This window comes from Sparus aurata, chromosome 9 (assembly GCF_900880675.1).
Source record: "Sparus aurata chromosome 9, fSpaAur1.1, whole genome shotgun sequence".
Lineage (NCBI taxonomy): Eukaryota > Metazoa > Chordata > Actinopteri > Spariformes > Sparidae > Sparus > Sparus aurata.
The window spans coordinates 10,696,173-10,839,327 of NC_044195.1; the positions used below are offsets into that span (position 1 = coordinate 10,696,173).

Below are 143,155 nucleotides of genomic sequence, written 5' to 3' on the forward strand. Positions count from 1 at the left end.
ACCTTACCATAATGTACCATATTATACTAACAGGACATGGCACAAGACTGGTGTTGTCAGATGTCAATCAAACGGCCAATAATACTTCATCAACAGAAAAGCTCATTTTTATTCAAATGTGTTCTCAAAATCTTTCAGGACCATCACTGATTTGAGAAGCACCATCATTTCCTTTTTGCACTGCATTGCAGAGCAAGAGTAAGAGGAAAAAAAACCATTGTAAAAATAACTGGAGTTCTGTCTTTTTTCTTAGAATTCTGACTTTAATCCAAGAATTAAAGACAGAGGAACAAGTGGAATATATAGTCAGCTCATTGGTCAATACTCTACTTTGAGACTATTCGGAGTGTAATAAATCCCACTATACATTTGGACAGCACAACAAAATGGCAAACACACATTACACACTATAGTCCGCTATACTGTGTGTAGTTTCAGACACAGCCCAGATTTCTTAGAAATAAGTCAGAACTCATTTTTTTTTACAGTGGCCCTATTCCTCTTCCGTACAATAGGGTCAATCAACAGCACACTCAGAACTGAGGCCATTCTTAGTCTGCATACTAACTTGTTAGTTACTTTTGTCCCACGATTGAGTCAGAACCTGCTTAGAAAGTGTATACTGGGTTGAGCTGGGACGTTGGCTGCAGTCTCACACAATGGAAACAAGCAAGAAAAAAAACACATTTTGTATTTATGTCTTTATTAGATTAAATCAAGAGACAGAGGAGAATGACACGGGGTAAAGACCAAACCCAGGATGATACTGGCACTGTTAGAAAGAAACTTTAATCTCTCCAGAGGGCTCCAGAGTGGATTAGAAACTTCATGTTATGGGTCTTTTGAACACATTGAAACATTACATGAAATCATTTGGCTATGCATATAACAAACTGGAGACAAAATCACAATTATAAACACTGCTACAACCTAAACACACATGTCTTTATGTACAAGACACTACTAGTCAAATATGGCAGTTAACGTCTGCCTGAAAGAACAAAAACATGGAATCGCTACATTCAATCATCTTCATATTTTAATGGTATCCCTATAAGTAGAATACCAACAATGAATAGATCCTACTAATAAGTGTTGCTTGTGTGTGCTTATCTTATTCCTCTGTGTCAGCGAGCCCCACTGTAGTCTTAAAAACACATTAATGAGCAACACTGTTGGACTGAGTGACATCATCCTTCATTACCATGAACACACACACACACACACACACACACACGCTGTAGATCATTTTCCCACATAATCACAAGTGCACATAACGTCTCCAACAAACACACTATTCCATCCTGTTTGAGTAATGATTCATAAAAACTACAGTCAAACTGCTTCAGGGCATTCCTGACCCTTCAGAGAACACCAAACCATATTTATTGGACCCATTTGAACAGATTCATGTTTTTTTCAGGAGGAAGCGATGCGGCTGCACGCCACACACACACAGCAGGGACAGAGTGGCGCATTGTTGGTTTGGTCTTTTCAGGGCATTTGTTCACATTAAGCAAAATGTATGAATGCAATTTTGTTCTGTAGGAGTTACATGTATGTACTCTGCTGCTGGGAAAACTAAAGAAAAAACACACCAACACACAGAAGAGGTCCGGTCAGCCTTACTGTGGTCAGGTTTGGACAGAACTGAAACTAAATAAATCCTCAAGAGTAAAACTCTTTGTGGCCGTTACAGGGTTATACTCTCCACCATACAGCCTTCCACATTCTCTATTAGCTTCTATTTTCTGCCACAGTTCAAGTGCATTCCAGCCAGTGCTCGGTGACAGACCGGAGACACGGTGTGAATACTAACACAGCTCACAGAGAGACTCCGGTGGCTGCTCTCGGCTCCTGCTCCACCCCTCTGTCCACAAACTGCAGGTTGATTGGCTTCGCAGGGCAGAGCAGAGTCCTGGTGATGGGCGTCACCGTGGTTCCATCAGGATCCGGCCTCACCTCGTACTGTTTTATCACCTGCAAGGTAAAAGGGGAAAGACGTTCAAGTAGAAATACATGAAGGGATGTTTTTGTTAATGTAAATTAAATAAGTCAAAAGTCAAATGACTGATTTTATGGTTTGCATCAATTCCACTGTCAAGACTCATAACAGGAGCACAGCACTCCCTCTGTGGTCTGCTGGAAAAGTTGCTGATTTCCAGTAGTATCACTGGAAAATCACAGATTTTCAGAGGAATCAGTCCACTCACAAAGTAGTAACATGTTGGTTTGGGTGTTGCAGGAGTCAGAAGTGATGTAAACATAGTAGAAAAAGCAGTTACATGCCTTTCTGCTCCAGTCAAATTGCTGTTCCTGAGCTGTGGTGTTGAATGGTGGCCAGAACACATTTAGCACAATATCATGATGTCACAGTGAAGTTGACCTCTGACCTTTTGGAGACCAAATGTCCTAACCTCATCAATTTTACCCTATCAGACATATCACGTGGGTTCTTGAGGTCAAAAAAGCATTTTGATGAGGTCACAGCGAGCTTGACCTCTGACCTCTGGCTACCAAAAAATCCATCCTCCAGAGTCCAAGAGAACATTTGTACCTAATTTGAAGAAATGACCTCAAGACGTTTTTGAGATATCAGGTTTGCAAGAATGGGATGGACAAACATACAGATGGACAAGTGGAAGCAGCCCTGCCCACCTCTGTGATTCTTTACAGGGACAGGAATGGGCCAGGTGACATGCTATAAGAGTAATGGAGCCAGTCGGAGGTTGAGGTGATATTATCGTCATAACTCCGCTAGCTTCACCAGCCCATCAGCTTCGGCATGCACCGGGCTCACTGCAGTTTGTTGCCAGAACACAGTGGGTTCAAGGTTTCACTTCAAGGCTTCAAGTGGATGAGAGCTGTGACAGAGAGCAGATCTGTATTGATGTGAGCAGCACTGAGCTGTTCTTACCCTGGACAGGAGCAGATACATCTCCAGCTCAGCCACCCGTCGGCCCAGACACGCCCGGACCCCGAAACCGAACGGCACCGACCCGAAGGGGTGCAGCTTGTACTTCTCGTCGGCTCCTCGGAGCCAGCGCTGTGGCATGAAGGTGTGAGGGTCGGGGAAAATATTCTCATCGTAGGACACACAGTAGTGGCACAGGTGGAACAGCGTCTGTGAGAGAGGACACTCTGTTACACATTAAGACATGCACACGAGCTGTGAGACCTACAGCTGTGGGGCTGTTAACATGAGATCAAAATGAGCATACAGTCAGAAATATCATAAATATGACACACACATCTCACGTAAGTGTCATAGGATACGTACCATATTTACATTCTAACAAAATGTCTCATGTCATGTTCACATTCATTGTTTATGACCTGACTGTCACATCAGGAGGGGAGGGTGGGGGAGTTACAGGTGAGGAGGCTGACAAGCCAGTGACCACAGTTCAAGGCTGCGTTTGCAAGTTTCTAAGCATGAAACCACCTGATATTTTTTATCAAGGCCTCAGAACAATTTCCACCTGTGTGTAGAGCCTAACGGACCAAAAAATAAAACTGAATACAGAACCTAAAGACACCCAAACTGTCAACATAAAGAAATGTAATTTCAGCATCCATGGTTTGCAGAGACACATTCTGGTGACCTGGTTAGTATATTGTAGCTGAAGTGAAGAGTGCAAAATGCGTGTTTTTAGTTTTTTTAAATATATTAAATTAAAACAATTTATAAAACCCTTTAAATTACAGTTCTTAAAACACATCAATTCATCAATTTCAGGTTCAGTTCTGTTTCAGTATAATGAGCTCATTTTGGCTAAAAACCCACATTATGTCTTCACCCCAAGTTCAGGGTGTGTGATGCATGAAACCCTGACCTCTGAATCTGTTCTGAGACGCTCACTGATACACTGCAGTTACAAAGCAGTAAAGCTCATCCATGGTGGTACCTGCTTATTTTGCTCATGATATCTCTTGCATCATATGAAAACACAGTATGAACAGGTTAACAAGGTTTAAACCAACTTCATTTTCACTGAACGGGGTCTTTAAAAGAAGTTGCAGCTATTCCTGTCTTTTTAGAAGTGAATGGACACGAGGACTACGTCAGAAAAGAGCTGAATACTTCAGACGTGTGTGTCTCACCTTTTTGGGAAAGAGATAACCTCCCACCACAATCTCGTCTTCAACAGTGACACGGGCGTTTCCTGGTACCACTGGATACAGCCTGGTGAGCACACAACACAACAAACAATGAGATCACACTGAAAGGGACATTGCTGGGAAGCGTTCTTGAATAGTTGATTCACGAACATTGGTGATGGAAAACTATGCTGCTGAGAAAAGTCAGACAGAGAGAAATGTCAGAGTAAACTAGCTTCTACTGCCAGGCCATCATCATCAGCATCATTCATCATTCATCATCATTTTACTGTGTATTCTGCATGCTGGGGGAACCACCTGAAGTCTGCTATAGTCAGGCTGACTCTATTTACTGTGACAGGCTGCTCTACAGACAGCAGCATGTCTCTGCTCCACCCAGTTGAATTAAACATTTGAAAAGTTTGGTAATGATTCAACAAAAACAGACTTATTTGTTGATTCGTATCCAAAACTTTACAAATGTTTGACGGCGCTCCGTCTGCTGTAGTCCACAAACAATCTGAATCAGAACTGAAAGAACATGCAGCTCCTGCAATCACGTGTCCTACTGATTATTATTCTGTCGATGAAAATAAAAGGTTCCCTCTGACCGTAACGTCTCTTTGATGATGGCCTTCAGGTAGGGCATGTGAGCAGTGTCATCACTGTTTGGCACCTTGTCTCCGGGACAGACACTTATCACTTCCTGGTACAGCTGTTCCTGGAACTCTGGATGCTTGGCCAACAGGTACAGAGACCACGAGATGGTGTTGGACGTCTGCAACAGAGACTTCTGTCATTTCATGTCATGCTCTATCTCCATGCTCGCTTGATGTCTTGGTTAGAACTGGTATAAATTTTAGGTTCAATAAAACTGCTGCTTCATCATTTCAACCACTGTACATTGTCCTCACTGTGTCCCTCCAGCACTGTCTGTACTCACTGTGTCCACCCCTGCCAGCAGTAGCTCAGTGATGCTGCCCAGGATCTCTGTGACCGTCATCTGGTCACTGAGCAGCAGGTGTGTGAGGTACGCTCCCTCCACGCTCTGTTCCAGCTGCGCCTTCACCTCGAGGTCCTCCATCTTCTTCTGCACCAACTCTTCAGCTGTGAAACACAAGAGAATACTCACCAGTCTAATTTCCCGTGGGACACTAAGAGGAGACGGCCTCCACAATTTGTACACTAGATGGCGACAGAAACGCACTGAGGGATTTTGTTTGGTGAGGTGGACTTTGTCCTCTGAGGGTAACAAGAGTCTGGCGTCCTTGAAATTATTTGATAAAGGAAACTGAAAAATGGCCATGAAGCTTGAGCTCTAACAGGGAGTGGCAGAGGGCTGTCGAGGAACCCACAGCACAAACTCTACCAGGGCTGGAAGGCCTACGACAGCCCCATGAAACCAGAGCCAAAACATGATGCGTGTTGAACTCAGGCTTCAATTTTAAACATTTAAATACTTAACAGAGGAGTTACACATGTCTCCATCTGTATAAAAACATGAGATACTTCCTGTGTGTGAGATTTTCATGCCAAAGTAAAAAAGAAAATTCAAATGTAGTTAATATGAAGTGTTTTGCGATTTAATATCTTAAGAAAATAAAGTTTAAAAAAGTGTTTTTTTACTAATTTTATTGTATTTCAGGTGTGGTACACCTGAACCAAAAATGACTGCATTTGAACATCTGACAGTCATAGAATATCATATCAGCTGAATACAGATTACTTTCTTTATTAAAGTACAACACCGCAACATTAACTTCCAAAGATCTGGATCACAAGGTAACTTCAACAGTTGCAGGACTGAGCATATCACCTCAGTACTATTTGGAGCAACCAGTGTGTTCACATGTTTGAACTCCTCTGGTGCAGATAATACGTAGCCTACCATTTTCCCTGCGGGTTTCAAATCTGTCAATGTATTTTCCTTACTTCTCCAAGTAGCCATTGGTCTCTACTGAACATGAACATAGTGAATGTGTAACTCTGGTAACATTCACACACCATTAAAGGTCCAGTGTGTAGGATTTAGGGGGATCTATTGGCAGAAATTAGACATTATATTCTCAATTATGTCTGTAGTAGAGTATAGCTGCCTGAAACTGACTGTGTTTTTGTTATCTAAAAGTAGAGAGAGAGGGCGTGTTGTTTTTTTTGCATTCTCATGGAGCATTCAGAATAAACGTTAAGAGAATATTAGGCTCACGTTACATGCACTGATGCACCCAGCTTGTTGTTTTTCAGCGTCTTCTTCAGGAGCTGTGTCGGATGACTGCCACTTCCAGCGCTAACTGAGGCTGACCAGTGTCCAGTTCAATGACCTGTTGGCTCCGATTAATTCCGAGGACTTCTCGGCAAGAGATTTCTCTGTGATCTGATCAATAAATGGATCAGAGGGACACTGAAATAACAACATCATAAAGCCTGAATTCATGCTTTGTCAGGTCTGTCAGCCAGATGACAAGCGAGCAACTTTTAAAATGCTTGTTCGCTGAATGGAGTTTGGCTCAATCATAGCTATGCTGTGTTGAGACGTATTTCCATGACTTACCAGGTAGTCCGACTTCCTTGCTCACTTTCCTGTCCGCAAACGGCCATGATAAGGGGTGGTTATCATCTCCTCCATCACTATTCATGAATGTTCGGACATCAGCAACGTTAACGTCCTGACCTCAGTGTGAATGCGGCTTTCCTCGACACAGCGTCTCATGAAATCCTTGCTTGAGTTCAAGATTTTCAACTCGCGCAAATGTGAATAGACGTGAATAGAGGAGATTTTGCATCATTTCATTGACTTTGTATGGAATCTAGACAGGCCAATAATTCACTTCACTAATGAATGCACTATTAGCGGCTGTGGGGGAGGGGGAGGCGAGGGGTATTCAGTTGGTTGCAATCAGCAATCACACGACTAAGTCCTTCACACTGGGCCTTTAAAACACATGCTGCATTTTAATGTCGTCTTAATGTTATCGTAAACATATCTATAAAAAAAATCTTGATGCAACAGAAAAATCTTGTTTTTTGTATTTTTCACTATTAAAGTATTAAATAGCTTTATGAAAGAAATGCCTGAGACATGCACATGTAGAATATATACAGGATGTGATCTTTGTCACACAGAGTGAAAAAAATGTGAGCGACTTCAGAGATTGAACAATGAAGTTCATGGGATTAATATTCAACAGTCAGTTTAAACAATGACTGATACGAACATTACTCGGTACACATTACTTAGCACTCTGTAACAAAATGGCCTACGACATGCTCCACTGCTTTGATTCCCTGGTTGACATTAGAGCTGCTCACCGACTTTGAAGAGATGATCCCAGGCTGCCACAAACTGTTTCCAGAAGGGCAGGTAGGGCCAGACGGACTTGGGGAAGAGGACGATGACAACGGAGAGCTTGAACATTTCGCCCACGGAGGAGATGAACTTCTGGGTGTCCTCGGGCATCACCTCATTCATGCAGCCCATACGGTTCTCAAACAGCACCACACAGATCCCTGCATTTCACAATTACGTTATCACACCACGGCTTCGATAAAACAGGATTGAAAAGTGTGTCAACCATACAGATTATGTTTCATTTATCGTGTCTTGCTACACAGCTTCCGAACTGTAAAAACGATATACACAGAAAGTAAAAAAACAAAACAAAAAAACACTTACAGGCTGGCTGTTAAAGGAACGGATCCTCATTTTGGGACATTTGGTGTTTTATCAGTGTAATGACAGGATCAACACCACTGTCATGTCTGTCTGGAAACATACACCCAAAGTAAACAAACATGACAAAAGTGATCTTTGGCTTGCTGATTCTGAATGTTTTAGTCTTTATGTGAAGCTAAGCTAACTGGCTGCTAACTGTAGCGCTATACGTGGTCACCTAACTCTCCACAAGACATCAAATAAGCGGGTTTCCCAAAATGAGAAACGATTTCTTTACCAACACAGTACCCAGACCTACCTGTGTGAACCCATAAGGTGCTAGGATCACACCTGCATTATCATCTGACAGTATCTTATTAGCTGTCAAGGCCAAAACACTCAACTGTGTCAAAGTCAAAGTATCCCTAACCCTGAGCACATACAGAGACAGGCTGTTCCACAAACAGCAGCATGTCTCTGCTCCACCCACTTAAAGAGTCTTTGTTTGTTCAATCATTACAAAACATTCAGACCTCAGGTGGAGGTTACTTTATGACAGATGAAGAAAAACAAAGAGAAGGACACTCCCATTGAATTTAAAAGCCAGCTAACACCCCTCCCGTTAGTAAGAACCGAAGAAGCCTCTTGGATGAGAGGTGAAACGTCTTCAAGAAACTGAAACACGTCCAGCTGCCTGCGATACAGCACCTAGATAACACAGAGAGCTGCTCGTCAAAAAAGTCAAGGACGCTTGCAGCGGGGCTGATAGCATATCCCTCTGTCGTCTGTCATGGGTTGTGTGTTAGAGATAACGCGTAATATAATAATAATAAAAAAGTTACAATAAGAATCTCTCAAGTCCAGGAGACTTGTCTGCTCCTGCATATTCATGTGTTTCCACCTGAGTGCTGGATTCATGTCGTCAAACTGTCCACAGTTTTTTTGCAAACTTTCCAGTTTAACATCAGGCTAACTTGAATGGCGATAAAATAATTTCATCGCACAGCCCTTCTAGACTTTTCAAACATTATTGGACTGAATGGCTCAAATTCTGACAATGAAACGAGTCATTTCTCAGGGGCTGTGACACTCAAAACAAGCATCCACAGTTTTACAGGCAATGGTGGTGCACTTCAGCCTCTTGGGGCCAAAATGAGTGTAAAACATCCTGCCTCCATCACATATCTTTATTAATGTTTGATAGCTTCATCCGCTAACCTTCAAAGGCAAACTTGTAGAGCTCTCCAGCCAGGTCGTGGACCACCACTCCCCCACCTCTGGTCTCCCTCAGCCAGGCCAGTCTCTGGATGAAGTCAGTCACCACCTCGTTGATGGAGTTGGAGTACGACGAGACGTGTTTGGGCTTCAGCATCCGAGGGTTCAGGATGCTGCGGATGCGCTGCCACTTGGCCCCCATTCTGCAAACCAGGAGTAATACGAAGAAATGAGCTTCATGACAGAATAAGAGCAAGTTGCGTAACACCTGCACAAACTGAAAGGATTCATTCCACTGTTCTAATCTAAGACGCTGGAGCCGCATGAGACCATTTCACGAGAAACCGTTCATCCTTGAGGGGAAATGTATCACATTTGTCTTATGAGACTCTTGTTTACATCCTTTTTTTCTTATGCTCTCCTTCAATGAGAGGTCACTGATATTCTATTATCTTCATTTCAACAGCAAATCCCATAAAAGGCCAAAAACATCAATGAATTCATCAAAAATATCAAATATTGTTTGTGTATGCAGAGCCTGATATATCTCAAGATTTGGGCACTATTACAGGAGGACACGGTCCCTTATCTGGGAACTGGTGGACTGTTTCCTTCTGTTGTCATCATGTTTTTGTTTTTTTTAGTCATAGTACCCAAAAACTGACAAACAGACCGAAGCCTGTTTGTTTGGTTCTTTTATAAAGAAAAAAAAGATGAAAGGTTTCAAGGCAGAGGGGATGTCTAGCTGTTAGCTTTTATTTAGATTTTTTACTTAGATCTTACTGCAGTGCAACCGGTACATCAGTTGATACGACTGGGCACCTCATGACTGAGTCGGGTTATGAAAGGTATTCAAGACTGATCAGCAAAAGCACCAACCCCTGAGCTCCATTGTTGGTGATTAACTGTGTCACATTCATTTTGATAATAATAATAATAATAATAATAATACATTTTATTTCATAGGCGCCTTTCTGTCACTCAAGGACACCTTGATAATTAATCAGATTTTAATCAGATTTAATCAGATTTAATCAGATTTTGTGGTTCTATGTGTTGGATTTGAAGTTATTTGCTATTCGATAAGTTATTATAAATTAGTCATCCAATATGTTTCTGTAGGTAGAGCTTTAAATATCTTCAAATATGTGTCCGGATGAAATTACAAATGTACCCATGATTTTTCTCATGCCAGTTGATCCAGATAAAAACAACGACACCTACTCTATTTAAAATGTTTGAGGGGAGAACCCTGAGAACATGGTTAGCTCAGCCAACTCCCATTTCAAATGTGTTCCGTGGTCTCTGTTGACAATAAGAAAACCGAGAAAAATGCCAGTCTCATCCTTACTATCCAATGACCTTGTAATAAAGAATAGAACATTTGGTTCCACTCTCTAAACTATTCTTTCACTAGTGATTGAAATGGCTGACGCATTAAAGAAAAAAAAAAAACTTAATTACTGAGGCTGTTCTACAGGTCTGCCTCTTCAGGAGCTCTGATGTCACAGCTGTCACCGTCAATGACGGGCGCTGCCGAAACAGGTCTGACAGGTAAAACGGTGCATGAGCAAGGATAGGATGTCAGAGAAGAGAAACAGATGGTTAGAAGTGGAGTCAGCTAACAGAGACGAACGGTAGCTAACGTTAGTTCAGAAATGGAAATTGAAGCTACAAAGGTGGCAGGGTCCGCCACATCTTTCTATAAAAGCAAGGAATCTCTGTCTGTCTGTCTGTCTGTCTGTCTGTCTGTGTGTGTGTGTGTGTGTGTGTGTGTGTGTGTGCGTATCTGTGCCTTAAATATCTCTGCGGATCAGGATCAGACTGACCTGAGACTTTCAACATGGCTGCCGCGTGGTTCAAGGGTGTGCGACGTCGGATTTGTTTGGACTGCAGTGATACCGTTAATAAATTATTTCAGAAATGCTTTACGAATTCCATAGCCACCACAGTCACTTGCGCACCAGAGCCAATCACTGCAGAGCCCACCGCCGCCCCCAACCTTAAGGAACAAGCGGATTTATACCTGCAGCGGCGCGAGCTGGACCTGGATTTTGCCAGCGGTTAGGTCCCGTTCTGTTCTGTGCATCTAAACTGACTGCTGTGGATTAATGAGACTAAACACCAGCTCCCGAGTCGACGGACCAGACCCACCAGCACATCCAAAACCGGACTTAGGGTAAATAATGTCCGCCACCCTTTTTCCCGAACATTGCCGTCACGTTTGCTTTGTGACTTCGTGACTTTTGTCACGAAGGTGTCCAAGCAGCAAGTTTGGTTGTTGAGGAACAGGAAGTTGTGGAAGGGAACTAGGCGGATGATTGACAGACAACGACGGTCGGTGACAGCGATAAGAGACAGCGATACTGAGAGTTGAGAGATTTGTGACATTTAGCATGTTTGGAGTGCATAGTTAATGTGTTATGTAGTGTTTAGTGAGTAGTGGAGTCGGTTTTTTGTTTAATGAGTCAAAACAATGAGGAGAAGCTGAATGTGGAGCAGGCAGTGCAGCTCTCAAGGAGCACAGGCAGACCTGAGCATTGCCTGCATTTAAATGTAAATAGTTACATATTATTTTGTAAATTTTTAAAATCTATGCACATATTTAGCAAACAAGAATTTATATTTGCATTATAAGTAATAAAAAAGTAAAAAACATATTTGTGGTTTTCACAGTAAAACTTTTTCTACTACTTTTTTGTGTGATTTTAGGTCTATTGTGTTAATACAGTATGTCAAAATGAAAAAAATAACTGTACAGTCACACATGTGAGGTTGTGCTGAAAATAATGACACCAAGTAAATAGCTTTTAAGGTGAAATATAATGGCAAAATCAAAAATAGTTAAAAACAGCCAATTATACCCTGGAATATCGGATTTCACAACAAACCTAAATATCCCTGACGTCCCACCTTCAAACACAGCCTCATTTGGCCATCCATGCAAAAGCTCCTTAACCTCCCACTTTTCTATAGAAATACATGCTTCCTACGGGCACTGCACTAGTATAAACAAAGTAAAGTTTGTTTGTTTACTTAGTCATGAAAACAAGATTCAATACTTTATTGCCGTATCAAATTGAGTAAGTGGAACTGTCACGGTGAGCTCACCCCAAAAACAGACATGGAAACCGCTCACTCATAAATACATTCAAAGAATGTGAACAAATAAGACAGAATCAGATTGATAAAACAAATACATAAATACAAAAAGAGATAGTTTGATTAGACGTCAAAAAATCAATCATCTTTCTCTTCTGATTTAAAATGTCCTCCCTAAAACTACGTAGTGCACCTTTAAGACACAGAAGTGACCCACATCTGAACAGCTGTAAAGCCAGAGGTTCTATAGTGGTTTCACTCACTCAGTCAGGGGTCCATGGGCCTGGTTCCTGAGCTCTCTGTAGCCCCTCCAGTGGGGCATGTCGCTCCGGACCGGGTGTCTCCCCTCCTGCCTCAGAACCTGCTCTATCAGCTCAGCGCTGGCCACGTTCACCACGACTAGAGGGCCGTACTTTGATTTCCACAGAGGGCCGTAGATCTTACTGTGCTCTATCTTTGAATAAAGATTCAGACATAAAGACATTAATTTACCAACAACTCAGACGCTCAGCAGTGAGACATTTTATAAATCGAGTCACTTTAGGGCTTTAAGCTTAAACCATCAGTTCACCCAAATAATCGAAAAGACTTCTGTGATGAAGGCCCTCTTTAAATATCAAACTTTGCATCGCCACTGCTTGAATAAATTGTTAAAATAACGTCACAATCTTCTGATGTGTAATGTGTTTAAATGAGTTGCTGATTTTGTCCTATGTGTGCGTGTATCTGTGATGTTATAGATACTGTCGCTGACACTGATCGAAGGAAACACACAGGAACTTTGGATAGTTTTCTCATTTTGTGCCTCACATGCCTGAATTGAACTGAATAAAAGCCTGATGAATGTTTTATACATCATGCAGTTGGTGCAATGTCTTTGTTCGAACCACTGATCTCTGTTTTATCTCCTTTTTACAGTGTACCCATTCTTTATTTAAATATGCCAATATAGCAAATGTCCCCGTTGTGGGCCTAACAAAGGATTATCTTATCTTAAGATATGCTAATGATATAAAAACAGACTTTATAAAACCGTTTGAGGAGATCAAAATGATCCATATGCAAAAAGCACAGTTATGTGACCCACAGTTTCCAGACACCACTTCAAAGTTTCCTGGAGGGACCCAGTAGATGAACAGGGGTGTTTCTGTGTACTTGAATCTGTAGTTCACATTAATATGTTCCATATATTCCTTTAAAATAACTTCTAGGCATATTCAACATGTGCTCTTTTGTAATGTGGCTGTTTGTTTTGCAGCTCTATCTGTTGTTTATGTCAGTTTAAAGGTGAGGTTAGGTACAGACTCCCCCCGCCCTGTGGTCGCTGCCAGTATCAGGCTATAAAAAGCCTCTGGTTTCTGTTACATGGGCTCTTCCTGCACTGTGATCCTTCTGTACACAATGAAGCACTCATACAGCTGATTTCATCTTTCCTGGTGAAGTAAACCCTTATAATTTATGACCCTAACCCTTCAACTCAAAACCCTCAAAATGAGTGCGAATGTCATAAAACATTCAGTAGCAAAATGTAATTTTGAAACATGCAGTCCCATTAAGCTCCACTGTACCTGTACAGGACAGGAGATAAACCACTAACCCCAAACTGTCTGCATAAATACTACAGGAGGTTTAAATGAGAGAACACCATTCCAGTTATTTGGGGGAACTGAACCTTTAATGCGGGGAATGGCAGGTAACTTAAGGTCAATAACCACTTAATACACAGGTGCACCACAGGTCAGAGTAAACCAAACACACACACACACGTTTCACTCACTTGCAGTTGTTGCGACGTTTGAAAATATCCCTTCACAAAGAGCCAGTTTAACGTGGTAAGAAAACTCGGCCCGCCCAAATCGTCTATAGTTTTCTGCCTGACGCTGTCCCCCATCACCGTGGAGGTGGTGGAGCCGCTGGAGGACGCGTCTCGGCGGTGAATGTCCCCGCAGCTCGCCGTCGCTCCCCGGCCTCCTTCATGCTGCGGACGGTTCAGTCGCAGCCCGACGCTGCGCAGACATCTCCGCAACATTTTTAACGGGTGATCCGTCTGTTGCGGTCTGAACCAGCCTCACAGTCCCGGTGTGTCAATCTGCCTGCGTGTACGTATGTGTGTGTGTGTATGTGTGTGTGCGGTGTCTCAGTATAATGGCTCCCTGTTTGCAGTACTGACAGCGCAGCAGACTGAACCGACCGTGGACTTTGATACCGTCATAAACCAAAGAGAGCAGCAGCAGCAGCATCCACTTTTGGGACACTTACCTTCCATTTCATTTTCACTTGAGCCAGTGTATTTAAAGAGTAAGTACATTTACTCGATTACTGTACTTAAGCAAAAATGTTGAGGTACTTGTACTTCACTTGAGTATTTTCATTTTCTGCTTCTACTTTTTTAGTTCACTGCAATTAGTTGATTAATTTACTGATTACTTTACAGATTACATGCTGCGTCAGAGCCGAAGTACATTTAATTTATTTTTCTGGTTACTTATATTATTATTATTATTATATTTTTATAATCAGAAAAATGCTCAATATCAGATCCAGTAATTGGCTCATAGTATACAGTATACATGTAAATAAATGTATCATTTAGTTTTACATGTACTTTTTTTATTTATATATTTTTTAGGCGCAATACAAGTGACGAATGTGAACATACACATATATAACATGGCTAAAGATGAGTTAGAGGAATTAATAACAAAGAAACACAACCAAACTAAAATAAATAAATAAATGAATGAATAAATAAATAAATAAATAAATAAATAATAACTATAATAATAATAATAATAAAGTTAATCTAATACCAGACTTTTACTCGAGTACTATTCATATTATGTGTGACCTTCACTTTTACCAAAGTAATAAATCACCACCATATTGTTATTTTTTAAAACACTGTTTCTGTGTAGAATTTGAACATTTCACAGGGATTGTATCATCTTTATATGAATAAAAATGTATGCAGTCAGGATCATTTTAAAAAGGTTAATCACAGTAAAGAATACACTGAAAAAATACAAAGTACCAAGAGGGACGAGACAGACCCCGAGATGCTGCGGAAGGCTCAAGCAAAGACTAGCAAGTGGGCCTTAAATGATTAAGTTGAGTATTAATTTATTTAGTCAAACTGTTCGGTCTGTTTTTATAGTCTAGAATAAACTTTTATGTGCAATATGAAATTGCAATAAAAAGAAATCAGCAGCAACATGTCTTTGCAGAAACAAGTCACAGTTATTTACAGGTATTTTTTATATTAACCTAGCAGACAGTGAAAACTGTTCACAGTGAGTTCTGTGGATTTTTTATTATCATGGAGGCCAAATAATAAACACACCACAAGAGGACACATTAAGCGAAACAATGCAAAAATAAATTCTGCATTTATAGTTCACAGTATCTTAATCAAGTCCTGATCTTTGGCTCTGCTGCTAAACCGAGTTCCTTCACCGGGGGCAGCAGTTAACAGTAGTCTGTCTGTCCGCCTGTCTACACACTGACCTGTGTGAAGTCATTCATTCCACACATTAAAGGTGCAATGTGAAGGAATTTTAGTTCAGAAAGTGCAGAGGTAACAGTTTTGATGTTATACCGGAGTTAGCATGCTTACCATCCTGCCCCAGACTAAATCTCCAGTGCAAACAGTGTGAACACCAACACTCCTCTGGCCCCCCGAGCTCCCAGTATGGACCGCTAGCTGCACAGCCAACTGAACTAGCTAGATGGTAGCGATTACTCTGGCGATATGCTGCCCCCTGTTGGCTTTAAGTATAAATTCAACAGGTGGCCAATTCATACACACTGCACCTTTATATATTATTTATAAAGCAGCAGCATTAAAAGGTTTCGACCTCTGTTCCGTGTTGTCAATGTTCTGTAGATTTAATTGATCCCAGGTGTGTTCTTTCATTAGCGTTGCCATTGGAGACCTACCTGTGCCTGTGTGCATCTGCCTCGTACTTCCTCTCTCAGATTCTACTCTGTGTCTCTGCCTGCCAGTGGGACATTTATAATCAAGCTTGTACCCTCTGGGGTTCTGTGCAGAGACACAACATGCCTTCTCTTACAGGTTACTGCGGTGACCAACCTTTTCAACGTCCATTTATTGGTACACTTCCTTCGGTCCTCTGGTGGACTCCCTGCTGTCTCACCATCAACAGCATTGGATCGCTCTGTGGTAATTGGTCCATGATGAAATGGTAAGTGACCTATAAAACGTGGGACATTTCAACAATGCTGCCTCAAACTGTGTCAAGCAGATGCATGTTTCGCCATTCTTATGCATTTTCATTTCACATTTCCTTAAGAATCTTGTCTTTACTTTTTAAAGAGTGGGTTAGTATTTCAGATGGGTTTTCTTATATTGAGTAAATGTTAGTGTGTTGTAACATGAGACTCAAGTTAACCACAAAGTGGCCCAAATGTCTTCAGAGATTTTGACTTCCCTTATTATTGCTGTTCCTCCTCCCCTCTCTCCTTCGTCGACACCTGAGCATTAGCATTGTGGGTGGCTGAAAAAATTGTATTGTATTCATTAAGATTGTGCTGAATGTGGAGAATTGTGTGTAGCGTTTTGAAAAAAGTGTGCGTTCTGAATAAAGTAGGACATGTGCTTGTATTTGATCAGAATTATTGTCTGTGACTTGTTTTGTTTTTTTGTCCACGAGTGAAAAAACGACAACTGAGGAAACAAGTTACATAAAAGGAAGGAACAGGACGTCCAGGATGTCCTGCTGTAATGAGGCAGAAGCAGATGGTAGTTTGGGAGAGTATAACAAAGACCTTCTATGCGATAGTTTGATGGTTGTTAAATAATATATCTACAGACCGTGGCACAAAAAAAAGCATAAATAATTAATGCAAAAACCTCATATAGAACTGTTAAAATCTTTATTTTCTACAAAGAAATTTCTCTCAAATAGTTTACAAATGATGCTCCAAGGCAACCTTTCTCCTTAAGGCTCAACAAATGACTTGACTGTGTCAGTCAGCTGGGATGATCAACACATGCTGGAACATAAACAGCAGCTTCCTGTCAGCAGTGACATGAGGGTGAAGGAGGACCCAGGGTGATAACAGAAGGCACATGAAGTTCTGTCAGACTGGCACTGCTGCGCTCTATCAATGGCTTGTTACGCACTACACTTCATACTAACTCTCACTTCCGATTGCTTGGCTAATAAAATATATATAAAATATATTAAGCAATTCATCGTTGGTCAAATATATTTTGAAATATAAATAATTAATTAGATTCAAGTATTGCAGGTTTAAAGCTACAAAGCATGACCCAAAGTGAGTCAACTCAACACTAGTGCACTACTCTGCCAGAAATCACACTCAGACTTCACAACATACAAGGCTTCAATCTTAAGGCTGCAATAATCTATATATTTATATTAACAATGAATACAATGAGTGGGTGGGATTTGAAAGGGGGGGGTGATCATCAGCTGCCTTTCTGACCTCTTGAAGCAGACACTGGACTTGAATTTCTCAGACACATAAATTAATGATAACGTTGATCTGGGACTTTTGGATGTGTAAATAACCAACTGCTTGATAGCACTTTTGCAATGTAACATTCCCAAAGACATACCGGACATAAATTATATCTTTCATATGTTTCACTTCCTGTAAAGTGACCAATACAACAAAACAAAAACAAAAAAAATGTCATTAATGCAGTTTTAAATTAAAATATTTCAGTAATCCAAAGCAAAAGCCCTGACAGCTCAAATAAACTAGAACTCTTTCAGACAAAAGCAGAAGACTCGTATCACTTTGGCTCATCCTAAAAAAATTACATGTCATTGTCTTCAATCAGAAACGGCTGCAGCTGAACTGAGGGAAAAAATAACGACATCTGAACTGAGGCACAACAGAAGTTCTGAATATTGCTAAACTGATCCGCAGGGACTCCAGTGGTGGTTTAAGACGACTGATTGGAGGGCAGAAAACCTCTATCTTTGCTACATGAACGCCACTGTCATTCTGCCTCTGATGTGATCGGTCGGTTGAACCACACGTGCATCCGGTGAGATGATAGTTTGTCATGATTTACTGCTTCCCTTACATGTGCCACATCACGTCTCTCTGAGCTAAGGCATCTCTTTAACGCCTACTCGTCACACAAAACATAAACATCACGAAGCAACAAATGTGACAGAAAATATGAAGCTTGTTGGCGCAGAAGCAACAAATGATATTTGTAGATATGTAGAGAAGACAGTCCCAGGTTAAAGGGAGCAGGTCTGTGCGCGGTTCCTCCTGGCGTCCACAGGTGTCAGACGTCCTCGTGTTGTTCAGTCACTCTCACTGCCTGATTCACTCAGCTGGAGGTCACTCTCTGCAACACAAGTACACTGGTTACATTCACCATGCAAGTCAACTGACTCCTGATTCCCGTGGTGCATCTTGACCTTCAGACAAGTTCACGACACAGCAACAGTGTTTCAGAGTTTGAAGATGAAATTGAAATAATTCTGTGGGACTTTTAGATGTTTTTTTCCATTGTTTTCCCCGACATCTGAATGAAAACTGCTGTTACTGCAGTAAGGTGCTGATAAAAGTGTGAGAAACATTGGATGAGTGTTGAGTCATTGGTCTTTCTGCTTTTGTAGTCTCAGCCGTTGCTGAGGAGCAGCTGGCTGGTTTCCACTTCTCTGTAAAGAAACAGAGAAGATAACCTACTTTCCATATTCAGATAAAACCGAGAGGGCTACTTACTGAGTGTGTTCATGAGACCTCCTCCACTCTCCTGGTGGCGACTGTTGGAGTTGCTGCTGGTGTTGATGATAGGCATGCTGTGATTGGCCAGGGCCGCGGGCGGCGCCGAGGTCCGCTCGTCCTCTGAGTCACTGCTGCTGGAGCTGTCGTCGCTGCTGGAGGACGAGGAGCTGTTGGAGTCTGAGGAGCTGTCGCCACTGCTCAGCTGGTCCATGACCCGCGCCTCTGCCATCAACTCTGTTCACAAACAGGCGTGGGACAAATATCCCCATTTGTGAGAACACATTCAATCAATTAAAATGGTTGAACAATAAACTTACCAGGCTAAACCATTCCTTCAGGTGATAACATTTGTTACAACCATCAACAAAAAGTCATTATTGTTGATAGACTCTGAGCATGACACCATGTTACCTCTCTCGATGTCATCCATGGGGGATGCTGGAGATGTCTTCTCTTTGGGAGGAGAGCTCTTGGAGCTGGCTGATGACTTGTTGCTGTTGCTGCTGCTGTTACTCTTCATCTGCTGGCTCAGGCGGCTGGTCTGTTGCTCCAGACGAGAGTGGATCTTGCTGCTGCCCTCAGCCCTATTAATGCACATGGTTTGGTGTTAATGTTTCTATTCAAATGTTGCAATATTGGAGTTAACAACTGAAATAGAACCGGCTGAGGTTTTTTTTTGACTCCGCTTATAAGTACTTATTTGTCTTTTCCACCTCATCCAAGTTATTTCACACTGTAATTTGGATTTATTTTTAACTTCTGCCATGTTAAGTCAGATTTTTATGCTTAATGTGCACTTTAAAAAGTAGTACATGGAACATCAATAGAAATCACAGATGGTAAAAATGTGTTGGAAGAAATCAAAAGAAGAACACTAGTCATATCATTTGTATGAACCCACCTGGTCTTCTTCACAGCTATGTTACTGTTGAGTTTTTCCAGTCTGTACTCTCCGGTGTCATGGTTCACGATGAGGATGCACTCCTTCATGTACGGCCTCTTGGATCCTTTGAAGACTGTCACTGGAGCACTTGAACCCTAAAAAACACAACACAGGTCAGGATCATTGTCAGGATTTCAGAAACACTTTGGTCATTTGTTTGAGTCCCCTTACCCCAGAGAGTTTTAAATAAATCCTATAATCATATATTATATATGACAATGTTAATATCTTAAGTTAATATAAAAAATAAATACATAATTACAGTATTTACCCTACAAAAAGTGTGAATACTACTCATCACTGATTTTTGAATAACAGACCTGTTTCTGTGGGACAGAAACTTCAGACACTGACCTCTAAATTGGGCAAAGTGATAGTGACTTGCTCTCCTTTGCCAACCTCAAGCTCCCCTTCACATGTTGTATCGATGGATGCTGGTTTGAAGTCGTCTGTGACAAAAGAAAAGAAAGAATTTAAAGAGGAAATATAGATATTATGTGCAATATTAACAACAGCAGCATTCAATATTATCCCAACATATCGACGGCTGGTCCCTCGGTGCTGCAGTTGTCTCCCGGTACCACCAGATGGTGCTGGTTAACAGGCTGACACAAGGCTAACATTAGCTAACATTTTGACAGCTGGAGCACCGATGCTTTCTAAAAGATAAGCGTTAACTAACATTAACTCACGAAGACGACAAAGAACACGAAGAACTGTAACCGTGTTAAAACGTGCCGACAGCAGGCGGATACAAACGGACTGACGAGGCAGCTAACCTGGCTACACGTCAGACGGCTGAGTTTTAGCCATGAAGCTAACTAGCATGCTACAGTTAGCTACTGTAAATCCAGACACACGGAGAGTTGCACTTACATCGCACTGTGTGGAAGGCACTTTTAGGGTGTTTCTCAAACGTCTCTCCTAACTTCAAGACGTGTTCCTGGTTGTCAAAGTTGGAATAAGCGGTCCCATTCATTCTGACAGTTTCATGTGCAGTAAACTTTCTGCTCTGTCTCATCCGATAACCATGTACGGAACAGCCCTCACCACCTCATTGGTAATGCTAAGTCCCGCCTCCTCTTCACTCTGATTGGACTCTCCGCTCGTCTGATTGATTCATCGTCTGTCAATCAAGATATCGTGACAGGGCAGCTTCAGGGCAAACGTCACATGGTTTCTGGGCTATAATCACTGTTGTATGACCTGCTGGCTGTTTGTATTATTGATCTATTGATACACACACACACACACACACACACACATATATATTTCGGTGCACAGATAAATCAAATTAAAATAAGATAAAATGTACAACATTTCTTAAATCATTTTAAGGAAAAATGTCTAATGTGAACAGGGAGATTGTTCCAGGCCTTGGCTGCATGACAACTAAATGATGATTTGCCATGTTTTGTTTTGACTCTTAGGACAACCAGTAGACTGGTCCCGGATGTCCTCGGGGTTCTGAATTGTTCATTAGGCAATAGCATGTCGGTGATGTATTTCAGGCCAGAGTCATGGAGTAATTGGAAGACAAGTAACAGGATTTTGAAGCCAATTCTCAGAGCAACTGTTTGCAAGTGTAAGGATTGTAGAACAAGTATAATATGGTAGAAATGTCTTAGTTTTTATCAGGACCCTGGCGGCGACATCCTGAATTAGTCGGTGTTGTTGTAGTGTGTTATCTGCGAGCCCTGTGAATAGACCAGCAAAATAATCTAATCAACTGGAAATAAGGGCGTGGGTTCGTTTTTCCAGATCATGCACGGACATTATTCCTCGGATTCTTGCTGTTTTTTTTAAGTGGTAGCACGCAGTTGAGGAGACAGATTTGATGTGACTGTTGAAGTTTAAGTCTGAGTTTAAGATAATACTAAGGTTTCTGACATGTCCACCACGGGTCACCTCAGCTCATCTTGAAGCTAAAAATAGATCAGAGAGTCAGATCAGGTTGCAAGATTATAGGTGGGCATGTCTTCTTTATTTTTTTCAGAAAGCGCGAGATGAACAGATCTTTGAAAGGGAAAAAGACAGGTGAAGTTTATCAAACAAACACTCCATTATAATCCAGATTATAGAGATGCCTTTATTGCTCTTGGTTAAATTTAGAGGCCCAGCTGATACTTGATTTTTGGTTGCCAACACCGATAACAGGAAGTGAAAACTGTGCATATTGATATGTGGGCCAATACACATTTTTGCAATGATCACTGAATGTGGTTATCAAACACTTGTTATGGAAGCAGGATATTTTACAGTTCAACAGTAAACTTTATTTACCAAAATCTAACCTACTTCAAGCATCATTTTCTGCCTTATAATCTCTACAAGGTAGTTTCGTGTCAGCTGAATATATCGATCAACCACGTGTTGTGCCTCTTGTGTGTAAGAGTGTGGCGGTGTGTTCAAAGTTCAACTTGAATTTGTAACTTGCGAGGAAAAGCAGTGAGAATTGTGAGGGTAAAACAACAACAAATTGTGACGAGTAAACCAGGGCGAACTGTGACAGGAAGGGAGCAGCATCACTGGTCTGAGCTGTAAACATAATAACTGAATTAGCTCGAGCAACTGAAACACAGCGCGGAGGTCCTGCAGGTCTGGCACTGAGGGACTAATGAAGTGCTGTAGTAACACTTACTGACTCCACGGGCTGCAGGCGCTATGAGCAGTGAAAATAATCTCTTTTCCTTTCTTTAAACTCTTAATGATTCCTAAGCCTTAAACTGCTGCCGTTAACAGGGCCATATGCTCCGCTGCCTTCAAACATTAAAGGATCAACATCTGAGACAAGTGGAATGTCCAGATTACAGGAGTGTGTTATCACCGCTCTGTTGCAGCGTGGTCCCCCCGTCCACTTGCAGCACATGACGATGTGGAGCCGCGTGTCTGCGCATGTGTGCAGGTGGAGGAAAAGTGGTTCTGTGGCAGAATGCAATAAATAAGAGAGAGTAAAGGGCAGTAATGTTGGGGGGCTCTGTGACCCTTTGACCTCTGGTTTAAAGCATAAGAATCAGAGTAAAGTTCATCAGCTGCCAGAAAATTCAGAGGCTCAGGATGAACAGAGATTAGGTCTTGATTGGGTCGTTTCACGGTCTTCCTGAATTCCTTTAATTGTTTTTCCATTACTTTTTAATTACAATCCTATTTAAGGATGCCAGTGTCGTGTTGAAATCCGACCAGTATAGATTGCAGCCGGACAGGAGTCCTGTTTCCCTGCATATGTATCCCCCGTGAAGAGAAACCAGCAGGGGTCCGTTTCCATGGCTGAGGGTAAACAGTGGCCGTCCTCTGGTGATATCAGTTACTGTGGTTGCCCCTGGACCTCGGGAGGCAAGGTTTACTGTTTCCAAGCAACTATCCACAAGTTCACAATACTGTGGCGGTAGAGCCACAATGGGTTCCCAGGTTGTGAGGGAGTAGCAGCGGTGAGAGACGACAGACTGCACAGAGACCATTCTCTGCCACTGTAGAAAGCTGCTCTACTGGGAGAACAATACACAGGATGAAATGAATACTGTGACAAACCTCCTTCAGACTGCACTTACAGTACGCAGTTTAAACACAAAGTTTAAACCTTTACTTCAGTTAATGGTATTTACAATGTTGTGATAATGTTTTTGTCTTTTTTTATTCTATCTGAAGTCCATTTGTGTATTGGTCGAGTCTCTACTTTAAACGTCAGCACCTTTTATTCATTACATGTTAACTATTGCATTTGCTGTGATTTTACACAAGGCAAACATTTATCTTTATTCCTGTTCACATCATTTTCATAATATGTTAAGAAGTTAAATCAAAATGTATCATCGGGTGCACCCAAATGATTTGCTGGAGCTCCTCAATGGAAAGTTAGGCACCCTGCTACAACAGTGTCTTAACATGCAGAATGTATATATATAACTTTTGTTTTTCAAAAGATTTTTTCACAGCTGTGCCTGCTGTCTGTGTATGTTAGACATGTTGAGCGTGTACTTTGTGGTGATGTTTTATCAGACTGTATCAAATCACAGTGTGTTTCTTATATACTATAATGAAGTCCAGTGTCACACCACAAATGTTAGTCTGAGACTTACAGAGTAGAATCAATGTTACTTATCATCATTACTGTTGTTATGTACAGGCCCTGATAAACAGTCAGTACACATTACAGTGGTTATATTTTCAGGCTCTTCTCAGTTCTTTTTATTTAAATCATCTATTTTCAGGGTGCTGTTGGATTTTATTTCTTATACCTCGCATGTCTCATGACTAACATTATTTGACTTGGCTGTATAACACTATATTTTCACAGTGCTATTTATGAAATACTCTATTAGGATGCTCTGGGGAGCCATTTTATTTATTCACTTATTTATTCATTTATATTGGTCACGCTGTAGTTAAAGGCGAGGAGCCAGCAGCTGCGAGTGCACACACACATCACGCTGAGTGACAGGGACTGGCCACCTCCATGGTCTGGGATCTCCGCCCTCTGAGTGCTGAGGGGGTCGAGCGGGGGGACATATGGGCTGAGTGCGCTCACAGCCAGCTTCTTTCATCTGAGCCAATCAGGAGCAGATACAGAGCGTTTATCGTATGGCTAGTGATGCCTTCACTTGCTGTCGTAAATATAACAGTTACAACAGGAGCAACTCTTGAACAGCAACTCACAAAGTATGGTTGGGCTGAAAATTGATTATGGGTCCCTAACAGTCACACACATAAAAAAAACATGTAAAAAGTTGAAAACTGTGCATGTTCGTACTCCTCTTTAAGCAAATATTCATTAATGCACATCACATAACTGCTGATCTGAACACCAAGTGCTACGTTTCTGAGCTTATTTCCTGCATGTCATTTTAAGTTATGCCTTTATGATTGTGCACATATTCTTATTAGACTATGTTGCATTTACTTTACATCTCAAATACACGATGAGCACCTTGTAGACCCCAAATAATATGTTTTACTGAGCATTTTTGCTTTTATAGAATCAAATTGTCATTTCACCTTGTTATATGCATGCAGAGGCAGCCCACAGCAGGCCTGAGCCTTTTGATTTTAAAAAAATAAGAATGCAGCTGAAAGATATTTTGGCATTGTCATGGCCACACATGACCAATGCATTACATTTAAGTTAAGTTTAGGACCCATTTAGAGACTTCATCTCCTGTTTTCTGGCCAATGTGCATTTGCGGTTTTGTTGATCAACTAGCCTACTTTACCAAACAAAAGTAGCACAAAGGTGCAATATGTAAGAAATTGCTACCTGTAGAATAATATTCAAAACAAACGGGGAAGCATCACTAGAGTAACCGCTAACTGCTTCTAAGTATGGCTGCCATTAGCCAGTTAGCTCAATTAGCTGTCCAGCTAGTGGTCCAGACTGGGAGCTCAGAGAACTGGGGGAGTGTTGGTGTTGGTGTACCACAACGAGCTCTGGCCCAGTTGCATGGAGGCTAGCTGGTTAGCATGCTAACTTCAGCAGATATCTCTTCAACATAATACGTCATAACGTCAAAACAGTCATCTCTTCACATTCTGTTGATGATTTCAATGAAATTGTTGTAATGTCTTCAACTACAATTCTCATACATTTCACCTTTAATACATATCGAATGACAAAAACATATTTTTGTGAATACATTTTCTGTATATGTTACTATTTAAATGATATATGTACTACAGTGTAATCATGGTATGGGTTGTAAAAACAAGACGTTGTTTATTTGAAACGGGGAGTGTTGAATGTACGAGCAGCACGTGAAAGCAGCACAGTTCCCAAGGAGAACCCCGCAAAGGAGCGAGGTCGTGAAGCCGGATCCTCCGGTAAAATCCCTCAAACCTGCCGGAGGGAAGGACGGAGAAGTCAATGACCGACCCACCAGAGTGTGGTTTTATATTAGGGTCCCGGTCTGACCCGGTCCGTCCCGGTCTGCAGGTCCCATCAGATCCCATCCTTCAGTGTGAGGAGCAGCGAGTGTTCAACCTGAGCCAGGCAGAAACAGGACGTCTCCTCTCTGATGGGACGGAGCTGAAACTACTCTGAGTGAGTCTCCTGCACATGAACCACTAACACACATGAGTAAATGAGTATATGTAGTTCTGTGGACTAAGAGACAGGAAGCGACGGTGATTGATGGAGCCGGATTTGTTGCTTCAGCAGTCATTGTTGCAGTGTTGTGTGTGGATTTGTGTTTAATGGTGATCCTCTGTGGTTTTACGCTGACCTTCGCGTGCTTAATGTTTCCAACCAATGAAAGCAGGCTTTATACCTGGGCTGCTCACACCCAGCCATCGCAGCATCGCCTCCCTTCACATCTCCGCACAGATCGTCCAAAGACTCGCATGTTTTCACTCTGCAACGTGTGGATCCACAAAATAAGCTTTACGTTCGCGCGGTCTAAATAACATCTCCCAATATCCCTGTTGTTCATCACAGAGGAATTTATTTATAATTCCTTTATTGTTAAATGCTTGCGAGCACCAAGTGAGTCTACAAAGTACTTATATTGTCTAATAATCACTCCAGTAACCTCAAAGATACTGAGATCTATTGGCCAGACCACTTATCGGCCTGGCCAATCATCGGTGCTGATAGTCAGCATTTTTCCTGATTATCAATACTGGTGTTTTTTGTGTCTGATTGTCGACAGAATGAACGTTTTTAAAACGCACTGTTCTGGCTCTTATGATACAGCATCTTCTCTTCGTCTGTAGTCCCCACTCAGGTCTCACTCAGCGTCCCGCCCACAGCACTGTCCTATTGGTTACATGACAGTCTATAAACACTGAACAATTTGTGTTTGCAAAGTAACTAGGGACTAACATTTTGTGGAGTGGAGAAATATGGAATAAATAAATATGAATATATATGGAAATATTCAAGTAAAGTACATCCACATTGTAAATAAATATAGTACTTTAATTTTAATGATTATTCTCCACTATTATACTAAGATATGTATTATTACTCCTTATGTTTATCAGTTCAAATTATAGCGAACAGGAGCTACAGTAGCTGACGTTAGTTTAGAATTGGAGTCCGCTAAAATAGACGAATGACTGTCTTCACAGCACAGAAATTCCACAGAGAACCTTTAGAAGACAGTATCTTGATTCTATTTTTCTTTTTTATTGACTAATCAAAGTATTGAAGCAGTCTTCATTGTTAGGTTGTGTAGTACAGTGGCGGTTCTAGACCAGTTTTAATAGGGGGGCCAGGTTGGGGCCGGCTTTTTTGTTAGGGGGCACATACAACCCGGGAAAAAAAGGCAAATCCCTCATTCAGACAAGGGATAAATGGGAATTCAAACAATGTTTACAATTTCAACAATTTTGATTGGGTCGTAAACTGCTGAGACACTTTATTTCCACCTTTCCCCTTCAGTACAAAATCAGCGCAAGAAATCTGTCATTGTATTATTGATGCAGACTCCCTGTCGGGGGGGCCACAGGGGGGTCCAGACTCAGAGTTACGGGGGCACTGGCCCCTGTTGGCCCCCCCCTAGAACCGCCCCTGAGTACAGAGCTCCGTCTGACTAAATAACTTAACGTCATTACCTGAATCAGAGGAGGGAAACAGCTGCCAGCTTGAACTGGCCTCACCTTTGGGAATTGTCTCAACAGCCTGGACACTGTCCTCACTGACACCCTCAGGACTGTCCCGTAGGACTGTCCTGTAGGACTGTGGTGTAGGATTGTCCCGTAGGACTGTCCTGTAGGACTGTGGTGTAGGATTATCCCGTAGGACTATCCTGTTGGACTGTCCTGTAGGACTGTGGTGACTGGAGCTCAGGAGGGGTTCTTTTGCTCGTGATGATTTATACCTCAGATGTAAGCATGTAAATCCCTGCAGCAACAGACAGAAGACTGCCATCACGCCATGCCTCTCCTCTGTGCTGCCATTCAGTAAATGAAACAGTGAGGAGGCAGTGGAGTTATTTATTCCACCCCGGAGTCCCTGCACTCTCTCAGATCCTCAGGGAGTCCTACAGTGCAGTGTTTTGGGGGCTGACTGGGCCTCAGCAGCAGGCAGGTGCATCTGAGCCGTGACTGGAAATGCCTCGAGCGTGATGGGAGCGCTGGCTGATGTCCAGACCACAATCAGATAATGTTAATGAAAACAGTAAAATAGTGTTGTTTGCACCGGCAGCAGTTTCTCAGTTTTCCAGGAATGGAGAAGCCTGTACAATGAAGGTCGGGCTCGCTGCATATGAATACTTGATGAAAACACACTCAGTATATTTTCCAACGTGGGGGTCACATGAGTGGAAAACACTTTGAATTCAGTCACGGTGCTCTCATGAAGGCGCTCCCCACACCACCCTGGAAACATTGTACTGCCGAGCTTCTATAATGTTTTGCACTTGTGGTTTTTCTGACTTATTGATTAGTTTTGCTCGTAAGCACCATCTGTGACCATCTTCACCGTTCTCTTCTTGAGTGTGGAGGAATTTCACCAAGGTCTTCTCTTGTGTCTCCGTTATCTTAATCCATTATCAGTGGAATTGATGTGTTCATGGACATGATATTCTCAGGGATATTTGGGAATCTGTAACGGCTAATACTGAAGTCATGTGCTTGGGATTGTTTCTGGAATTTGCAAGTTTGAACAACCTGGATGGGGTTACATCAGCTAGTCACAAATCCATTACTGTTATGTATTAAGTTGTAGTATTACGGTAGTATTAGCAGTACTAACTAGTTTATTAACTAGTGATGTGTTACGTTAATGACATATGTGTGTGATAGTTTTAGATAGAGCACCAACTAACAATTATGTTTAGGGGACATACAGAAATATCCAATAATCATGAAATAACACGAGCCTTTATATCATTTCAGTTTCTTACCGTTCTCTCTTCGTCACGGTAGGTGGAGGTTATGCATCCAATGCTGGTGGCCACTGGCCATTTAAGTAGTGACTCAATGAGTAATTCATCAAGATTGATTGTTCTTTTTGTACAGTTATGGTTACAGACTCTCTCCACCTCTCTGCACTTAAATCATTTGCCATAAAAGAGAGAAAACCCACAATAAACAAAGTCACAGATGAATTTGATTCGGCATTATTATTTTTTCGAATTCTCTCTAGATATAGCACTAATATCGTTATCCTGAATTAATTAGGCCACGATAATAGTGTAGTGAAAATCTAGTATCATGACAGCCTTTCTTATTTTTATCGCAGATAAATCTTCCGAGTATTATCAAGGTATAATCAAATGTTTGGTCCTCAAAAATGCTGATCACAATTTCCCGCAGCACAAAACGACTTCTTCTAACCGCTTCTTTTGTCCTGCCAACAGTCCAAAACCCAAAGACCCTTCAGTTACCATCCTAAATGAGAAAAAAAAGCAGCAAATTCATACATTTACGAATCTTAAACCGACAAATGTTTGACATGTTTGCCTGGGAAAATGGCTGAGATGGTTATTGATTATCAAAAGAATAGAATCGTGATGCAAAAACTGATCATTCCTACTCATACAAAATGTATACAACAGCACTGTCTGTCAAAGTTACCACGGTATGATTTTTCCACCACACCGTCAGCCCCAACTCTTTACCTCTGTGGCTGAACGTGACAGACAGGTATATACAGTATGTGGAGCCCAGTGAGCCTCCGTACTGAGCACTCTTATAGATTGACCTCCACTGTGTTTCTTTGTTGCTCCTATCTGAGCTCTACATGGACCTTATCAGTAGGCTGATGTGATAAAAGGTCAAGTGGACCACACACACACACACACAGCTGGAGGAGTCAATAACAGTAGATTTAATGAGGCAGGTCGATGTGTGAGGCTAAGCCAGCAGAAATGTGTGGCAGGGCCCCGGGGCCTCTAAGTCGTAATGTACTGGTGTAGTTTGTGAGCAGGCTCGGCTCGGCTGGACGGAGTATAATTACCATCCATTAACTTATTGGCTGAGATCAGGTATTTTTTAGTCCACTGACTTTCAATTACTTCAATCAAGTAATAGAAAGTCAAAGATTAACTAAGCGCCATTACTGTGCTCATTAAAGGATTCGGGTTATAAGGAGCTGTTTTTTGCACAGTGTACAAGTGGCCAGGAAATGATAGCACTTTATATGAGCACAGCGCGTCTGACACTGTCCAGCAAACACACAGATCATAAAACACACGGGGAGTAGAAACACTGCGTTGTTGGACTGAAGACGGAGCACAAACTGTCGGGGTGGAGCTTGTATTTTGAGTTAATAAACTGTAAGTCCAAGAAGTAATTGGTCATTCCAAGCAGCATGTAGTTAAAAAAGTGTTTTTGCTTTTAACAGCAGGCTAACAGGCTGTAATCTGTGATAACGCGTGCCATAAAACAGCAGGAGGAGACGAAGCTGCAGTGGCTGTTAGCAAGCAAGCTACTGCCACACAGGGTGCGGCTGTCAGGAGGAGGTCGGGGTGGCCTCGGGAGACCGGACGGTTCCTGCCCAATGTGAAATGTAAAGTCAATAATCTTTTCCTTAACTGTACCAAGTAGTTCCGGTGCCTTAACCTAAACGTCACACACAGACTCATGGAAGAGTACAGGTATGAGAGGCTGCGGAGCGGCTTGAGTAAGCCTCAATAATAGACGACCTGGGAATGTGTTGGATCAGTTGTTACCACGTGACTTATTGAACAGTAGGTGGCTAACTTTGGCCCCATAATCACAACTGGCCAAACCTCATCTGCTGAGGAAGACTATGACATTAACTAAGACTATAACTGGAGGGGAGGTCCAGGTTTTTTAGCTCTGTGTGGTTCCCTCCCCAGACAGCTTAACAAGCATTCACACCTGGGCTCACCTAGCCCTAGCAACCCACAGGTTGGGTCAACTACCCACGACGACTCTGAAACTCAGAGCAGGACACTCCACACTGAGTATAAAAGCCTGCAACTCCCCTCCAGTTAGTTAGAACTGAAGAAGCCTCTTGGATTAGAGGTGAAACGTCTTCAAGAAACTGAAACACACCCAGCTTCCTGTGATACAGCACTTAGAATACCGGCAGCGACAGCTGCAGCTGGTAAGGTTTTCAGTTTGTGAGGCTTGTGTGTGTGTGTGTGTGTGTGTGTGTCATCATGGTATTGTACCATGCTGGGTGTTCACTGTATATGCCTGGTGGTGGTGCAGTGGTTAGTGTGAATGGTCGGCTGTGTCAGCCCTGTGATAGACTGGACGAGATGTGTCCTCTCACCCAGAGTAAAGGGGGGATAGACTCCAGCCTCCGTGACCTTCTGCAGGATCAGCAGGTATAGATGATAGAAGGATGATTTCAACACTATATCACCAGCCCCATCATGTGACGTCTAACTATTTCCAGCAGTTGTTATGGCTCAAGTCTTCCGAGGATGCAAACTGGTCTCGGCTTGATTCAGTTTTACCTCACACTTCTGTGTTTTACAGCTCAAGCTGCAGCTTTTCGACATGCCGGGACATTTTTAGAGAGTACGGAGAAGATGAGTCTATAAAAAAACCTCTACTTTGCTGTTGACGTCTATCAAAAGGCACTCAGACCTCTTAGCCTTGATGGGAGAAATGCCACCTTGATTCAAAGGCTCAGCGGTTACGCATGCATCAGAACTGAGGTAATTCCGACAGGAAGAGACGTCTCGGATGTTCACTCATCGTGAGGATTATATTTTAAAGTCAAAAGCAATAAGCTGAGCAATGACGATGGGGAGCGTGTGTTTGATGCAGCCAATCAGCACTGACCCTCATACACTGAAGCCGTTGTTCCCGAGGACCTCCTTTGTTCTTGAATCCTGCTCCGAGGATAAACTGTAACACATCCCCTGGTGTCCCGTTAGAGCAACCGTCACAGCTGCATGAAGGCAGCATGACTGATGGAGTGTGTGAGTGTCCCATCACCCGTCCTATCCCTATTACCAACAAACACATTCAACAAAGGCCATTGTGGTGCGGGTGACAGTCAGGAGTCCCTATCCCAATTATGGACAACTGCTAATTACCAGCAGAGTAATTAAGAATCAGGCAGCTGTGGCAACGATAAACTGCCTGTGGGAGACACGGAGCTGCTGCTGGAGGTGAAACAGTTAATTGCGCCCTTTGACAAAATGTGGCTGCGGACAGTAAATATTGTTGAGAGAGAGAGAGAGAGAGCGATCCATCCCAGCTGAACGGGGGCCGGTCCAACAGAGCTGCCTGTTGTGTCTTCGCTGGGGAGAGCGAAGGCTGCAGTGAAAAGAAAACAGTTTGTAAGGCAGACTGAGAGCAGGAAGGTCACCTGATAAAATGCTAACACAAGCGCTGAGCGTCCATGCTCTGTCAGTCTGACGAGGCTGGGCTGAGAGATCGCTTCAACTGAACACACACACACACACATACACATCTCAGAGAGAGGCTGCTGCGAAGGACATGAATAGTGAATCCGAGCCTGCAAACAAAATACACATTCTGACCATGAGTCTCTCAGCCTTGATATTCCTCGCAGGATTGTTTGATATGCAGACAGAGACGCCAGAGATTAACAAGCTCCAGTCATTTCATATGCAGTTGATGTGATCAGTTTCTGACCACGATCCTGGGAATAAACATCACACCCTCAGCAACTCCACATTGTACTGGTGATAGTAAAAGGTGAAATGTGAAATATTCACTGTCGCCGTGATACCACACTAGAGCACCAGCGTGTCAGACCAAAAACAAACGTGCGTGTCGTTAATAAGAGTGAGAACACACACTGTTCATGAAACTCAACTCAAGCTGTAAAACCAGCAGAGGTGTCACCGGCACAGCCACCCTCTCCTTCAGTATTGGTTCAGATAATAAAAAATAAAAAAAAGACTCTGGTAAAAGTAGAAGTACTAATTCAACTTCTGTACTCCAGTAAAAGTAATAGAATACAGGCTCTGAAATGTACTTTAGAGGATCAAAGTGTGTGATGTGCACTGATTGAAATCAGTCTTGTGATGTTGGGAAGGCGGCGTGCAATGACGGCAAATGAAAACAATCCATAATTCCCTTCAAATACATTCATAGTGAAGTAACAAATCTGTTTTCAAGATGTGAGGAGGAGAGAGTTCAGTTATTTGTGTTCAGGTGTAGGGAAAGTCAAAAGAAATACTCAAGTAAAGTACTTATACCTGAAACAAATACAATACAAACTGAAAACCAAGCGGTGTTGAATCAATATTTAGAATATTTGTTAGAAAGTTTGTCATCAGGCTGCCATGTTGAATTTGGACACTTGGAGGTCGGAGAGGATCTCATGCAAAAACATAGTCAGTCATAGGGAGGGCAACGTCACTCTCTGTCCAGGACACCATCACTCCGCTATATCCTTACATAGCATATGGTTGTTTCCTGTTTTAGTACTGTTCATAATATTATATATTTAACCTGTATGTGAGATTTGACCACCTGTCAAAGTCCAGCAACTCCACACATAGTCGCTCACTGCTGCTAACCGGAGCAGTCGTAAGCTGTTAACGCTCAGTTTTCTGCTTCAGCCTCTCATTCTGTAGATGTCCATGTCACAGTGTAATGGATAAAGAGTAATGAAACCATTAGTGTTTACATTGATTCATCAAAAACCTCATCATCACTATACAGTGTTGTCGGCTGCCAAGCGCGCGGTCACACAGGGAGAGGAAGGTTAAGTGGTGATCCATTTCTAATCCGGGCCTAATGATTGGGTAAAGTGATGTTTCGCCCTGTGTTGTTGCTATTTGTGGCTGAGGAAAAAACTGAAACGATCCAGTTGTCTTTGCACCAGCAGCGCCAACAATAATACCACTTGGAAATGCCAGGGGGGGAAAGTTTCCTGTTGCGCCTTCAACTGTGCAGCTAGTAGCTGTATTAGCTGACTCTAGAGATACATGTTGTTAGAAAATACATGTTATTTTTCACATTCTGTCCATTATTTGAGTTTATTTTTTGTAAGCTTCAAACTATAATTTTTCATCGACAACGGGCTCTCTTCACACTGCTGTGTCTTCATCAGAGTCAGGGTGGACAAAGACACGCGGCAGCAATCACAGTCAACCAAGACTGCGAATGTATCAGTGTGTATTTTATCACATTTTGGTTCAGTTTGTCTTGAAAGGTATCAAATACATTCACTCCAGTACTGTTTGTGCAGGAGAGCGGTTATGAGTCACATTAGTAGAAGTTAGTAGAGAATTTCCCATTTCTGTTACTTCTATTAAGAGGTCAATATTGTACTTTTTTACTCTTAATGTATCTGTCAGCTTTACTATCATTATCATTATCATCTTCTAATAAGATCAAATTCATTGTTTTATGAAAATACCCAACATTATATTGAGTATCTAAAATTAGCTTCACCTTAACCATCTACATCAGTAGAATGCCGAAAGTACATGATGATGGAATGCATTTAATTAAAGGAGCATTCTGTAGTTTTATTGAAGAAAGAGAAAGATCTTCATTGGCTGATTATCTTTTTCTGCCCAAACAAAGTAAATAAACAATAAACTGAACGAACAAACTGACTTTAAAGGACAGCACAGTTTCACAGTGTTTTACTTTGTTTACATGTGGCGGACCCTGCCACCTTTCTAGCTTCAAACAGTGTTCTGGGACCTTATTGTCCTCTGAGAACAGCTTGTTTATTCACTGATAGATTTTTTTTTTTATTACCTCATTAATATTGTAAATATTACAATTCTGAGTTTGAATTTCTTCACCGTCTCTACACTGCTGTGTGAGTGGTGCACTGTACTTTGCGCAGCGTTTGATTGTCCAAAACCCAGTATGTAAGATGAGAAACCTGCCATTTTTAGTGTTGTACCTGCTCACAGCATCGGCTTCTCATGTCATTGTTCCCTGAGAGGTTTAACCTTCTCTAATGAGGCTTCATCCCATAATATTATTATCAGGATTAGCCTGCATAATCCATTTAAGTTTATTATTCTGTTCGTGTTAGCATAGAATAGCACAAAACCTGCAGCTGTGGGTCATAATCGGTGGCACAGAGGCAAATATAACTCACATTGTCTCATTTTTTTTCTCCATAAAAACCTCTCATGGTCTAAAAATGTGACTGGAGATGTTTCTGATTCTGACCTGATATGTTCTCCCCCTCACTACCTCCCTGATGAATCGACTGTCACCTGGGAACCCTGTACTTGTGCTCATCAGGTGACTGTGTGGCAGGTTTCTAGTAAATCAGACGAAAGATGGAGGGGCAGTCTTTGAAGTTAGCTGGGTGAACAGCAGCAGCACTTTCCTGTCAGTGCAGTCATTTTCTAAAAGCGGCAGCCTCGCTGATGGCCCGTGGCAGGTTAAAAGCTCCCTGAATGCGAGACCTCTCCACCCATCATGTGGTGTAACCATGAGTAAAGCTGCAGACAGGGCTCCAGCTGTGCTCCGTCCACATCCAGCCTCTTCTCTCTCCTTCGCTGACAACCATTCGTAACCTCACTCTCATTTTCTGCACCACTTTTCTCCTCTTCTTTACGCTACATGCTTTAATGTTCCAGTCTGTTCTACCTCTGGCCAAATGTCCATTTATTACTTTTTTCTTTCTTGCCTGTGGAAGAGAAAAGAAAAGAAAAAGAAAAAAAAAACCCATTAACACCGCTGTCACACTACTCATATTCAGGTTTTTTACAACAATAGTGATGCAGGGGCAGCACATGAAGAGGCAAGGATTCAAACAGAGTCTCTGCATGAATGATTAAGAGTTGTAACATTACTGAACTATTGTACAGATCAGGTCATTTGAATCAGGAATGTAAGATCAGCACCTCAGTAAAAATGGGAATCAAATATTTAGATCTGCAAAGATTTACCTATCATTTTGGTCAACTATGAAATTAATTTCTAGCTATTTTAATATCCAATTAACCTTTTTTTAAAGAAAGAAAAGAAAAGAAAGCTTCTTTACTCCTCCATGAGAGTAACCTGAGAACAGACATTTGATGACGGCACTGTGAGCTTTGGGAGACACTGATCGACATTTTTCCCTTTTCTCTGACATTTTATGGATCAAACAACTAATTGAGTAATTGAGTGAATGAACAACCGAATAAACGACGACATAGGTTATCGTCAGTTGCAGCCTGAAATGCACAGTTCTGCCTGTGTGCAGGCCATTTACATGACACGTTACTGATTACTGATTAATGACTTTACTTTATTGCCGTTCCAACACAGTTGATGTAATGTGCTCACATAAAACAAAACTTCAAAAGCAAAGACTTCTCATAACCACACTGAGACGAGGGACACAGCACAATTTCTACCTCAGAAAATATCACAGATTCTCTTTGTCTTCATCAAAATACAGCATTACACAACCATTTATATTATAGTCAGTTAAAACGAGCCTTAAAGGAGACCTTTTGAAAAGTCTTGAAAGTTTAAGAGGTCAAACACCGCTCCTTAACGCCTCGCCAGTAGTCCCGCCTTTAAATCTGTGACATTGTGACATCACCATGTCAAACATTTGCATAATCTTTGCCTAGCAGCTAGTTTGGTACATTTGAATTGATTTAGCACAGCTGCTGTGTTATCGTGGAAAACGTGCTCCAGTAGTGAACCAAAATAAAAATGCTGAATCTTAGAATATTTTGGGTTGAACAAATGCTCCAACCACTAAAAATGGTAGAATTAGAGATTTACAATTGCACACATTGACTAATGTTGATTTTTTTTTTCCTCTCTTTCTCAAGAATCAAGATTTGAGCCCCATCAAGCGGCCATCGGACGACACCATCACTTTGGAAGGACACTGATGCTTTAAGGTATGATTTTACGTTGTCCGAACTTTCATCACCCAGTGATACTTTCGTATCATAAACACTTTGCCGCAGACAAAATGACAGTAATATTGTCAGAAATATCGCAGTTATACGTCATTTCTGAATGTTCAGAAAAACAAAAGCCCTGGCAGGTGTTTTACTCACAGTAACTTCCATGAGTGAACACACTGTGTGCACTGAAGATCTCACGCTGTGACAGGTTTGCTGAAAGTTTTTCGCAGTTCCATGTTATCACCTGATCGGTCCGATCTCTGTCAAACCACAACACAGCACGTCAGCTGATGGACTCAACAGATTCAGATTGTAGCTTCTTCTTTTAAAAAAAAAAAATAAATTAATAAATCTCTTCTGACAACGAGAATCACTCACCACTGCCCTCCCAGTGGCCAGCCCTGAAGGAAATAACCATTAGTGGCTCTTCCACTAAATAAAAAAACAAAAATACTTTCTGACTGAGTGGATTTTTGCCTGAGAGCATTTTTCCTAAAGAACCAGTACTGAACACGCCACACAGCAAAGTACGCTGAGAGCAGTGGCATTTAAAATCTATTTCTCTTTCTGCTCCCTGCGTATATTTGTGTGTGTGTGTGTGTGTGTGTGTGTGTGAAGCCAGATGCTGAATGTTAATGAGACTGAAAGCCTCTGTGCTACTCTACCTGACAGCTCCAAGACGGCTTCAGCTTGTGTGTGTGTGTGTGTGTGTGTGTGTGTGTGTGTTCATGCCCACAACCTTCCTGTGGTGGACTATCAGGATTCAGGTCAGAGCACATTTTACCAGTAGGAAGGATTATCCTGAAAGCAGCTGAGTCGGCAGGCTGCTGTTCTGTGGAGAGGTTGGTTAGTTTGAAAGTGTCAGCGTGGAGCGTCTTCAGAACGTCTGCTCTGCCTTTAATGATGCGGCTGGTAAAATATGGATTAAACTGTGGTCTGCACATCAGCCCAACTCTTTTTCTCTCTGTGCTGCTGTCTGAGAAATACCGCTGCTGTATTGCCACGTGTTCTGCTGATTGTCTTTGTTACTCCCTCTCTCATTTTTCCTGTTTCTTGAGCTTTCTTTTTACAAATGGAGGGTCTCACGACGGTGACAGGAGGCGTCACATGTCGTATATGGTAACCATCTGAGAAACATGTCAAACTTTGGGCTATAAAAAATGGACTTAACCAGAAAGGTAACCCTTTGTCCTCAACCTCGGCCTTAGTCCACACATTTGAATACGTTTGAGAACGCCCACCCCGACAGTTCTGTCTTATATTGCAAACTACAGCCATCAGCGTTTTCCTACAGCAGGAAACACAAGAACTATCTGGACCAGGTGGTTTTTTACCTTTCATGTCTTTTTAAGATTGGCTGAGCTCCAGCTGCTGAGATATTACACAACTATAGACTGTGTTAGATATGATGGAGCTTCCTGGTTTGAACCTGCAGGATGGACTGTAATCACTCTGCAGATCATCAATTCTTCTTTCTAATGGCCAGCAGGGGGCCACTGACAGGAAGAGGTGTGACTGTATTTAAGCGTATGAGAAAATGAGCTGACTTCTCACCTGGTTTGTTAGCTCAGGAAACAGCTTCCTCTGGAGTTTATAGTCACAGTCAATAGCTTCAAGTCTTCTTGGATACAACATGATGTTCATTTAGTAAATTATGGTCCCATTTAGAGTAAAATGGACACCGAGCAGGGTACGTTTTCACACGTGGTTAGTCCCTACCGAGGCCCGTCCCTGTGTTCTTACTCAGATATCCTCTCAGATCTGGCTCCAGAAATAAAAAACGGTGAGAGTGTAGTGCTAAACTTGAGGCTTCAAGACAGTAGTCTGCTGGCCATCATCCTATTCAGCGGTTTTGATATGAGAATGTGTTGTAGACGCGGTGCTTGATTGCTAGCGACAAACCTCCTGACTGCATGTGTCTGAGCATTGCAGTTTGGTTAACAGTGACATTATTAAGTGTCTTAGATTAGTGATTGTTTCCTTTTTCCTCTTCAAGAACATTTTTGTTATTTCTGCTATTGTCATTTCTGCTACACACACACATGTTGTAAAATTTGTGTTCATTTACTGGGAAAAGAATACATCAGTGAATGCAACACAATAATCACGGTGAGTTCATTTCGACACTCGTTTGAATTCCTATCATTTTTATGTAGCTTGCTAAATTTATATTTTGGACGGATAATGAAATACTTTATGCTTTATTTAAACTCAGTGTTATCTGAGTTATTGATATTATTGAGTTATTTAACGTAAAAAGTGGAAAAAACCAAAAGCTTGAGTTCTGGCTCTGAATATACAGATATATCCCTCAGCCCTCTGTGTGGCTCATTGAAGTGAATGGGGAGGCTGAATGTTTTCATGCAGCACTAACGTTGGTCCGCACGCGCTCCTCTGCTCTTCAGATATAAAACACGGCTGAACTGCAGCCACCCAGTTACCTCCGTGTAGTTTAACCCTGTTGCTTAAAAAAGAAAATGGCATCTTCTTTTCCACTTAAATAAGCGAAAGCTTTTCACAGCTCAGTCACTTCTCTTTCTCCGTGTTTAACATTACAGTCTTTCTAAGGCTGCAGCCTTGCTCATTTATCCACTGATAGCCCAAGGTCTCTTCTAGTGGCTCCTCCGTGCGCCGTCATTTCAGGGAGCAGCGACCTTGTTGGCCTGCAGCTCCTTCCTTGGAGCCTCACTTATGTCACTGTCGTTGCATAATGTTACACTCTTTAGCGCGACTGTGTTTGACGCAGACGTGGACCTCGTCCTCGTGCACAATGCGTGCCTCCAACAGTTCACAGCGCTCGCCTGTTGCCGCCGCCTGCCCGTGTGCAGCGCCATTGAGATTCAAAGAGCCTCGCCCTGCTCCGTCTGAACATTCTGCATCATAATACGCCTCAGCCGAGCTCCTCCATTGATGTGTAAATTCTGATGATTCTCAAGTACGCCCAAGCTTCCTACTATTACTATGAAGACCGCCGCGCTTGAACTTTGATGGCTAATGTGTTTTTATTTCCGCCTCCCACGCAGCGCAAAGACTTCATGAGCTGCCGCCTCCCTGGGGAAGAGGGATAACATGGATCTGTGTGTCTCTGTGCCTCGACTGAAGATGATCCAGTTCAGTTCTGTGTGTTCAATGCATTCAGTCCGGTGCACCATCTGCGTCGCTGTGTCAACAACCCCGTGTTTACTGTGTCTACCGAGGCGTTTAATTCAGGCGGAATATTAAGAGGGTCGTCCGTTTTGCAGATGAATGCATCCCAGCCGCGTTTCTGCAGAGCAGTAGATTTATTTGGCATTTCCTGTTTGGCTAATACTCCTTCAAGATGCATGCTGGTACCTCTTGGCACTCTGTTCTGCTATGTGGCACTCATCAAACTACTTGCTAAAGAAAGCGCTGCCTTTTTTCGTTTCCCCGTGGTGATATTTCAGCAGCGGGGCCTGTTTAGCATATATTTGGGGTGGAAAAGATAATGAAAGTGATATGACCCTGCAGCCGCTCTAACCAGATCTGCGGTATCATCTGGAGGAGAGCAATCAAGGCCGACTGATGAGAGAGGCATGTGGATGGCGTGGAGGAGACGCGGCTCTGAGAGGGACTGTACAGCACACTGTGGAGACGGAGAGATTGACAGGAAAATTGGATTTCAAGGCTTCTCATCAGGAGGGAGTTTATTCAGTGTACTGTGCAGCTGCAGGCGTGCTGATTATGATAACAGGCTCCGCTCTGCACACAGGCCTTTAAATGAACCAATACAGGGTCAGGAGGAAGTATGTGTACGCATACTGTACGCTCACGAACAAGTCAGCGAATATGGGTCAGAGAGCGTTCTTTACGTAACATCCCACATGGAAATGTCAAAGTGTGACGGAGGTCTGCGTTGGCCTCTCTGGAGGATGGATGGAAAATGAAATAATGGATCAAGTTAATGGGTCATGATGCAGACGTGAGGACCTGCCTTTATTTATTTCCATTTTTCCAGGCGGGTCACCTGCGCTGCCTGGTCCGATCAATACAAACACACACATGCACACGCATGTGCAGGCACACTCACACACCCCGACAAACACGGCCATGTTAATGCAGTGAAAACGGAGGAAGACACGGCCCTGGTTTTTTTTGTGAGAAATGCTGAAAATTTCAATTGATTTGATGATCAACGGAACATCAACATACATTTTCATCATTGGTAACAGTCGTCTGTGGTTCCAGCTTCTCAAATGTGAGGTTTAGAATTTTAAAGGAAAACATCTTTCAGTTTCAGCTCTTCATCAGGAACAACAGAAGAGTTTATGATGATGATTTTAATTTTGATGATCTGTGTGAAGTTCTCGTAAATGGTTGGTCCGATCTGCTTCACACAGAGGAAGCGCAGTGCCAGATTTGGCGCAATCTGGACACGTTCAATTGGAGTAACATTCATAATAAACCACAAACGCCGCTCTCACGTGATCTCATAGGGCAGCAGACGTAATGATATGGAGATGACGTTGCAGTGATAAATAAATAATCGCAGGAGGTTAAATGCTTCTGGATGAGTGGGGACATGCGGTCGTCACAGGTCGGGTTTTCTATTCTTCAGAGAGAACAGGAGTAGTAGTAGAGTCAACGGTAATATGCTAGCTAACGTTAGCCTCCAGGGGCTGACAACGTCGTCAGCTGTTCCGGGATGCCTCTCCCCTCACGAAGTCCTGATGTGATCCCTCAGATTTTAAATCGTGAATGTCATTCACATGTTTGATGTTATCCAGGTGAGTCTGTGAGCAGTTCAAGGGGCTTCAGACTGGATCTGTAAGCCATCGCATCCCCACACCATCTGTGCACTAGTTAACAAATCATTTATTGATGACTCCTATAGCCATCCAGCCGAGATGCTAGTATATGTATCAAACTGTGTGTCGGGGGGTTGTAGGTCGTGCACACTCGCACAAATCATGAGAGAGTGAAGCAGCAGTTTTTGCGGAGGAATATGGGTCACTTCCCTGCTGCCTCCTGTCTCTGCAGCGCTGTGGGTCGACGTATGTCAGGAATCACACAGCTACCCTGCTTTAAGAACACAAGAAGTCAAGAGCCTACGGTCGTATGGAGCCTCTGTAACGAGGCTCAGTACAGCTTCACATTTACACAAACACAGCAAAGGCTGCTGGGAACGTCAATGAGGATAATCTCAAATTTTGACTGGTCGTAAAAGCTAAGTGATCTGAAAAAGTGATGACAGTCCATCCTGCAGGGGAAGTGAGTGGTTTTATGAAAATGTCACATTCCTTTGAAATCATTCCCAGTCTTTCTCAGGGCGAACGTGTTTCAGACGGTTTAACTCAATGGAGAAGCATTTGTGGGTCTGCAGGGGTCAGTTCTGTTAATAATTGTTATGTTGCTCATTCGAGGAACAACAGGTGGATGTGTTAGTGTACCTCCGCACCACAGGTGATGCACAGAAAACAGGTGAGTGGCACAGTGCATGGAGCCGATCGTGACGGACCGGACTGACCCAGCTCCCCCGACCTGTCAGAGGACACAGACACAGTTAATGCTTTAAATATAGTTCAGTGTTTCCAGCCTGTGGACACTCTCCTGTATGTGTGTCACTGTGTGCCTTTTGTGCATTGTGCCATCCATCAACCTCCACCCAGTCACCCATCACTCTATTGATTGTTAGCCATCAAGGGGCCGCACTGTGCCCCACAATGCCCCTGTGGTTGCCAAGCAGATAAACACACTGGCAGAGGACTTTTTTTTTCTTTTTTTTTTTTTACGACGTCCTGTATTAAGGCGCTCCTCCCCCCTTCAGTATGTACACATTCCCCTCCAGCCGAGGGGGTCAACAACAATGCGTTGTTCCCAACAGTAACAGCCATTGTGCCTCAGTGAGGGCTGCATTATGTGGAAACACTGCGTCCACACACTCTATTAGCCTTCCTGGCTGTGGCTCTAATAATGTGGACAAATGTCATCACTGTCTCCTCTTCACGTCCCGCTGTGTTTGTTGGTTCAGGGAGATGCTTCATGCTGCTGGGCTCCAAGGGTTACTGACTCGACACTAAAAGCTGGCTCACCCTCCTTCAGCTCCTCATGCAGCTCCTCCCCTGAGTCATGAAGCGCTGCTAAATTTAGAACCGCCTTAAAAAGTCATGGTGTGGCAACTTCTTATTGAGTTAGCCCCCACAAATGGCTCTCCCTCTCTCCCCCTCTCCTCTTCCTCTCAGTAAAAGGCTTGTCCGTGACTCACCCACGGCAGAGCGAGGGCTCTCTGAATTATTGAACCAATGGTGGAGTCCTTATAAATTATCTAAGCACTTGTCGCCGGGCGGAGCAGAGCTGCTCTGTGGCTACATCTCGTCTTGACCCTCGGTGTCAGTACCACCTGGACCTCTGTCTGTGTGGGTCTGAGAATAGGACAGGGCGGACCTGGACACACACACACACACACACACACACACACACACACCTACACACACGCGCACACACACACACACACACTGATGTATTATAGGGCTTGCAGTAAAGGCTTTTCCCTCTGCAGGGGCATGTGAGACGTAGTCTGCGCTTTCAGATCTTTAAGCTCCACAGTAAGTTTCCCGACATGAACAATTAATTAAAAAGCTCTATCTAATGTGAAAGGAGCTCTTAAGCCTCTTTTAGCTCATTGTTTTGGTTGCACAGCCTGCGTCATTCCTCAGTCCTGTGTCCAGGACCAGCAGGCAGCAGTTTTTTAGCCAGCAATCTCTATAAACCCTCTGCACGCCTCCTGCCCAGCTCCACACAACACACTGACAGAGTTAGTCAGTAGTGGAACCAGTAGCAGCTAAGATCCAGACATTGAAATTAAGACTTGTGGCTCAGAGTTGAATTTGACTTTACTTAAAAATATAAAATAAAATGGCACTCAATCATCCTGGAATCACTTTGACCTTACATTTTGTTTGGAAACTAATATTTTTAATGCATCACAGAGGACACACATCTTTTTTAGTGAAAAACAATCAGTAACCCTAAACCATCGGGTGCACAAATAATGGACAAGTAAATAGTGTTAACCTCTCTGTGGTCTTTTAGTGTGGAGTCTTTAGTATTTACACACTTCTCAGTTCAGATGTGGTGACAGGCTTATCTCAGCTCTCCTGAGTGCACAGCCAGCGCTTTCCCACCAGGAAAATAACTCTACGTGGACACGGGCCCTTAGGTTACTCAAAATAAATCAGAAAACCAATACAGGACTGTACGCCAGCGAGCTAGGCGGCTTTATCCTGGTCATGTGACAACATCCACGGTTATCCCAGTAATGAAAGTTCACCACAATCAAGTCACTGTGAGAGCAGGTTAACCATCAACTGTGAACAAGCGATCATTTTCTTGATGAATAGATCAATGGGGAACATTGACTGTCAGAAAATGTCCCATCACTATAGCCCAGTGCTTGATGTGACGTGATCATATATTCGTCAGTCAGAAACCAAGAGACGCTTCATATACAATCATATAAACGCACTGGAGATCATGGCATCAGCAAAACAATCTCTGCTGAGATTGTTGATGCGAGAGGTCGGTCATGTTGTTGCCCATGTTGTCCACGCTGCTCAACAGGAGGACCACCTGCCTGTTTACAACCCGAGCAGCACCTGCGCTCAATTAGCTCCATGCAGTCAGTTATTAACGAGTGTAAAAGTGGATCTCATCATGGTCAGTGTGACAGTGATTACGCACTGTATATTCATGTAGTGCACCACACACACACACACACACACACACACACACACACACCTGATTAATGCCCTCCTGTGGTTGCTGTATTGATTACTGGAGCTGCTGAATATAGAAGAAATGCTCAAACAGCCTCGGGCGTCGGTGCCTGCTGGAGGCAGAGCAGCAGGTGCTGAGCGAACACACCCACGGCCGACGGTTACGGCAGCTCCAGACGTCTCTCTCCGCTCTCACTCTCGCCTTCAAGGTGGACGGTGGAGTCGCAGCAAAATGAATAACATTGTTGTTGGGTTTTTTTTTTCAGTTTAGGCTCGTTTGGAAGTGTGAAACAAAAGATATGGCTTCAGCGAGGTTTTGGCAGTAAGCTGGTGCTGGAAGTGACCCATATGTGTTCTGTGTGAGAGTAATGTGTAGCCGCTCGTGCTCACTTTCACAGACACAAACACATGAAAAGCCGTCTGCCGATGCCTGCGTGGTGCCTCTCGTCACTATTATTCCCACAGGAAGTCAGGGTTATGGGACGCCCCTGGAGTCTCTCTCCATATGCCCACACACACAACACACACACACACACACACACACCCCACACATACAGTGACAATATGCCGTCATTATAACACACTGGCTCGCTTTGCCTGGCTCTGTGAGACAGTTACACAACTTTCATGCTGGTGTTTGAAGCGTCGCCTGTTAAAAAATTGTTCGTTCTTACGACACATGTTCCTCCAACTGAGCAGATGATCTGATTAGATTGTGAGCTCCCCGCTGTGTAAATAAATGTGTGCATATTAATGAGGGGAAGGAGATTTAGAGATAGAAACTTCATATTAAAATCACTCTGGCGCTGTTGCGAAGCTGTGGTGTTACAGAAATGTCTGCTAATCTGTTCATTTTCATAATTCATGGCAGGTGAAGAAATCTTATAATCACTAGAAGGATGAGTCAATCATTTTCCTCTTTTTCTCCTTCTTATAAATTCTGCCCTGCGACGCGTGATGCGTCATGCTGCCCTTCACAGTCAATATCACTCATATCTTGAAGGTCAGCGGTGCCGTCCTCCGAATTTACCGGCAAAATATATGTAAATTGTCTGTGGCACATATCAGCGTTATCTGATGCATCTATCGACAAGATGACATCATTCTTGTGTGCCTTCTTCAGTCATTATAAATCAGAAAACCAAACAGGTTTATGATGTGACAACGCTATGGTGTCACATGAATACTTTGTTATGGTGACAATAACAAACCACTTGGTTGAGTTAGCGAACCTCGTGGTCAAAAGAACCCAACGTTGGCTGTCAGTAGGAAACGGTAGAAGAGCAGCTGTCTCCAGAGGTAATGCCAGATGTTTTAATGATCGATCCGCCCCGCCCTCCTCCTGCTGCTGACTTTCACACTGTCACACTTTGGCCTTGTTTGCTTCTCCTTCGACCACCAGAGGAGACAGTCATGTTCATGTGGAGGACGGTGTTGATATTTTAAATCATGTGAGAAAAAGCAGACATTTCTAACATTGTGTTACTGAAGCAGAATCCCACAATTTCCCCCCAAATCTGTGTTTTCAGGTGTTTAAAGGTACGTTAGTGACTCAAGGTCAAAAGCCAGACCTGCAGTCATGCATCACGTGCACAAACACAAACACAAGTGTGTTTGATGCACAAATGCAGAATAGTTTTTTTTTTATCATGTAGTTCATTCTAAAAATCAAAGCTATAGTGTAGCATATACACACTCTAGGATTTAATCAGGTGTAACAAAATCAGTCACAGGAAATGAGAGTAGTGAGGATGTTTCAACATTGCTTCAGTCCGGCACTCTCAGCATGTGACCAATTTATACTGCAGATGTTAGCTTAATCATTGAGGACCAGCATTACTAATGTCAGTATACAGTATACACATACATTAGCCAAATTGTTTACAGTATCTTGCACGACTGTGCTGCCCGGTAAATGATAAATGAGGATGGGTTGGTCTGAAGGCTCTAAAGTTAAGTAATTGTTTTGTTTCGTCATGTAGGAGTTAGCTACACCAGTGGGTCAGAGATGGAGATCAAAGGGGCACGATGTACTGTTGTAGAAGAAATTCAAAGTTAATATGAACAAGATTAATGAGGTAATAATACAGACTTTTCCACGAGTGAATAAACAAGCTGTTCTCAGGGAAAAATAAGGTCCCAGAACGGGTGGCAGGGTCCGCCACATTATTCAGACGTGAAAACAAAGAGAGTTTGTTCATACCGTTTGCTTAGGCAAAAACCAACCAATGTAGATGTTTGTTCACTTTTCTTCACCAAAACTACAGAGTGCTCCTTTAAAGTAAATTGGGGTTGTTGTTTAGCAACCACCATCGCAGATGAAAATCTATCTTGACAGTGCCTAGAGCAGAGATGTTGACGGACGAGCTAATGTATTAAAGTTCTATTGACGATATGTTAGCCTGCTTTTTCCTCGCTGTCTGCTGCTGTTTCCCTGGAAGTTCTAACAATGAGAGGCCACTGACAGGAACTCACCATTACCTTTAGTAAATGAATGAATACAGGGACAACACTCGGGGTGACGGAAGTACACAACTCAACAACATAGATGTTTTAGAGGGTTGTAATGTGGAAATGTTACATACTACTATTGTCTCCATATGTTTCTGGAGAGGTGGTGATGAGAGAAGACATGAAGTCATGCCCCGATCTGAAGTGACAGCTCCGGCGTCTCCGTTGCTGTTGGTCACATTGATGGTTCGGTGTGGAGGCCTGCGGACTGTTGCGGATCACACCGTGATCCTGAAGTTGTTTGTGTGTGTGATCCAGGTGATGATCTGACGGAGCAGCTGTCACTTCACTCTGACTGAGAGAATTAAAAGGATTAGTCAAGTGTTCAGGATGATGACACAGCAGCAGCAGCACCTGCCTGCACTTTGTTCTCTGAATGCGTGTGTGTGTGTGTGTGTGTGTGTGTGTGTATGTGAGTGTGTTTGGAGCACCTCGCAACTCTACAGCCGCTTCCCGGTAACCATGCCAACCACAAGGGGCTGTTCATGTTGGAGCATGCTCAGTTTGGCTCCGTCCCCCGTAACAATGGCCAGTGAGGGAGCTCACACTCGCACACACACACACCCTCTCTCTCACTCTACTCCAGCTCGCGGTGGGAGCTAGACGGAGAGGAGAGGCTGCCTGCTGCGCTGCCGAGCTCGCAACACACACGCACACGACCGCCAAACGCACACTCCTTCGTAACAAAGGTGAGGACACAAACCTGCACATATCGCTGTGAATGCCCTGGCTGTTCTGTTCTGTTCTGTTCTGTTCTGTTGTGTTCTGTTCTGGATGTGAGGAGTTTGTAGCATCAGTGTCTGTGGCTCTGTGACAGACGGGGCTGCAGAGTCAGACAGTTGTTGCTGCTGTAAAGACTGGAGAGCCAGAGGAAGCATGTGCTCTGCTTTGTGACTGACAGGACTGCATGTCTTCTCTCTTCATCTTTTTTCCGTAATATACTGTGACCCCCTGCTGCCCCTGCTTGTTAGAACGCTTTTGCTTCTATGGATCTTGTTGTTTTTCCGTTTAATGAAACAGGTTGAATATGTTTTCTGCTCAGTCGGAGGTGTAGTAGTTGACAAAGCAGCGGCCGCTCAATAATTCATGTCGCCTTGTATGGAGGAAAGTCAGGGGCTGACAGCAGGTGTAATGCGATGCTTTGCATGGACACAGATCGCTCGGTCGGCCTCTTTGGGCAGTTGGCCTCGGTTTTACAACCCTGTGTTTGCTTATTCACACACTGCACGCTGCATATCAGCCGTTTGAAAGACTGCTCTTTGTGCGCTCACCTGACCTGCTGATATAACTCAAAGGTGAAAGTGTCTCCGAGGGGAAACAGATCGGGGCTGGTGTGGATGCTCGGCCATCTCCTGATGTCATGTGATCTGCAGGTGGAGGGAATGTGAGGAGCCTCGAGTGTGTCTGTGGTCTGTCTGCCTGTGGGAGTGTGAGTCAGGGCGGTCTGAGCAAAAAAGATATCCTCGATCTTATCCTGTAGTCTCGCCCCATTTCTCCCACAGAGGCACACACACACACATACACACACACACACACACACACTACAGTCACTAACCACCTCCCACAAGATTAATTGTTGTGGCTGTTAAATTCCTGGTTGGTCGATAGTGTATTCCTCTGCAGCCAGCCGGCCGCCCCTTGTGTCTGTGTTTGCTCTGGTGTGCGTGTGTGTGTGTGTGTGTTTGTGTTTTTGTGTGTGAGAGCAGGTCTGTGGCCTTGTATGTAAGCCAGAGGTGCAGCCAGGGCTCCCTGATATGGTCTGAATCAATATGATGATAATTATGTCAGCATCTATGAATATATGAATATATGAAACCCATTACTGTAACTCCAGTTAATGAATGGTTGGTTGATTTGTAGGCAGATTCAAAAATATATCTGAGTTTTTATTAATGAGCGGTGTTTGAAGGCGTGGAGACATTTTCTAAATACAACAGTTTGACATGTGGAGGAGTCCGCAGTCAAGCTCGCAGTAATAGATCTTAGAAATAAAGCTCGCTGACAAGCCGTTTGCATATGAGGACATAACTGGACTGTTGGGCTGTTCTTAACGTCGTCACATTTTGGTTAGGTTTAGGGGAAAAACATACATTACATTCAGTCACATAACTTGATTAACTTACTTTATATCTGTACATTAACTTACATGAGTCAAAAACAAATCTCTCTTGACTGGGGGCTTTTCCGTACACATGTGCTGGCTTGGCTGGTGAGATTTTATCACAGCCCACTTTGAGGCTGGGCAGTAGGGGCGTAATGAGACATGGATCTGGATCGATATGTCGATTCAGTGATCGATGATCCAATGGCATCGTTCCAAAGTGAAAACATCGATTCATATCGCTGCCATCGTGAAATTCCCATGGCACGTCTGTGTCACTGTTTCCGTCCATGCACAGCTCCTTCCTAACAGTGCTTTCTTTTTGTTAAAAAGAATAGATTGGTTGGGTGCACTTTGACCCCACTCTGGAGATGGTCCATCATCTGTTTGACTTGGCACAGCTAAATGTGCCGGTAGAAAACCCCTTTTGGTCACAAACGGGACATGAACCCTGGTCTCTGGAGGGAATGTCCAGTGTCTGAGCCATCCAACCGGCCCAGCGGCCCCGCTTCTTAATGCTGGAGCACTAGAGGGGCGCTTCAAGAAGTGACCCTACTGCGGAAACTACAGCATCTGGACAGGCTGCTGCATGTGAGGTGTTGGGAGTGTGAACTGGCCGGTGTCACCATATTGTCATTCATTATCTGTTTATACACCTGCCTCCATCATGGTCCCGCCAAGAAGGAGTCCTAAAAATGTCTATTGACAAATAGGAAAACAGTAATTCTGCCATGCAACTAGTGGTAATCTACATGATTTTACTAATGATAATGATAGTAACGCGGATATATTGATACTTGTAGAAAGAAAATACAAATAATCCTTTCAAACATTTTAAATAGCCGAGGTGGTGTCATAATCAGTCAGATGACCTGTTCTGACAGTTCAAGTAATTACATATACATTTTTAAAACAGAAAAGGAGCAAACCCTCTCTAGGCCAGAGAAGAACTCCCCAGCAACCTGAACATATGATATTTTGAAATAGAAAGCAAACAGTCTCTGTTTACACATATGGCACACATGGAGTGCAGTATCACTCATGACAGCCGTGTGTTCAACCTTTGTGTTGCTCTGGTTTGGTCTCCACCGGCTCCTGAGACAAACATCTGTGGCTCCAGCTGCTAAATGCTCCACTTCAGGAGCTGTGAGTGTACACCAGGTTTAATCAGAGCTTGTTGGATTATATCAGCTGCATGTTGAGAGCTCAGACTGATGCACATGTGCTGTAACACATCAACACTGAGCTGTAGGAGGCTGAAACAGTCAGTAGATCAACACAGTTGATTGCAATGTCTGTACTGTGTGTCTCTCATTCACACGATTTATTGCTGATACAGCAGTATTGATTGGCGCTTCAAATGCTTAATGGTCGTATTTAGTGTGGCGTAAGTCCACTGTCCACCTCGTTGATACTAATTGTTTCAGCGCCAACTGTATACACCCCATGAGCGGCCTCCTCCTCCTGGATCACCTGTCTCAATGTGAAGGAGGACAACAGCACGCCGCGCTGGAACAGACCAATAAGAGCTTAGACGGGAGGAGCGGTGGAGGCGCAGAGAGAAAAGAGAGGATGAACAGAGCATGTAGAGTTGTGGGGTGATAGATGGCAGACAGGACGCAGAGTGAGAGCTACTCTTTCACCCTGCGGGAAATTGGAAAATAAATTGAGTTGACACAGGCGGGTTTGCATAGTGATATTGATGCTGAGGAGTGGGAGGAGAGGGGTTTGGACTCGGGGCTTAGTAGGTTCACGCAAGGCTAATCATCTCTGTACCCACCGGTTAGGACAAGCAAAAGGCTTCCTGGGGTTAGTAATTAGGAATTTCCATCTGCCATTGATAAAAAGATACAGTTTAGTGTTTGGCTCTTCAGCCGCCAGCTGCATGTGTGTCTCATTAGACGCCTCTTCAGTTTGTCCTCTGGAATATTTGAGTCTTGGCGAGTAACAGGAAACCCGTTTCTTTGTTTTGCGTGGGTTGATGTTGTTCAGCTCTTATTAAAACATGTGGTGGGTGTATCTTCTGTTTTGGTTTCGAGCAGAAAAGAAAGTGGTACCCAGACTGGACGTCAGCTTTAAATCCAGAGCTTAGAGCGTTTTGATGGCTCAGAGCAGACAGCGTGTGAGTAATGTGAACCCACGCTGACGTAAGGCGAAGCAGCTCTTCTTCTTCTTCTTCTTCTTCTTCTTCTTCTTCTTCTTCTTTTATGTTTTTGTCTTCTTTGCCATTGTTGTCTTCTTCTTCGTCTCTGTCTTCGTCCTCTTCTTCGTCTTCTTCTTGAAAAACCATACTTCCAAAGCACGCAGCAGTGTGCGTGCATGTGTGTGTGTGAGTGAGTGTGTGCCAAGAAACTGGTTTGAGGTTTTAGTTTTGAGGTCTGACATGTCAGAAAATGTTGAAAGGTGTCCATCAGTGTTCCGTCCTCAAGTCTCATTTTGTCATTGTCACTGGAGGAGGAAAGGAGCCAGAAAATGTTCACATTTTAGAAGCTGACATCATACAACTTTGACTCTGCTTTTCTCAAAAAGTTGCTCAAAATGATTGGATTGATTTCTGAGCTGACAACTCGTCAATTAATCGCCGCTGTAGAGAGGGGAGAGAGAAAGTGTGGCTGGTAACTGTGCATCCTGTTTGCAGAAAACCAGTATTAAAACAGCTTCAAATACTCACTTGTACGTATCAACAAATGTATTAAAAGTCTTCTTCTCCGACATGTTGTTTGGAGACATCAGGTTTCTTGTCACAGTTGGAGGTGTGCTTAAATGCTGCTCTCAAAAAGAAAAACAGGATCGTGCACATGTGGATCAGTCGCATCGCAAGTCAGGCAGATAAACTCAAACCGCTTCCCGCTGCAACTTTACTGCCGATTTGATACGAAACGAAACCTCACAAGGTTCTTACTCTCCGTAATTAATCTGCAAGAGTCGTCTCTTTGATAGAACATTATTTAGCCTGATTTAAATGTGAGTGACATCAGGCTCCGAACCACCAATCACAATCATTCTTTAATCAATGTATCAAACAAAGCAGGCCACATTCGAGAATGATTTATTATCTCCAAACAGAGGCATTTATCTGTCCGCACAGCACCAAAATATCACAGTGCCGTTTTTAAAACAAATTGCGTAGCCGTATTTGGTTCCTGTCATTAACTGTGATTTGATGACAAAATATTTCATTTAAATCACACTCTGTGTTTTCACATGTTGGATCCGACTGTTAGAGGAGAACGAAAAAAACAAAGGGAGACAACAATATTTAGCACAGTATATCATTCACAGTATATCACAGTACATCACAGTATATCACAGTACATCACAGTATATCACAGTACATCACAGGGCATTAGTACTACTTTATCTGACACTGAACCGATGACTGTTGGCACTGGAGTTGTAAGATACAGCACTGTCTCATATGAACGTAATATCTTGGACACTGAGCACGGTTAGATGGTTGCATCATAATGTAAATGCACACATGCATCGCCGAGTTCATACAGTCAGCTCTCTATGAACTGTGCTTTCGGTCCACCGGTGATCACCCTCCTCAACCCCACCTCCTGCTCACCCCTCCACGATCCCTCCTCTCCATCTCCTACATGCTGCTTATCATCACATCCCTCCAGCTCCACCCTTTCATCACTCCAATCCCTTCTTCTTCATCCCCGGCTCTCCCCACCTCCCTTTTCCCTCACTCTTTTGCTCTCATCTGAAATCTCCTCTCCTCTCCTCTCCTCTCCTCTCCTCTCCTCTCCTCTCCTCTCCTCTCCTCTCCTCTCCATACACATACAGTCTAAGCCAATTACAGGCATGTCCTTGGCTTCTGGAGGAGAAAGCATAGGGGGCTCTTCCTGCTTTCCTCTCCCCTCTGTGACTCTCCTCTCCTCCCCTCTCCTCTTCCTCCTCCTCTCCCTCTCAGCGTGAGTCATGCGATGACATTCAGGAGGCCCTCAGCAGATACGGATCCTTCTAGGCGTCTGTAGGAGCCGTTCGCCCGGTCGATAAGCGGGCCATGATGCATCTCTGATGGATCCCTGTTAAAGCTGACAATGAGCTGACAAGAAAGGCTTTCTGAAAACACTGGCAGCCTTCAGCAAGGTCAAGGGTCAGCATTGATCCAGGGAGAGGAGACAGGCTGGGAACACAACATGTGGCTGAATTTAAAAGACTGCGATGGTTTTTATTTCATACAGTCATAGATTCTTTTCTCAGTGACCACGTATTAAATGTTGTTCTTTGAATGTGTGGATGGACTCACATGTTGTCTTTTCTTGTCAGTTCTGATTCTGTGAAAGTAGGGCATCTTATTTTGAAAATCAATCGTAAAGTCAAATTATAAAATGAAGATCCCTTACACCAGCTCTGTTTGGGCTTTGCAAATGAAGACTGAAGGGAGCTCTGTCACTGTGTGGGTATTTCTTCTCTGTTCACATAGATCTCTTTGGTGTCCAGAGCCCAGGGGCTGAATGGGGATTTATATTTAGGGGGCGGGGGGGTCTCAGTGGGGAGGCTAGAGGACTGGTAGATGAAAAAAAAAAATCCACTGACAAAGAATGTATTCTACTGTCCCAAGTGTGTGTTGGGTATATATGACTTAAGGATGTCATTTTTGATTTAAAATGCTTAGAAGTGAGTGAGATATTATCATATATATTATTTTTAGCATCTCATTCTTTAAAATGCTGACGTGAATGAGCGAGAAATTAAAAGATGTAGTCCTGTCAGCTAACAGTAGCCTCTGCAGAAAATAAATCAAAAGGTTTTCACTGTTCGAAGGTGTGACGCCAGCCAGAATGTTCTGATCATTTTTTTTAGAAGGCACGTTGTTTGTCGATGGAGCTAAGAGGGAGCTAAGAAGAAGCAAACTAAGAAGTAAAAACAACAACAACAGAAACGTCCCCGTCTTAAACAACCTTCATGGCTGTTTGAGTATGGATTTCCGAGTTTACGAGGTGCACTTGAATGCGCCGTAAAGTCCCTGTTGGCGGCATCACTCCGCGCCGTGCAGAGTGATGTTTCAAAGTGCACATGAATATTCTGGCCTGTTTGAATGCAGAGTCAGTGGTTTGCTCCTCTGCTGAGCACAGTCCCGTTTCCGAATGCTGACTTCCAACTGAGCCTACAGTCAGTAGAGGCTGACAGAAAGGCATGAATGATGCATGTTTCCTCTTTCCTTCACAGCGGCCTGTGATCTACCGGGTATCTAACACACAACACATTCCGTTTATTCTGTTCTTGATTGATAGGCTGGTTAACGAGAGGCAGACGATACATTAATGATTTCTCTCTTTTCTCTCCATCGTCATTTTCTGTTTCTCTTTTCCCTCCGTCCCCCCTCACCCTCTCTTATCTCCCTGTCTCCCCTCATCCCTGGTGATGGAGTGAGTCACGGAGCCATCTGCTGCCCGGCAAATCCTCTGCTGCCTTATTACCCTCCTTTTGTTTATTAACGCCACTCCTGGGACCGCGATGATACCTCTACCTATCCATCCATCCATCCATCCATCCATTTCTCCACTTCTACTTCTCCCCAGTCACCTGAAACTCTCCTCCCTCTCCTCTGTCTGTTGTCATGTCTTCCCCTTTCTTTCCCTCCTACCTCCTCAACTCAAATCATCCCTGCATGTCCTCCCCTCATTTCACCTACGATTCTTTTTTCCTCTCCTCCTCATCTTCCTCGTCCTTTTTCTCCCAGGAGACAGATTATAGGAATGAGGTCAGACATCGTGCCTGTGTGTGTGTGTGTGCGCGTGTGTGAGCGTGTGTGTGTGTGAGCATATGGATATGAATGTGAGCAGCCTGTTGATGTTTTGTTGGTGGAGGTGTTGCTGTTGCTGATGTCATTATGATCCCCTGCAGAAATGACAACAGACACACATAACACCCTGGGGGCGAGTGTGCGAGTGTGCGTGTGTGTGTGTGTGTGTGTGTGTGTGTGTGTGTGTGTGTGTGTGTGTGTTCATTTACACAGGCACTGAGCACAAACATTGGCCCTGCGAAGTAATTAGAGCGAGACATACAGTAGCAGACACAGTTTTCCTTTCACACTTATTCACAGTCACATTATTTTTGTGAAGAGAAGAAAATGTAATTCCTTAAATTGACTTGGACCCTGAACACATCAGTGGTTGAAGTTACTTTTTGAAGTTAACAAAACAGCTTTAAATATTATTCACATTATCTTTCACAAACACAGTAAGACATCCTCCGATGACATGTACACAAAAGCAAAAGGAAGACACTCACTTGCGCCAGAGCTGCAATGGTTAATGTTTGCCATCTGTGACAGTGAATGAAGAATCTTTGGTTTTGTGACTGTTTGTTGGACAAAAGACGCAGTTTTGAAGATGTCACTTTGAGCGCTGTGGAATTATGGGGGGCCTTGTTTACAATTTTCTGACATTGCATAGACTTAATTAATCGACGAACCTTGAAGTAAAAGGCAAATTAATCAGTGATTGAGCCACATATGCACCTACATAATTTAAGATAACTTGTTGCAGTCTTTATGCTACGTAACATAAAAAGGCCAACTTCATCACAAATCCCAGTTTTCCAACAGGAAATCTCACAGTGGAAATAATGTTGCAGTGGGGAGGCGTCTCCTCGTAGGCACGATGTTATTTAGAGTTATTTTAGGCATCCAGGCCTGCAGAAGGTTAAGTCCTGTTCATTTTATGCGCTGACAAGGTGAGCTGACTGACAGCCGGAGCACCTCTACAGCTCGGATGGATTTGATGAACTCTCATCAGCACACATCAAACAGCCGCTGCAAGTCTGTTACGTAAAAAAACTGAAGAAGTCAACTGTGCCTCCAAAAAAACCCCCAAACATTAAATTATAGAGTGTAATATTCTGTGTGCACTCAAAGCGAGCAGAGGCTGAAGGTTTAGAAGAAAGCTGATTAAACATTCATCACTGTAAATCAGTTCACTTTCACATTCTGGGTCAAGTTTGGATGAATTCTGGTCCTAATTGGAAGGACGTCACATTTTGAGCTCTGACTATGATGCCTCTTCTTCATCATAAGACGGGCTCAGGCTCGTGAGTGAGTCCTGCACCCTGCCGACAACACGGAGAAGCTATGGCTTGACAGAAAAACAGATTTTTTTATAGCGTTTGAAAAACTGCTTCCAGCTCCCTCCACTTCACACTTTACTGCCTGAATTAAAATGTCAGCAGCTGAGGCGATGATGAATGAATGATGGATGTCAGAAATGGAAGATAGACACCTACATTAGCTGTGTATCTCCGTTTTAATGGCTGAGTCTGTGTGGACCTGAGCCTGTTATGAAACCTTTATGAAACAAAAAATACGGAGGATGTTCTTTTGTTTTGAGACGGTGCATCAGAGCTTAGAGCCTCGGGCGAGTGGCCTCATCCTGAGAACAGTCCTTATTTCTCTGCATCACTTAAATGTCAGCAGCGGGCTGCACAAAGCTAACTGTAGGCTTTACTCGTTATATCTGTCTCCCTCTGTTTGTCTCCCCCTCTGTCTGTCTTTGTTCTCGGATCAGACTCTCATTGGTTCTTTTATCATGTAGCACAGATGAGACGTGGCGATGGGAGCGCCTCATTTCTCCTCCTCAGAGGAAAGATCCATCAAAGATCTCAACTTGAAACTGTCACGTGGGATTGTAATCAAGACATGTAGCCTCTGCGGTTGTGTGTGCGTGTGTGAGTGTGTGTGTGTTTGTGTGTGTCTACCTGTGGCTGTAAAGGTGAGCTCTGTGTAGATGTTGGTACTGATGCTGAGTGAGATCTATAACTGCATCAGTCGATATGAGAGGCTGGCTGTGGCATGACAGAAAACCACTCTTCTGATTGGGTGACACACACACACACACACGCACACACACACACACACACACACAGTTATTGAGATTATGTCTATTTTTATCAAGGCTTGTTTTCCTCTGTGATCACTGGGTAATTACATGGCTTGCTGCTTCATCAATTAAACATGAGCCGCAGACATGCAAATGTCGATTGTGTCTAGTATTGACCACAGGTGTGAGTGTGTGTGTGTGTGTGTGTGTGTGTGTGTGTGTTTCTCGCTCATATTGTTTTGTCCACAGGACCTGTCATTTTTTAATGCTTCCCATTCCCTATCATGCTGGCCACTCTGTACTTGCACAGACTTGAGGTCTTGGCTACTTTATACTAATCGGGGATGTCCAGCGTGACTTGCAGCGTTTGGAAACTCCCAAAAAAACTTAAAACTAACTGCTGTTGCTTTAAAATGAAGACAGACTGAGGAACTGCGATGCCTACAGAATGTTATCAGAAACACGTATTAAACAATATTTAGAGGAGACAGTTTACAAACAAGCTGCCTTGTTGCTTTGGCCTCAGCCTGGTTCGAAAAACTGGGAGCAGACAATCCACAATTGGTGTTCGTCCAATCAGGTGCAGCCAGGAAGTGTAGGAGGATGTAGCCCGTAGCTTGTGTAGTGTGATGGCACCTGTCAGTCATCTATTGTGACACCGCCTAGTGGCATATCCAGTGTTGGGAAAAACAGGGCAACCATCTCACTTCCAGGAATGCCTCTGTTGACTCAGGATCTGGGTATCAGTAAGTGTTTCCATTAATCAATAAATCATTTTGTTTATAACTTGTTTTAAGGATGCCCATCAGAGTCCAAGGTTATATCTTGAGTCTGCCTGTCTTGTCTGAACTAGGACAAGGAAAAGCAGCAGACCCTCACTTTAAGAAGCCGGTATTTTCCAGCCTGGATAAGGCGGAATCCCATCCATTGATACATATTGAAAATAACTCTTAAGTATTTACATGAAATACCTATATTCATTTCTACTGGCTAATGGTCATAAAAGCTGCATCATGTTACTGTTTCATAACCAGCTAAAAGTTCCATGTCGTACGTAAGTAATAAAAAATTTTTATTCAGAAATCTTTTGGTTTGTTTTGGTTTGGTGACAAACTTCTCACCTCAACAACACTGCCTGAATAAAACACTATGTTGAATTAAGAAAATGATCATTAGAGCTACAGAATAGGAAGATATAACCAAGACTTTCAGACACTGTCAAGACTTGAAAATACTAAAGGGTGGCATTAAACGGCGTCCTCAGTTTTTAATCCCACCCTGGCTCGTCTTGTAGGAGAGAAGAGTTACGGGTCAAACAACAAACAGGAAATCCAGCGATATGAATGAGTAATACAATAAACCAGAGCAATCATAATGTCAGAACCACTTCAGAGCTGCAGTCTTTCCAGAGCTCCTTATATTTATTTCAAGTCCTTCCTATCACATAGCGCCGCGGTCATCATTTCGCATGGACCGATCCTTTGAACCGTCCCCCGGCGGTGGAGAAGACTTTTTTGTCCTCTCTGAATGTGTGACGATCTGCTTGTGCAAAAGAAGCGAGGTGTTTGCTCTCCGGTCATCCGCTCTCTGTATTATTCATCTGCAGTATTTCCACCTCCCAACACATGAAATATGAATGAGACCCACATGACCTGGAACCACAGAGGGAGAGGGACACACCAGTGCAACTTGTTTTGTAGGTGATCTCTAGTCACTCTCCATGAACTTATTCTTGTTATTATTTTTCGTCGCGCATTTGACTTCATAGTGGATCGCAGTAAAACTCCACACTGTAATGCTCTACAGTCATGTTTAATCCACTATCATTTTTTGATGAATAAATGTAGTTTCTGAGGCAACACACGTCGTGCCTTTTATAACTGATACGTGTCTCCTCAAAGATGTAACTATACATCAGGATCACAGTGACTGTAGAGGTTCCACAGGAGCACTCCAGGAGCTGCCAGCTCGGCTGCTGTATCTGTTCCAGATACCTGTTGAGGTAGTTGATAGTGAAGTTTAAAGGTGCCCTGCGGAGATTTTCTGTTTACATTCTGTGTCTGTCACCAAATTGCGTTTGTGGTGTTAACATCCACGGTAACCAGCTGGCATTCTACATCACTGCCTTTGTCGATGCATTTCCACCCAGCAGTAACATCTGGAGCTGAAAACGAAGCCAGCGTGGAAGTGCTAAAAACCGCAGTCCCTCCAATGGCCACTTGGGGCATCCATCGTGGCCGAGTCACAACTACGCACGTTTACTTTTGTTGTTCGGAATTTAAAGGAAATGGGATATGTTTATCACCAAATGAGTGGTACTTTGTTAGTGGCCAGTCTTTGATTATACTGCATGGAGCGTTTACAGCTGCTCCTTCACTGAAGCTCAAGACAAGCGCGTTGTCGTTTACAGACACGCCCTCAAGCAGGTAGCCCCGTTGCAGTGATTATTCAAATCCCTGCCGATCCGCGCTGACATGTCGAGTCAAACCAAGTCGAGCAGAACCAGCACATTTGTATTGAAAAACCCCATTAGACCACTGGACCTTTAATTGGAGATAAACATGTTTACAGCCTGGACCAAACATCGGTTTTGGTCTTTATAGAATCACGATGTTTGTAGAAAACCCTTCATCCCCCACGATCTTAAGTACGATTTAACTGTCAATTTTCATGATGTTACTTCAAAGTGTATAAATGTCGTTCATCTAAAGTGCATGTTTGACGCTTTCACATGTCACTAATGCCAACACTTTCACCAACTTTAAGTGGAAGACCTAAATTAACTCTTAAAGAAAATGACAGCTTGAATTGAACCAAACCAGCAGTTAGTCTGAGACGTCTCTGTTGTGTAGATATCAAGGACGCCTTCAAAGCAACACGGAACACCAAGTAAGCACAGCAGAAACGTCAGCTCGGTCGGACCGCCATGTTTTAACACTTACAGTAGCTCTAAGGACATGGCCATTTTGAGTCACAGCTTGTGACCAGCTCTCTAGCTAGCTGCCACCTCTTTGCCCAATTTTTGCCTTAGGAGTCAGGAGTTAGAAGGATTCGGGCGGTGCCAATATGGCGTCAGCTGAAGGCGCCACACTGTGCCTCACAAAGGCTCACAAAGAAACCATGTTTCATGCAGAGTCCATGTTTGATACAGCCTATGATTTCTGCATGTGTTGGTGCATTACAGTCAATCAGCAGAATCGCTTCAGATGAACAGCGGGATGTTGACTGCACGGGGGCCAGCTCTTAATCACGTTTCTCTGCAGTGCTGTTAGAGGTAAACCACTCCTCACGGTACCTTCAAGCAGGCTGTAGAAGTGCCCTCTGTGGTTCTGTTTTTTAATGCAGCTCCCTGCGACTATACTCATTACGCAGCCAGCTTCATCTGTAGTAACAATGACTGGGTTTTAAAAGTAACCCCGCAGCTCAAAATAACCAGATTCCTGCAGAGCGCCGCTCTCAGAGGCTACAGTGAACCGTCTCTACTGTACAGCTCCACTCAGCTCCCCAGAGACTGTTAGTTCATACACACAACACAGCCATTCTGCCTAATTACCCGCTCTTCTCCACACTCCCACCTTTGATGTAGCCCTGCTCAGTGTCTCACAGGCCCACGCCCACTCTCATGATGAGCCTGGTGGTGGAGGTGCTGCTGACAGTGCCCCCGGGTGGTGCCTCATTAACCCACATTTCTCAGGCTGATGGGAACAGTGAGGGGGGTGCAGGTGTCTGTGTGTACATGAGGGAATGTGTCTGAGAGCAGAAAATGGAAATGTGGGGTGTTGCCTTTGAAGAAACTCTTCAGCTTCTGTGTGCAGGAATGAGAGAAACTAGAAGCTGTTTTATTTATTTATTTTTTATTTTTTATTTTTTTCCTAATTCAGATCACCCATTTTCTCGTGTATTACAGCTACTGTCCACACACATGATGTGTTCATTTTTGGTTGGAAGCTGGAAGTTGAAAAATGGGAAATCTGACCCTCATGCTCCCAAAGTGGGGAAAACATGTTTGGCTGCTCATGAGCACCACAAACATTTACTTATGCAGATTTAATCAACTTACAACATTGTATCCGCATCGCCTTGTATGGCATATATTAAAAGTCCTGCAACACTGTCAGTGGGCAGTTTCACAAAGGATCGACACAGCTGAGCCACAGATATAATTCCAGATATAACCCCTATTATTACCATTACCCACAATCAGGCTTGGGGAGTGACAGAATGCATGTAACAGGATTATGTAATCAGGGTACAAAAGAAGGTAACTTCCGCGGTAATGTTACAGAACAAATAAGTAATTAGACTATAGATAGAGGTACTTTCGATAAAATGTAGAATAAGGAATGATACACTGGTCGGTATCCACGCTGTAAAATCTGACAGTGATAAAAAAAAAAAAAAGAAATTATGAGGAACCGTTTTCCTCAAAGTTACCAAGTAAAACAGACTAATAATTTAAATTAATCTATTTCCTTACCTTTAAAAGTAAAGTTAATTTGTAAAACTGATTTTTCTTTTCCCTTGTTTGCATGGGTTTGGTACGGAAGTAATCCAAAAGTTAATGGAAAGTAATCAAGTTACATTCCTTAATTATTGCGATACTTTGATTATTTTAGGGACTGAATTTGATAAACAGGTAATGAGAAACTGTACCAGATTAACCCTCCCAACCCTTACCGCAATGCAGCTCGAGCACAAGCAGTTAGTGTGGAGTTTGGGTGTGTTAGCTAGTGGCAGCTAATGCGGCTAATGTAGCCTCGAGCAGAGATGACAGATGCTCCACATCCTGTCCCCCCCGAGTGAGCCATTTTCCACCGTAACCACCAGTTAGCCTTGACATATAAACTCCTAATATGTGAAACCTTATGAACACTCATCATGCTGATGAACTGGGTCTCCTCAGTACACATGTTTAATTATGTCCAGGTTCTGGTCAAGTCAGTTATAAACAATGTCGCTTTTGGTAAAAATATAGTGTTAAAAAATAAATGTATATAGTGTACAATTAGGACCTACTGTCTGTTATGGCTATCTGTCCTGTTTGCTTGTTATTGATGTGACAATGCTTTGAGTTACTTTCCGTGATGGAATGTAACTAAGTACATTTACCCAACCACTGTACTTAAGTACAACTTTGACATACTTTCTTTACGTTCTTTACTAGAGTTTTTCCATTTTCTGCTACTGTATATTTCCACTCCTCTTCATTTGGATGCAAATATCATGCACTTTACTCCACTACATTATCACACTACTATTTGGTAACTACAGTTACTAGTTACTTTGCAGATTACCTGATGCATCACAGCCAAAGCAGCACATTTTCAAATGTATATGTTTTATCTGCTATTGCCCAAAAACCAGTGATTCTGTTCATCATAATTGGCCGATAACACCAAAACCAAGTCAATAGTAAGTATACAGTTTACACATACAAGATATTGAAGTACAGAAAATGACTTTTAATACTTAAGTACATGTCCTGTCAGAGCAGGTTGTTTACTTAATCCATGTGGGTGACATTCACTTTTCCCAAAGTCATCTAAAATGATATCTTTAGTTTTACTCAAGTATTACTTTTGGGTACTTTTTTTTAACACACTGGTTACTTTCAAGGCAGCAAATATTCATATGGGACTTTGCATGACAGGGTCACACAAACTCAGCATTTCAGATCACATCAACTGCATCAGGGTCAAATCTGGTTCAGAAGTAAAAAAAAACACAGCGCGCCTGTCGGGTTCAGGTCGGGCTTGGTTCTCAACAACTCTCAGTCAGGTTCGGATGGAAATATACAGAATGAGCCACACTGCACTGCTTTATGATCCCACAGCTGCAATCAAGTGGCTCTACCAATCCCATACATCTGCTTTTTCACTCTTCATCCCTCTCCCTCTTCACCTCCCTAATTTGCATCTGGGCAGTTTGGTAAACCAATCCTTCAAGTAGCAGTTAACACACAGCCTCCACTGATCCTCAGAGCTCTGACCCCTCCCCTCTGCTGCCTCATCCTCCTCCTGACAGGAGATGGAGTGCCACTTCACTTCATTAGGGTACTAGTTTCTTATTACCTGCCTCTCCTCACTAACTGACTGACTGACTGACTGACTGTGTGTGTGTGTGTGTGTGTGTGTGTGTGTGTGTGCAGCACTGAAGTCTCACCACTCCCAGATGTAAAGTGATTCAGCTGGTTAAATTATTGTGCTAATAAGGCTGGAACTGAATTATTGTCACCACTGAACGTTTTCTAATTCACCCAGCGCTTAAAGTGACATCTTGAAAGTATTTTTATTTTATTTTATTAATTTAATTAATCCATCAAGCATTTTAGACAACTGTATTTAATCTTGATGAACCTTTTGCCTAATACGGGAGTTAAACAACTGAATGCCAACAATTACGTTTCAGCTGACTAACTGTTAATTACTTACAACAATAATCACAACAATTTAGTCTGAGAACAACATTAATTATTCTACAGTATTACGGGATGGCATTATCTGTGCTGCACGTGTCAGTTACAGTGGAGAGCTTCCCTCTGGTGATGAATCCTGCCCGTGTGCAGGAATCTTTAATGATAATGGCGGTCAGATCCTTATGTAAGACACTACAGATAAGCATCTCAATCAATAGAGTGATGCCGAGCCCACAAGGAGCTGGCAGGACTGGAGCTTTCACGGGGATAAAGAGGCAAACTGCTGGATGTGCTTACACACTGAGAGGTAAACCATCGCTCAGGACCATTATATATTTAACACGGCAGGACGCCTCTGATAAATATGTGAGATGAGGATGAGGCCTGTTCGGTTTAATCGTCATCAGCATCGAGTGATGGTTTCTGTTGCGAGGCCTCGTGTTTTATCAGGTTAGCCCTAAAATATTTTAGTGCATTTGAATATATTTGACATGCAGTGTCCATCAAGAGAGGGTTCCACTCCACAGATGTTGTGTTTATTGTCACATATATCACATTTAAAAGGTTGGTAAAGTGCCACAAACACAACTCGGCTTAAAGGGAAACAGTTTGGGGTTTTGGCCTTGTTAGAGCGCTGTGACTGTGGGGACTTTTTTTATCCTCTGGTTTTTACGTCTCTTTTATTCCCTCCGCTAAGCCATTTTCTAACTACAGTTTTGAAAATTGCTCTAGAACTTAAGTTCTCACACTCACTCTCATACTCAGTCAGCTCTTCCTGCATTATGATCCACTTCTCCTCATCCATAAGCTCACTCGGGGAGTTCCAAACAGTTATTAGTTTGCCAAAATATGCCTAAGTCCTCTGCTTGTTAAGCTCTGGAGCTCTGCTGCTATGAGTGACTTTAGCCACATTGTGCCAAAACTCCTGTCAGTTGCAAACGACTGAACATCCACGCAGACAGTGACGGAGGGGATTGTGCAGCAGAAGTGTTGGGTGAAGCCTCTGTGGTGCATTTCCGCCGACTGAATTCAAGCTGACAGTTTTTGAAGGAGCGGAAAAAAACATCTCTCCAGCTTACCAGGGAGAAATGTTTGACAGCCAAACACGGATGCTGGAGAGAGTTTTCCTCAAACCGGAGTGAACCGTTTAGGTGTGGATGAGTCACAGTATTAGCTAAATGGCATGCAAATATAAGGCTGCGAAATTTAAATTCAGACAGCAATAGGACAGTGTACATTTTGCATTTGATGTTGATGATGACTTCATGGCCTCGGCTCCTCACCTGACTGCTCCTCTGTACATGTTCATCCTCTGCTCCGTCAGTCACAGTGTAAAGTACGTCACTGTTGAAAAGAGAAATCAGTCGTCTGTGTGCCAGCGGTCAGTTGCTGGTGTCCGTCTTCAGGGTTTCTGTTGTACAGAGTGAAATATCACAGCAGCTATGTGTGTCTGTCAGGAGACTCTCATTCAGAGTCGTTAGGGCCACTTGTGGATCGTTGATGTCCTTCATGTGGTTGCTAGGGCTAGGTGAGCCCAGTGTGAATGACTGCTAAGCTGTCTGGGGAGGGAACTCAGCACTGCACTGTAGTAGGGTGATACGTAATGTCACAGGACACCTCCTCTGTTCTCCTCTGGAGACTGTCGTTCCATTTTGACATAGATGGATTCTTCTGCTCCTCTTTCAAGTCATCTGTCTCCTCTGGACAAGATGTTTACATTGTAAACACAAGGAATGATCAGTTACCCAAAAGCTGTCCTCTTAACTTGTCTGCCTCACAGCGCCCAGCCATGACTGAGCAGGCTTATGTCAGAAGCTGTCGAGGCTGGCATTTTCACATTCAGCCCCTCAGGAGAACCCTTACAAAAGCTAAATTTTTGAGTTTGAAAACCTCTGGCTATTGTGGACAGAAAATGTGTGTATCTGATGGTGTGTCTGACAGTGTGTGGTGGCGTGTCTGACGCTGTGGACGGCGCTGTGGACGGTGTGTCTGACGCTGTGGACGGTGTGTCTGGCGCTGTGGACGGTGTGTCTGACGGTGTGTCTGACGCTGTGGACGGTGTGTCTGACGGTGTGTCTGGCGCTGTGGACGGTGTGTCTGACGGTGTGTCTGACGGTGTGGACGGTGTGTCTGACGGTGTGTCTGACGGTGTGGACGGTGTGTCTGACGGTGTGTCTGACGCTGTGGACGGTGTGTCTGACGGTGTGTCTGACGCTGTGGACGGTGTGTCTGACGGTGTGTCTGACGGTGTGTCTGACGCTGTGGACAGTGTGTCTGACGGTGTGTCTGACGCTGTGGACGGTGTGTCTGACGCTGTGGACGGTGTGTCTGACGGTGTGTCTGACGCTGTGGACAGTGTGTCTGACGGTGTGTCTGACGCTGTGGACGGTGTGTCTGACGCTGTGGACGGTGTGTCTGATGCTGTGGACGGTGTGTCTGAAGGTGTGTCTGACGCTGTGGACGGTGTGTCTGACGCTGTGGACGGTGTGTCTGACGGTGTGTCTGACGCTGTGGACGGTGTGTCTGACGGTGTGTCTGACGCTGTGGACGGTGTGTCTGACGGTGTGTCTGACGCTGTGGACGGTGTGTCTGACGGGGTATCCTCTGCAGCCTCACCGTGATCTTTTGTCACTCTCCTGCTGTGCCGTCCAGCTGTGCTTATGTTAGCCCTCCTTTCACTCACTGGCAGCACAGAGCTTCACATTCAGACACCCGCTGAGCACCGCCTCACATCAGCTGGAGGTGAACTTCATGCCACGCTGGTTTTTAAAGGCGTTCGAATATTGTCACGTCAAACCACCGGGCCACCTGACAGACCTCCTGTTATGCTGAGTCCTTTACAGACTGCAGACACATGGAGAGCTCTGGTTGTTAATTCACTTGTTTTCTGTTATGAACAAGGTTAGGTCACGTCATGTATTTGGACTTTAAAACTGAAAGTGTAACCAGAGAGTCTGGGTTTTCAAACAAAACGCTCTCTGGTGGAGAACACAGTTCTCCAGAGTGCAGCTATTGCACACCTGTGGTTCGACAGGTGCGTAGGAGAAAACCGACAACCGACCGACAAAATCAGAAAATACTCAGACCTTCATCAGGTTATCTTGCACGCTGGAGGAGACCATCTTGAATAGGTTTGTAGACCCACGTGGACCAATCACGTCACATTGCAGACAGACATCACTCACTCAGACAAACCTGGATCAATTAATTCCTGTTACTGAATGAAAACACTCAAACTCAATCCGACATATCATCATCAGACATCTAGACAGTCTTGTAAAGCCAGTATGTATATAAATGTAGGCTATGAAGAGGCTGATAATGTCAAAAAATAACATGAGACGACCACATGATGAAGAATTACTTGCGGAGAAAAAATGGGAGAAATACACTGTAGAAGATGTCACTAGGATTGTACATCTCATCTGAATGTTACAGAACAGCCCACCTCATGGTGTCAGATCAAGAAGTTCATCATTTAGACCACTGGGAAACAAGTTCTAATGTTACATATTCAAAATGAAATATATAATCACAGAACACAGGAAACACAGTTATAAAACAAAGATCCAAGGCTCTCTTCTCCCTTCAGATGGCTGTTTCGCACCAAGTACTCTTAAAGACACGGACACTGCATGTTTTAAACAATGTCCGCGACAACCTCCGTAGTCTCAATGAGACACTTGTTAGCAAAACACGTAAGAGCTTTATAATTCAATTGTGGGCCATTTAATGACTTATTTTTTATATCGTAGTACAAAAAATGCTCTTTGTAACCGCGCACCTGATTTCAGACATTTACCTGAAAACCAATTTAAAAAACTGACACACTCAGACATTTAGACGAATGAGCCGGACATGGCAAAATGCTAACTGCTAATATTATTCATTTATTCATAGTTTGCTGCAAGTCATTGTTTATTTGTGGAGGTCTGAACTGTGTTTATGATGCCGTGGAATCAAAGGGAGGTCATTTTTACAATTCTTGTTACTGCACATGAATGCAACAATCCATCAGAATTTAAATGAATCTGCAGTTCGAACTGACTGTTCATGTTTCTGCATATTTCATAAGAACACTGACAGTACCACCTACAGTATTCTTTTCCTTATGTCTCTCGATGCTGGATTCTTTTGACCGCTGTTTGAACTCATGGATCAGGATGTTTGTGGATGATTCTGGTAACAAAGAGCAGAACACGCTCACTGTTTATTTATCTGCTTTATGGAAGCACAGCATGAAATGATATACATTATAAAGATGAAAAAGTGATGACTTTTTCAGGCAAAACACATACAATGATGTCTCTCTTTCTCTCTCTCTCTCTCACACACACACACACACACACACACACGCACACACTCACACACTCACACACACACACACACACACACACACACACACACACCACAGCTGGAGCAGGCAGACGGAGGCATGAGCCTGCATGTCTGCAGGGAACACTGAAGGTGTCAGAAACTGCAGAGCACATTATTATCACCTCTTCTGCTGTATAACTACAGAGGATCTAAAAGACATTCAGACTACACACACACACACAGACACACACTCTCACAAACACACACACACACACACACACACACACAGATGAGTTATGAGACAGCGTGCACAGTGTGCTAGGCTAAGAAACACTTGTGCATAGTTTAGGAGGTTGTGAAGCGGCCATCAGGAGGGGATGAATGAAACGGGCCACAACGGCTGCAGGGGATTGGCTCAGTGGTTTTAAAGCTCGCCGGATAAAAAGAGAGAAAATGAAATAAATAAGTCGGCCTCTTCAGTCAGCGCCGATAGCGAATTTCTCATTCCCTGTGAGAAAAGCCTATCAGTTTCAGTGGGATTGTCAGAGCGGGGTTATTCTCCCAGTGAGCGCAGAGCAGCTGAAGATACTGAATAATATTTCAGAGGCTGAAAATCTGTTTGAAATCTGCAGAAAGTGAATGAAGTCAGAGGCATTGTTTGTGCAGAGGAGGAGCAGCAGGCTGCATGGGAAAAAGGAGGATCCTCCAGAAGTCCTGTCAGTCATCAGCACTCCTGGGATGGAGGAGAGGGTGGAGGGGGCTCAGTTCTAAGTGACAGCCACTTGTCAAAGCTTCAGATGGTGCAGCCACAGCACTCTGCATCCCAGCATCCCGCAGGGGGAGGGAGGGAGGGAAGGAGAGGGGGTGGTAACGTCACAGAACATGTGACCTGAGCTCTGAATGGCAACGTTTGGTTTGTCATCGTGTGGCTGAAGATGTGAGGTGGTGGATGCAGCCGCGTTTGAGGTGGGGGTCAGTCTCTTTGTTTTACTGAGTATTCATGGTCCCGCAGGCTGAGTCGTGTCTTTGAGCCGCTCCTCTGGTGCTCAGAGTCTCTTTTGTTGTTGGCCTACATCATGTTCAGTCTGCTGAGCAGTTATGTTTGGAATTTGTGTCATTTATCGCTCTACTTTTATTCTTTGTTGTGTAAAATGACATATTTACATTTTGAAATGTAATGCGACACTGAGCTTTAATGTGTCGACGTCGGTCTGTTTGCAGGAAACTGTCATTAATTCGTTGAACTCTGCTTCAAGGTGTTTCACTGCTGCTGTCTTTTATTGTGTTGAATTTATTTGTTGTTGGAGAGGGACGAATCATACTGATATATATTTTGATTACTGTCTCTTAACAGATGAGTCAGTGCATTTATTTGACACCAACAAAGCACATTACACACATTGCACCAGATTTTTTTGATTGTTTCGTTCAATTTCATTATCCGTTTGACAAAGACACGTGTCTAATTCATGTTCTATGTTTTCATTAATGTGAATGAGATATACTGTAGCTTCAGAGCGTCTCCGTCTCCTGTGTGGTCTGTGGGCAGCACCAGCAGTTTCCTCCCTCACTCATAATATCTGTAAATGAATCAGAATGATTATATGAAGGACATGTGTGTTATTGTAAGTATGACAGAGAATTATCAGCAGCAGGCTGTTGAACCATTGACTGATCCACACACACACACACACACACACACACACACACGCGCGTACTGTACGCAGGCTGTTGGTGCGATGTGTGTCATCTGCTTCTGCCTCCTGACAGAGAAACACTAATTATGTAATTGACTCAACATCTAATTCAATCTGTGAAAATAGGACACGGTTTGTTTTACAGTATCAGAATACATGTGAGGCTCCCGTCTGTAGTTCAGCGGGGTGAAGAGCAGCAGCTCCTGGCGGAGCATCCCACTGGTTTGTTGTTATGTTTAGAAAACTCAATGATTGATCTGCTTTTTCCTCCTTTCTCTCTCTCTCTTTACTCGTCGCTCAGGGCCTCGTCTGTCTGGCTCGGTGGAAACTCCGCACAGGTTTCCATCCTGAGAGGAGACTGAGGAGAGGAGGCGGGGCACTTTGGGATCCGAGCCAATGACCCGCAGGAGGAGAGGAGCAGCGCAGAAGCTTGATTAAAATGGGGTAAGTTTGGAAGACGTGGCAGCACGCCGCCAGCAGCTGCAGGAACCGCTGGTTGCAATCTGAGGATTTGTTTCCAAGCCTGATCTCTGCAACGCGATGCTGCTGTTAGGTAACCTCGGGCGAGTCGGAGAGGAGGGGAGATGAGCCGATAGCAACAGACACTGACTCACACATACATGTAAACAGTCATGTACACATGCACATACAGGATTACTATAGAAACTCTACAAAAAACATCAAAGAAAATATGAAGGTTTCTCGTTGTGGGATGCTTTAGTGTGTAATCTCTTAATCTGGAACACGGTCAATCTTGTGTATTTTAACATTTTTATCGAATTGCAATAAAACATCCTGTACCAAAGACGTTATGTACGCCCTTCTTCTACACTGAACTCTTCGCTGTAGCTGCGAAGCGAAAAGTGAGACTTGAATCACAGCAGACGAGCTGTATGGAGCCATGTGACGTCTTTCAGGTTGTCCCCAGCTACTTGTTTAAAGAATGCTGCTGTAAGTGAAATAATCTCGGCCCATCTATATATATATATATTTTTTATTCTTGTTTAGACAAAATACAATACACAGGCAAAAGTATGTGGACTGCTGGACCATGATCACCAATCTGCCACTATGACATCCTCCACTCCTCCGGTGTCAGGAGGAGCAGGTTTTGTTCTTGGCTGCTCCCATTCAGCCACAGCAGCATTAGTGAGTGCCAGCACTGATCACAGTTCATCCCGAAGGTGATGGACGGGGTCGAGGTCAGACTCTGTGTTTCATGTTTCTTTATTTAAACGCCGTCCCTGTGCAGACAAAACTGGGAAGCCAGTTTCTGTATGGTCCTGACTTTTTGCGCTGGAGGAACCGTCATTTTTGAAACAGGAACTGGACAAACATAAGCTGTTATCATAAAGATGGAAGGGCATTATTTTATCTAAAATGTCATCGCATACCGTATCACAAAGACTTCACATCATTTGAACGAAAGGGTCTCGTCTAAATCACGAGGAGCGCACAGACAGGGCTCGATACTACAATGACTTGTCGAGATGGAGGTTGACGCACGTGTTTTTAATAATGCAGCGACTCTGACGGTGAGTCTGATTGCATGAATGATTTACTTCCTGTCTTCTTCACGCACTCATGCCATCATATCTGGAGGAACCAGCCCCTGTGCATGCTGGGACATGGTGGCTGATTTACTGTCCCGCTGGTCGGGATGAGTTATTCCTCAGTTAGCTCCCGTGACAGAGGGAGCAGAGAGGGAGCGGACCTCCAGAGAGCCTTTATGCTGGCAGTAATTCAACCAGAGAGGGAGAGCGGCCCCGGCCTGCTGAGCTGCACGCTGCCTGCTGTTCACACACACACTCATGATAATTAAACGCAAAGTCTACAGACCAGCCTCTTTTTCTCCAAACAGAACTATGCGCACACACGTACTCTATGTGTGCTTGTTGTTAAAAGAATGCGGAGGCCACGTGCTTGTCAAAAGTCGTCAAAATGAAAAACTGATCATAGATTTTTAAATCTTTCTTCAGGGAGAGCAAAGAGAAAAGTTATAACCTCAGGGTGTTATAATGGTTATAAACTGAGCGCTTTCTCCAGCAGCACACAGATAATAATGGACACACAGATGATATATTCCATGAGGCCGCTGCTCATATGAGCTCATTAATATCAGTCAGCCCGCCGCTCCCCTCAGTGTCAGGTATAACACCTCTGACTTCTTTTAAATGTTTCATGAATTTGGTTTTTGCCTCTGCTGTCCTTTGTGTTTAGTGCTTATTAGCTAACATGCTAACACACTAAATCAAGATGGTAAACATGACCTGAATATTATCAGCATGTTAATATTGTCACTGTGAGCTTGTTAGCATACTTATGTTAGTGTTTTAGCACCGTTGTGCCCTCTCTCCACAAGTCAACCAAGTGCTGGTTCCGAGCTGGTTCAACCTGTGAACCTTTTAAGAACCGGTTTGTTTTCCACGGGCATGAGAGCCACGGTACAGTGACATCATTCACTGTATACGTCCCGGGTTTCCCAGCATTGTTAGGAACAAATACGGCGGACTACACCGACTCTACATAACTGTTACTCCTGGCTTTGCAGGAACACATCCAGACATGACTGATCCTCAGACCACTGTTGCTTTAATCAGTGAAAAGGGGTCAAATCTTTTGTTTGTCAGTCAGAACACGCTACACTAGACAGTTTAGGTTGATCCTTGCTCAGGATACCTCAGCCCACTGCCCGTGATGTCAGCAGTTCTAGAATTGGTTCAAGAGTAGGCACTGGCTCCGAACTGGCACCTGAACCACCGCCGGAAAAGGGGGCAGCCTCACAGGGCAAACACTGTAGCATGGCATCACAGACTCGTCGCCTGGTATTTAATCCACTATATCAACCCAAAACTGACAGTCCTGTTTTATTTTTTATCCGTACCTTTTTTTTTTTTTGAAAGAAGATCCAAGAAAAGGAACTACAGACTCTTGTAATTATCCAAACAGAATGACAGATTTTATCCATATGATCAGTCCATGTAGACCAGCGAGGCCAAACGTGGGGCCCACGGTCCGCCAGCAGGTTTAAGTTGCCCACTAGATGTTTTTAATGAAAAAAAAAAATGCTGTTTTAGTTTTTGTGAGGTAAAAATGATCATGAAATATGTATGATCCCTAATTAATCATTATTCCCATCTGAACACCGAGGACAGAATGTCACCTTGAGCAGGAAGTCAGTCAATTAAGTGAGCTTGGGATCACAGTTCCATTCTGCATCCTAATAACGCAACACAACACAACACAACACAATACAACACAACAAGGTACTTGCTTTGAGCCGTCGGCCCCCCATTAAGTTGCTGTTTAGGCACACCTGATGTTAGCCTATAAAAACGAGACAAAATGATTTCATTACATACTGTTAAATAATGTCTGACAAATTTGACGAGAAGACAAAATCACGATAAAGAAATATATGAAATAATATCCATGTAAACAGCTACATGCAGTATGATGCACGTATCAGTCTGTCAGCAGTGCAGCTCTCAGATATGAAGACAAAACCCATCAGTTACAGGAGTTCATAGCTGGTTTTGGTCTTTTCATTTGATTTGTTGACAATGATGAAAATACAAAGTGTCTCCAGCCCCATCCTTTAAAGACGTCCTTTATAAAAAGAGAAAACGGTGGTAAATTCCCTTCTGATCAACAGATTGATGTTCCCACTTTCAGTTTTCCAGCATCCAGCCAACAAATCAGTCCTGTGTGCTTGTTGTGTTGGAGTTACTGATTAACTGCGACGCCGCCTTGCTTACCTCCCAGCAGGGTGAGGGATGGAGATTTATCCATTACTGCGGAGCTGCAGAGGAGCGTGGCGGTCCTGTCTGTGCTCTGGCGTCAGGGAGTGTTTGAGTCCAAAGATGATTTGGATTTGATTATTCACCTAATGCATGGGGGATGAGCCCTCTGAGTCCCTGTTTCATAATCATAGTCATAATCATAGTCATAATCACAGGCCTAACCCTGCTCTGCTGACTGTCACATAGGGTTAGGGTTAGGGTTAGGTATGAGATACTGATGATAGGCGTTGGACGGTCGACATTTGTACTCATTACAAAGATAGAGAGATAGAGGGGGGGGGGGACGGAGAGAGAGAGAGAGAGAGCGGCAGTACCTTGTTGCCGGCTCTCTCGGCTTCTGGCTAATCTACAACTGCTGTGTGATTAATGTGAAGGAAAGAGCCGAGCGGGCCCAACCGTTATCTTCATTACTGTCCCCTCAGCTCACAGCTTGTCTCAGCGTCACACTCATTTCCTCTCCCTGTCTCATCTTTGTCTCTTTCACCAGCGCTCACTCTCCTCCTCCTCCTGCACTGTCTGTCTCGCTGTATCTGTCTCTCAATCTCATGTTTTAATAGCCTGACAAGCCGGGCAGTAATCCTTCCATTATTATTCTGCTGCAGAGAAAGAAGAAGAAGCCGGAGGGGGCGGACGGGGAGCCGTTTCTATAAATGAATCTGATTATTGTGCTGAAGGAAGCATGCTTCAGAGACGCTGCCTCTGTGTCCAGACCTAATGCTAATACCAAGACCAGGACCTAAAACAGATCTGTCACATGGTCACAGCCTGATCTGTGGATTCAGTGATATGAGCTGTGCTATCAGGCTTCAAACAGTCAGATAACAGAGGGGGAAAGTGGTTTTGTTGAAATCAATATCACAATATTACCCTTCAGATTATATATATTGTTTCATGTCACAACAATGTAGAAATTGAAACTGAAACGAGTCCGGTAGCCTATGATACAGCACCTAGAACTACCATGACCTGGACCACTGAGAACCTTCACCAAAACAATGTATGTTATGTGGTGTGACCTGTTTTTTAAATATAGATAGCTTAGAAACATTAATAAGACAACAACAAAAACATGATATGATTCTGTTATCACAATATTATTCCTTCAAGGTCATTTTGAACATTTTTTCAGCTTAAGATAGCAGAACATGGGTTTTTTAGACTTTAGATCTTCTTTACCCCAACCGTCAGATTCAGGATCAGATCAAATCAGAAGTCAAAATGAAGTAACTTTAACTGGAGATACAACTAATGATCATTTATATTGTTGATTCATCTGCTGATCGTTTTCAAGATTATTCGTTACAACGTTTAGTCTTTAAAATGTAAAGAAATTATTTTTAAAATGCCCTTTCCCAGAACTCAACATAACATCTTCAAGTTTTCATTCATTCATTCTTCATTTACTGTCAGAAATGACAACGGAAAGAAGAAAAGAGATCCTCACATCTAAGAAGCTGGACCCAGACAGTGTTTGACATTGACGAACTCCTCACGAATTATCAAAAGAGTTGCCATGGCAACTAATTTCCTAATGAATTACTTGACTAACTGTTGCAGCTCTACTTCCAACCCAAGCTGTTCGTGTCTTTGTTCAGGATCACAAGTCTGAAATATAGTGAACATACTTCAATACTACGTCTCCATCTGTTTCTGCAGCTTGTTCATTAAATGAAGGTGCATGAAATGATGCACAAATGAATCTAGGAAGTGTCCATCTGATCTGACACTGTTCCTCTTCAAACATGACATCTGTGGAGAGTAAGTTAAGGGCAGGGCAATGCATACGGGTTGTGGTATCCATCAGCATGGACATCAAGTGATCCATAAGTTTTGCACTTGGACTGTGGTAACATGCCATAATAAAGTAATATACATTGCAATCAATGCAGAATCAACAGTATATTCACTGTTCACAAACTTGACAGCTCAAGTCAATCAAGTTCAAAGGCTTACTGTTCATTTTTATATGTAAAACAAACCACTGCTCAGACTGAGTCTAACAAACATGAATTTGTCTCAGCTGTTGTCTCCATGACCGCTTCACATCTCTGATCTGATCATATGTTTGTGTCTCTGTGTGTCCACAGGCTGCAGATCTTCATCGCTGCTGACTGGATGTCTGAGGGCCGCCCTCTCAGCCTTCAGCCATGCCTGACGTAAAGCCTCCTCCACCATGTGACTACCCCTCCACCTCCTCCGTCATCGCCTCTGCCGGCTCTCCTGCTGGCTGCGCCTCTCCCCTCGACCTCGTCATTGACATGGAGCCCTGCATCGCCAACCTCCCCCTCTCCCCTGACTCCCTGTCCTCCTTCCCGCGACACAGACCCGGCGTCCCTCACTACCCGGGCCTCCAGGGGCCTCCCTACCCGCTCATGGCTCGGTGTAACAGCAGCACTCTGCTCACTAACCTGGGGCTGAGGTACTGCTCCAGCAGGCAGGAGACTCTGGGGCTGGGGTCAGGTGACGGGCCGGCCCCGGGCTCCTGCAACCACACAGGGAGTAACGGCAGCAGGCCTTACAGGAGTATGGAGAACCTGAATTGGAACAACATGGCAGATCCTGGCCTGTGTGCGTTCAGTGCTGCCCCCTACAGGAGCGTGGACAGTGAGTTTATTTTACGCTACACCTCCAGTACCAACTGGTGTGGCGGGCCTCCTGATGGAGCTGTGGTGGGGGCTCACGGACTGGTACCCAACCCAGAGAGCCTGGCCTTTTACCCCAGACATGGGCTTCCCAGGAAGGACCTGCCGCTCTTCCCTCAGCTGCTGTTTCCAGGTGGTGTCGACGAATGGGACGCAAGGAAGGGCCTGAGGGAGAAACTCCGCCTCCAGAGTGCACGGTCATCCGTTGAGCCTCTGAAGCCCCTCCCACTGCGGCCTCAGGTGAACCCAGGTGCTGCTCCCATTGAGCGGGAGGGTATGCATCATGTGAATGGGTCCAGGCAGCTGTGCACGATGCGCCTCACCAGCCCCGAGGAGATCAAGCAGGAGGTTCTGAGGCGCCTGCAGCTCCGGCGCCAGAACAGCAGTCCCAACCTGGCTGTGAGCAGCTCCCCGTCCAGCCCCAGAGTGGTGAAGACGTCCTACACCACTGACAACATCACAGGTAACCAGAGTGATTCTGCATCGGAGCGCTGCAGGCCTCCTGTGGGACGCCTTCACATCCCCACGTTTGAGGAGTTTAAGAGGATGAGGCAGAAGGAGGGAGAGCAGAGCAAAGAGTCCACAGCCGGTTCTGTGGCGTCTGGAGCACCTGAGCTGCCACAGGAAGCAGGAACATCAGACGGTAGCAACGCTCCTCCTGACCGGACTGTCCCTCAGACTAATGCCAGTGGAGGACACACAGAGCAGCAAGAAGACTCGGTGGAGGTGGCGGGAGACATGAGCAGAGGTGAAAGGACATGCAGCCGTGGTGACACCTCCTCAGAGAGACCTCCCTGTAAAACCTCCTCCTCCCCCTCCATCAGCAGCACATTATCTCCAATCCGCACAGGCCCGTCTCCTCGCTCACCCCTGCAGCCCCTGGCCAGCTCCGCCCCGGAGAAAGCCTCCGCTGCGTGGGGAGAGGATGGGAGCAGCAGGCGGAGGAGAAGCAGCCTAGAGCCAGCTGGGTCGGTCCCCTTCCCGCCCAGCAGGGAGAACTGGGACCGTCCCTCCAGCTGCTGCCCGGCACTCCTTCTGGAGGGGACAGACCTGTCCAGCTACGGAGCCAAGATCTACAAGATGAAGGACGGCCTCATCGGCTCCGCCCTGGACCTGATCAAGAAGAGGTGGGTCTGGGAGGAGGGGGTTGTTTTACCAGTAGCCTTTACTGAAGTCAATCTGATTATATGACAATGCAGAAATACTTGTAAAAGTCCTACATTTAAATTTAATGATCATACTGTTTTACTTTTAGTATATAAAGGAAAAAAAGTCATTGTTTCATATTTACGTGATATCAGTGAAGTGCCATTTATTGTGTGCCATTGGGAAAACATAATAATCAATCAATTAATCAATCAGTCTTTATTTTTATATCTATTTGTATAGCATCATTCACAAACCAAAGTCATCCCACGACACTGTCAGATTGAGCAGGTCTAGACCATACTCTTTGATTAACGGAGTAAAGTGCGTTAAAAGGTGCTCAGGTACTTTCCATCTCAGATTATTGTGTGTTGTATTAGTCAGTTCTTCTATAGAAGATACAAATCTGTGTTATTTTAGTTTCCGTCTTTGGATGCCTGAAAACATTTAAAGTGCTCAGTAAACAGAAACTCAGCTCTTATTGTGAAAGAAGCTCTAATTTAAGGATAAAGGATCATTTCGTCGTTGATCTGCGGTGTACATACATTATACACTGTGTAAGTAATAGTATGGTAGGATGGGTATTCTAACGCAGGGTGAGGTTTAAACAACACACTGACAGCTGTTTCCAGTATTTTAGTGACGAGGAGCAGCAAAGGAACCAATACACTGACTATACAGTACATGACTCAACCCAGTGTTTCCTTTGTCCACCGTGTTTCAGTGTCACATGAAACTCAACATTCTCTCAGACTTTCTGAGTTGTTGTTCCGACCCGAGAGGGCATTGACATGAATTTTCCCAGTTGGGAATCAATTTTTCCATTCATTCCGACAGCACATGCATGCATTTCAATACTTGTCCTTACCCACTCAGTCATTATATAGCTGACACATTACTGATGATTATTGATTACAGATCTCATTGTGTACCAGCAGTCATCGCTACAGTATTGTTATGGTATAGATATCGAGGTGTCTCGTCAAAAAATAGTGGCATTTTATTTTGTCGCCCAGTCGTAGCGTTTATGTTTTTTTAATCGCTGCAGGCCTCTGTGCTTCTTTAATCTCACACTCAATATATTGTACTTTTTGTAAAAAATGTTTTAATATACTTAAAGTTGGGATTTTACACACGCATGATAATAAGCATTTAAAATACAATCTTTTAAAACAAAAAAAAACATCCAACTGTTTTTAATTGCTTTGTTCCACCCTCAGCAGCTACAACAGTAAGATGCTCTTCACCTGTTGATGCATCAGTGAACACTTACACCTAACATTATGTTTGACTTGTGCCTCCTGCTGTCCAAACACACCAGCTGTGTGCTCAGGTGCATCGTATAGTGTCACAGTAACCACGCTGCTGCCACTTACTGGCCTGGAGTGCAACTTTCCACATGCAGACTTCAAAATATTTAAACCTCAGCACACCCACTGATACAATATGTGTAAAGTAACTTCACATGGTGAGTACTTTTACTTGTGCTACTTATTAACAGTCTGCTGGTAACAACACTGTAAGTAAGGCCAGACAACAATATCATTTTCATTATTGATCTAGGTTATAAAAATCATTTAAAGATGAACAGCTAATTTACAGTTTTCACATACATACAACATAAAAAAAACATTTTCAATAAGGATTTATGATCGACACAATCTCTGTAACAGCATCAGTCTTTCTAAATGACCTGGGTTACACTTTTGATATATCTGTACTGTCATTTCTGGACATCTGTTGACAGACATATACACCGACATTATATATCAGCAGTTTAAAGCGGGCACGGACTCCCCTCAGTGCGTGGATCAAACCTGCTCCAGTTATCTATGATTTGTGTCTGATGTCTCTGTTTGTGCTTCACTGTACTCACAGTGACACCTGAGTATTTTATCAATCAGCATATCGTTTTTGAATCCAGTTAATCTCTCTGATGGTGAAGTCTGATCATCGGAGCCATGTAGCAGCTCTCAGGAGAGGTGTGTGTGTGTGTGTGTGTCAGTGGAGTGTGTGTATGTGCCTCACAGTGCCAGGGCATTGTATGGAAGTGCGAGTCCGTCTGTTTAAGCGTGCGTGTTTTGTGTGTTATCGATTTATCTCAGTTATTGTGATAACAGCTGTTGGAGCTAACAGGGTTGGCTCTGCAGACGAGACTGTGGGCGAGAGGCTGGCATGAAGCCTGACAGACTGAAGACTGGCACCGTCTCCCCCTCACTGTCAGCTGTTGGCTGAATACATGCAGGCTTCAGTCCACTGTGGTTCATTCTGACCAAGGACAAACAGGAGAAGGATGTGTTTTACAGCTTGGTGGGGTCGTTTGGGGCCAGGCCTCTGCACAGTGTCAATATTAGAGCCCGAACACAGAGGAGCTGCTTGATGAGGCCTGTTAGAGGATATAAACTCCACCCCCTGCAGTGAGATGGTAGATATAGACGATATCTTTCCCTCCCTGTCAGGACTCTCCACTGACTGTCTCTCCTTTGTCTGCACCGCTGAAGGGATGATGGATGTCTAAAGCTCTGCTGCATGAAGGCAGCGGAAAATAACTGCTGTGTGTGCTCAATGTGTGACAGTCCTGAGCTGCACCTAAAGGTTATCCTTACACTCTATCTGTACATCACTTATGGAATATTATATATATAAATATATATAAAATAAGAAAAATCAATTTAATCTGTTGAGAAAGTCCACATAGTATATATTTGATGATAAATGCTGATATATTGTCAAAAGATGTGTAAAATAATATATCGGTGGTATACTGTAAATCAGCAAGCACAATATTAAATCTATATTTTAGTACATATAAAGATAGCAATCATTTACCATCCCTGCTAACATTTGCTAATTAGCACAAAACACAGGTTTTAGCTGAGGCTGATGGAAACGTCAGTAGATCTGCTGGTAGCCGGTCATAAACCAAAGGAACGATGGCGCTCGATGAGAAGTCAGAGGATCACCAACGATACTGCAGTTCACCCTGACAGCACCGTAAATGTTTGTACCACATATTTTCTGTTTGCAGTGACAGATAACACATTCAAAGGTGCAGTGTGCAAAATTTAAAGGGATCTATTAGCAATAATAGAATATCGAATTCATAATTGTGTTTTCATCGGTGTAAAATCACCTGAAACTGTGGTGACCCTAACCCATTGTGTTTTTGTTGCTTTAGAATGAGCTTAATTATGTACAGAGGGGGAGTACCTCCTCTTCCACATGAGTCCACCATGTTTCTACGGTAGCCCAGAAAGGACAAACCAAACACTGGCTCCTGAGAGGGTTTTTCATGTCTTTGTGTTTATAGATGTAACTACACCCTCCTCACTGGCCCTTTTGAGATGCTCGAGTGTTCTGCGCCTTGCTTTTTTTAATCACTTATACGATTTATTGATCACCAGATGGTTGATCAGTCGTCTCCCCAATCGATTTGCCCACTAATCATTAGAGCACTGCTGCAGCTCCGTCTTAGAGTCCATTGACGCTCCGGCAGCTCGCTTTCCACGCTGTTTATCCCAGGTGGATTCATCTTTAATGTTCAAAAAAGCACCCAGAATGCACCACACTGAGCTCCCACCGGTGATTTAAATGTGACTTCGGGGCTCTGTGAATGTTTTAATACTTGGAGATTAATTAATTAAACATGACGGTGTTCTGTGTGATGTCTGCACCCTGAGGTATTTGACTTCCAGCACTAAGTCTCTTTGTTTGAGTTTATCATGCAGCCAAACCTGCACACAAAGCATAACACAGCTCTAGTTGCATTATTACAGCAGTATTTATATTATTACACCTGGGAGGCTTGAATAGAAATGAGCCAGCCCTGCTGAGTTAAACGTATACTGCAGCAGCAGCAGCAGGTGTGTATAGTGTGCAGAGGGGAGGTGTGTGTCCGCTGGAACATGTTCTGTTTAGTCGCCTCTGTTCGATGCACGCACTGATAAATATATTGAATTCATCGCAGCGATATGTGCATCAGTAAAAAGTGACAGTGGGCTAATTTCAGTGCCACATTGTGCCGTGTTAAGCGGTGATCTGGCACGCACACACTGTCCTGATGAACGGAGCTGCAGGTTATTACGCCCCATGCATCATCCGCTGTGTGACAGACTGGCTGACTCTGTGACGGAGCCCCCTTTAATGACACTTTGTCCGAGATGCATCCTCAAGGCTGGAGTCGTTATATCGGCCCTCAGCTTTCACCCGCTGTGTAGATTACACGTTTAACATAAACAGGTTTAATATGAAAAACATGCACGGTAAATGATTTTTATGTGTTCAGCAGTCTGACTGGTTTGTGACGGAGAGAGCTCGGACGAGACCCAGTTATGTAAGAACCATTAGAATAATGAGACCTCATGTAAAGCAACCACGGGGATATATCGGAGGACACAGAGCTGCGGATCAGACTGCGAACAGGTCATTAATGAGTGGATTGGCTGTATTAAGTTAATTGTTAAGTCATTTAGCAAACAAGCATGCAAATATTCTCTGCTTCCTGCTTCTGCAGTGTGATCTGATGATTCCCTCTGTGTTGTACCAGAGTCAACAGAACATCAGACAAAACAAATTAATTGAAGGTGTCTCCTTGATGATTTTCACTGAACTACAACATTTTAAAGACATGTAAATGTATCAGTTAATGAAAAGAGTTGTCCACACATGGGTCGGTCAAACAATAGGAAGTAGAGACAAGAGTCTCCACAGTAACAGCAGCAGTCTGATGATCGACAGCTAGTCAGTACACTGAGGTCAGGATCAGTCTCACATGTACACATATGTGCTGTGAGGAGTCGATATTACAGGACTTTACAGCCTCAGACACTGTTGAGAGTCTGTTCTGGGCTGTGACCCCTGGGACTATTAAACCTACTGAGCCACAAACTGCTTTAATTTGAATAAAGATACAATCATCTCTGAAACTGCTTGAACCAGGGTTTATTTTCTTGCAGTGATATTATATTAACACTCGGGCCTGCTGGACCGTGACGCTCACCGTGTTTGAAAAACAAAATCAATAGACTGGATATACCGTAGGTGGTTGGTCCGGTTGTTAATGATGTCTGAAGCAAAATGTAAGGATGTGTGCATTATTTTATAGCTCAGCTAATCAATATGACTGCATGTAATGTGAGAGGAGCCCAGTGGGAATTATTAGCTGTTGCAGCCTCTTTTAGCTCATTGTTTCAGTTTGATGGCACGGTTGCTGTTCTGCTGAGCCTCTGTGGCTTCACAGCCAGCAGGCGGCTCAGATAAAGTGGACACTACCCACCCAGCAGAGAGGTGAAGAACGTGGAACATCTAGCTGTTAATGACCAAAGCGTTTTCTCAGCGGGATGGTAAAATCATTTTTCAAATGGAGGACTTTTCAAAATCCTTTTTTGTCCTGCTCATCTTTTAAGGTTTGATTTCCTCATGTTAAATGTCTCTGAACAGTGTTTGGACTTGCAAGCTGACATAAAATCCAGAGGAGAGGATACAGATGTTGATAATAATGTGATGTTGTCTAAGTGTCCCACAAGTATTATTGTGTATTCGCAGTAATCAAGCTTCATAACCAGCAGCAGCAGCAAGTGATTTACAGACTGTCTTCATTGTGGGATTTGCCTTTCAGGCTCTGTAACCAACAGTCATACTTGAATTAAAGTAAACATATATATATAGATGTATATATACATATATCTATAGATAGATAGATAGATAGATAGATAGATAGATAGATAGATAGATAGATAGATATTTGATATTGGACTTGTATCCATCAAGTTACCAAGGGCAACACAACCTAATGATAAAAATTTTGGCTTTGTGCCTGTTGGACATTCACCATAACAACTTTATAAGGCATTATTATGTGTGTTGTGGTGTTCGTCTGCCCCCTAGTGGCCACTAAGTATATCAATGCAGCTCAAATTAGAGTCTGCCACAAACTTTCTCAGATTTGTGTAGATTTTGGTCATTTTCTGATTTGGTCTGTCAGCCAGCAGTAGGGAGACTGGCAGGAAACGGTGTGGAGATCAGTAGTGTGTTGAAACAAAGGTCCCTGGTCAGTTCATGGTCAGCGTTACTCTGAAGGCTCAGAAGGTTTCCTTAGACTTGTTGTCTCGGCTGTGTGTTTTTCATGTTCTCTTACAAATGCATGTAGAGTCCCTGCAGACAGGCTGTGGTGTGTGTACATGGATGTGTGTGTCTCATTTGTGTAGCACAGTGTGTGTGTGTCACAGCCAGTGTGCTTCTGTGGGTTGTCTCAGATCACATGCTGGCTGTGTGCTGCAAGAATGGATCCACACATACAAAAGGATGAAGGAAGAATCTGATCTGCGTGTGTGTGCAGGCAGTGTGTGTCCCTGAGGTCTGAGGGTTCAGGCGTTAATGTCCGATGATGTGTCTAATTGCTGGGAGGGAGGAGGGCGGGTGGGGGCATTGATTTTGGGTGTTTTGGGGGATGATGGAGGAGGACAAGGAGGCGGGGGCGGGGGACAGAAGAAGAAACAGCAGGAAGCAGAGTGGCATGTGAGCTGGAGAGGGAAGAGTGAGGTGGAGTGAATGACGGATGCTGTGAGGAGGAGAGAGGAGGAGAGAGCTCTGCTTGAATTACAATGAATCCCTCCTCTCCTTCCTCTCCTCTGGCTTTCTCTCGCTCTTCATTTCCTTCCTCTCTCTCCCACATCCTTCCCTTCCTTCTCTTCCTCCCATTCTTTCACTCCCCTTCTCCTTGCCTCCCCTCGTCCCTCCCTTTCCCTCCCCCCTCCTCCCCATCCCTCTCTCGCTCCCTCTGTAACGCCGTCTCCTCTTCCCTCCACCAGCTGCAGTGCAGAGATCTCCGGCGAGGCCCCCGTCAAGCTGTCAGGTGACCGGGACGGAGGCTGTGACATCACCGCCCCCTCGACCGACTGTCAGCCCTCCGCCGTTGCCATGGCAACGTCGGCAACAGCCTGCGGAGCCGAGGCTGGCGACGAGACGCCTGCAGGAGGAGGAGGAGAGGAAGCAGGAGAATGCGTAAGGATTCTTTCTCATTTTCTTTCCTCTTTTCTGTCTCAAACGTGTCGTCTGTGCTCGCCTCCGCTCGCCGCCTCTCGACGATGCTGCGTGGTGCACAGACTCACACAGATCTATTGGTATTCAAGGATGACTGGGACAAGCAAGGGGACTGCGACACACACACACACACACACACACACACTCACACACACAGACACACACAGACACACATGCACATACACACATCACTCACACACACTGATGCAGAGGTATTTGTTGAGGCGAGCATGCAGCGCTCTGTCTTCAGCAGCAGGTCGACGTCTGACGATGCAGTAAAAGGAGGACCGAGCCCCCCTCATGCAGCTGGCTGCTGGTAGCTCAGCGCCTCGTCCCTGCTCTCTGCTGCCTGCAGCCTGACACCAGCCTCAGCTGCAGAGAGCATTCTGCTCCTCTCTGTGCATCTGCAGAACAGAGGGCTGGCATGGAGGCTGGAGGTGCTTTAGAGAACAGATGTCGAGGTGCGTTTGCTTCTTGCCTTCCTTCATTTTGGTGATTCCACAATGGATCCTGCCTCTGCACTCCCGGAGTAAGAGCTGCAATGTGATAATTCAGCCGATCATGAATTATTCGCCTTCATTTCACCTGATTGCTGCAGGCTGTGTATCATGTTGTTTTCAGCTACAGAGCGATGAAAACCTCTCACTTGTCTGGAGCTGTTAGCCGTCAGAGAGCTGTCAACGTTTTGGGAGGTGATCTTTGATGTAAAGCCAATATCACCAGGTGCAGAGGATGTGGGTGATGTCTCTGGGGTGAGAGGTCAGGTGTCACGGCGATGACCTTTGAACCTTCCCCTTGAGGTCATCTCTCGGGGGCTTGATGGAGCCCTAAAGGATTTTTAAATCTACGTGAAGAGTGTTTGTCCATCCGAGAAAGCTGCAGTGTGTCGGGGAATTCCTCGCTTTACCTTAAAAGAAAGAAAGAAGCCAGGAGCAGCTGCTTTAAATTGTCACTCGGGGATGTTTCTCGTCTTCAAGGCCGGCTGTTTTCAAGATGTGATCAGAGCAGATTTTTGGATGTGTGGCCCTGTCGTGTTTAGAGTCTGTTACAGGACTTGGCAGACGATTACTGCTGCAGCTCAGTATGAAATTTGGATTCTTGTCAGTCGTACAGCGGGGATCAGACAGATAACCGAGATGTGTTATGTAATGATGTCATGACAGCGAACATGTTGACACTGAGCTCTCACAGACACACCAGCTGTGATTTCTCCCTTATCATCCTTCTCACCTCGTCTCCTCCGAGAATTGTGCCCTTTTTCATCTGTTGCTATAGCGACGTGAGCGTTTGATTGACACACGTGTCCCTCCAACCAGCAGCACACCGGCCTGGGCTGCAGGCGCTCCAGCTCGGACGCAGCCTATGAGCTGGCTGAGACGGTGAGGGCGCAGCGCGAGTGCCGTCTCCGGCCCCACTACAGCGACCCCATGCCAGCCGACGCCTCCAAGCGCAAACAGCTGGAGATGAAGATCGCTGCCGCCGCCCGACTCCACAGCCACCGGAGAGACCGCGACAGAGACCGCGACCGAGACAGTGGTGAGTACAGGACACATGTGGGACACATTGGACTTGTTCTCTGTGGCTTTATAAACCTGGAAAGGATTCAAAGCTCAGGGCCTCACAGTCTCTTACATCTGTTATTAAAGATAGAGAATGTTTCAACGATTTTATGCATCTGGATTCAAACTGCATCAAAACATGTAGAGATTAATGCTGATGTGATGATGGATGAGATTCTAAAGACCCATCCAGGAATAAAGATGGCTTTTATTCAAGCTGAGTCAGTTAGAATGACTGTAACTGATGCACCACATATTAATAAGCGTGTGAAAGACCTCGCTGGGTTCACCATTTACATTTTAGGGCATTTAGCAGACGCTTTTGTCCAACGCGACTTACAGTAATTCATACATACATTCATACTGATGGCGGTGGCTGCCATGCAAGGTGCTCAGTATCTTGCCAAGGGACACCTCGGCATGCAGACCAGGGGAATTGAACCAGCGACCTTCTGATAACAAGATGCTGGCTTTTCCCCTTGAGCCACAGCCACCAAATGTGTCCTTTAACAAGTCTGACGGAGGTCGGTGTTCCGGTGGAGAGACAGCTGTAAAGGTGGAGATGAGCGAGGCCTTCGCTGAAATATTTGACATGAAGCCTGACATGGACATGAAAGACCTGATGGCTCAGGAGACGTTCAGCAGTGATGTAAAGTCCTTTATAAATGGTGCCATGGTTATCACTTCATCATGAACCATTAGGCGAGTTGTCATTTTGTGATCCCTAACTTTTTACAAAACCCCACCCATCCCCAGAGCTCCAGTGATCTAGTTCTAAATTGCCCATGATCCAATAGGTTAGCATGTTTTTTGTTAGATCAGACAAACAGCAATGTCTACCAGAGTCCACACCTCCAGATGGAACCACAGGCTTATTACCTCTGACATGAGGTCACGTTTGTGCCAGTCTTCATTTGTAGCAGGATTACACAAAAACTAGTGATCATAATTTTGTCAAACTGAGGGAGGATGTGTCTCATGCAGAATACACCCCCTTCATTTCTGGTGCAGACCTAGATAAAGGAACGGATCCAGCAACGTTTTTCACTTTCTTTAAAGGTCCCATTTGTAAGATAGTTGCTTGTTGCATCTCACCCCCAACTCATCAAATATTGACACCGCCACTGACCTACCAACCCAACACATCAAGAGTCAACTATCTTACAAACTGGACCTGTGGTGCATGGATCTTGATGAAACAAATCAGGTCTATGAAGGTCATTTGTATCTATGAGTTAGTACAAACTGATGGCAGACCCAAATATAAATCAGTTGTTGATTTAAATATGTTTTATTTGAGACTCGATTGAATTAAAGGGGAGTGTAGGGCCTTGGCGAGGTATGCACTCTACTGAGCGCCATTCTAGTTGTTGCAACACTGCAACTGCTCTGATGTATTCACTCCTGAAAAGCCAGAAAAGACATTGTACACATTTAATCACGAATGTTTTGTTAATCCATGTGAGAAATGCCTTTGATTTGTAAAATTGGTGGAGTGCCCCTTTAAATTATTTTAAAGCTGTGCTGCTCCAGAAACGTAAAAAAACAAACAAAAAACATAACTTCTTTGTCAGAGGTTTTAACGATGTTTAACTGCAGGTGTAATCCAGGTGATGGAGACATATGATTCCATCAGGATATCCTGATTTAGGCCTCAGTCCGAATGTTGCACTTTCTAATGTAGACATGTGGGATGTGCCCGTGTTATTCAGGTTTATAAAGCATTCTTTGGACATGGATACACTCAGAGATGTGCGTCTCAGTTGGAGTTTTTCTGCACAGTCTTGCCTTTTTACGGTCAGCCTTGTGTGTTTCAAGCAAACTGCAAGGTTGTGATGCATGCAATCAATCAATATTTATTTGTGTAGCACCAATTCAAAACAAAAGTCATGTCACGACACTTTCCAAATGGAGCAGGTCGAGTCTAACTCTTCAAATATAGAGGACACTTTTCTCATCAGAAGGAGAAACTTCTACTCCTACTTTTAAACGTTTCACCCTTTCAAAAGTTCAGTTAAAAGAATGGAAGGGGGAGGCTGTGTTGGAGGACACACGGCTGCATGGAAACAGGATTATTCTTGTTCATCAGCAGCGTAAATATTTGAATAGGACTACTGTAATTTTCAAAATAAGGACGTGAGAAAATAGCAGCCTACTACTCCAAAGAGTAAACATATACAGTGGGTGTGGGGAAGTGGCTGGATTAAAAAAGGAACAAAACCTGGCAATCTCAGAGAAAGAATCTTCCAAAGCGTCCGATGAAGGCCTGGTGCTGAAACACATTCACTTTTTAGTCCACGGTAAAACTTCTATTATTTCTCTGAGAGTGCCAGAGTTTTGAATCTTTCAGGATAAAGGCACAATCAGAATTATTTTCTCAGTGTCCTGTTACCCACTCAGCCACATCTGATCAGAGTCCTGGGCAGTACGATCTACACTCAGAACATGTTCACACACGATCACACCGTCACTGTTGTGGACACAAACAATAGAACAGGCTGGGACTCCAGCTCGTTTCAGCTGTTCTCGACCCGATGCCTCCTTCCTGTGGAGAACTACATCCAGCCCTCTCTGCTCGCAAATATAATTACAATTATTAGAATTACAGAAGTCCATGCGCTCATTACATCTCCAGCACCTCATCAGGGAGCTTGAATTACCCTCGATCCTGAGTGAACCTCCAACTGAACCTGTTATTTCTACAGACATTAATGCTGTGAAGGCCGGCATCTGTTTGTCCCAACATCTCTTATGCAGCTTCATGTCATGCTTGTCTCTGACTGCTGTAGCCTTTGCACTCAGTCCTAACCTCCCCACCTAACACATAAACACACACACACACAGTTCCCCTGCTAATTCCGAGCTCTCTCCTGTCAACGGCGACTCTCGGCCTCTGGCCACAGAGTGTCATTCAGTGTGACATATGCTAATGATGAGCTTGTTGCTCTGTCCAGTGGATCAAACCAACACTGACTGAAGTCTTTACCAAAAATATCTGGTGCTTTCATATGAATGCGTCGTTCACAGAGCACTTGTGCAATGAAACAATGTCTTAGCAGCTCGGCAAACACAAGCGTGGCTCTGTTTGAACACACACACACGCAGCAGTATTGACACATATGAACAAAGGTGAAGTGTCGGACTGGAGGGTGAGGGATCTAATTATTGGAGAAAGATGATATCTGTAATAATTTCTTCATGCTGACATGATCAGTAATTGTGTGTGTGTAGGTGTGTATGTGTGTGTGTGTAAATCCATAAACATCATGAGCACCAGTGAATCTGACCATCCTCATTTCCCTCTCCTCAGCTCCAGCAGCCATCCGTGGGCACTCTGAGCCCCCTGGTGAGGAGCGCCAGGCTGGTCTGGGTGTGACTCGGTCCGGGCAGCACCGCTGGAGCACCATCAGCAGCCTGAGTGCCGACAGCGGCGTGGTGGGCCTCAGCGATGAGCGGGAGGAGGAGGACAGCGAGCCTCGGCGTTACCGCAGAACCCGGGGAGCCGAGGTGGAGCGGGTGGACAGCGGCATCGGCCCCGGTCTGTCCCGCACCTGGAAGAGACCGTCTGCCTCCCTCAGAGCTTGGGAGGCTCAGAGACCCTGTCCAGACTGTGGACTGAGGGACGGGGCCTCCAGAGAGCGAGGAGAGCGCATGTGCGAGCGCTGCTCCAAGCTGCGCACCGAGCGCAAGGAGGCCATCCTGGAGTTTCTGAACACGGAGTCGAGCTACGGCGAGGACCTGCGCATCATCAAGGAGGAGTTTTACTGCCCCATGCAGAGCGCCGGGCTGCTGACAGCCGAGCAGCTCACCGTGGTGTTCAGCAACGTCCAGGAGCTGATAGACGTCAACGACCGCTTCACCGAACACCTGCAGGACAGCATCGACCAGGCCTTTGACCAGGTGACCTCTCACACACACTCACACAGAGGTAGTAAGGGCATGGATTCATCTGAGTGCCACTGCAAAGACGTTCATCATAGCAAATCATTTAAGTCTGTTTTTGACTCCAAAAAGTGAAATCATACTTAAATTATTGAGAGAAAAGATTATTTCAACTCCTTCAGTTTATTTATTATGCAACGCAACCCAAGAGTTCACTCACAAGTATGTAGGGCAGCGCCAGCCAGTGAGTCAGACAGAGGGGACTGAGACTTTAACTCTGGCTGCTCTGGTGGTCTTCTAATTGAACTTCTGCTTCGTTTTGGACCAATAAAGACCGCTAGTTGTTGTCATGGAAATGTCAGAGAACAGAGTGCATTACAGCAGCCCGGATGTTAGGAAAGCATGTACACGTGTCTCAGCTGCTGTTGCAGATTCAATGGGACCAATCCAATTTTAAATGAATGAAAAAGGGCAGGTTGGCAACATTCTTGACATGCAGTTCAAACGTTAGCAAAATGAGCTTTGGAACCAACCATTCTCAATCCAAATTGAATTGTTTTGACATTCCCCCTCTAGTCAAAACTTATTTTTCATGAAATCGAAAGTTCATTCATAACCTTGGAAACAGCAGTTGGCAAAGGATGGTCTTTCAAAGGTCGAAAAATGTTTGGAAGTCAATTTTTTAGGCCAAAATAGTCAAGAAATCCATAATGTGCTCAGGAAACATTCACTCTGTCATGACAACTGGGCAAACTCCATCTGATAATGACCGGCGGAACTGAACGCTCCAGAAGGACTGAATGGATCGAGTGGTCAGAGAGTTTTGTCCATGATTTGGTCCCTTCCTTCAAAACACTGACTCTAGTTTCTTGAACAAGTCTGCTGCTTCTCACAGCAGAGCAGTATCTCAGTATCCTAGTGTGTCCAAGTGGGCCACTACGCACATATTCTACATTCACACGATACCATTTTACGATTTTACCGATCGATGTACACATTAAGGGATGACAATGACTTGACCGTTTCCTCTCCTGTGCCCTGACCTCAGGGAGACGACGATCTGCTGACAGTCTACATTGGAGAGATCTTCCTGGAGTTCGTTAACATGCTGCCCGCCTTCCAGACCTACTGCCTGCAGCAGTCCACCTCGGTCAACATGCTCAACACGCTGGAGAAGGAGAAAGAACTGCTCAGGTGCACGCAAGGATTCTTCTTCCAGCTGTGTGTGGTGGAGGAGTGACTCTGGGAGCTTTCTCTGGTTCCTGCCGTGGCTCTTCTGTATAATTCTTAATGGAAAAGACAGCAGCTTATCACTTATTCACAACAAGTTCTATTTTGAGAGAAGGGCTGCAATGATTCATATTTTCAGACAGAAGCCCAGCTCAGCCATGACTCAGGCTGTCCTGTGATTCCCACTAATCAACGTTTTAAGAGTTTTGCGCAGAATCTCCCTTTTTAACTTCATCTTCTGTCGTTTGTCTTCCCAGAATCTTCCTGGACGTTTCCCAGAACGACAACACGGCACTGCGTCGGATGAACCTGCGCTCCTTCCTCATGGCGCCCCTCCAGCGCGTGACTAAATACCCCCTTCTCCTGAGCCGGATCATTAAGGTCACTCCCGAATGTCACCCCGACTACGCACGTCTCCGCGAGGCCAAGAGTCGGGTGGAATCCCATCTGGAGCACATCAACATGAAGACCAAGCAGGAGGGTAACGGAGTCACGTGGTCCCTCCGCTCATTCCGTCGCGACAGCCGCAAAAACCGAGAGGTCATCAACATCGAGATGCGAGAGGTGTCGATGAAGACGGTGGGCTGGGCGAGAGAACAAACGCGGTTCGTCATGGAGGGACCCCTCCAGCTGTCCCAGCCAGCAGATGGTCAGTGGGTGAAGAAGGGCAGCAAGGCCCTCAAGTTCCAAAATGTCCAGAGTCTGCTGATGGTGAGGACACAGCGGGCTGGGGAGGCCCCAGGACAGGGCACCGATCTGGGTGCGCGTGGGGATCAGGGGGAGGGCGGAGGAGACGGCATCCGAGACGGAGTGCTGGTTCTAATCAAGGACAAGAGCAGTGGGAAGTTCACAGTGCTGAGAGAGCCCATCCGTCTGGGAAACTGTGTGGTGTCGACCGACCCCGACTCTGAGGACACATTCGAGGTGCTCGACATTCGGCGGGAATCTTTTGTTTTCCGCGCATCGGACAAATCTCGCACCCAGCAGTGGTTCCATCAGATCAAGAGGTACGCTCGGGACTTGGGCACCTGGAGGAAAAGACGCAACGCGTTGCCCAACATCATGATCAACACGAACCAGAGCCGCTCCTGAGACTGACCATCCCACCGTCCACCGCTGTTACACTGTAAATAACCTGAGTCCTTCTACTGCAAAAACAAAGTGACGACAAGAAGCATTTCTGAGTGATGCCACTGTTAGAACCTGTTCGATTTCAGTTTCCCAAAAGATCCTTCTCTACGTCTCGTAAGGGTAAGACAAAGATAAAGCACTTTTTCTCTCGTGCGCCATACTGTCATGAAATTATGTGTGAAGATGGTTAACATTAAAAAAAAAATATCTGATCATTGGACAACCAAAAAAACCTGGGCTGTGCTCGCCAGCCTTGATTGTAAAGACTGTTTGCTCTCGGAGGAAGAGAGCTGAGTTTTCAGTAAATAAGGTGTGTCTGTGGAAGAGCATGACTGAACAGGACCGACTGCAAAATGAAAAACTCTTAACGTCATTTTTATACCAGACAGTGGGGGTGCTTTCGGTTTTGGTACGCAGAGGTGGTCCAGAGCTTTGTTCAGTGGTTCCTGTTTGTTGTCACTGCCCTCTCCTGTTTGTGCGCCGCCCTCTACTGCACGTTGGCGGCAGAGCAACTTTCACTGCCAGAGACGCAGTTGAGCAGACCTCCTGTTTCACTGTGTTCACACGAGAAACGAGCAATAATTCTCTACCAGTTTCAAAACAAGTAGCAGTGGTAATACTGAATTATGCATTTAATTTCCCCGAGATCCTCCCTGGCGTTCGGGCGTTCACCCGGCTTCAATCTTCGGAAATGATCTCGGTGCCATGAGAGCAGTTAATGAGCAGTCAGCATCCTTTTGTGTTAACGTCATGTCACATAGGTACATTTAAACAATACACTGAGTGTTCAGTCCAGAGCTCTTCAACCTATTCTTAGGGCTGCAACAAAGTTAACCGATTCATTAATTAATCTGGTTCACTGTTGGTCTACAAAATGTCTGAAATAGGGAACATGGTCATCTCAAACTCCCTGACTGTACTGGACTGTGTTTTTGTTACGGTCCAAATCGTAAAGTTATTACATTTACAAGCAGTTAAAAAGGAGGCACTGACTCATTTTAACTCATACCGTTTGAACAAAACAGGTTTGAAATATGTCACTATTTCTATATACACCCACCCTATTCCCATGACTCCTGAAAGCTGAAAAGTAAAATATGCTCCTTTTTAAATTGTCATTAACAGGAAATGTCTGTGGCAGGTTGACAGACCCCGGTCACGTGACAATCTCGCCTCAAAAACCACCCCACCCGTCTCGTCCTGACACAGCTTGAACTGTGGGTTATGATTGGAGCCAGCGATGAGCTGTTGTGCCTTGGTACTCGATTACTGTTATCCTAAAACACACTGAAGTATTTGCAATCCGCCACAGTAGCATTTTCTCTGAGATACGGACTAGACTGCCCTCTGCTGGATCAATTTACAGGCAATATAATTATTCCTCTGACAGTCCCTGGCTGCTGATGATCTGTGATCACCTGATCCTCTCTCTGATTTTACCCTGTTTATTTATCAAGGCTTTATTTGGTTTAATGCACTTTATTTCTGTAATAAAAGCTCTCCATTAGATCTGCTGTTGTACATGTTACAGTCTTGTTTATTCACAGTTCTTCATGTTCGAAGGAACCAGTCTTCAAACCAAAACTACTATTTATGCCGTTTTTCTGTTTGCTATGACGTAGCACTAGAGGAGGTAGTGAATCACTGTGTTCTTGGAGGGCAGAGCTGCTCAACTCCACACCAACACTCGTGTGCTGTCGGAGGACGCTGGTTCAGATGAACTCTGTCAAAATGTCAAAAAAAAAAACAAAGACTGCTGAGCCGCATACAGTTTCCTTTGTTTTCCTCCTTTGCATTTGAAAGACCTGATGTATTATTTCCCCAATGTAATATATTGTGAATTATATTAAAAGATTTTAAACACAATTTTGCATGTATGTTGTATTTCCTGTCTGATTACGCTGGAAATGTTGAACGCAGAAATAGACTGACAGGAAGATTCAGCATCTTTAGGACAGGAACACACACCATACACGTGGAACTCATCAGTCAAGGAAACAAAAGCACAAGACGCACTTGAGTGAAAGTGAATTCTTTTTTACAAAATACAATCCAGCTCTACAACGGTACAGAATTAAACAGAAGCGTGGATCATAGAAACAAAGCTTAAAGATGTTTCCTGAAGTGAAACAAACAGGAGAAACAGTAAACATATGGCATGCACTACGTGACATTCTGAGTGTTTCGTCTTCTCTACAGAGAAAGATTCTTCACCCCGACACACATAATCATATGGCACTGTTCGGCAAGGCTTTCTTGCTGTTGGGAGAAAATACAAAAAAAAAGGAGTCTAACTAATCACAGAGGAGTTTTTTATCATGTGAAGTGCAACTTTGTCATTTCTTTGGCTCTTCCTCTGCTGGAGCCTCATTTAGACGTCAGGTTAGCTGCACGTTAGGTGCTGAGAATACACTCACACTGGTCATTCTCGTCCAATTCTAGATTTAATCGCCTGATTGTTGCATCAAATATTTCCTCCATAATTGAGGCTCCTGGATGTCTGTTTGGATGCATCCTAAGAAATCCCACCAGGCATCGACTGATATGGTCAACAACACAAACACATTTTACCTTTGCTTCTTTTTTGCTTGTACTCAAACATGCAGAAACAATCAACTCTGCACGTCCGGAGCGTCTGCGTCTGTCTCCTCGAATGATTAAACACCACTAGCACAATTTAAGAAAAACAAGTTGACCGTTACATATCAAATGAAATGTTTGAAGTAAAACAACATGAATAAGATGAAGCTGAAAACACAGACTTCAAAAAATCAGCTACAAACTGAACCTTCGATCTTAAAGGGTGATGAGGGTGCCGTCACTGTCTCTGCCACCCTTCTGACATCCAACATTCACACTCACACAGTCTGTCCTCAGCTGTCGGGGCCTCAGGTACACCCCTGGGTCTTGCGGCCCAGGTGGGGTAAGGTGCAGCAGCCGTGTAGAGGTCCCAGCCCTCCTCCGTCTCCCACAGCCAATCACCACATCCGAGCTCTACTTGTCCCCGCCGGACTCGGGCTCCTTGGCCAGGCCGCGGATGGACAGGTCGTAAACCACCTCCTCGATCTTCTTCACGTCGTACTTGAGGCCGTCGTAGCGCTTCCTCAGGGGGTCGTTCTTCAGGTTGAGCAGGCGGAAGCCGGAGTCCAGCTCGTTGATGAAGTTGGAGATGCGCAGCGGTCGGGTGTAGTCTCCTGCTGTGACGCTGTTTACCGCCAACCGTGACTGGAGGAAGACACAACAGCAACAATTAAACACTAAAGTAATCTGATTACATGCACAAGGTTCCTTTGCTTATGAAGAATTCACTTGATGCTCAAACTGGGGACTGACTTATAATACTGATAATAATTGTTACTAATCAAGCAGACTGATTACAGATATTGAATTTTATCCCTAATAATCAGCTGGGCCAACAGTCAGTCTGTCCTTATTCAAAATAAAGCAGTTAATCTTTCCCATCAGTTCATATGGGAAGCTGAAAATGTAACATAACTGCCACTGGGCTTTTTCATGACCAGTTCATCCGACAGTTAACCACAGCTGACTAAAAACAGCACACAGCAGGATACGACTGACAGCGTTCATCTGTTTACCATCAGAGCCAATCTGATGAAGCCGTTTGTGATGTGATAGAATAGTGTCCGTCATATCCTCATGTGCACTGTAATACTGATGTTTTTGTCCACTGACGACATAAATATCCAGGTGAAGCAGTCAATACTCACATTTAAGAGGCTGGGGAATGTTTGTTTTATTAATGACTTATTATCAAAACGTTAAAAAATGGTTATTAGTTAATTAACCTACTGTTATAACATGTAGACTTACACAGCAGACATGACACTGAGTTATTAGGCACTACTCGTTAAAACTAGCCATAACTGGGGTTTCCTGAACATTATGAGACTGAGGCACAGCTCCTCAGCCAATCAGCATGTGCAGCATCAACACTCGCACACTGACAGATCTAATGGCTGTAGTCAGTCTCCAGTGGACTTGTTTTAATCATGAAGCCGTTTAGGTGTTGATTATTCATCTCTAGCTATTTTAAGTTAATACACTGCCTGAAAGAAGAATGTGAAGATGCAAATGTTTTTAATTCTCAAACCTGGGAATATATTATATGTGATCTGACTTCTGTGGTGCATTGATAACCTTTTCAGGATGTCGGGACATTGGTCATTTTCTAGGAGTTGGCTGTAAGACCCACAGGTTTGGATAGTCATGCCATCGTTTGTCACTGTAGATGTCAAATTGTGAGTTTCATCCCAACTTCTAAATGGACATGTCACAGCTTCAATCTGCTACAGCCCAGTACTACATCACAAGGAGTCCCTACACAACTCAAAACACACTAACCTGATCTATGCTTTTATGTCTTTGTTGGTTTAGACAACTGAGGTACAAAATGTGTTCATGTGACATCAGTGCAGTCAGAAGACTCACCAGTTCACTGGCCATGATCAGCACACCTGCCAGGTAGTCCTCTATGTCCAGGTGAAAGCCTTTCTCTCTCACCACCTCAACTGTGGAGTGAAGAGGGAAGAAAAGGAGACTGAAACCACCATCCTCAGTTACAGTAACACACTGACATACTGACTGGTACCTACTGCCGAGTATCTGGGCCACGTCCTCTCGAGTCACCAGAGTTTCAGTCTCCAGGTAGACGACAAAGGCTGATAAGAAAGCCAAGCGCTGCAGAACAAACCGCCAGTGTTCATGGAACCTGAAGCGTAATCAGTCAGACAAACAGAGGTGAAAACAGATTTATTTCATGAGGGTCATCAGTCAGGAAAAGTGTACTCTAGGGAAGCCCTTACAGTCACATCTCAGAGTGTGTACTGAACCTACCTGTAATACTGCTCCACAGGAAATTTGGTTTTGAGGTCAGCGAGGTGCGTCTTGACTGTGCAGAACAACTCCCGAGCCTTTGCACATTTACTGGGAACTGATGGGAGAGCAGAGAAGGATGAAGATTGTAAAGTGTCATTTGGAGAGGCAGACATGATTCAGCAGCAGTCACAACAGTTCCTCACTCTCTTTGAATCCAGATGGCTGGTGGACACTTTGGAGGACTGTTAGTATTTCTCTGGCAGTCTGCTCCAGCAGCTGGACCACCTTACGGATATCCTGCAACAAAACAAAATTCATCATGCATCATTACCGTCTTCATACAATAGCATCTTTTCTACCAACAGAGGTACATCTCCATCTCCCAGACCGTGCCGATAAAACAACAGAAGTGATGTGATTTTTTTGGTTAAGAATTACATGTCTGAAGGCATCCTTAAGAAGTGCGTTTGTGCAATGATGTGCCACATTAAAGAGAGTAAACATTAATGAGAGAGGTACAGCTCGACAGACGAGCAAGACCAGTGTTATATGAGTGAGTCACACAAGAGTAAAAGTAAAGATATGGTGTTAAAAGATTACTTTGGTAAAAGTGGAAGTCACCCATGCGAAAAGTACTTAAGTAAAAGAAGTAAAGTATCTGATATCGAATGTACTCAAGTATCAAAAGTACAAGTAAAAGTAGTCAAAATGAGTGAGGGACTTTGGGATATGGGTGTATGTATGCATGTGCATGGATACGCAATTAAAGTCAAATAAAATGCGTCACATTATTTTTGGGGACCGAAAACATTCACAAAACACAAAATTAAATTCAGATATGTCTCAGAATAACCAATCAATGACACCGTAATATATCCCTGACTCATTTTGAGAAGTGTGTGTTGACATGTACCTGAGCGTTCGACTGATAATGGACATGCTTGTTTAACTTTATTGTATCTGATACTCAGCATTTCTCTGATATTCAGAATCAGCGTTTTCTTTTGTTTGTATTTTAACGGATTGCTGATAAAATAAATACATGTTAAAATGTTCTACTTTGGCTCTGATGCACCACGTGATCCGTAAAGTAACTAGCAACCAAAGTTATCTAATAAATATAGTGGAGTAGAAGTGCAATACTTCCTCCAAAATGAAGAGGAGTGAAAGTATTAAGTAGTGGAAAATAAAAAATGCTCAAGCAATGTTCACGTTCCTCCCCACTGTACTAAAGTACGGTACTTGAGTAAATGTACTTAGTTACATTCCACCACTGAGCAAGACAGCATTAATTGGACCGTTTTTTAAGGGAAGTCTGGTGCTGTCCAAGTCATGGGGAGCGGAGGTAACCTGCAGCAGGCAGAGTAACACGTTACAGACAGCAGAGTGACTCCTGCTGTTGGACTGTGACAGCAAGCTTTCATACCCACACGGCTGCTGTCAGGACGTTACACAGCTGGCTGTCAGGGTCCACCATCAACGTGAGACCTGTCGCTACAGACCGGTCCGGTGGAAAACGGTGTGTTGGCGGTACTCCGGTTCTGCAAGCAGCTAGCTAACGATGAGAAGCTAGCTAACCGGGAGAAGCTAACAGTGTAGCAGCCTGCAGCGGTGTGGCGGGCTCGTTACCTCTCTGACGTCCTGGTCGGCGCTCAGGAAGCCCTGAATGTAACTGAACATCTCGGTCACAGACATTTCTGATCACAGCCAGGCTGCTCCGACGATGAGCCGATGACGAAGCGACAAAGAACCGATGAAGAGCCGTCTGCAGCAAATTCATACAAACATCAACGTGCACGAGACTCCGCCTCTCTTGCTGTGTGTGGCGCGGTGAGATGATGTCATCACTCCCAACGTCACGTTGGGTTCGCAACGTTTCAGTTTGTTTGTTTGTTTGTTTGTATGTGTGGTTGGTTGTTTAGTACCAGCGCAAGGTACAAACATGTTAACAGAATACCAAGGGGAATCATAACACATAAGGAATATACAATGTAAATCTAAAAAATAAAACAAAACAAAAGAGAAATTATTCTCTTAAAAGAACAAACTAAAAACATTATACAGAAATATATCAAAAAGATGACTTAACCAAATATTTAACATAAAGTCATTCACAGTTTTAACAGCCGCTTTATTAGTGCAATATTTAATAAATAAAGTACAGTTCACATTTTTTTTAATGAAAAACTGAGAATAAAGGCTTTTTTGTTGGCAAACCTACCTGTATGGGTATTAATTGTGTTGGCAACATCACCCTAACAGCTGCTCCAAAGTTTAACTCCATCATGACACTATAATAAATCTCGTCATGTTTTAGGTGTATGAATTACAAATCTAATTTAGCACAGGTAAATGATCAGAAACCATAGATGTTTTAATTCATGAACAGAAACTGTGTTGGCGGGTCAGAACTGTGGTGACACACATGCTGCAGTACCTCATTTATCCTCTAGGTGGCGCCATCAAGCAGCGCATTTAATAAAGTCGTCTTCGGACGCTGCAGGAAAAAAAAAACACCAAACGCATACTTTTGCAAGCCCAATCTCTGAGGTTCAAGAGTCATACCGCGTTTTATTACAGTTGGGGAAGATTCCCGAAGACCAAACATATGGAGGACCAAACCTGACATAAGTATAAATAAATAAATAAATAAATGCATAAATGCATAAATAAATACATAAATAAATGCATGAATGCATAAATAAATAAATGCTGAAATAAATGTATAAATAAATAAATGCATAAATAAATACATGCATAAAGAAATGAATAAATAAATAAATGCTGAAATAAATGTATAAATAAATAAATAAAAGTATAAATAAAAGAATAAATGCTTTTTATTTATTTATACATTTCTGTTCACCTACATTTATTTATTTCTGTATTTCTGTTCACCTACATTTATTTATTTCTGTATTTCTGTATTTCTGTTCACCTACATATATTTATTTCTGTATTTCTGTGTCCATATGTAAATGAGGAGGTAGGAGGTCCTAACCTCAGTCAAGAGCATGATTGGTTACAGGAGTGTGCTCAATGAGGGTCTACTACTTCTGCCTTACTAGCAGCGCTGAGTCCTGTACACTGTACAGGAATGTTGCTGGCTACCAGCAAGCCCGCTCAGCTAACTGTTAGCTGCAGTTGTTGACATTTGTTCATGTAGCTCTGGTTTAGTTATGAATTTGACTGGCGTTCATTTTAACTTGCGAGGGTCCGAGGTGTGCTGGTGGTGTGGTTTGAGAATCCCGTCTGGAGAGAGAGGGATCCTCAGCCATGTCCGCTAGCCAGGAAAAACATTCTGCTCATCGCTCCAAGTCATGTATATGTGTATCTAGACGAGCGCTACAGAGCACAAATCGTCCAAAAGTGCATGTTGTCGGTCTCATATCTTTGTCGTGAATGTCTGTACTCTCAAATAACTCATGGGTGGAACAGGCTGAGGCATTTGTTCGCGCCGAGCGGCTCGAGAGCGGAGTGGAGACCCCTTTTAGCCCTTATGTTAGCTGTTAGCTGCTCGCTGTAGCGCAGCGTCCAGGCTACCTTGTGACACCGGTTACCATCGGGTATTTTTCATTCCACACTGTTCAAATGGTCGCTTAAAGCCATCGTTCCGAGCCGCATACATCGTTATTAAGCTGAAGCTAAGTCAGTGTGAAAACTGTACACTGTCATACAGCCTGCTGGTCAAACAGTCTGCAGAGTACGTTGACATCCAGCCCGAGCTCAGCGCGAGGTCAATCAGCTGTGGCAAATCGTGAGACGTCCAGATCAACCTGTGATACAAACACCAGTAGCGACAATGGTCCATAGGAAAGCCCAGACATGTATCTCACTCTCGGTGGTAACGTGTCAACTGTAAACCTGGACGCTACGCTCTTAGCGCTACAGCGAGCAGCTAAAAGCTAACTAGCAGCTAACTGCTAACAGCGGTGTCCACGCCGCTCTCGAGCCGCTCGGCGTGAACAAATGCTTGATACTGTTCCACACATGAGTTGTTTAAGAGTACAGAGATTCACGACAAAGATATGAGACCGACAACATGCACTTTTGGACGATTTGTGCTCTGTAGCGCTCGTCTAGCAGTGGTTTGCAAGTCGCAGCCCCGGCTCCGTGTGGATAGAAGTGTTCAAGCCACGTCAAAACGAATACACGTATACATGACTTGGAGCGATGAGCAGAATGTTTTTCCTGGTTAGCGGACATGGCTCTCCAGACAGGATTCTCAAACCACACCACCAGCACATCTGGGACCCTCGCAAGTTAAAATGAACGCCAGTTAACCTGTCACACTGGTCGAGGCCATTAAGCTAACTGGAGCTGTTTACAACGTTACAGAGAGGGAGGCTTGAGATCAGGAATCGTTTGCTTTTGTCTGGCTCTCCGATTTGACCAATCATGCTCTTGACTGAGGTTAGGACCTCCTACCTCCTCATTTACATATGGACACAGAAATACAGAAATAAATATATGTAGGTGAACAGAAATACAGAAATACAGAAATAAATAAATGTAGGTGAACAGAAATACAGAAATAAATAAATGTAGGTGAACAGAAATGTATAAATAAATAAAAAGCATTTATTCTTTATTTATACTTTTATTTATTTATTATACATTTATTTCAGCATTTATTTATTTATTCATTTATTTATGCATGTATTTATTTATGCATTTATTTATTTATACATTTATTTCAGCATTTATTTATTTATTTATGTATTTATTTATGCATTTCTGCATTTATTTATTTATTTATTTATTTATACTTATGTCAGGTTTGGTCCTCCATACAAACACACTAACTCACTCCAGACTCAAACGTCCCCCCCCCATCCCTGAAGCTCTCTGTGTGTGAAGAAGTAAACATGGCCGTCACAAACATCGCCTCTGTGGTTTATAGCAGGGATTCTCAAAGCACTGAAGACTACATTGTGTACGTTACGTTTGCTATTTTTTGGATTAGATTTAGATCAAGGAATTGTTTGTGCCGTTGAATACGCAGTGAAGCTGGGGATGATTGACATTTTTTTTTTTTTACCCCGTCGTTGACAGCTGGACAGAGAAGACAGAGTTGGGATATGTTGCTGCTGAGTTCAGCTCACACAGTTTTCACAACTAAACGAACATGTCTGAATCAGAAGGTGCCCGCCAACTCTCTCCTCCTCGACTCGGAGGAGACCCACTCAGAGGGACTTCATGGTGCATTCACGTGCACTATTTAAACTCTGATTTCTATAGCCGTCTCCTCGCCAGTTGAAAACACAGGCCTACATCTGTTATAAAATCCTTGTTCTGTCAAACATACAAACCAACATTATGACTTATTAACTTATTATTATTACTAAGATCATCATAAGTAATTTTATCTTAAAGAAGCACTCTGTAGTTTTGTTGAAGAAATGTTAATCAGAAGAGAATGAATTTAATTTTCTAGTTTTTTTCATGCCTAAAAAAACTAAATAAACAAAGCCTCTTTGTTTAATCGACTGAATGTACTCAATAAACGAACAAACGCAATTTCATATTGTTTTACTTTGTTTATATATGGCGGACCCTGCCACCTTTCTAGCTTCAAACGTTATTATTGTTATCTTTATTGACAGACTCGAGGTCCAGATATAAAAGACACACACAATAAACAGACAAACATAAGATTACACATAAATAGACATGTGTGCTCAGTGGTTAAAACACATACACATGTTGGTTCCAGTATTTCCAAAAACTGGATGAATATCTTGTCTCACTTTGGGTAGCGTCACTCAAAAATATTATAATCCCATTCCTTGAATCAATCAGCCGATGCATACATTTATACATAAAATCCCTAAGTAATGCCTGAAAAGTGGGAACATTACAGTTCACAAACATCTTGCTAGCACTTTCCCACCTTTGGTATTTTAACAAGATTCTAAGAGCATCATTATATGCCACCTTAATCTTATTCATCTTTGCTTTACTATATTATTCTGTATTCTCCTCTGAGAACAGCTTGTTCATTCACTGATGGAAAAAGTTTGTATTTTTACCTCATTAATGTTATAAATATTAACTACATTCTCGCTCATGCGCGCTCAGATTTGTCATCTTTCCGACGGCCCCAGAAGGCATCACCTCAGAGCGCAGCTGACGCAGTGAAGCAGCAGTCAGTCAGTGAGCAGCCTGTTGCTCCAGTCAGTGAGCGGACCGGGCAGCCTGTCAGCAGCCAGGAGTCCCAGCAGCTCGTTCACACTCTTTAAAGTGTGACATCTGAAGCGGACTGCGTCTTTGAACGTCACTTTTTTTTACTGGTTACGTCACGACTTAGAAAGAATGCAACTCAGTGCGGCTGAGCCGAGCCTGTGAGATGGAGAAAAGCTCAGCAGAAGATGACTGCGTGGATTCAGGAGCCGAGACCGGAGGGTGAGTGGAGTACAGATGAAGCTGGACTGCTCCTAAATGTTGTTTCCTCAAGGTGTGAGTCACAGATCCAGACTTTTTAAATAAAGGAGTAGCAGTTTCATGTAGGCTGAAACTTTAGGTAGCTCACCTACACCCGATAACACTCCTGTTGCGCTCTCAGACGCCAATGTGTGATTTTTGATGTAGGCTGTTAGGCGACACCATGTGTTGTGTGGAGGAAGTGTGTTCACATTATAGAGAGTGAACGTGAAATGTGAGAAATCACACTACAAGGGCTGCACCTCGTCAGAGAGGCGAGAAAGCATTAAATTGAGCGTTTTTTAAATAAACCTTGGTGCGCAGCAGAGCGCCATGCACTCTGTGTTGCAGCAGAGGTGACACGGGCTCCTAGTCACTCATTGGTTATTGTGTTGTTATTGTGTTGTTATTGTGTGCTGACTTTGTTGGCTGAGGCTTGTTGATGGACGCGCTGTGATCTGACTGTTCAGCTGAAAGTTAATCAGCAGTCTTCATGAGAGAGCAGTCACAGTGCAGATGACAGCTGAGTGACTGTTTTGTTCCCTCTGCTTTCAGCCTGTAGACAGAGATGAGCCTCTGCTCCTGATGCGGTATGTCACCACTGTGTGTAGTGTTGTGGTAGTAGTGGAGTGTTTGTGTGTGGGTGTGTGTGTGTTTTAGTGACTGACCATTTAACCCCACCCCTCTGAACACATCATAAAAACGAAGTAGTGTTTTTCAGAGTTGTATTATCTTGTATTTACTTCACCATAAAAATCTGATGATGTCATTAAGAGCATAAAGAATAAATGTACACGTCATGTCTGGATTATTGTTTCTTTGTGTTTGTGTCCGTGGACTCCCTCGACAGGCTGTCGTGGAGTGAAGAATAGTTATAATATATACCTAGCTCGTATTTTATTATTTGGAAATGGTAGGATGTTATTGATCCGGTGGTGCCCAGCCTCTTAGTTCCTCTCTAGTCATGAGTTCATTCAGGTTGAGTCCTGTATAATTCTGACACTAGTTAAGGTATAATTTAGTACACAAAGTACACTGCTTATTAAATGTGCCCGGTTTCTTTGTCGTTCCCAGGCAGATCGATGTCCAAAGTTAAAAACAAGGCAGACTAAAGACAGACAAACAACATTAAAGACACGTTTATATTTGAGGATTAAAGGTGCAATTTGTGAGAAAAGTTGATTTTTGATTCTCATTCCCAACTTGTCGATAGTTTTTAAAAAGATGGGAATGAGATGGGAATCTCTTATTTTGAAAGTGGTTATGGGAGATGTAATGTGGCATCAGTACATCAGTGCTGTTGTTGTCAGAAGCCCTTTTCACACAGAGACTCCGCATTATTGCTGCGGTGAAGGGTTAAAGCTGCTCCAGTGTATCAGTGCGTACAGCATGCTGGCGTTGTGGAACATGTTTCCTCCGCTTTCCACCTGTTAATCTAAACATGTATCTGCCAACTGTTTATAATCATATGGATGCAGTTATAATGTGGTGTGAGACCCTGACCCACCCTGCATCCTGGAAAGTGACAAGGTTAAATTTTTTACTCCAAGTTACATAATTACATAATCACCATCAGCACACAGCAGACCCTGTCTAGCTCTCACTCACGAGGAGGGATGCTCTTTTCTGGAGGAAAGTTCACTGAAGTCTCTGTCAGGAGGGCTCGCGGTGAGAGAGAACGGTTTCCAGAGACAGTAATTACAGCAACACAATAGTGGAAGGTTACAAACACATGGCGAGTCAAGGTTTTTTGCCCTAAATCATGTCGCATAATCACTGCCATTCAACTGCAGGAGCTGCCGGCTCCTCTGTCGGGTGATGTATGTGATGAAGAGTCGGTAGGACAGACATGAAGACGCTTTTCCATGTATGGGTGTGGCATTTGTTTCCAAATATAGGTTGCAAAAGACACTACCAGTTACCACATTATTGTTGTTTGGTCATGTCACTTTGCTTTGTGGGACATTTCTCTTTTATTTGTTGAGTGAAGGATCTGTTTAATTGTCAGACTGTGAACACCAGCAGACCGACACACCCCTGATCCACGCTGCCGGCTTTTCCTTTCACACACTGCTGCGCCTCTGATACTACCTCCGGACGTGCATCAGAGCTGCAGCAAAACTGTCCCCCCCGCTCTGCATCTGTAACTTTACTGTAATCTGTAAGACAGCAAGGCAGAGTATCAGGGCATGATTTCCGCACTGAAAGGTGAATGGGACTAGAGTCACCTGGGAGGGAGCGTGCAGCTCATGTGCCGTGACCGGGAACCAAACACCACAATGAGAGTGTGTGTTTGACTGGATCGGCAGCAGGGAGCCCTGCGGAACGAGCTGTCGTGAGAGGAAAAGCAGGGACGTCCAGCTGATAACAGAGAGCCACCACCTCCATCAGGTCACATCCTCCACCTCTGTTCTGCTTCCCGTTCAGCTCCCACATCCACGGTTTTCAGTCCATCTCTGCTGTTGAATGTGATACTGAATAACAGGTCACTTACACTGACAACTATCATAAACTCTACGGAACATTTTGGCATCTGAACATTCAGAGTTTAGTTCAGCCTCTTCAACCTGGTTTTCAGCAGCAGCAGACAGCAGCAAATTAGTTCTGATGCACCGTCTGTCCTGCTCTGAACAGCAGGCGGACAGTTAGAGACTAGCTGCTGAACAGAGTGAAGCTAAAGGTGAACACTTCCAGCTCAAGAACCAGCGGGTAGAGACCATCGTGTGTCTCTCCTGCAAGTTTTCCTCACCTGAAGACGGTTTATTAAAGAGAGAGAAACTAGAAACCGTTTGTTGAAGGGCAGACACTTCCAACAAATACCTGGCAGGTGATCCATCGGTCCATCCGCGTCTATCACGGGCTAACTTAAACCAATCTGGCGACCGCTACCAGTAATGAAACTCTCGAAGCCAGCCGGGAAAAGGGCGAAAACAAGTTTTCCATCAAGAAAATCCTCCAGTCCTGTTCTATGCTCTTCTTCTACACAAAGAATGTGATTTTTTTCACAGGAAACTGTGGTTCACGCTCCATCTTCGACCATCAGTCCGCGTCACCCTCTTTAAACACGACAGCCACTTCCCTCAGACACATCCAGACCTTCACTGTAGATTCAGCAGGCCATCAAATGCTCATATGAGTCACTGTTTGGAGCAGTTATATGTATGTATGAGGACTGAGTCTCTCTCTGAGTCTCTCCCTCCTTCCACCTCCACCCTCATCCAATGAGAGACACCTGAGTGTGTCCAGCTCTCCCCTCACACTGACTCAGAGCCCATCAGGTCTCCTGTGTGCAGGACCGGGATGTTGCCAGTCTTCGCTTCACTTAGAGTTTATTGTCTTTGGACGGACATGAAGCGAGGCCGTGTGGTCCGGCGGGGAGAGCCAGGCCGAGATGCTCGGCGGCTCTGCAGCCAAACACTCACGCCCGAGGGAGCTGTCAGAACAGACCTGTGGCTACACACACCACCACCTCCAACTCTATACTCCAGCGTCATAAACGTTAGCAGAGAGAGTTTTTCTCCTCTTTTTCCACATTTAGTCATTTGTCGGTGATTAGCAGGGACAGTTTATGTGCTTCACTCTGTCCTGCAGCCGGATCCTTCTGCTCGTTTATTATCCGCTCTGTATATTTGTCTCTTCCTCTGCATTCCCCCATCATCTCTTCTTCTAACCTCTCAAAGCTCACCTTCTACCCCTTTTCTTCTTCTTCGCTTTCTTCCCACACTCACATCCATTCCTCTCTTCACAGAGCTAAAGCCTGTTAGTTAGATTGATGACCTCCTGCTGCAGGAAACACACTGGTCCCTCTGTTTCCTGCTGTCCTGTAGCTCTGATTAGTTAGAGACGGACTCACAGTGTGTGTGTGTGTGTGTGTGTGTGTGTGTGTGTGTGTGTGTGTGTGTGTGTGTGTGGAGGAACAGCGGTTGTCTGGTTGTCAGCTGACTCCTGTGGGACTAATAATCTCAGGAGGTGTAGTATGAGAGCTGAGGTTGACTTATAGCCTGTGTCAGATGCAGGCTGTCCACTCCCTTACTCTTGTGCGGTATCATGCACCAGTCTTTCTTTTAATGGCAAATGTATGAATTATTTCTCTTCCACACCATTATGACATATGGTACATTTGTTTAATGGATACAAAAAATGTTAACAGGACAATTTCTGCTGGTTACGTAATATGTTAACTGCTGAGGAACAATCTAACTGCCCAGCACCAATCAAACAGGTCCATAGGTACATCAGAGGTGACAGGTGGGAGGTGTAGTTTTTCTTTCATTAGGACAACACTTGACTAGCCTCCATCCCAGTCGTTGTGCTAAGCTAAGCTAATCACGTCCAGCCTGTGGCTACAACTCTGTATTCACGCAGTGGGACTCCCTGAAAACCTTGGCATTTCATCCAGATGTGCACGGTTTTGCAGGACGTGGTAGTCTGTGCGCACGTTGGTTTTTAAACTTTTGGTTATTTGTCCTCATGTATGTGCATGGAAGACGATATTCTGCCATGTTAGACCATTTGGGTGGCCTTACGAGAAGTTTTCCGCTGGAAAAGTAGGTCGTCATCGACACAAGTAGGCGATAAAACCATTCAGTGCTCGGTTACTGAAATGATGTGCGTGCTCCCTGTCTTCCCTGCCATTTCGTCTTCAATCCTGTGTAGTGTTCCAGCATTCTCCTACTGATAGGTTTCCCAGAGTTTTTGACCCTGGTGTTCAGACCTGACTTTTGCCTCTGTCTGGGCCCTTTTTGGGTATGTTTGCTACGTTGACTGTTCTGCTGTTCCGTCTAGTGTGTCAGACGCAGGATGTAAGGCGCCACTCCCGGCCAAAATACCTAACGCCAAAAAAATGGGAAGAATTGTTAAACCACACATTATTCCAAGATGGTTAGCCTCACCAGCAGCGTTGAAGTCACATCCATTGAATCATTAATTGTCTTAAGGAGAAAGTGGACACTGTGTTGGAGCCTGGGGCACCATTTAAGATATAGAGATGTAATCGTACAGCAGCTGAATATTTTGATGTATTAATATCAGGTTTATTTACATGTAACCGACAGTGATGGTGACTTGCAGCCATATTTCCAGCAGTTTGTTGGCTCTTCTGTACTTTACTTTATATCATCGCTGTCAGACACCTCCACTGCAGAATTGCAACATGGAGGCTGACAGTTATGTTTGTTGTGATTGAGTAACTTAAGATAGGACTTGAATGCAGCGTTACCACACATAGCACATGAGTTGTGTTCTGATCTTCTCTTTTAACGCTTGCAATGAAAGCAAATGTTTAACTGTTCCTTTAAGTAAAGCGACGACACCAGTCCATAACAAGTATATGTCCTGCATTCAAAAACGGATGTTTTCTGATATTTACTTTTCCTCTCGTTTCAAAAAGATGTGAATTATTACATAACACTCAGTATGTTCATTCATTTCATTTTGTATCTTATAGCGTTGGATTGTTATCACTGATGCATGAATGTTTCAGCAGCATTTCAATGTCATAGCATGTTGGGATGGGGCCCGCGTTAATGACTTTAGATACAGTGGAGGCGTCATATGCTATGGAAATGTGTTGAAATCTGCAAACTCACCAGTGAGTAAAATAAATGTTAAAAGATCTAAAATACAGTGGAATGCAGCACAAGGAGCAAAAAAATCCAAATAGAAGTAATGGTTTTCCTGCAGCACAGTGTTTTTGTAGTTGTAGTATTGCACACAGTGAATGTCTGTGTTTTATCCCTTTAGATAGAAACCACTGTGACATGCCTGTGTGCATTCTTGGTGACCTCTCCAGCTGGACCTCTCCTTCTGTTTAGCCAGATGTCAGCACTTTATTTGAAATAGGAGTGTGTCGTCCTGTAAATCATGTGGACTGTACCTCATACTGTAATATAAACTCCTGTCTCCTCTCTCTGCTTCTCGTCCCGACTTTCTCTCTGCCTCTCTCTCTCTCTCTCTCTCTGTCTCGCTCGTTTTCCTCTTTTCTGTCCTCCTCTGCAGGTCTGATTACAGTCCCTTGTCCTCAACGAGCAGTAAGTAAACCAGCAGCGACACAAACACACAGATCAGACCCCCGGACTTTATCTCCCTAATACACACTGACACAATAAATCCACTCACAGGAGGATTTTGTGTGTGGCTTCCAGCAGATTTTAGGGAGGATTCTCTTTTTTTTTTTTTTTTTTTTCGGGCTTCCAAGTTAGCCGACCATTTACTGTGACGGTACGACACACTTTACATTGTGCACATTGTCGGAAATCACGAGTGGAAAACATTCGCAAAAGGAAAGTCAAAACACACTGAAAAGCTTTGGAAAGGACACGCATTTCACACAAATCAGAATTTATTCTTAGTGTGCTGCAAAAGATGTCAAAGAGTGTTTTCCCCCCCTAACTGAATCAGTTGCATACGTTTTTTCCGAGGCATGATGAGTTTCAGACCAGCTGCTTGATGTTGCGCGCGTGTGCAGTTTTGTGTGTATGATTGCGAGGACGTGTGTGTCCAGAGGTCATGACCTCCCACTGCAGACCTTTCACAATGGGAGGATTAGTTTATATCCAATATTAGCCCATTAATCTGGTCTACAGGAAGTGTGTTATCCCACCAGCACCACACCCGCAAGCCAGGAAGCATAGGACCACTACACACACACACACATACACACACACACACACACACACTCACACACGCACACACACACACACGCACACACACACACACACACACACGCACTCACACACACACACGCACACACACGCACACACACACACACACACACACACACACACACACACAGTGATCCGGCAGTTTCCCCCCGACTCTCCAGTATCAGATGAGCTTGTGCCCAGCATTGTCTCTGTCTCTACTGGAGGTCAGGAGGACTGGAACAAAACAGAACAGGCAAAAAAAACACGACTTTAAATACCCGAACAGTTCTTGATTCTGCCTGCGCAGAACTCAGATTGACTTGACACTCGGATTTAGATCTTACTGAAACGTCAGAATGAATACATGTGTGGCTGCCAGCTGTCTGTCCACCTCAGATAAAGCTCTGATCAGTCGTCCTATAGAAATGCACAATGTATGTTTAACCGCCAGTAACCGTAGTTACCCACTGATGAGAAGAACCTGCTGACTAATCACACGCTCTGACACCATTTGAGCTTTTTAGTAGTTGCGGTTTAGTGACTGTGGTTTAAAGGGTTGTTTCGCTCTAATTACATAAAAATACTGTAAATATTTCCCATCTGTTCTCTAAACTCTTACTGTGGGGGTATCTGCTCACAGGGAGGTCAGAGGTTGTCAGATATGTTGGTGCCACCCCAAAACAATGGAGGTAATAAGTGGATTTGCCTCCAGAATTATCAAATGATGTGTAAAAGCAACCGTTATATTATGTCCACACAGCATAAGGTCAACGGGGAGTCTTTCTTTTTATAGAAATTGAAAGTGGTTCTGTGAGATCTGGGGATTATCCAGCAAAGATCTGGTTTTTGGAAGCCTCAAAAGTTTGGCAGATTATGTAGAACACTGGGATCTAAATTTGTGAACATGGTGCATCACACTGCATGTAACCATAGCTCTTGATGCTACCCACTATGAACACTGGACCTAGCCATGGGTTAAACTTTGAACACAGTCGTTTTACTGTACCGTTCTCTGCAGTAGGTGGCTGTTGTGATCAGTGCAGGGATACACTCTGTAGACTTGATGAGGGGCTGTGACATTTTTTAATCATATTTATCAGATCCTACTCCTGTTGAAAAAAAACCCAAAACACTGCAATGGATGAAGCTTCTTCTCCAGATGTTATTCTCAGTAGCCTCTAAGTAGCTGGATGAGCTTCCTGAATCGAATCCCTAAAATGGCTTCAAAGCTTGTATTCATCATCTTCTGCCGGCGTGTCTGTTGTTTTCACCTTAAAGAAAAGATTCAAGTTAGAGTCTTCAAGTTACTGAGATGCAGAGTGAAATACAGTGTGCATCATGAGGATTTCAGTTTGGAGGACATGGGGCGAATACTCGTTCTTTGTCTAATACGGGGTCAGAGACTGAGTATATGAAGCATTCCACATCCAACAGACAGAGAGAAAGCAGCAGCCGCGGTTCATTTGTCAAACTGAGACTAATGATCGCCGCAGAAAGGACAGACAGGACAGATGGATGCAAACTGCCGTGGTGACAGAGTGTCCAAAGATGTGAAAGAGACGTCCTCTGTCTCAGCGCTGTGTGTGGCTCCTTTTTGTCCTGCGTGTGTGTGAATTCATGCCTGTCTGTGTGCGCTGATCAGTTCATTTGCAGCATCAGTCTGCCTCGTCCTCCTCCACAGAGGTATATTTAGGTTCTGCTAGAGAGGGTTCCCATGTTTGTACAGGTGGTGTTAACCCCCGACCTTTGACCTCAGCTCAGACCAAGCCATAAGCCCCCTGGAGACAGATTGATATCAGCCAGTTGGAGGTTATACTCTCCTGTAGGTCTTGTTGGTGTAACAGAAACTGGAGAATTCAGACGGCTCATCCTCAGTCTGAAACTGAAACTACATCAATATGTGTGAAGCATTCAAACGAGTGTGCGACTGTGAACCACTGGGAGCCTCCGCCGTTGCAGCTGAGGGTGAAGCATTTGACAGTTAGTCAGCCTTTCTTAGCCTAGCCATGCTGCTACAGCCTGATGAAAAACAAAACTTCTATCAACAGAAAAATGCAGGTGGGCTGAGCCAAAATGAGCTCATAAGATTTTGTGAAAGAACTCAAAGTCCCCATGAAGTCCAAATCTTCTCAGTGAACACTCCTGGACCAGAGCTGTATACAGACATATACCAATAGCTTTGTTGCTAAAGTAAGTGCTAACTGCTGCTCAATGTAGTTAGCTGCTTTTAACCCCCGGGTTGTAGAAAACCACCTCAGTACTGCATTCCCTTCATCAAACCTGCCTCAGTCTACTTGAAGGTGTTTTTCCGTCCTGGTCCGTCCATGTTCACTGGGAGCTGTCCGTCTGTGGAGAGTCAGTGTCGGGGACTCTGGGGTTACGAAGTGCGGCATAATGTTCATTCCACGGTATTGGCTGCTGCCTGTTTTTACAGGAAACACATAACTGTGGCAAATAAAATAGCACTCCATGAGAAGTTCCATGGGGACTTGAGGTGGATTTTTAACAGAAATTATATCTTAAACTTTTATCCAAATAAAGGCTTTTAGTTCAAACATTAATAGATAAGTTGTGTTTAAGTGAGGTTGAAGTCGTCGTTGTACTGTGTTGCAGAGATGTATGTACTTTGGTGTCCAATCACCTCTGGTTTAGTCCAAATAAATCCTCATTTCACAGAGTAAGATGTGACAATAATCTGTCTCTACCGTCCGAAACTTTCTCTCTCCTCTTCTGTTCCTGTCTGCAGTGTCTTTTCGTCCCTGGAGTCGTATTCCTGGTCAGAGCCGCTGTAAATCACCTCTGTACTGTATCCAGTCCAATCCCAGACTGGTTGCCCAAACTGGGATGATCCCAGCGCTGTTGCCTGTGGTGACCCCCTGCCCTGTGATCCAAGGTTGTGGTCCAGGCAGAAGTCTGTCAGCTAATAGGGCCACTAGCTTCTTGGCTAACTGAACTAATTCCCTAACGTTATGTAGCTCTAGCCAAGTTTAGTTAGTAAAGAGCAGCAGTTTTCGGTTGCTGTGGTGATAAGCTGCCCCTATAGTTTGAGAGCTACCTTCTTATCCTGGCTATATTTTACAAATGACACCTTTAAAGTCTATATATAGCTAAAAATGTAAAGCTTCTGTAAGCGTTGTCTTCATTTTAACTAACTTTCCTGTTTAACAGTAAGTGATCCCCCCCTCCTCACTATGTCACCACAGTTGCACGACTCCTTTTTTTTTTTTTCTTCAGCTCTCTTTGCGTCTTTCTTTTCTATAAGCGTTCTCCATCGTTAGGCCTGTCTGGTATAACTGGACTTGGTAGCTCTCCCTGTTCCACCATTGGGCGGTAAACGGGAGGATCCTGCTCTCTGTGCGTTCATGAGCAGACAGGGCCGCCTCTTTATGGAGTTCTCTGTCCTGATTTAATTAAGTGGTAACGGATACCAGAACATTTATTTTCTCTTTCGCTGCACGAGCAGGTGGAGAGACATGTGTTACTGACCAAACACTGTAACGGTCATTACTGTTGGAATATAGAGCTGTTTAACGTTAATTCTCATACAAATATGTCACTTACTTTAACTTTTTTCTTGTTAAAAATCACACAAATATAAAAAATGGCATGTCTAGTCATGCAGCAGACATTTATTAGATTGTAAAGGCTAGTGTTTTATACACTGAATGATTTTAAGGAGGTAAAAATAAATTAAAGATCTCACTTACAGTGTAGTTTCTGCAGTGCTGAAGATTGAAACCAGTTGAGAAAATGGAACAAATGACTGTCTGTCTGTTTCCAACATTAGTGCCGCACCACAGCCACTTCTGCATGAGGAACATTTATCTGAAACCTCTGCGGAGTTTTGTGTTTGCATGGTCTCACAAAGGTTCATCGATGCAGAGACTTCTGCAGTGGTGTTGTCAGTCAGAGTCAAAGTTGAGGAGTGTAATTGTTGGGTAGGATTTCATGCAGCAGCAGTGGCAGGAGATGAAACGGTGAACGGAGCATGTCTGCCATCTGCAGCTGGTGTGTGCAGCATCTTTGAGTCCCGCCCCACATCATCAAACAGCCTCACTGTCTGTTGGTTACTGCAGATCAGCGTCCATTCAGCCCGACTGACCTGTGACCCTGCCCCAAATGTTTTTCTGCGTCTGTGTGCGTGTACATGTATGAGACGGAGGGGGGGTGGGCTGTCAGAGTGATGAATGTTGTGAGACCAGAAAGGAGGGAGAGGTCAGACTGGAACAACACAAACAGCCAGAGCGCAGACACAAATACATAAAGAGACATAACCAGACTGCAGAATGACACACATGATTTGTCACACTCGAATGTCTACCAAACAAACTGTAGATGAATTTATTAGTCGCAGATGTAGACTCGTGGAAGTTCACACCACAGCCAGCATCCAGAATTGAAAAACTTGGATGAGCGATTAAAGGAAACCATGAGAGGGACTGAGGGCGTCCAACTTCTGCAGGTGACTGTAGGCAAGACTGCGACTGTGAAAACATTTTTATCAGATTTCAAAACAGTGAATGAATAAGACGTGCGTCAGCATATTAAAACACTCAGCAAGTCTTTTATATCTGAGGATTGATGGCAGCCCAACAGAAGCCTGGAGTCACCACTTGATGTTGCAACTTTATTTTCAGGCTCTGTCACCAGCAGATGTTTGCTCGCTGACACGAACACATGTGTCCCGTGTGTAGGAGTAGATGTGTCTCTTGGTCTCTTTAGTGTATAAGCATGACATGTATCGAACCTAAATACATTCTGAGTACAGAATAGTTGTTACTGAGTGCTCGGCCAGATCTTTAGACTTCTTTATTTAAGTTAATTACAAAATGCAAAATGTAAAATACTCTGATGACAAAATCTGCTGAAAATGATCATTGATTAAGTCATCATAAAAATATCCTGTTTTGTTGGCATATCACAGCGCTAATACACTTTGTTTCCTTTGGATTCCCAGTTTAACCCTTTGGATGTGAAATGTTTGGGTTTCATTTGCTTCATGCAGCTGTGAGACAGCTGTTGGACAGTGAGCAGTGAACACAGAGGCTGATATCGATTAGCTCTAATTACAAACGGCAACACTGGAGCTTTTGTGAATTAGAAAACAATTACAGTCGCATGTACCAAGGCAGCAGCCAGCAGCAATGAAAACCACAGAAGAAGTATTCACAGTGTGTCAGCATATCGACTGGTTATTGCTGTGAAGCTGCAGGTGACTGGTGGTGAATAGTATCAGTACTGGGGTTATAATGTGTATCTCAGGTCATGTAAAATGAAATGACACACTTGGCTCATTCAGACTGAGGCCCTGCTCTTGTTACTTGGGCTCAGACAGGCAGCAGAGTGGGACCACCAGGAATGGTTATACCATGTGGTAATACCAATATGCCATGTGTGTGCAAGTTACTCCAGATCCCCTCTCCCAAATGTGTACATGAGCCGCACTGTGAGTCAGGCAGTGGACTAAATACCAGTGAGAGTTTGACTTCCTCTCTAAAACTATTCAGGGTCTGTGGTTTTGAGTTAGAACTCACTGAACATCATGCAGATGTGTGGAACTCTCTCCACCCAGGCATATACTAACTGGAGTTCATACAGTGGAGTCCACCAGTCAAACCGCTGTTTGTATTGATGTTAAACTAGTCTTTCATCACAGATCAGTTTGAGTGAAAATGTCCATGATTGTCACAGTATGTCAGTGTTGGGTTTGTCCCCTTTCACGACTCAAGCTGCATGGACTCCACAAGCTAGTGTAAAACCTCATGTTATGCAGCATGATCTGACATGTGTGAAGTCACAGACTGCTTGTCTGTCTCGGTCTTCAGGTGCTCCCATAAGTGTTGGACAGCGTTGAGGTCAGGTGACTGTAGAGGACAGTCCATGACAGTCAGGACTACATGGTCTAATTTGGTTGTCAGGTCGTTCTGTCAAATCTTTGAGGTATGTTAGCGCTCATTTTTACATACTAGTGCATTGCCCGTAGGAAGCATGTATTCCTCTAGAAAAGTGGGAGGTTAAGTAGCTTTTTCATGGATGGCCAAATGAGGCTGTGTTTGAAGGTGGGACATCAGGGATATAATTGGCAGTTTTTGACTACTGATTTTACCATTATATTTCACCGTAAAAACTATTTACCTTACCTTATTTGGTGTCATTATTTTCAGCACAACCTCACATGTGTGACTGTACGGTTATTATTTCATTTTGACATACTGTATTAACACAGTGTACCTAAAATCACAAAAAACATAAAATCCGAGTAGGAAAAAGTTAGATTTTTTACTGTGAAAACCACAAATATGTTTAACAAACCATTTTTATTACTTATAATGCAAATATAAATTGTTGTTTGCTAAATTTGTGCGTGAGTTTTGAAAATTTACAAAGTTATATGTAACTATTTACATGTAAATGCAGGCAATGCCCCAGGCTCAGGCATGAAGATCTGCACTGCCTGCTCAATATTCAGCAGTCTCCTAGTTGTTTTGACTCACAACACAAAAAAAACAACTACACTACACACTAAACACACTACACCAAACACTGCCGTTTTTACCGTTTCTCCCCGCACCAGACACAAAGCAAACGTGACGGCAATGTTCACGAAAAAGCGTGGCGGACATTATTTACTGTAAGTCCAGTTTTGGACGTGCCGTCGCGTCCGTCATCTCAGGAGGTGGGCCGTGTGGGTGGGCTAGCAGCTAACGTTAGCTACACACGAACATCCACAGATTCCTATTCCAGTTGGTTGTCCGCGCGTCTCCGTATCTCCTCAGACCCCACAGACTTGGTCCGGACTCGTTTAGTCTCATTAATCCACAACAGTCAGTTTAGATGCACAGAACGTGACCGAACCGCCGGCAAAATCCCGGTCCAGCTCGCGCCGCTGCAGGTATAAATCCGCTAGTTTCTTAAGGTGTGTCGTGGAGTCGGGCTCTGCAGTGATTGGCTCTGGTGCGCACGTGACGATGGTGGCTGCAGTTGACAATGCTAGCGGAATTCGTAAAGCATTTATGAAATAATTTATCATTGCAGTCCAAACAAATCCGACGTCGCACACCCTTAAACCAAGCAGCAGCCATGTTGTAGGTCTCAGGTCAGTCTGATCCTGATCCGCAGAGATATTTGAGGAACACACACACAGACAGAGAGAGATTCCTTGCTTTTATAGAGAGATAAATGAACTTTTGTCACATTCAAGCTGTTACCAAACAAGTCAAGCGAATATCTACAGAGCTTGTAGAGAGGTGCAGGATAAAAGCATCTTTTCTCTTTAAAAACATTCTTGATTGTGAATCGATAATTTAACAATGTTTGTCAGGTCCAAAATCTTTGAGTTTATATCCGTGTCAGCCAATAGTGAGCTAGCAATGTTAGCGTTAGTGACATTAGCGGCAACAAATTGACCACTTGAGGGGACATATGATTGGTAGACCAGCAGTGTTGTGACATGAGTGTAAGATGGAGAGACACGTGTTGTGGCTGAATGTGATCAGTAACACCTCTAATCTCTCTAGTTTGTGGAGATTTTCCCATGCTGGCACACTGGTGTGATGTGTTTTACATCGACCAGAAAAGATGGATTTTCCAGAGCTGAAGCAGAAACCGTAACGGTTTCTTCATAAACACGTCAACAGCGTAATTGCACTTGCTGCCAGAAAGGGGGGAGAGAAAAAGTTCCTTACAGCAGGTTTAAGATTCAAATAATACGTTGTACTATTATTTGTGTTTTTGTTTAGAGTTGATATATATTATTTCTTTCTAGGTTTTGAATAAAAGCTAAGAGCCGATTTACTTCTTCTGCTTTGGCTCCCAGCAAATACAGATAAATAAATATATGTGATGGAGCCATGTACTTCTGTTCCTTCAGAGATTACTGCCACGCAGTCATATGTTCACATTGTTTCACTGAGTGTAACAGAGCAGAGGGTTTACAGTGAAGTTGGCAGTGACATGGGTGTTACTGAAAAGGAGAAAACTAAGTCGTCTCTCTTCAACGTCACTCGTGTTGTTGTCACGCTCGACTATTTCTCCTGACATTGGAAAGCACAAGCAGCCAGTCACAACACATTCCCACCGGGGTTACTTTGTAGTAGCCATACGTAGCTTCAGCAGATAAATCACAACATACAGCACAACTCTACGAGGGTTTGTGTTTCAAAACATATATGTTGAGATCAGTATGAGCTTCAGCACGCTGGTTTCTGTGAATCATTGTGTTGTTGGAGTGAGATGGACGTGTTCACCGTCCCTTTCTTCAGCTCATGCTCGCATGAACACTGAGACAGCGGGGACGATGACGCATCATGTCTGTGTCATAAGGACAGAGCTGAGGACCCTTTCACAAGCCAAACCTCTCTCAGTGTGTCAGCCAAACCACTTTCAGCACAATCCATTCGAACAGCACCTGATGCATCAAGGACCACCCGTAACAGCTCAGCGCACACACATATATGTTGATGAGCTCCAGGCTGTGCGATAAGACAGCTTAGATTAAGTGCTACCATATGTGCGTCCCTGCAGAGTAAGTGTTGGACTGTGAGGCTGCGATGGCAGCGAACATGCTGCAGTCAGCTGTGTGTTCATGTTTATACGAAGCAGCTCTGTGTGTCTGACTTGTTGTGGTTCCCTCATCACAAGGAGTTAGTGAGTGTGTTCTCACTAAGTGTCAGCGGAGTCACAGTGAAATATGTTTTCACCCCAGCACTATATGGGCTTTAAAATGAGCACAAGGTTGAAGTTTGAACTTGAGTCGTTTAAACAAAGACCCGAGCTGGAACCGACAAGGACTGGAGTCCGTCCAGCTCCAATTTATATTGAGTCTAATGAGGTTTGAGTTGGGTTCTGTTGTATTGCTGCGTTGTGTGTTACATCTTGGACATGAACGTCCTCGAACACGCACCTAAAAGGCAACATTTTCTCTTGAAAGCTGTTGTAGGCTATTTCAAATCTTACATTTTGTCCCACATGATCAGTACACCACACAGTCAGCATCCAAACACTGACACAGTGTTGATGTGTAATATTAGAGATAAATAGGGTGCACCTCTTCAGACCAAGCTGCCATGTCCCACGTCTGCTGAGACAGTGAAGGTCACATGACATCATGAACTTGGACTGTCTCCGTTGACTGGCTTTGGTCTCCTCGGTAAGCCTCTGTGTCTAATCTTTCCCACAGCAGTGTGTCGTAACCCATCCGATCTAATTGTCAAGTTTGCAACCAGCAGCAGTTTGAAGCTCCACATTTTGATCTAATAGCTTTTATGTTGTGTGTGACTTCAGTGTTGGCGACGGACCCACTTTACTGTCTCAGCGTCTCTGTGCCGTCTCTGGGAACTGCTTGAATGATCGGGCTGATTGATTCTATATTTTTCAGTAATTACAGTAATTATTCTTCTGTACAGTCATTCTGACTCCTCCTCCTACATCCTCCTGGTTCTTACTGAAATCTTGGATCTCAAGTTAATCTTCAAATTGTCTTTGTCTGTTTGTCTGAAAACAGCTGGCCACTGTAGTTTCTTGCAAACTTGATGTAAACATTAGTAAATGGTGCATTTGTTTCTTGAGTCAGTATTTCCAGCAGCATGCTGGTGAATGTGGGACTGATTTTAAAAAGAAAACCAGGTGCTGGTTCTGGGATGGTTCTGGGACCAGTTTGGACCGATACATCAACTCTATGCAAGTGTTTCTCCTGGCTTTGCATGAAACATCCAAACAGGACTGGTCCTCAAACCACTGTCGATTCAATCAGTGAAAATAGTTCAAATCTTTTGTTTACTCTCCCGTGGATCAGTCAGAACACGCTACAGTAGCTCTGGTTTTTTAAAATCTGTGGTCATGTGCAGTTTTAGTTGATCCTTGATCAGGATAGCTCCTCCCCGAGCCTGTGATGTCAGCAGTTCTTTGTTCTAGACCAGCAAAGTGTTGGTGCCACTCAGGAGCCAGTTTCCCTGGCAAAGAACTTGTTCCAGAGTAGGCAGTGGGTCTGAACCAGCACAGGAACCTCCTTGGTCGAAAATGTGTACTCATGTTGCTTTGAGCTGCAATTTCTGAAAACGTCACAGCACTCTACCTGCTCAGCACCGAACAGCACACAGACAAAGCTGGGACTAGCTGTTGAACACTGGGACTTGAAGAATTCTACATTACCCCAATTATCTTTTCCTGCATTATGTTCTGTACAAGAGAATCTTCATATTATATCCAACACCATCGATAGGCTGTGATATTATTACATATATTGGTATATAAGTGTATAGGAGACTGTACATCTAAGTTAAAACTTCTGTGTTTGTGCTGTGTTTTATCATGATAAAAAGTAAGTAGTTGAGATTTTATTGAACGTACAGGACTGAAACATTTGAATTTCCTTGGCAGCAGTCACAGTGACGTACCAGAGCTGGAACTCCATCTTTTTTCTTTGCTTTTAACCAGACGACAGAAAGGGGCCCCGTCTTGAATTTCCTCCTTTAGTTATTTTGACTTACGCTGAGGGCCAAGCCTGCTAAAGCTGTGACTGCGAACACACTCACACACACACACACACATACACACACAGAGTCAGAGGCCTGAGTTGAGTTTTCGCTGCTAATCACTCTCATATGTGCGGGGGCCACTCGAAAGGCGCGTCGTCATGTGTATGTATGGCTGTGAGCATGTGCTGCTGGTTAAACACAGAGCGAAGGTAAAGAAAAGACAGTTCTGTCTAGAAATGTGTGCAAATTGGCGTGTATGTGTGTGTGCATGCGTGTGTTGAGGAGGGTTGTGTCCATGTGTGAGTGTGATTGCAGTGAGTGGAGTCAGTACATCAGCTTGAGTTTGAAGGCCGGAGTGGATTAAGAGCTTAGAGACACACTCCTCAGAGCTTTGCACCCACACCCCTTCAGTCCTTTTACAGGACTGGGGTGACCTAATCTCTCATTTATTCTCCTCTGTGCCAGCCTCACAGTAACCCTTACTGCAGGAGGAAAGCACCAGGTTCAGAGTGCATAACTTCATATCTCTGTTTGGTACGAGCACCTGACTGTAGTAAACATAAAGAGGCTGTCTGTGTTATGGCAGCAGGGAGGAAGCATCTAGATGATGTTTACTGCACAGCTGAAGGCTCTGTCTGTCATTAATGACACAACAGACCCCCTCTACCCTGACGATGAGCTGCTCCCTTCAGGGCAGCGTTACTTTTATCACAACCAACCACAGTAAACGAACAGTAAATATATTCAAATGTAAGTGTGTTTGTAAGCTGAACACCATGGGTATGAATCTTTGCTCTATTAATGTCAACCTTTTATCTTATGGACTTCTTATGTTTGTGTTTAAATTGCCCTGCTTCGGCTGGGAGTCTATTTTGTTCCAATCCACCTTGGTGTGTGTGTGTGTGTGTGTGTGTGTGTGTGTGTGTGTGTGTGTGTGTGTGTGTGTGCGTGCGTGTGCATCCGTACGTGCATGTGTGTTACAGAACAATGTGCTAGAACGTAAATACCCTTACAGATCCCTATCATCCCTGTGTTTGGTGTCTTGATGTCGGGTAGACAGACATTGATTCTAATTGGATCAAGCGGTCCTTATTGAGTGTGTGTATGTGTGTGTGTGTGTGCGTCGGGACGTCTGTGCCCTGGCATCCAGCTTTGACCTGCTGTGGGTTCGTCTTGATCCCGCTGTACTTATCTCTTCAGACGCACTGAGCCACATGACGACACCGTGTCAGTGTTGATGGCATCGTATCACGGGCGAATCCAACATTGTATCTGCTGCTGATTGGTGCTGATTCATTGGATCTGTTTAACGTTTAAGTCATAAAGAAAATCACCGACATTCACATAACTTAACTTGCTTGTAAGGATAATGTCTGTCAGGCAAGTTGTGAAAACCAACAAATGTTTGACTAATTAGATTGTCAAATGTAGAAAGTAATGCTGCTGCCTGTAACAGCTCTCTATACGTCTGCCAGCTTACCTGACCATCGGGACACGTCCAGATTCTGTCTTCCACATGTTCCACATTGTAATTCCGCTGTCTTGTTCTCCTCTGTGCAACAAGATTTATAACATTTCTGTCCATCCAAGAAGACAGATCCCTCCTCTGGTGCTGCTCCTCAGGGTTTTTTACAATGCAGGTTTTCCATGTCTGAATTGAGGCTCCATTTATTTCAAAGGTTCAACTCCCCAAACATTCTTTTGGTTTTCATTCAAAGAACAGTTCGCCCAAGAAGTGAAATTCACTCATTATCAATGGGAATTCTCACCTGAAGTAGCTGGGGACTTGTTTAAAACGTAAAAAAAAACAACCGAAACAAGAAATGGCTCCACACAGCTCATTTGCAGTTTCTGGAAGCCCAAAGATCACAAACTGATCAGAAAAGATTTGATTTACACCCTTTTTTAAGCTCTTCACTGTAGCTGATAAGCTAGAAGTGTTAGCGTGCACCTTGTCTGAAGCAGAAGCGTGTACATAACGTCTTTTAAGATCAGTTTGTGATCTCAGGGTTTTTGGAGACTTGGAATGCAGCAGATGGGCTGTTTGGAGCCATTTGATGTTTTTTTGGTTCCTTTTTCCGTTTCATAAGAATTCGGCAGCTACTTCAGTTGTTTAGGAGAATTCTACATCACTGTTTTGCTGTGAAGCTCCAGAAATGTTTTGTGGACTACACAACTTCACCTGACTTTCCATAAGCATGGGGGGAGGAGATGATGACTAGATTTTACTATTTGGTTGAACTGTTCCTTTAAATAGTATACCATACTGTTCAAGTACATAAGTATAACTAGTGTACACTCACAGTAGTCTCAACTGCATCCTGAAAATATTAACATATCATTTCTTTCAAAACTCTCAGTCCGACCCGTTCATAGATCTGACGGATAATCTGAGGACGTCCTGATCCGAACATGTTTCATTCTTCAACCTCATTTAAACAAATCACTTTTCAGAGATTCCCCAGAAGAGAAAAAATATCACACAAAACTATAAAATGATTCAAATCTGACAGCATTTGCACATTTGTAACCAGCTATCACTAGCTGAGAAGTGTATGGTGTCACCCTCTGGCCCCTGAGCTGACGAGTGGTTCCACCTTTAAGCACGGCTTCCTTGTAACGGGATCTTAACATTTAGAAAATGTCATCACTTTGGTCAAGTAGAAAGTGTCCTTTTGCAAAGGCCAGCAGGACTCATGAGACTGAACCTGTCCCTGTTTGGCCTCTCTGTTTCATGGAGGGATTCAGTCTGTGGTGCTGCAGACAAGAGGACTGAGTTTCCTTTCCCAAACTGCCTCAAAGCTGAGACAAAATGGGACAAGTCCCCTGAGAAGTGAGATAAAGACCAGAGGAAAAGTCCAGAAAGAAAGACGGAGGGAACATGGAGATGAGGAGATACAGCAGGAGTGTGTACATGTAACATGAAGAGTAAAAACACAGGATAAATATGAGAAAGTCTGGAAGGTTCAGTGTAGCTGTGTCGTACCTGAGCCAGGGTGCTGAGCTGATCCAGGTCAGGAGTTCAGGGGGAGGCCACACCTGAATGCATCGCTCCCGCTGTGGTCTGGAACATTCCTCTGGGCTTCAGTAATGACCTCCTAATGGCACTAATGAGCCTCCACGGAGGAGCCCTGCTCCACATGGGTCTGCTGGAGCAGAGGGGGGAGAAAGGTAAACACAGAGACTCTGCATTATCGCCGCAACGAAGGCTCGCCTTCACTCCGCCTTTGTTTGTCCACTCTGAACCAAGCAGCACCAGTTCAGAGCCGCTCCAGTGTCCACCTGTTAATCTAAACATGGATCCACTGACTGTTTATAATCATGTGGATGCAGTTATAATGTGTTGAGATTGACATTCTGACCCACCAATACTTCCTGGAAAGTGATAAAGTAACGTTTATTGCTCTAAATACATAATTACATACTCACCATCAGTAAACAGCAGACCCTGTCTGACTTTCACTCGAGGGGACTGATGATGATTTCTGGGGTAAAGTTCACTGAAGTCTTGGTCAGGAGAGCTGGCTGATCTAACCCTTACTCTACTCTAAACCATACCTCCATCATAGTGTCTGTGCCAGGACCAGGATCTTTAATTCAGGCTTACTTTGCACACCTGTAACAATGTCTAGTTTGGTTTTCTCAGTTTCAACGAGCTGATTATAACTGTCTCTCTTCTTCATGTCTTCCCCACCCAAACCTCTCTTCTTGCCCTCTGCGCCCTCTCTCATCTTGTGTGGATGCTGTTGTCTGTGGAGGTGAGTTATCCATGGGTGAGCTCCAGGATCCCTTCCTCGTCAGCATCCACCTCATCGCCGACCCCGGCCAGGGAAAGTTTCTGCAGCGTGCTGCTGATGCAGTCCTGTCGTGGGTCCACCCTGAGCTGCAGCTCTTCAAAGTCTCAGAGCGTGCCTCCGTCTCGCAGCGACCTCGGCCCAAGCACCACCAGAACGGCAGCCTAGGTGCTGCCTGCCAGCCGGCCCTGGCGGTCATCCTCTTCCTGCAGGATGCTTACGGTGGTGACGAGCAAATACTGATCCTTCACCACATCCTGCAGAGGCCGCCTTGGCGCTACCACCACACTGAGCAAGTCAGTAATGGCCGACGGATGCTGCCGCTGACGCCATGCAGTCAGGACTTCTTCACTCTCTCTCCCGGCACACCGCTCTGGGCCGTGCGGCAGGTTCATTATGGGAAAGAAATCGTGCGATTTACCGTTTACTGCCAACATGAGAATTATGTGGACATGGTGCGGCTTTACAAGCTGCTGCTTCAGCGCAGGGTGGCACAGAAGAAGGAGGACTTCTGCTTCTTTGTGGTGTACTCCAACCCGGACATGGAGATCCAGTTGTCGTTTAAGAGGCTCCCGCGAGGTCAGAGTCCAGTGGTGCTGGAGTCAGCGGTGATGGAGGTGAGGGTACGAGATGTCGGGGCGCTGGTGCCCCTGCTGCCGCACCCCTGCAGCCCAATCAGCGAGGTCCGCTGGCAGACAGAGGACTACGATGGAAACAAGATCCTGCTGCAGGTGAGACTTTTTCCATCAGCACTGGCTTTTTTACTCCATCTTGGAAGTTTCCATGACACTCAAATTCAATTGTGGGCCGTAATTAGTCTTATACAAAATAAATTATTGCAACTGAATTTGGATGAAAAGTTAGCCCATGGGTCAGGGAACAAGTGATTTAGTTTTGGTACCACGGGGCCTTTTATAAACAACTTATCCCTGCTCCGAACTCCTTTAAATATTAGTTAAAGTTTGATTATGCTCATTCCATCTTTTGTTAAAATAACAGCGCTGAATTGTCAGTCAGAGCACTGCAGGCATCTTGTTACAGGACAAAGTAACCACAGAAAGAACAGAGTCTTACTGGCTCAGCCTACGATCTGTAAAGCAAACAGGGAGAGAAGTCAGAGAGAGGGGAAGCAAGAACAAACTGGTTCAGAGAGGGATGTTAGACTGATTCTGCGGCCAAAAACAACTAATTCATACAGCAGACAAGACAGAGCAGCACTGAGGCTCTTTAATCCCACCGTCCAACCAACTTTCAGTCAGTCTGTAGAAAGTTTGCATGTCTCACAATAATCCCACAAAGATGTTTGCCATCAGAAAAAGTACACACACACACACACACACACTGGTCGTTGTTTGGAGGGTATCACTTTCAGAGGGGGTGTGTGTCCAGGCTGTGGCAGATCAGTAGTTTTGAAGCCGATTAAGCAGCAGTCCATTACTGGGATTGGAAGGGAAACAATAAGCTAATCTGTCATGACAATGGACCATATGCTGCCACCTGGCCTCAAGTCATGTGCCGCTCCACACCGTGGCACAGTGGATTACTCTGTGTCAGTGGTCAGCGGGGGTTTCACCGTGCCTCACATCAAGCAGTTTGAATATCGGCTCTGTATGGTACATACAAAGCTTCAGCAGCAGCCTTTTAACTTAGCTTAGCACAGGGACTGGAAACAGCTCATTAGAATGCTTCATTAAACTCTGCAGCAGGTCAAAGCTTCAGCTGTTAGCACACTGTCAGATTTTAAGCTTTATGGTTGGATGTTTCACAGCTAAGAGCACCTTGGGAGTTCTAATTGACTGTTTTGTACTTTTTTTATGAAACTTTATTGTAAACTTTTGCTCTTGTGGCCTGTTATGGACATTTTTCTTCATCAATGAATCCATTCATCTATTATTTCTACATGTATCTAAATGTCAGAAGATGGTTAATATGCCAAATTGTGATTGCCCAAACCGCGTATCTGCTGTGATCTTGGGACACCATCATGTATAATAGAACCGCAGCAAATAGTCCCATTTTAGCCTGTGTCTGACAAAGTGTTTAACCTCGCCTCATCCTGAACATCATGTCATGACACCCTCACCTGTGACCACTGAGCCTGGTCACCTGTGGAACGCTCCAAACAGCTGTTTCTTTCACAGTCTGTTGATGCTCCTGTCCCAACATGTTTGAATCATGATATATACAGGATATATTTACAAAAGTCACTGATGAGATTGATGAGTCAAAACATTTGATATATTGTCTCTGCACTGCAATCTATTGATTCTATGTCAAAACAGATTAGCTATTTATATGTTTTTTACATGTTTCACACAGCGCCCGACTACATTTATTCACAGCACAAATGGACATGTGTTCATTTGGGCTGTATTTGGCTCACTGAGGTCAGATCTCTGGCTGACCCTGCTTTTCCCCAGATAACTAAATCTTACGAGAGTGAGGGTCTGATCATCGCCATGTCAACAACCTCATTACCCAGCACCCCCTGCTGCGGCTCCTCAGCAGCATTGTAGCGCGTTGCCCTAACGGAAAACACTGGACAGATCCTGTCACGTCGCATTAGCAGACAGAGGAACACGCTTTCACCCACACATGCACGCAGATGACCGGAGTAGATAACACACATGGGCACACAAACAACAACAACACACACACACACACAAATAATGTGTGTTGTTGTTTGTGTAACTTTAGTGCTTTTTCACCAAAAACAGCTGTTGACATGATGAGGTAACCGAAACAGCTGTTTATGAAAAGAAGCATCACCCAGTGTTTGTCCACAGGATCAGGTCCTGAGAGAGCTGGTCTCAATCAGCTGAGAGGCCACTCCACTAGACACATTAACAGGTGTTTCTTTAACGAGATCCACTCTGTTGCTATGGAGACACTCTGTCAACAGTCAACAGCTTCATTGTGCTGTATTCTATGTGTGTTCCAATGAGTTGGCTTGAATGTTGTGCAAACGTTCGTGATCCACAAAGAATGAATCCCACTGACTTCAGTGAAGCTGACAAAAAATCTGTGATTTTGGTCTCAGTACACCTGGGCGGATTGCCATGAAACTGGGCACACACAAACACACACAAGCACACACACACACACACACGCATTGTTGTGGTCCACAGACATTTCATATAGCACCACCTGGAGGCACCATATGAAAATAGACTGTTATCACACCATTTACAATTGACTATGTATAAAGAGTCTATTATCAGTTACTGTATTAAAGTTTATGAAACGGTTTCTACTGTATTCATACTATTTAAAAGATATATTATATAATATAGTTCAAATAAATCTCCATAGTTTTGCCTTTCCCATCAGAGTCAACTTTTCAGAGCCAAAGATGATTTCTTTACATAAAAACAACTTCTATTTGCAAACGCTGAAAAGCAGAAAACTGAAGCAGCAGACATCTCTTATGGTAGAAAGTGCTCGTATAATGAATCTGTGATGATGCATCTGGATTTAAAGTCATATGCCGTGATAACTATTCCTGTCCTTCATGATTGGAGAGAACATTTATTAACGTTAAAAATCCAGCATCAGTTATGACAAGGTGGTAAATCACAGTTTAACTTTAACTGTTTTTGCTTCAAGGATATCTATTGTTCTGAACATCTGCAAACTCTCCTGCATCTCCGTTCTCTCGGATATAACAGTCTTGAGGCTGCAGTCTTGAAAGTCGCCGCCGCTGTTTGTATTGTCTGGTTGAAAAGGCGGCTGATGGAGCAGATGTAAGAACAGAAACATGGAGAAACTATCAGCAGTGAGAGGAGGAGGAGGAGGAGGAGGAGCGGTGCATTTTAAGACTTGGGGAGAAGGAAAACATGGATGAGAAAGGGATGTGAATACTGCAGCGGCTGCCCGATATGTGAAAAAAAGAGTATTTCTGTGTTTGTGTCAGAGTGGAGGGGAATTCACCATATTGGTTCTGCAGACCTGCTGTTGTGTGGATGATCATCAGACTGCAGAGTTGTGGTTTTCAGCAGCAGTTTGTACTCTGAGTGGAGGTGCGATACACATGGGGCTCCTCCGGATGCTGATGATTTCTCCAGCTGCCTGTGTGATTCATAAAGTGTCCTGGCTGAGAACAGGGAGCATGTGGGGGCTTTTTGAACCCCTTTTTTGGTTCCCTCATACCCCATTCTTCCCCTGTCCCTGTGCTGCCTGCATGTAGCGGGAGGCCTGCTTCCCTACAGGGAGAGGTTAATAGTCGTGAATAGTACCTTATTTCTTTGCGACCCCTGTGACCTCATGGATAACTACCTCTGAGGGAGGACAACAAAGACGGGAGAATAACAGTGCCACAGCCCCTTCTACAAACAAGAAAAATATGTGACCAAAAAAGTCATTCTAAAGATCTTTTAGGTTTAAAAAATTATTGATTCCAAAACTCTAACCGTCTAACTAACATCGCTATTACCCACAAAAACAAAGAACAGTGTCAGGAGAGATTACTATTCTCCTCTTGTAGTGAGGAAAACGTCCTCCTTTTACGGAAGAGGATTAGGGAATTCTGACTTTAATCTCAGAATTCTGAGATTAAAGTCAGAATCCTCTTCCGTATCCTTTAATACACTGGCAATGACGACTTTTTATGTGACTTTATTAATTATTATTAAAGCCCACAGACTTTTTCCCTCCCCCTTGAACCCTTGTGAAACATGTATTGCAAATTGCTATAGTGTTGTCTTCCTCTGTAACAACATTCTTGGACCCGCTAGCGCGCTGTGCTTGTTGCCCCCCCCCGCCCACCGCCCACAGCTTAGTGGCAGACACAAAACCAATGTTAAACTGGCAGAGTGCCACTTACTGTATTGGGGGAATAATCGGCTATAACTGCATTATCAGAATAAATTAATGAGTACAATATCCTGTTATCAAGTTGATCTTGCAACCCTGAATACTTTGTACTCCTAAGACATTTGCTTGTATCAAACAACAAAATCTTTCAGTGAGGTGAGCAGAACTGACCGGTTCATACTTGACTGTATGCATTGAAACTCCAAAGAGGCAGAGCTGTGGGACACCAGGATGTGTGCAAAGTCTCCAATGTGTCATGTGATTTTATAATCAATTATGAAGCAATGTGCCCCTTTCAATATTAGTTTTCATTGATCCATTAGTTTGCATTGATTATCTCTCTGACATTCAATAATTAGAAATGAAATATCACTGCTCATGGTTTACCACATCTGTCTCTGAAGAACCAAACCATGTAACGTCACTTGTTCTGATACCTCATGGAGGAAAGCGTTAAATTGTATGATTTCTTCTTATCGACTGGTCAAATGAGTGGTGGTATTAATACATAAACTCATGTTTTTACGTCCTTGATGTAACGTAAGCCTGAACACATGTGGCCTATTCAACAATGAGGTTTATGAAACAGAATCAGAGGAATCCACAGCCATTGAAATCTGACATAAAGAATGTGTGTGCGTATTTTGGTCTTAGTGTGTACACACAGTTTTAGTCAGGTCCATTTTCTGTTGAGCTCAAGTTTACCTTTGCACAATGTCTCATTATATACAAGCTCTGTCCTCTTAAAATCAGGCTCTCTCAACTTGTTTCAATAACTTTCTGAAATCAAGAGTAATTATTTGTATTGCTGTGCTGCTGAAGTCTTTTACTGTCAGAGAGCCTTTTAACAGCAGACAATTTCACATGTGACAGCAGGAAAAGCACAGCTGTAATCAGTAACCTTAATGAGAAGTGCAATCCATTTGGATGAGCCACTTCCAAGGCCTGCTCTGTATGCTGGCTCAGTGTCAGGGCTTACTGAGACACTTCATGGAGCCAGCGTTAATGTGATTGGTTCCATCTGTGCTTCTCCTGTGATGGCAAGTCAAGGTATATCTTTTGATTTTCAGTCAGACTAGTTAGATTTAATGAGTTTTGCAGTGAAATATAGAATTCACAATTTAATGTGAAAAACAAAAAGGTTTTGTTTTCTGATACTCTATTCCTCCTCTGTCTGTCTGAGCTGTCTTCAGCTCCTGTCTCTTTAAGGGCCCCCTTCCTGCAAATCCCTGTCTGCTCTGATTGGCCAGCTCTCACAGGCCTGAGCTGATACCGCCCACCATGTTTCTGCATCAGTGTTTTAGTAACCACAGCTGTGCTGGACACTTGGCTAAAGGCAGTATCGCTTCTTTAAGTGACATAATCAGGCTTTCATCTTTCAGAAGAACAGATCATGTGTAATCACCTAGAATAAGACAGAAGCCTTTGTTGCAGTCTTCCTCTGGTAAATCTTCTGATTTAAATAAACTTGACAGTCTATATACTCATCGATTTCTTGTCTGCCTGCTCAGGTCCAAGCTGCACACTTCGGATACCAACACGATCCCTGTCACACATCATCATCCATCACTGAATCAGCCTCGGCTCCGTCCACCTTCACCCGCAACGCTGCCTCCTACAGGCAGCGTCGGCACCACCACCACCGGGCGACGTCCCGTCTCAGAGTCCACCAGAGCCCCCACCCTCTGGCCTGCGAGGAACTGGACGAGCAGTGGGCCGACCGGCACCACCCGGACAGGAGCCAGTGGAGGGGCCACCGGTCCGACTCCCTCTTCTCTCTACCCAACCTCGGCTCAGCCAGCTCCCGCTCCACCTGCTCCTCTCCTGGCCCTTCTCCCAGCCCCCACAACAAGAGCCACTCCCTCAACAGAAGCCACTCCCTCATGCCGCCCTTCAGGCTCAATGTGGACGCTCTGGTCGGAGCCGAGGAGACGGACGTTGATACGGGGGACAAAGTAAGTCCGGGCAGTGCTGTGGACCTTACAGTGGTGTCTGCGTACATCAAATCCAGCCTGCCACAAATGTCTCGGCCATTATCGGCACCACCAGAAGACATCGGACCCTCCCTCTCTCCTGGCATTCCAGAGAGCGCCTACAAGGCTGCCACACTGGGCCGGACTCCACACAGCTTCACCACCCACACCCCCTCTGCCATGTCTGGGTTACGTGTCCAAAGCACCAGTGTGCACACGAGTGCATCTCCGTCACTGAGCGATGTGTCTATGAACCAGTCTGACAGCTGCAGCATCATCAGTGCACCAGTGGCGGACAAAGACGAAGATGAGGACCAAGAATTCTACATTTGATGTGTAGTTAGAAGCCGAGAGGACTCGCAGCTCCACTCTGCCCCCTGGTGTCTGATAGGTAAACTAACAGTGAGCACAAACTGTATCTCATGTTCTCGTGTATTTGTGAAGGTTTTTGCATGTAGATTAAAGCTTTGTAAATGTCAGGTTATATATAAGTACATGGAATTACAATCACATAACTGTACAGAAACACTACTCAATAAACCTTTTTTCTCCTTCCTAACACTTTAAGGTAAACTTAGAACCTCGACTCTCCATTTTATTTAAAGTGTTTATCTGAACAACTATAATGGGTCCAGCATCAGTGTGAGAATATAATAAACTGTATTTATGCACAGAACATATGCAGAGAGTGTAACAGTGATTGTCTTAAAGCCGGGGGGCCAAAAGTATCTCATCAAGTTAGTTAGAATGACAGCAAAGTGACTAACAAGCAGTTTAACGTTTCATGTCTTTCTATCACGAGTCAAAGAAACCGAAGGATCTAAAAGCCACAACAACAAAGTAATGCAGCTCAGCTCAGAAGTAGACAGTTGTGGAATGTAACTGATTACAATTACTCCTACTACTTGTGTTGCACCAGTTCATGACACTTTATACCTCAGTCACACTGCATCATACCCCGCTAGTTATTCAGATTTTAACACTTATGAAGAAATTAAAATTATGGTGTATCATAAACAGTGTTGGGGAGTAACGAATTACATGTAACGACGTTACGTAATTTAATTACAAAATGTACGTAATTGTAATCCGTTACATTACTGGGAGAAAATATGTAATTAAATTACAGTTGCTTTTGGAAATTTCAATGATTACAACTTAAGTTACATTTGAAAAATCGCCGCAAAAGCTCGGATTTATCAAATAGTTTTTCGCCCCCCTGGATTCATGTTTGTTTTTAGTTATTTTCATATCAACATCCTCCTGCCAAAACTGACGCTTGTGATTGGCTCTGTCTGGTCATGTGCCATTCGACTCAACCTACAAACCGCACGGCGGCAGTCAGCAGCAACAGTGTCGGCGGCGCACAAGATGTTCCTGGGCTGGAAATACAAAAAACACTTAATACAGACAGAAGCCAGGCTTCCCTGTATTACAAAGGTAGCTCTCTTTTAACCCGGCTAGATCACCATGGTAACTTATGCTTAGCTCATAACCTGGTCCCGACCAGGTTCTGTTCAGAGTTTAATCATAAAATCGGCTATAAAAGCGCCGCTGTTTCACTATTTAACTCATTTACAACTGGCGTCACCTTTACTTTGAAAGTCCAGTGGGGCTGGATCAGAACGGAGCATTTGTACGGAGGGAGAGATCGTGCTGATACGCTGCTGTTTACTTTCTCTCTGAGCGTCTCTACAGATGTTCAGCTGAGGGGATACGCTGCTCAGCTGATGATCCGACTCGCGTCAGGAGGTCATTTGTTAGGCTATAGCCTATTTACTTTTATATACAGTCAGTAACCACTGAAAGAAGTTGTGCGCTCGCAGCAGGACAGATAATTTAACTTAATGTGGCCACGAATAAATTAATTGTTTCGCCTGTTATGTGTTGCCCAAACGCAAATCTTGAGTAGTCTACTCTGTTTTCTCACATTTAAAAAGGTCTTTGTACAGAGACAACATGAGATTTGCTTGTAGCTACAGCACCTAAAAAACCCACTGTAACCTATTTTCATACGCACACCAGCCTCGCTTTCAATAAAACACACACTGGCATTTTATAATTGCGATCAGTGAAATATATGAAAACAATATAAAACACAGTTTAACACAACAGTTGTTGTTGCTCTAAAGCTTCATATTTAAAAGCAGCTCAATGTAGAGCTGTCAGAAATTAAAATCAGCCTCCTCTTGTCATATTTGCAGGAACACTGTTGCTTCAGGCTGTGATCAGGCTTTTTTGTATCGCTCATACTCTCTCCATTGAAACAACCTGCTCCTCTTGGCTGAAATCAGTCCGTTGTCGCTCCATTTAGTGAGGAAGTGAGCCTCCTTTGCAGCACAGGCCTAAGGTCAGACTCATATGGTTAAACCTTTGAACTGAAAGGTTAATCACACTATAGGTCTTAAAATGTGAAAATGGTTAGCAGTTGAGAGATTTCATTCAAAATAAAGAAAAGTAATCATAATGTAATCAAATGTAATTAGTTACATTACTTTGAGAAAGTAATTGAAATAGTTACACTACTATTACATTTTCAACAGGGTAACTTGTAATTGTAACCAACTACATTTCCAAAGTAATCTTCCCAACACTGATCATAAAAGACACAAAGCTGTCAAACAGTCAGTCCATGAGCTGATTAGTGTTTTGGTCATGGAGTCATCTTTTAGCTCATTTTTTTCCCCCTTCACAAATGTCTGAAATATTTCTTGTTTTCAGCTTATCAATGTGATAAATCCCAGTTAGTAAAGAACCATTTCAAGCTTTTGACTGTTGGCCAGAGAAAATAAAGCAACTGTAGGTGTCACTATGAGCTCGGGACTATTTCTTCTTGCTTGAATATTATTAACCAAACAATAGACAATAAAACAAAATAAAAATAACCAGAAGATAAATCCATAATGAAAACACCATTAGTTGCCGTCCGTCAATAATAATATATTGGAACACTACTCACACTTTCGATACTGTATCAACATTTTCCTTTTGCTTAAGTGGCACTTTAAATGGAGGACTTTCAATTGTAATTCAGTATTTCGTCATTAGTACTTTCACTGAAGCTGAGGATTCCTTCCTCCAACCCTGGAAACAGATGACATGCAGCTCTGTGGCTTGAACACTTGTTGGTCCTTGTGAAGTCATCCATACATATGACAGAGATGAGCTAAAAAAAAAAAACACCCAGCACTGAGAAACACATATAAAATAAGCTGTATGTCTTTACACACTCACATAACATTCATGTAGTGTTGTGTGGATTAATGTACATCTGATCTTCACTGTCCTTTTAGCTCTGGTTTGGTCTCTGCTGCATGTTCTTCCTCACTTCCTCTGCTGTCTGGTTGTTGGCAGGTAGTGGGCCGATAACAGGTGTATCTGTACAGGTGTGTTTGCTACCTAAAACAAGGTTTGGCACTAAGAAACAAGCACTTACACACACACCCTAACTCTGAGCTTTGAACTGAAAAGCAGCAATCGAGCTGCAGGGTTAATGATAATTTGTCTTCACGTGACGATTTAATAGAAATATATCAGATCAGCAGCCACAGATGGAAGAAGATACTGACAGGCAGGTCAGGGGAGTGAATGCAACTAGACTTTGCCCAGTTTGCCATTCTGCTGAGAGGTCAGAAACAAACACGAGCTTCTGGATCTGTTTATTAATCTGTCAAGGTTCCTCTACTCTCATGAGACTGGCTGCTTCATTATACCTTCAAATTAAAAAGCCCTGAAGAAATAACCGAGGGTGACCTACTCCAGTCCTGCTTGACCTTAACGCGAAGAGAAAAAGTTTTACGAGGTTTATAGTTTGGTTGACGATGAGGTGATACATTTGAAGTCAATTCAAAATAAAAGGTGCTTTCACAGGGAGGTTAAAAATACAATCTGACTATCAAAGAAGAAAACATGATAAAAATTATTAAGTGTAGAAAAAGTTAACAAATACAGATAATAACAGAATTATAATGTGAGGTCAAGCTGTTCTATTTACCTGACTGTCTTTTAACGTAATAGAATGCTGCCCTCTTGTGTTGAACTTTAAAGATTTCATTTGAATATTGGATTTGTACATCATCATTAAAGAGCTGCATCCTGATTTTAAACTCATCTCTAAATGAGTTAACGCAGATAATCCATCCTAAAGGTTCAAACAGCACCCCCGTGTGTCGGAGTTGCGTCGCCGAGGTGTGTAGTGTCTCTTGTGTCAGCTCAGCCTCAGCGTCTTCAGTCTGAGCACTATAACAGGTGCGAGTCTCCCTGTGAGGTCTCCACAGTCTGAAGGGGGAAATCCAATAACAGTGCACGCTGGCTGTCATCAGCCCACCAGCACGCGGGGCGGTGTGATGTGTGGCTTCAACATGAGGACGTCTGGAAAACAGATCAGTCTGTGAGCTCAGATCCAGAGATACTTTACATGCTTGTCCTTTTACAGTAAAAGCTTTAGTTGAATGTGTAGCCTTAATCTGCCGTCTTTTTTACTGGTGTCTCTCAAAGTGAGTGCAGGCAGAGGTGGCATTTCCAGAAGTAAGGAACAAGAAGCAAGTACCAGGTAAATGTATTGGCACTTGTGTTACTACAGTACCAGATGGGAAGATGCAGGTGTTAGCTCAGCTCATTGTTAAATAAAAAGTATAAATAATGATTTGATTAAACCAAAAGCAATATATCCTTTATATGCAAACAGAAGGAGAACAAAGGGAGGAGGAGGTAGAGAGAGGAAAAGCAGGGGTGGGACCAGAAGCTACAGTTGTGTGTGTTTAGTGCATTTCAATTGTCAGCGCTGTATGAGTATTAACATCACTTACTGACTGTAATATACAGTCAATACAAAATATATACAGAACATACTTGATGCAGTGAAACTCGTGCAGTTCCTTCTTTTATTCTGTTCAATCCCATTGTCTCTGTTTAAATAAAATACGTTTCTGCAGTTTGTTACACATTTATACTTATATACACTGTGCGTGTGAAATTGTGTGTCTCTGTCATATCTGTATATGAAAAGAATGTGTAGGTACTATTATTACTATTACCTTATACGATTCTATTTTTGTCTTGTTTTTATCCGTCAGCTGCTGACTCTTGAGCTGCTGTAATGACTGAATTTCTGTAAAGTCTGATGAGTGAGGAGGTCAATAAGTGGAACTCCTTTGCAAAAGAGACGTGATTGAATTAAAATGTCAGCCGTGTTTTTATGACAGAAATCACACCAACTGTTTATAAACCTGGTAATAATCTGGTGGGTGTCTGGAGGGAAGATGTTCTATAGAGCTCCTGTGATTGGACGACTGTCACAGATATAAACAGAGCCAGCCAGGGACAGCTTCCACTTCAGTACCAGATGGCAGCAGATGGAGCTGTAGTGCAACAGAAACAATGAACACCTCACTAACCTGCGTCCTTCTGGCCCTCCGCAGTTGAACTGTTCGAACACTGTCTTGCAGGTCTCTCCTCCTCCTCCTTGTCACAGCAGAATTGATTTCAGACCAATTCAAGGAATATTTCTCCATGTGTTTTAAATGTGTTGATCAGCTGCTGTCTTCACAGTCCCGTCCTCCTCCTTGTGCTCAGACTAACAGCCACCAACATGTTCCCATGGTGCTCCTGAGAGGTGAGGACTACGTGGGCCACGTCCCCTCACGTCGCCCCTCTCACAGTGCCAGCACTAGTGGCTCTAATCCGCCGTGGCGTACCTGGCAGATCGCTCTGGCGACACCGGCTCACAGCGCTGTTGGCGTTGTTGCAGCCTGGCCCGGCCTGCACACCAGCATCCCCTCTAATCCCTCCCAAAGGCCCCGGAGCCTGCGGGGAAGTAGGGCACTGGAGGTGAAGCTGAATCGCAGCCTGACTGGGCTCAGTGCATCTCTGCTGCTAAAACTCTATTCATTTACGCAACTTCACACAGGCTGCTGTAAAACTGAGTGTACTTAGCAGTAAGCAGCCCAGTCAGAGGGATGAAATGTTGGCAGTTAATGTTATGTCACAGGCTAAGTACCATGTTGACATTCCTACAATATATCTCATACCAAGCTCACATTGCATATTAATGTTCTCACTGTCATACGGTGAGGTGGAGGGTCGACGGTGAAGACTCAAGACATGAGCTTGGGTTTAGCTCAGGTTTGTAGTAGCGTGACGTGAATCATCTACCATGATGCCAAAAGCAACATTTCAGTCAGACACGTTCCTTCCTCTCTGCTCTCCCCTGGTTGGTTCACATTAAACTCTGCCTCTTTAATATGAGCACGCTCGTATCGGGATTAGAAAACCCAGTCAGCAGAACCAGATGACAAACCGGCTTTACGACACTGGTGATCAGGATCACAGAGGTTAGGTGAAGTGCGGGACTAACTTTAACTCCTCTTCTTTGTCTTCACTGTTATTTATTTTTCGTCTTCATGGCCGTTACATGACATTTCCTCACCAGATACTTTCCTGTTTGTTGGATAAAACACAGACCACAAACCTCAGAGAATTCCTGAGGTCAATGAACTGCCCCCTCCTCCTCCTCCTCCTCCTCCTCCTCCATTCATTATCATTTCCCTGCCAGGTCAAAGGTCAGCTGGTGGAGAGGGGACTGGGGTGAACGGTGTGAATGGAGAGCCTGGGGACAGTCTCCGTTAGTTAGGGATTAAGTTGCTGCCGTGTGGAGGAAGGCGGAGGTGTCGCAGAGTCACACAGACACTCATCAATGAACAGATTTACCAATGGGAGGAAAAACTCTCAGGGAGTCATGATAAGCTCCTGGAAACAGACTGACGTGCACAACCACTTCTAAGTATTAATGTTGAGGACATTTCCGTGATATGCATCACTTGATTAAATCCTGAACCTTAGCAATGCTGAAACATCCATGTTTTCTCAGGAGGTGCGGCTAAAGATTAGAACAATTAGAAATGTACTCATGAATGCTGTTTCATCTTGATAATATTGTAGTCTCATCAAACCAAATGCAGAGTGACATCTCTTAATGTTATCCACGATCATGCCATGATTATTATCAGGAAACATTTCCTCGTCAGTGTTGGTGCGGATGTTTCACAACGTTTCCACGGACATATATATTAACAGAGGTGATAACAATGTTCTGAAAAGCTGTTGAGGAGGTTGAGTGGAAAGCAGACGTCATGAAGAACAAACCTGTAATGTTGTGACGACAGTTACAGAACATCTTAACTATATTGTTCTGAAGCTGTTTTGAGGATGTTCTCTGGTGCACACTGTTCTTCTTACCGCATCAACAGAGCTGCAGACGGGAGTCTTGGACTGGACTCTGACCACAGTCACGACCTGGACTGAATGTTCTCAGACTTCAAAAGCAGAATTAATAAAATAAAGAAGACTGAGAGCCTACAGCCATGGAGCAGCTCTGTGAGTTTTAGTAGCTGATGTAAAGACATGCTGATGTTTATCAGACACAATGTTCACCATGTTTATTATTGGATGAATAAAAATGTAGACACCATGATGAAGCTAGAAGAGAGATTGGAGGATTTTATGATTCTTCCTGTGGGGGACAATTATAATCCATCCAATAATTATCAAAAGAACACACTCGAAACAAAACATGTCGATCCTTCAGCAGGGCCAGAAGAAAAGTCAGAGAACCACCAAAGTCTCTGGATTCAGTCTCTGGAATCGTGAAAGAACCTGGTGGTTTGTTAGGAAAGTCTCCCATGAAACTGGAAAAGTTCAGGCTCGCTCAAAAAATAGTTGGTAGGTGAGTGGACGAAGCATCTGAGTATCACCATCTGTAATGGGCTAACTTCAACCAATGACATGTGAAGCCACGTGACGCAGTAGAGAGCGCCACCACCAGTTAGCGAAAAAAAACTTCAGCTGTTCTCTGCTCTTCTTTCAGTGAAATAAACTCTCCGGCTCTGATAGAACTGAGAATATAGCATCTATGCTAACCCCTTTATGAACAGCAATTTTTGGCCTCACACAGTCGCTTCCCTCACTGGTCGCCACACCTAAACCACGCCCACAGCTGCCACTTCCTCTCAGATGCCGATTGGCCCCAACAGCCGAAAACACGTAGCTTTGAGTCGGGCAGGATGGATTCAGTAGGTAACGTGTTCACGTCATGTCGCAGACCTAGTTGCCTTGCGAGATACACCAGGAAAGTCTGCACCAGATTTCATGGAAATCCATCTGGTAGTTGTCCATGTTTCAGCCTGGTACAATGGTTGGCATGCTGGGCCGCTGCTTCAGCTTGGCCTGGCTGTAACCGCGTGGCAGCTGACCAAACTGTGGGGTGAACCGACTGCTCACAGAGACGGACTGACTGTGCTGCTAGTATCAGCGGGTCGTCATGAAGCAGTTGAGAGAACACAGTCAGCGCAGATCAATGATGGTGTTGAGTGTGCAGGTCCTGTGTGAGCTCTGCTCCGTCCTGACCCCTCGGAGCGGCGGCAGTTTGCTTTGCCGCCGGTCCAGGGATCACGGCCAGAGAGCACAAATCACAAACATGAACTCTAACGTACTAACTGTTCCTCCAGAGGCCTCGCCACGGCCAAGATGAAAGCTGCTGTTTATGGTGGCGTCTCTTCAAACGTTTGTCTTTGGTCAGCTACCGTGACATCTCATCTCCTCAATCCCAGTTCTTCAAAGTGCACATTCCTGTGTGCGGAGTCGGGGCGTTTTTAAAGAATGTGGCGACTCCGTTTAATGAAGCCAAGCCATGGCTCCACTAATTAGTCAAGTCCAGTAATGGCCGGAATTCCCCGTCGGACAAAGCAGCCAAATACCTGATGGCTACCAATCATGTTCCCTCCATGGGAAAAAATGCCCACAGTTATTTTGCTGACTGTCATGTCCCCAATTAGGAGGGACAGTCGAGGGGAGATCACTCCACAGCACATTGATTATAGGTGAACTACAGGGCAACAGACAAGTCTTCACTCTCTAGACAAGACAAGACAAACCGCTGTGGTCAACTCCTGTCATATCCAGGTTCAATACAACTCTGTGCCTTCCTTTGCCAATATAGCTCTCCCTCATATAAGATCTCTGGTAATAAATCTCTCTTATGTCATGATTTAATTCCAGATCTCTTCATGATCAGCTGCTCGTTCTTGTTGATTTTAATGTACATGTCTGCTGGGCCGGGAGCTTTTAGAGTCTTTTCACTTAACATGTGGTCGGACTGGTCTTACTCACACTAAAGCTCGTGGTCTATTGTCATCTCGTGGTATATTGTCCAGACATAGAAATGTGCACATCCCTTTCTCTCTGGCCACCAGTGTCTTATATATTGTGTTGCCTCGTGTTGCTTGTCACACTGTCCCCAAAAGGAGCTCTAGAATTTTTAACCCATCCTCTGCTGCTAAATTTAACACTGCCATAACGTCCACATAAGTCAGTCGGACCAGCCCTGTTCTGCAGGTGAGCTGCTCAGTCATTTGAATAATTCATGTTCCACTATATCAAAAACAACAAACCAAGTCGCCTCCCGATGCCGTGGATTTATGATAATACTTGTGGCCTTTGATGAAAACACTGCAAGTTGGAACATAAAATCAAACCCATCAGTGCGAAACACTTGGGTCTCTTTAGAGAACTTCTAAACATTTTAGAGCTGCATACTTTTCTCCTTTAATCGAGAAACAGCGGTCCAACCCAGATCAGTTTGGGATCACTGGAGACTTGCATTGGACTGCATGGAGCCGTTTGACTTAAAACAAGTCCCCAGCTACTTCAGCTGTGAAGCGCCAGAATTGATCAGCAGATCATCATCTGAATTTTCATTTGTGGGTGAATTTAACCTTTAATGTAGAGCGGGACTTGCTTTAGTTTTGTGAAAATAACCTTAAAGTAACATTAAGGAAAGTTTAAGTGTGATCACTAAATGCTGACTCCAGTGTTGAAAGAGGGACTAAAATCATGTGTGCCCACTGTGCCTCTCCTCCACTGATAAGCACTGAACCAGCCAATAGCAGACCTCCAAAGGAGTATGTCAGGGCTGCATCAGTCACCAGTTTCATGCAGGTGACCACCACCCTCCAGCTGCTCCCGTAGTCCTCCATCCTTCTCATGTGGTCTGCATCCCCCTCTGTCGTCATGGTAATCCTGGATGTAGAGACTGGGTGCTGTGGGCTGGCGGGTGCAGCCTTTGTAAAGACAGAAAGTACAACAGAGTGAGTGGGAACAACAGTCTCTGAAACACTGCTGAGTGAGACTTGGCATTAATAAAAAAATAATGATAATAATAACATGTCTAAAAAGTTTGTAATGAAAAAGTCTGGTATTCAGGAGACGGTGCCGTCCGAGATGCAGGGTGCCCACATGCAGTCCCACACAGCTGCGTGACAAACAGTTGACCTCCCTCCAAAATAAAAAAAAAAGAACAGTACTGAGAGTAACATCAATGTTGCGAAAAATATTAGCTTGTCACATACAAGCTGTGCAATGACTGAACACAACAGTCGGACACAGTTGTGTTGTTCTGGTGTGTAATGAGAAATATCTGGGGGGAAAATGTGATTTAGTGTGAAAGATTTTAAACTGAAAAAGGGCTGAATGGTTCTGCAACAGCTCCGGATACAATAACTCAGCTTCATCCATCAAAACAAACGAGCCCAGCGGGCCGCAGGCTCACAGAAGAACGTGTCCTGTTGCATCACAGCTGTGCGTCCTGAAGTCGTTGGGAACTGATGGTTCATCGTCTCTACGGTGCACAAGTAAAGTACAGTTTTAGCATAAACTATATATACCTGTATAATGAGGAGTTAAACCATCTGGTCAGTCCTGTAAGTGTCTGTGTGGCAGTTTATTTGTTATTAATGTATTATTTAATAAATTGACGCACATCGCTTTCAGAGGCTGTTGGTCAGCTGTTTTTTTTTCTCACACGACCTCCACATGACTGTTCAGAGTAGCATAATGACAGAGGCTGCAGCAGGAGGCTAGCTTCCATGAGCTGCTGCCTGGCATCAGGAAGAAACACAAACTAGTTCTCTTCTTTTAAATCACTTTGAAAACACACTTGTTTAAAGCCGCCTCTCAGTGATTTGATCTGCTCTGAATTTCTGTTTTTATTGCCTAGAGCTTTTTTTATTCATTGTTTGTTTTTCAGTTTTGTAAAGCACTGCGTGCTTGATAAAGGTCCTATATATATGTATATAATATATACAGAACAAATATAACGTTTAAATGCTGATATGAGTATATCCTGGCTCTCTCGTGAAGATTTATCGATTTAATGTCAGAATTTAAAGACTTAACTGGCGTCAGTGGATTAAGGAGAAGTGTTTTGGCTGACGTGTTATTGTCGCTTTCGAATAGAAGTGGAATCAGTCTGTTTCTCACCTCTTTGATCCAGACTGAAATATCCACGCAACTATTGGATGTCAGGACATTTTACCGGGACATTCATGGTCCTCAGAGGATGTATCCTGATGACTGGTGTACCTCTGACTCTTCTGTAAGCAACACCGCGAGGTCTGGGTGAAATGTTTCAACAGCTATGGGATTGGCTAACATTAAATGCGGTTTCCACTTTCCCATCCGCCTCAGTGGTTTGATGTTGTGTGGGAATAAAAAAATAATTAAATCAGTATAGATGGTAAGCACAGCTTATATTATACCTGGAAAAACATGCCGGTCGCCGTGCCAGCATCAGATTTTAGCCTGTGTACAGCCCAACAGGACAGTGAGCATGGCTGTTGACCGCAGTTTTATGTTTTGTACCTTGTCGTGTCATGTTCTTTCTAAATGTCTGTCCTGCATGTGTGTGCACAGCATTAATAAAATGCTTCCCGCTGGCTGAGATGCTGTTATATGATGAGTGAGTCCACATTCCACACAGTGACACCAATTAGTGACACTGACGCAGCAGTGTGATGCGCACAGCACAAATGTCTTTTGATCATGGCAACAAAAGGACAAATGACTTGTATAAGAGGAAGGATGTCTTAGTGTGTGTGTGCGTGTGTGTGTGTGTGTGTGTGTGTTGAGTCAGAGCAGAGCCACACCAGCAGTGTGTCACCAGTCCTCAGCCCTCCACCTCCATGTGGCTGCTTGTCTTTCTGATACCAGTAAGTGCTGCGATGCTTCAAGCCGTCTTTAATGTGTTGTTGTTGTATTCCCTGATGTGTCTCTCTGCCCACTCTTCCTGTCCCTCTTCTCATCAGCCCTGCCTCCCTTCCCTGCTACCCACAAACCTTTTTCATAATAAAATCTTGTATCTGTAATTTCCCTGCCTCCTTGCTGTCTAGCCTCTGCACTGATATTTACCTCCCTGTAAAATAAAGGCAAATTAAATTGCTCTTGAGGAAATGTTACTATTCTGGTGTCACAGGCCTGCCTTTTCACCATGTTAGTATAGCTTGTCTCACCTGGGTGTGAAAAATATATGTTCTCATTCCACTGTCAGGAATAATACGAAATGTCTGCTGTGACTGTCAAAATAAAGCTCACTGGAAAAGGTTTCAGCAGACAGTCGCATTTTGGTTAGGTTAAGGCAGCAGAAGTACTTGGTTAAGGTTTAAGACAAGATCCTGTTAATACTGACACAAGCCCCAGCATCCCACTCGACCTCCTCCCCACCCAGAGTTTACTGTCATGCACAGTGTTTGCCTTTCTTGCCTTTAAGCAGAATCTGGTGATCCAGTGAATATTAGTTAATACAATGTCACCTCATGGTGATGACAGGAGTCCAGGACTTAGTGTGGCAGCATCTT

General features: G+C 43.9%; 6 protein-coding genes across 14 annotated transcripts; 2 read left to right on the plus strand and 4 right to left on the minus strand.

Annotated features, from left to right (window-relative positions):
• Positions 1 to 686: 686 nt before the first annotated feature.
• cyp27a3 (cytochrome P450 family 27 subfamily A member 3) lies at positions 687 to 14,227 on the minus strand. Its single transcript, XM_030429234.1, has 9 exons — positions 13,848 to 14,227; positions 12,334 to 12,524; positions 8,972 to 9,171; positions 7,411 to 7,608; positions 5,045 to 5,208; positions 4,713 to 4,879; positions 4,105 to 4,186; positions 2,918 to 3,124; positions 687 to 1,980 (listed from the first exon to the last, which is right to left on the minus strand). The coding sequence occupies exons 1-9, from the start codon at positions 14,097 to 14,099 to the stop codon at positions 1,825 to 1,827; spliced, it is 1,617 nt and encodes a 538-aa protein (XP_030285094.1). The 5' UTR covers positions 14,100 to 14,227; the 3' UTR covers positions 687 to 1,824.
• Positions 14,228 to 16,946: 2,719 nt separating this feature from the next.
• eaf2 (ELL associated factor 2) lies at positions 16,947 to 20,843 on the minus strand. The gene is made up of 6 exons (XM_030427224.1): positions 20,625 to 20,843; positions 20,103 to 20,197; positions 19,707 to 19,843; positions 19,217 to 19,389; positions 18,803 to 19,039; positions 16,947 to 18,422 (listed from the first exon to the last, which is right to left on the minus strand). Exons 1-6 carry the CDS (start codon positions 20,767 to 20,769, stop codon positions 18,379 to 18,381), a joined length of 831 nt encoding a protein of 276 aa, XP_030283084.1. The 5' UTR covers positions 20,770 to 20,843; the 3' UTR covers positions 16,947 to 18,378.
• Positions 20,844 to 25,491: 4,648 nt separating this feature from the next.
• On the plus strand, positions 25,492 to 93,378 carry arhgef49 (Rho guanine nucleotide exchange factor 49). 4 transcript variants are annotated; one of them, XM_030428403.1, is made up of 9 exons: positions 25,492 to 25,779; positions 36,392 to 36,463; positions 69,380 to 69,522; positions 74,969 to 76,650; positions 83,479 to 83,671; positions 85,027 to 85,246; positions 88,580 to 89,169; positions 90,200 to 90,345; positions 90,639 to 93,378. In XM_030428403.1, the coding sequence occupies exons 4-9, from the start codon at positions 75,029 to 75,031 to the stop codon at positions 91,471 to 91,473; spliced, it is 3,606 nt and encodes a 1,201-aa protein (XP_030284263.1). In that variant the 5' UTR covers positions 25,492 to 25,779; positions 36,392 to 36,463; positions 69,380 to 69,522; positions 74,969 to 75,028; the 3' UTR covers positions 91,474 to 93,378. The 4 variants fall into 4 exon arrangements, with proteins under 4 accessions (XP_030284263.1, XP_030284266.1, XP_030284264.1 ...); XM_030428406.1 differs by having other exon boundaries at positions 85,030 to 85,246; XM_030428404.1 differs by lacking the exons at positions 25,492 to 25,779; positions 36,392 to 36,463 and adding an exon at positions 47,281 to 47,405.
• On the minus strand, positions 64,839 to 72,870 carry LOC115588144 (putative protein TPRXL). The gene is made up of 2 exons (XM_030428529.1): positions 72,837 to 72,870; positions 64,839 to 65,746 (listed from the first exon to the last, which is right to left on the minus strand). The coding sequence occupies exons 1-2, from the start codon at positions 72,868 to 72,870 to the stop codon at positions 64,839 to 64,841; spliced, it is 942 nt and encodes a 313-aa protein (XP_030284389.1).
• Positions 93,379 to 93,528: 150 nt separating the features above from the next.
• tsn (translin) lies at positions 93,529 to 98,180 on the minus strand. Its single transcript, XM_030428407.1, has 6 exons — positions 97,978 to 98,180; positions 96,552 to 96,645; positions 96,367 to 96,463; positions 96,126 to 96,241; positions 95,962 to 96,041; positions 93,529 to 94,737 (listed from the first exon to the last, which is right to left on the minus strand). The coding sequence occupies exons 1-6, from the start codon at positions 98,041 to 98,043 to the stop codon at positions 94,507 to 94,509; spliced, it is 684 nt and encodes a 227-aa protein (XP_030284267.1). The 5' UTR covers positions 98,044 to 98,180; the 3' UTR covers positions 93,529 to 94,506.
• Positions 98,181 to 102,487: 4,307 nt separating this feature from the next.
• On the plus strand, positions 102,488 to 131,149 carry fam124a (family with sequence similarity 124 member A). 6 transcript variants are annotated; one of them, XM_030427400.1, is made up of 5 exons: positions 102,488 to 102,753; positions 103,327 to 103,361; positions 108,769 to 108,800; positions 123,640 to 124,415; positions 130,008 to 131,149. In XM_030427400.1, the coding sequence occupies exons 2-5, from the start codon at positions 103,357 to 103,359 to the stop codon at positions 130,800 to 130,802; spliced, it is 1,608 nt and encodes a 535-aa protein (XP_030283260.1). In that variant the 5' UTR covers positions 102,488 to 102,753; positions 103,327 to 103,356; the 3' UTR covers positions 130,803 to 131,149. The 6 variants fall into 6 exon arrangements, 5 of the variants coding, with proteins under 5 accessions (XP_030283260.1, XP_030283261.1, XP_030283257.1 ...); XM_030427401.1 differs by having other exon boundaries at positions 123,649 to 124,415; XM_030427397.1 differs by lacking the exon at positions 103,327 to 103,361 and having other exon boundaries at positions 102,488 to 102,805; positions 123,649 to 124,415.
• The last annotated feature ends 12,006 nt before the right edge of the window (positions 131,150 to 143,155 follow it).

Coding starts and splice junctions, on each gene's coding strand:
- cyp27a3 (XM_030429234.1), bottom strand. CDS start 14,099: ATGTTGCGGAGATGTCTGCGCAGCGTCGGGCTGCGACTGAACCGTCCG. Junction 12,525..13,847: donor AAACGTCGCAACAACTGCAA/GTGAGTGAAACG, acceptor CTTTATTCAAAG/ATAGAGCACAGTAAGATCTA. Junction 7,609..8,971: donor CTACAAGTTTGCCTTTGAAG/GTTAGCGGATGA, acceptor TGTGAAATGCAG/GGATCTGTGTGGTGCTGTTT.
- eaf2 (XM_030427224.1), bottom strand. CDS start 20,769: ATGAGACAGAGCAGAAAGTTTACTGCACATGAAACTGTCAGAATGAAT. Junction 19,844..20,102: donor TCACTTTGCCCAATTTAGAG/GTCAGTGTCTGA, acceptor TGTGTTTTTTAG/GGTTCAAGTGCTCCAGTGAC. Junction 18,423..18,802: donor AGGTCTCATGAACACACTCA/GTAAGTAGCCCT, acceptor CTTGTGTTGCAG/AGAGTGACCTCCAGCTGAGT.
- LOC115588144 (XM_030428529.1), bottom strand. CDS start 72,870: ATGGATAAATCTCCATCCCTCACCCTGCTGGGAG. Junction 65,747..72,836: donor ATCCCTCACCCTGCTGGGAG/GTAAGCAAGGCG, acceptor CTGTGCTGCCAG/TGAGTGAAAGGAGGGCTAAC.
- arhgef49 (XM_030428403.1), top strand. CDS start 75,029: ATGCCTGACGTAAAGCCTCCTCCACCATGTGACTACCCCTCCACCTCC. Junction 76,651..83,478: donor CTGGACCTGATCAAGAAGAG/GTGGGTCTGGGA, acceptor TCCCTCCACCAG/CTGCAGTGCAGAGATCTCCG. Junction 83,672..85,026: donor GAGAGGAAGCAGGAGAATGC/GTAAGGATTCTT, acceptor CCCTCCAACCAG/CAGCACACCGGCCTGGGCTG.
- tsn (XM_030428407.1), bottom strand. CDS start 98,043: ATGTCTGTGACCGAGATGTTCAGTTACATTCAGGGCTTCCTGAGCGCC. Junction 96,646..97,977: donor CCGACCAGGACGTCAGAGAG/GTAACGAGCCCG, acceptor GTTTTGTTGCAG/GATATCCGTAAGGTGGTCCA. Junction 96,464..96,551: donor GCCATCTGGATTCAAAGAGA/GTGAGGAACTGT, acceptor CTCTCCCATCAG/TTCCCAGTAAATGTGCAAAG.
- fam124a (XM_030427397.1), top strand. CDS start 102,720: ATGACTGCGTGGATTCAGGAGCCGAGACCGGAGGGTGAGTGGAGTACA. Junction 108,801..123,648: donor TCCCTTGTCCTCAACGAGCA/GTAAGTAAACCA, acceptor TTGTCTGTGGAG/GTGAGTTATCCATGGGTGAG. Junction 124,416..130,007: donor GAAACAAGATCCTGCTGCAG/GTGAGACTTTTT, acceptor CTGCCTGCTCAG/GTCCAAGCTGCACACTTCGG.